This window comes from Erpetoichthys calabaricus, chromosome 1 (assembly GCF_900747795.2).
Source record: "Erpetoichthys calabaricus chromosome 1, fErpCal1.3, whole genome shotgun sequence".
Taxonomy (NCBI): domain Eukaryota; kingdom Metazoa; phylum Chordata; class Cladistia; order Polypteriformes; family Polypteridae; genus Erpetoichthys; species Erpetoichthys calabaricus.
Genome location: NC_041394.2, coordinates 30,509,347 through 30,611,722, shown reverse-complemented (window position 1 = coordinate 30,611,722; position 102,376 = coordinate 30,509,347). Strand labels below are relative to the sequence as shown.

Sequence of the window (102,376 nt, the reverse complement as noted above, 5' to 3'; positions counted from 1 at the left end):
TATTTTTTATATCTTTGACATTAGACAAGACAGAGTACCAGAACAGCCAAGAACACATTTATGTATTATAGATGACACATTTTATTGTAACTAGTGCCATATAAAAGCTAACTGAATGTGTCTTTGCAATTAACACAACCTGCTAGTGCTAGATGTGCATTTTAAGGTGGCACATAAACATGGAGTCAAACTGTTTTCTGAGGTTAGATCATTTCTGGTCATCTTTCTACAGGTCATCATTTGCATAGGATCAAGAAGCCTGTCTTGAATATGTGTGCCGAGATAGAGAGGTGGTCTTCAAAAGATGCAAAATGGTGGTGAGAGAGATGCAGAGACCAAAACTTATGCCAATCCTTTTTTTGTTTTCTGGCCACACGTTGAGAACCAATGGGGTGTTGTGGTACATTGTGACTCTCATGATTCAGTGACCAGTCGTAATCAGCCACAACCCAGTTTTCCAACGACAAATGGAATAAGCAGGAATAAGAACTTCAGCACAACGCCATTCCTTCTCCAAGCTAACCGTGGTGCCCTTTCATCTCAGGCTCGCTTGCTAGTTTCAACGGTTTACTTGTCCCTTCTTGGGGTGAACTGTTTACAAGTAGGTAGATGACTAATTCCAACTTCCCAAAAACCTCATAATATATTTGCAAAAGCAGCACTTAAAAATATGTGATGGCATTCCTAAAATGTTGAGTTTACAATTACTTATTTGAAGAAATCTGCATCTTTAAGTTACTAATTAATTCATAACTGACAATTTATAATTATCAAAATATTAATCTATTATACAGTTTTGAATTAACTGTCACTGACTGAATAACTATATTGTATTTCCCCACTTGTGTCAGACTTCAGATACATTTCTGAGACATGGCACCTGCAATCACAGGGGGATAAAGTGGTGAAGAGGAGAAAAAAAATACAGAGGCCATGTGAATTACTTTATTGAAAGGGCAACACACTTCTGTGTATGTGCTGTCTGTTTTTGCGAAATGCTCTTTGATGCAATGTTGTTATAAACAGTAAGAACAGAAGGCAGCAGATTTAATACTGTTAATCAGGAGAGGGCTGGGCACTGGCAGGAGCAGCAAACGGGTGTTGCACTGGTAACCTTCCACTCTCAAATCTTCTGCACACTCCAACAGCACTCGGAGAAGATAGTAGCCAGAGCACATGGATGATCTCTGCTAAAGGAAAGAAATTCTTTGATGTAAGCCAAATATGAAATTATTACTTGTGTCATAATGGTTTTGGTTGTTGAAGTGATTTATGTTTCACCATTGTGGCTAAAGGTGGTGCCATAAGTGGAATTACCTTTCCACAGTAAATTTGCCAGCATTGAACCTGGTACATGTGTGGGACTAACACTCCCTGCTGGACAACACTGAAGAAGATAAAAACAAAGTCTGTGTAATAAAGGGCCATGGTGTAGCAAGCAAAATTACAGAAAAGCCACAGTAGGACAGTGCTGGGCCACTGGAGGCTTTGTGGCCATAAATGAAATGCTACTGTGAGCAGTGAAAAAAATGATTTTGAGTGTGAATATAATTTAAAAAATATGAACCATATTTTGTACAGGAAATTACAAATTTATGATGAGTTAACCAATGGGTGTCTTCAGCAAAAATTATTAAAAGAATTTGAGGTTGTGCATTCCACATCAGCTGACCCCAGGGCTTCATGCCCAAAAGCATATGAGAGGTTTAGCTTACTCCTTTTACAAAGCTTTCAAACTATTATAGGCATGTGGAGTGTCATTTTATGCTATTTTGAATGTTATATTTTTGATATTTGTTTATTTACTGGCAGTTCTAGGCCTCCAAGAGACACTCCCAGAAGGATAAAAATGACAAATTTCAAACATGAACACGTGAGGTATCGTTTTAGACTTTTTGATGATACTTTTGATTTTTGATTCTTTATTAAGGAGGAGGGAAATGGCCAGAGTTGTTTGAGCTGACAGAAAGGCTATGGCAATTCTGATAAGCACTGTACAACTATGATGTCCAAAGAAGTATCTCAGAATGCAGAAGACCTCGAACGTTGAGGTGGTGGGCCTACAACAGCAGAAGACCATGTTGGGTTCCACTCCTGTCAGCCAAGAACAGAAAGCTGAGGCTACAGTGGACACAGACTCTCCAAAACTGGAAAAAAATATAGCCTGGTCTGATGAATCTCATTTTCTACAGAGGCACAAAGATGGTTGGGTCAGAATTTGACATGAACAGCATGAATCCATACAACCAACCTGCCTTTTGTCAACAGCTGGTGCTAGTATTGTGTGGGAACTGTTTTCTTGGTACACGTTGGGCTTGTTAATACCAATCAATTTTTGCTTGAATGCCACGACCTATTTGAGTATTGTCGACCATGTGCGTCCCTTCATTGATACAATTTACCCATCTTGTATTAGCTACGCCCAGCATGTCTCCTCCTAATCTCTTTTTGATTAAACTGAAAAGGCTCAACTTTTTAAAATTTTCCTCATAACTCAACACCTGTAGCCCTGGAATCAGCCTAGTCGCTCTTCTCTGGACCTTTTCTAGTCCTTTATATAGCCTGGAGACCAAAACTGCACACAGTACTCCAGATGAGGCCTCACCAGTGTGTTATAAAGTTTGAGCAGAACCTCCTGTGACTTGAACTATATAAACATCAGGCTGCTATGTAACCTAATATTCCGTTAGCCTTCTTAGTGGCCTCTGAACACTGTCTGGCACTTGATATTGCTTAGTCCACTACGACTCGTAAGTCCTTCTCCTAAGGTGGACTTTCAATTTTCAGACCTCCCATTATGGCACTGTAAAAATCCTCACACTGTTCCATTCCATTCAAACTGGTGTGGTGCTGAGGTGTCGCCCATTGCACAACTGAACTCGGGTCCTAATCTGGGATCCTGAGCGGTTTTGTCATATGCTGGGTGCGGCAATGTGCTGTATCAGTGCAGGCTCCCAACCAACCATTGTGTACTCAAGCCTAACATTTTAACTTCCTACGTGTAGTACTTTATATTTGCTTACATTAAATTTCATCTACTCAAATCTGCCCAAGCCTGAGTGCTGTCCAAGTCCCTCTGTAATGATTTACCGTATTCCAGATTGTCTGCCAATCCCACACTCTTAACATCACCCAATTCTGATGAGGTTCCTCACACCATCACCCTCTATTTCCCGTGTCTTAGCCAATTCTGTACCCATCTAAAAACATCACTTTGAACTTCCACTTCTTTTACTTTGATGCCCAACCTCTCATGTGGCACCTTATCAAGTGTTTTCTGAAATTCCAGATAAATAATATCATAATCTCTACTTTGACACTATTCTTCTGTTCATCCTCCTAGAATTCCAGCATGCTGGTAAAACACAACTTTCCTCGTCTGAACCCATGCTGACTGTTCAGTAAAACTGTTCTCGTCATGTGCTGCTAAATCTCTTGCTTAATAATTTCTTCCATTAACTCATAAACCAAAGGTGCAATCTCAAAATACAAAAAGATTTTGAAATAAAAAGTAAGTACAAAAAATAAAAAAAACAGACATCCTGGTAATTTGATGAAATCAAACAAAAACATCGAATCAATGTTTATTTATTTATTTATTAGAGTTTAACTGCATCTCAAATCTGGGCATTTCTGAACTTTGAAATCTCTACGCTCAAACTTTAATTCAGAATTCACAAAAGTCCTTCTTTTAAATTCATGAACGTATTTGATAAATTTTGTGAGCATTTGCGCAGTGGTTTAAACTTTGAACTTTAAAACCTTGAAGCTGAATAGTTGGAGTTCACCCAAAACTTTAACAAGTGCACGTCGTCTACAGAATTTCATAAGAGTCCATTTATTCTCAAAGTTCAGTTTCCTCAAAATTCTCACTGTATTGTGGTATAAAATGTTTGTTTTAATGTTCAGGCTGATAACAGTCAGAACCATTACCTCTTCTCTGTATCCCTTCTGAAAACCATCATCCACTTACCGTGTTATGTGTGGTTATACTCTTGCTTCACCAAGGTGCCTCTGGAGATACCATCTTAAGTGTTCCACCAAGGCACATCTACCCCTGTTGGAAATACAAACACAAAGCCACCTTACAGGTTTCTTATCCTGAATCACGCCATATCTTTAAATATGCCTCTCTTACAGTATGTAACTCAGACAGGGCCTAAATTCAAACTTAACTGTAATATTATTAACCAGTAACGGCGCACTACACGTTACACACTTGACTTGAGCATTCCTAGATTTCATACTCATTTTCTGTACATTTAGCATGTGTTTGCTCAGAGGTTGATGTGCTTGCTGCTTCCTGAGCAGCTCTTCTTTCCTCCACCCTAGCGGCTCGCTTCTTCTTTTCTTTCATTGGCATCTTTTCACGTTAAATCTGATTAAGTCAGTGTTTGTGTTGCAATTACTTAGTAAGTTTTCTTTAATTTTCCACTTAAGCTGGCACTTAAGTCTTCAATCTGCCTCAAGAATGATTTAAGATATGAAGAGGTAGAGGAAGTGACGGCGAAAGTGGTAGGGATGAAAATGGCGCCCGTACGCATTCGCCACATGACCAACCTGCTGGCCGCTGCCGAGAGTTGATTCTACAATAAAAAACAATAAAAATAAAAAGAGGAATAACCTTGGAGGTCAATCATCACCCAAAAAGCGGATAGTAGACGTCATGTAGTATATGTGTACCAAATTTCAGGTCAATAGTTCAAACAGTTTGTGAGCTACGGGTGATTTAAAATCCTGGACAGACAAACAAACAGCCACGGTACTGTATTATATACTAAAGATTTTTGTTTGTTAAGTAATTCATATATTATGCAATTAAATATTTTTCTAATAAAACAATACTTAATGGGAGACAATTGGCAGCAGTCAGCACTGATCTTTGTTCTCCTTTGTTCTCTTCTACTTTAGATCTTGGCTGGCAGCAAATGTGAGGTAGGTGTACTGTAGTTGTATCTCCACCAAAATGAACTTTATCAGTCTCCTAAACACATTTCATTCTGCTTGGATATTGATTGTTATTGATTCAGTCTGCTGAATTCTAACTGGTTAACCTTCTACTGACATGGACAAATTTGTTAGTACTCCTCCAAGAAAAAAGAAGAACCCACAATTGTTCCTGAAATAAATTGAAACTAACAAAATTAATTGGCACCCATCAGCCTTTATTCCGTATTTTAAAAAAAGTCGGACTTTAGAGTTTTGTTTCAACAGAATATTTCAAATAACACAAATGAAAATGGCATGGACAAAAATAATGGGACCTAATGGAAATAATAGGACCTAATGGGAATAATGGGACTAATTCATATTTTGTTGCACAATCACTACTAAGAAATGATTCCTGGGTCTCTCGATGAGACTTCTGTGCCTGTCCACAGGTAGTTTGGCCCACACCTCCTGAGCAAACCACTCCAGCCGTGTCGGGTTTGAAGGGGGCCTTTCCCAGACTGCGTGTTTCAGTTCTTTCCGTAGATGTTCGATAGGATTCATCTTGGGGCTCACAGAAGGCCACTTCTGAATAATCTAAATGTTTTTTTCTTATCCATTCTAGGGTATTTTTAGTCGTGTGGTTTGGGTCATATCCTGTTGACGGATCTATGACCTGAAACTGAGACAGATTTGTCACACACTGGCAGTAAGTTTCACTCCAGAATGTTCTGATAGTCTCAGATTTCATTCTTCCCTGCACAGACTCAAGGCACCCTGTGCCAGATGCAGCAAAGCAGCCCTAAAACATAACTGAGCCTCCTTCATGTTTCACAGTAACTGTGGTGTTCTTTTCTTTGAAAGCTTCATTTTGTTTAATTTGTGGACCTAGAGCTGATGTGGCTTGCCAAAAAGCTCCAGTTTTGTCTCATCTGTCCAAAGGACTTTCTCCCAGAAGCATTGTGGCTTCTTTACCAAATTCCAGTCCGGCTTCTTTATGTTTTTCTTTCAACAGTGGACTCCTCATGGGTCTTTTTCCATTGAGCCCACTGTCACTCTGATGGATAGTGTGATCAGTCACTGATGGACCTTGACCTTGGAGTTCAGCTTGTCTTTGGAACTTCTCTTTGGAAGTTGTCCTTGGCTTTCTGTCTGCCAATCTCACTATCCTCCTGCGCAGTCTGGGGTCAATTTTCCTTTTGCAGCTGCATCCAGGGAGGTTGCCTATAGTCTCATGGACCTTAAACTTCTTGATGTATTTGCAACTGTTGTCACAGGAACATCAAGCTGCTTGGAAATGGTCTTCTATTCTTTGCCACTAACATGCTGGTCTACAAGTTTCTTTCTACTCTCCTCGGACAACTCTTTCCTTTTCTTTCTCTGGTCCATATTCAGTGTGGGACACATGATGATACCAAGCAGAGTGATGCCTTTTCTCAATTTAAGTAGGCTGAATGGCTGACTGCAACGATTGGAGACATGTGTGATACTAATTCAAGAAAATGGCTTGCTCGAAAAATGGCAGCAGTCCAATTATTTATGATCTTTTATAGGGAAATCAAGAAATATGTCCAAGCCATTTTAAAATATCTTTGTGGAATAAGCGATACTTGATCTCTTTTCACACAAGATTTGCTTTATTCTGTGACGTATCAAAGGCATGAAAGTGTACACAGGAAAATTGCTCTTCATTTCATTACTTTTCAGGAGGCAAACAGCACTTTTTCAAGTTTCAACAAATTTGGTCCACGTTTCCATGTATCCTGTCTTTGTTCGCAACATGCTACTTTTTCTGACAGAAAAAAAGACAAAGAGCTCAAGTGTATTAAGCAGATAGGCTGCATTCCTTTTTTTTCTGGTTCCCTGCTGACCATACATTTGCTTGTGTTAATATAACTTTATGTGACGCAGAACTAGGCCAGTCAGCAATGCCTTGCAGTTCTCACTGCACACAGGCACCTAGACATACATCTTTCCAAAAATGCTAAGAATATCTATGCATACCAAAATGTTTTTTTCTGTTGAAAACCTAAAGTCAAATTTGATTTGTGAAAGCAATACTTCATCCATGTATGAAATATAAAGGAAGTAAAAACAATTTGATCTGCATCTTCTGTACACAAATCCAAAAACCTGCAAGTATGAAGTAATTAAGAGTTCACACTGTTACTTTTACTGCTCTGCTCTCCAGTTGGCTGTTCTCTTGAGTTCTTCTTCAGTGTCGTCATTTGCTGAACACCATGGGCTGTGGCAACGACCAACTCCTCTGAGAATTCCTGAGTGTTCCTTGGATGAAGTGGATATTAGACAGTCCTTGTACAGTTTTGAATTGCCTGAGAGTTGATTTAAAAATTCGGAGAAGCTGCTGCTGTGCTCACTGCATCATTCTGAATGTTCCCCCCAAACCCCTCTTCGCTAATTCCTGTGTCTAAATTTAAAAAAATAATAATCTTTGATTGAAAGAAATAAAAAGACATGGACAGAAGACTTTGAAGCACTACAGAACCTCCTATTGCAGCAATAGCTACACTAAGTGTATGTATATACAGTACAGTACTGATACTATACAGTATGTTTGATGACATGGGAAAAGCTTGTGATAACCCAGTCACTTGGTCAGTGTGCATTCATCAGCATGTAATGTCCAAGATGCCATTTTGTGTCACTTTAGTCTTTTTTGTTTTTCTAGGAAGATAAATGGACATATTTGTAAGGAAAAAGGAAAAAAAAAATGGTGTTTTAGTGTGAAAGACCCGGGCCAGAGCATCAAGAAAAAATGAGTGCAAAGCCTTTTGCTTTGTGTTGCCCTGAAGGCTACTTTGTTAGTTTGTTTGATATCTTGTCCTGTCCTGCCTATTTAGGGAATGTGTGCAAGTGGGGAGCCAACCCTGGACAAGACACACCAATGGATGGCCAAATTATTGCCACCAAAACATAATCTAGAGCAGTGGTTCTCGACCATTTTACCCCTAGAACCCAGTTAGTTCAGTGATGACCTTTATTAGCAGTAATTTTAACGTAAACTAGCCCACACTTTCTCCTGTATGGCACACACTATCAGATAACTGTAAGTACATATTCAGCATTTTAAATGCAGTGTACATAATAGATGATATAAGCACAGTACTCATCCAAAAGTTATTTGACACACAGGTGTTTAATACTTAGTAATATTTAATATCAATTTGTGTTTTTATTGGGTAACCTGGGCTTGTCTGATTTTCACAGGTGTTTGTCAGTAAGTTGTAGCGGTGCTACTGGGGATTGAAACTTCAACTCCCAGCAGTGGCTGTTATTAGTCATCTTCTGAGGGTGCAGGGGCTGTTGGGTACAAGGAGGCCAGCGTGGCATTTAAAAGGGGGCCAGTGATACCAAAAGAGGAGAAGTATTTTGTGTTTCGTGTCTGAAATTTCCTGTCTGTCTACCTTCCTTTCTGATACCTGTGGATTCTTGTTTTGTCCTGGATTGTCTCTTGTTTTGGGCTATGGTCTGTCTCGTATCTTCCTGCACATGAGGACTGTCCGAGGATTTGTTGTCATCCTGTGAAGAAAGAAGCATTCCTGATCCCATTCACCCTCTTCATTTCATCAAGAAATACCGGTAGGGCTATCTTTACATTCCCATTCAACGTGCTGATCCCTGGACTATCTGCCTCCATCATTACATTTCATCAGTTGCCGTTTTCCATGGGCTTTATAATGAGTGTTTATTGTTGTGGTTTGTTTGTGTTTATTGTACATCACCATAAAGGGACTGGGGTGGGATTATTTAGCATGTATTTTATTTTGTTTATTAGTGGATAATACATTCTTTAATTGTTTTATTACCGGTTGCTTTTTTGTTTGTGCTTGTGAGTGTGTGCGGGTTGGGCCAAGGCTGGGAACGTCCCTGGAATATCCACCAAAAAAATAAATAAATCACCGTCTCTTCAACGGTGTGAATTTTAGCAGCACTGGGCCGCTACAAAGTAAAGAGAGTGCAGAGAGGAGTATGTCTTAGTCTGCAGGTGACTGACTCCTCTACAGTAGATACTATGGTGCACACATCTATTGTGTGCACTTTCTTATATTTGGTAATTTGATGTGCAATGAGACAATGCCCCAAGTACCTTCCTTGTTCAAACACTCTAGTGCATTTTTTTGTAAAGCCTCAAGATTTAATTTTTTTTCATTAAAAAAAAAAAAAATAAAATAAATTCAATTCTGTAAGAAAAAGCTGAGTAAAGGAAAGGAATCTTACAAAGCTACAATAGAAAATGGATTGGGGGTAACTAGTAGACTGAAACAAACCAGGGCTCAGGTGCTAGAAGGGATGTGGACAAAACTAACACCCTGAACCAATTTTTTAATAGATTTTCCTTCCCACTGCCACCTTCTTCCAATGACCAGTCTCCCCACACCATCTCTACTACATCAACTGGAAAGGTGAGTGACAAGTCCACCTCTATCAGTGCAACTGAAGACCAAGTAAGGAGACAACTGAGGAGGCCACACACAGGAAACGCTTTGGGACCAAATGGAGTCAGTCATCGAGTTATTAAGACCTGTACTGACCAACTTTGTGGTATCCTGTGTCACTTGTTCAGTCTGTCACTAAGGCATTGGAAAGTGCTGCTGCTGTGTAACACATCCTGTGTTTTTCCTGTTCCAAGAAGGCAGGCACATTTTCATCCAATGACTGCAGACTTAAATGTCACTTAAATCTCACATCATGTAGACCTTTGAGAAGCTGGTCATGGACTAAATGAATCATCTTATGATAGACCACCTGGACCTACTGCAGTTCACCTATTGGACAAAGATTGGAATGGAGGATGCCATTATCTTTCTGCTTCAGAAGGCGTATGTATTCTCACCAGGACAAAGCTGGCAGTACTGTGAGGATTATGGTTTTTAATTTCTCTAGTGCCTTCAGTACCAACCAGCTATCTCTGTTAAAGGGTAAACTAAGAGATAAGCAGGTGGATGTGGCTATGGTATCCTGGATAATGGAATATTTGTTGGGCAGGCAGCTGGTTGAGAGACTCAAGTACTGTAATGCTGATATGGACGTGAGTAACACTACAGCACCACAAACAACAGTGCTGTCTCCTTTTCTCTTCACTTTGTACATCTCAGAATATAAATATAAGCGTGGATCATGTTACTTGCAGAAATTCACAGGTGATTTTGCACTTATGTGGTGTATTGATGGGGGGTGAGACAGAGAATAGGAGTTAGGTGGAGACGTCTGTTTCTTGGTGCAAAGAGAATTGTCTGCAACACATTTTGGTATGCATAGGTAACTTAGCAAAACCAAGGAACTAGTTTATTGACTTTTGCTGCACCAAAGAGTCTCTATAACCGGTCAGTATTCAAGGAGTGGTTGTAGAGATAGTCCACCCATACGAGTACTTGGGGTTTCACATTAATGACAGGTTGGACTGGTCTCGGAACACCTATGTAAGAAAGGACAGAGCAGGCTCTTTTTCCTTAGGAGACTGCGTTCCTTTAATGTCGGAAGTGACATCCTTCACATCTTCTACAACTTTGTGATGGTCAGTGCGATTTCCTATGTTGTGGTGTGCTGGTCTGGTAACATCACTTCAAGAGGGGCCCACGGAATCAACAAGCTAACTTAATGGTCAGGCTCAGTTATGGGACACGTTCTGGACCCCGTGGAGGTTATAGTGGAGAGGAGAGAATGAAAGCAAAACTGAGTGTTGTTATGAACATTGCTGCACATCGTCTCTCTGACACACTAACACTGAGGACTTTCAGTCAGTGAATTATTCAGCAGAAGTGTGTCAAGAACCATGTTTGGGTCTCCTTTATACCAACAGCAATACAGTTAGGTCCATAAATATTTGGACAGAGACAACTTTTTTCTAATTTTAGTTCTGTACATTACCACAATGAATTTTAAATGAAACAACTCAGATGCAGTTGAACTGTAGACTTTCAGCTTTAATTCAGTGGGGTGAACAAAACGATTGCATAAAAATGTGAGGCAACTAAAGCATTTTTTAACACAATCCCTTCATTTTAGGGGCTCAAAAGTAATTGGACAAATTAAATAACTGGAAATAAAATGTTCATTTCTAATACTTGGTTGAAAACCCTTTGCTGGCAATGATAGCCTGAAGTCTTGAACTCGTGGACATCACCAGATGCTGGGTTTCAGCCTTTTTAATGCTCTGCCAGGCCTTTACTGCAGCGGCTTTCAGTTGCTGTTTGTTTGTGGGCCTTTCTGTCTGAAGTTTAGTCTTCAACAAGTGAAATGCATGCTCAATTGGGTTAAGATCAGGTGACTGACTTGGCCATTCAAGAATTTTCCACTTCTTTGCTTTAATAAACTCCTGGGTTGCTTTGGCTGTATGTTTTGGGTCATTGTCCATCTGTATCATGAAATGCAGCCCAATCAATTTGACTGCATTTAGCTGGATTTGAGCAAACAGTATGTCCCTGAACACCTCAGAATTCATTCGGCTGCTTCTGTCCTGTGTCCCATCATCAATAAACACTAGTGTCCCAGTGCCACTGGCAGTCATGCACGCCCACGCCATCACACTGCCTCCACCATGTTTTACAGATGATGTGGTATGCTTTGGATAATGAGCTGTTCCACGCCTTCTCCTTACTTTTTTCTTGCCATCATTCTGGTAGAGGTTGATCTTGGTTTCATCTGTCCAAAAAATGTTTTTCCAGAACTGTGCTGGCTTTTTTAGATGTTCTTTAGCAAATTCCAATCTAGCCTTTCTATTCTTGAGGCTTATGAGTGGCTTGCACCTTGCAGTGCGCCCTCTGTATTTACTTTCATGCAGTCTTCTCTTTATGGTAGACTTGGATATCGATATGCCTACCCCTTGGAGAGTGTTGTTCACTTGGCTGTTGTGAAGGGGTTTCTCTTCACCATGGAAATGATTCTGCGATCATCCACCACTGTTGTATTCCGTGGACGTCCAGGTCTTTTTGCGTTGCTGAGTTCACAAGTGCTTGCTTTCTTTCTCAGGATGAACCAAACTGTAGATTTTGCCACTCGTAATATTGTAGCAATTTCTCAGATGGGTTTTTTCTGTTTTCGCAGCTTAAGGATGGCTTCTTTCACCTGCATGGAGAGCTCCTTTGACCGCATGTTGTCGGTTCACAGCAAAATCTTCCACATGCAAGCACCACACCTCAAATCAACTCCAGGCCTTTTATCTGCTTAATTGATAATGACATAATGACGGACTTGCCCACACCTGCCCATGAAATAGCATTTGAGTCAATTGTCCAATTACTTTTGAGCCCCTGAAATGAAGGGATTGTGTTAAAAAATGCTTTAGTTGCCTCATATTTTTATGCAATCGTTTTGTTCACCCCACTGAATTAAAGCTGAAAGTCTGCACTTCAACTGCATCTGAGTTGTTTCATTTAAAATTCATTGTGGTAATGTAGAGAACCAAAATTAGAAAAAAGTTGTCTCTGTCCAAATATTTATGGACCTAACTGTACAACTGCATAATGAAACATTGTGATTGTGACAGCCAAGTCAGAAATTTTCTTTATTTTTATTTTTCTTGCTTTATATTTGATATGCTTTATTCTGGTGTGTGTTCAGACCAAAGTGTGTGTGAATATTTATTTAATTATCTATCTATTTGTGTGTTTACTAGCTGCACATGGTCTTCAGGACAAAAAACAACCAGAAGACTCCCCAGCAGTTTTACTATATTGCTGAACTTTTAGAAGCGTCAGCTAAATGGATTGGGGCAGGTCGTACCTTGTCTGAGACGGACGTGTAGTCGAGTGCAGCTGTGGCATAAACTGAGTGGGACAGACTGGAACCTGTCTCAGGCAAATGTGTGACAGTTTGTTGTGTGAACGTATAATGTGCCTGTACCACAAAACTAAGTTTATCTGCTTGAGCTGAACGAGAAGTGAGGTGCAGGCAAGTGCTGAAAAAAATTTTAATGTGCATGCATGCACCATTTCACCAAGTGCAAGTCACATTTGTATAAGCTTCTACAGCTTCCATAGAATTCACATCAACTCCCGTGGATGAGGCTGAGTGTGAGCAGAGCAGTCTGTTCCATACATCCACACACACGTCTTTCATAGTGAGAACTGAGGTGGATGCAAATGCAAAAAAATTTTAAAAGTGCCTGCATGTGCCATCTAGTGGCTCTGGCTGAGCGCAAGCAGAGCAGACGGCTCCATACACACACACACACACACCTTTCAATTATTTACAGTATGTATAATTTATTTACGGAGCTTCAATAAAAACTCAAATTTTCCACAGGGGACACATAAATCTCTATCTAAATAAGTTTGAAACCCATTTAAGACACTGCTTGAGAGTCTCACCTGTTGTCTAATGCGATTTATAAGAATACTGTGGTCTATGGCTTCAAACACCGCACTCAAGTCTAAGAGAACAAGAACAGGTATATGGCTTTCTGACATTAGTGCTTCTACTGTTTAAAGAAGCTGAGTCTGTTTAATGCTACTCTTATCATTATGTCAGTTTTTTTTATAAATCCTGCATTGAGTCTGTCAATCATTTTCCAACCCACTTAGTCCTGAACAGGGTCATGGGAAGTATCAGAGCCTATCCCAGCTAGTTGCAAAAGGCAAGAACCAACCCTGCACAGGGCACCAGTACATACTAATGTCCACAAGAAAATCAGAATAAATCAAATTATAAAATGGAGCAGTAAAATAACAACATAAACATTATTGAAAGCTGACTGTATTCTGTCATTCAGAGACTCACCCACTACATTCACAATTCCAGCTGATGCCATCAGGTGACATGCTCAAGGTCCCAAGGATAATGAGCAACTTGTCCAAATACTCTTGCATTCCAACTGCTTTCTACCAAACAAGTTAAATATCCACAGGCTTAAATCATGAGATGAACAGCTGTCATCTGCATGAATAATTAGGTACGACTAAATGTTGGTTCAATTTCTATATGCATTATATTTGCACTAATGTTTAACCATTCTTTCTCACTGCTACAAGGGGGGCTCCGCCCCCTGCTCGCTTCGCTCGCCTACCCCCGGCGTTGGGTATCCTGAAATACATTAGTCGAGCTCATTCGTCTTGGAGCCGTGCCCGCTTTGCTTGCAGCATTTCAGACGCACGTTGCAGGCGCCTGCATTCATTGATTTTATCCAGCCGGGCTCGTGTTTGTATATCTGTCAGTCAAGCTCGTTTGTTTTGAACCCATGCCTGCTTTGCTTCCGCAGTTTCAGACACGCGTTGTAGGCGCCTGCGTTCATTGAGCTTATCTAGGTGGGCTCATGTTTGTATCGTTGAGCTGTATTGTGTTTGAATTCGGTGTAAAGTGTTCAGCGGTTTGTACAATCCCAAGCAGCACATTATTCCTAACTTCACTCCGCAGTAGTGCCACTCACAATATGGCGGTGACGCCTGCGCCTTCCGTAGTAGTGCCACTCACAATATGGTGGTGACGCCTGCGCCTTCCGTACTATCATTGTGGACCTGTGGGGCCACCGTAGCCTCTTCCGTTTGAATCTGGGCTGCAGCGCAGAATCCTCTTTTTTTGTATGGCTGCGTCGTTAGTCGTTAGCTATGGGCGCGTTGTTGCTTCATTTCTCATTCACGTCAGTTGAGCTCTTTCGTTTTTGGGCTGTGACTCCTTCGTTCACGGTGGATACGACTTCGCGTGCAGTTTATGAGACGCGCGCTGTACGCGCCTGCGCAGTATGTCTCATGGTCCCATCGCCGTGTACCTGCGTCCATGCCATCCGGTTTACCATTCTCAGTTAGTAATATGGATACTTATTTGTATTAAGCTAATGCTGGATGACTGTATTCTTTATGATGTGTTTTAATGTTATGTCATGGTCACTCTATAAAATTTTCTTACAAAACTTAACTCTTGGGACAATAAAATTGAATTGAATTAAATGTTGTAGACAGGCACACCATCTTCCCATTAATATTTTCATTATCACTGTGTTATGAAAATTTTAGTTTACTTTGGACTGTTTCTCTTACACAGCCACATAAAGCTTATAAGATGAAGTTAAGAAGTGTCGTGTTAGTATGCATGAGAAAAACAAAACATTTATTTCCATGTAAAAAATAAAAGGAAAACTTATAAAGTTTTTAATTTTTTTCACTTGGTTAGGCTGGCATTAACTTTTACATATATTTTACTTATAGATATTGATGAAGATACAGAACAAATTAAGGACTTTATATTAAAATTTCTATAACCCAACATTTTGTTACATCAGACACCATATGTTATGAACTAAATACTTAAGCTTATTGACTTAAGCAGAACCTGCACCACCAAGAGAGAAGCAGCTCTTAAATTTCAGAGTGGCACGCAGAAGACAGCTGGCTCATCAGATAAATTCAGTTCACCCTTGACACTGACTTAATATAATGGTGTTATTATCCTTTAGCAGGAGCTAAACCAATTACCCTCCGATTACCCAGTGAGCACTTTAACTCCTAACACAGTGTACTGTAAAAAGGCTGCTTTAAATGGTGTTAACTCCAACTCAGTCTTGACAAGACCACTGGAGATCTTGCCCCTAATGATTTTTCCACACAACCTGTCTGAACCTTTTGCAGCATCAAGGAACTAATGCGGGAGGCTTTGCAGCCCATTCGTTTTTCAGAATCTGAACCTGTGCTGGTAATTGTTGGACTAGCTGGAGCTCCCTTTTTATTAGTTTGTGTGAAGATAATTTTAATCTTGTTATTAGAAATATTAGAAACAGACATTAAGAAATATTGTGTGATAGGAGAACCACGGCTGTTAATGATTTGAAACAGTACAAGACAGGAGTTTTGCGGTAGGCTGGTGCCCTGCCCAGGATTTGTTTCTGCCTTGTGCCCTGTGTTGGCAGGGATTGGCTCCAGCAGACAAACATCCCCCCATCCCCCCCGGTGACCCTGTGTTAGGATATAGCGGGTTGGATGATGACTGACTGACAAGACAGGAGTTGGGCTATTCAAAGCCTAAGTGGAGAGCAATACAAACTAAAGATTTATTAGGAGTGCAATAAAGTTAGTGAATGAATTAGCCTTGTAGGGAAAAGTGATACGCTAAGACCCCAGAAGGCAGATGACCCATTATTTGACAGTGATGGCTAAACCCCTGTTAAGTAAAAAGACATTACCAAGGGGCAGTAGTTGGAGTCCCAGGGCTACATACTCCAGGGGACACAAAGATGTTAGTCAAAATTGCCCTAGTCTGGCAGATGGAAAAGATGGGTGCCTGCAAACCATTAAGTGGGCAAATAGCCATGGACTTGAGAGATCTATTAATTGGCAGCTGGGGCTTAGAAGGTGCAAGGAGGAGGTCTAGTGGGGGTAGCCACAAATGTTCCAAACCTGTTCCTGAAATGATCCTGCTTAATAGCTCCTTCCAGACAATCCCTTACTGAGCCTAGATTGGAGAAGTTGGTGATTGGCAGGCAGGAAGGAATGTCTAAAGTCATATAGATAAGAGGTGAAAGCAGGAATAGACCATATAAAAATATGATTAGGTAAGCAAGTGAAGCAGCAATGCCACCTAACAGTTAAAACATGAATCTTGTGCAGGAAGACCCCAAGTGGCTGATGTTTTTTATTGCTGTTGTATATTGTATCTTACCTCTCAAATTCCCTCCACTCTTCTATCCACTTTGTTTTGTACTATAAATAAATGTTTTTTAATTTACTTATTTTTCCCTCACCAGCAACTTTTAGCTTTCGTTCAACAGTACCCTCTAGGGACCTCAATGGATGGAGAAAACGTTTTTTTATACAAGGGGTGATTGAAAAGTTTTGAGCTTGAACCTGAATGGGGTTTTCAACAATGCAGATTAGTTATGGGTCAATTGAATTCCCTTTTCCTGAACAATTACACATGAGCACAGTGTGTGGATGTTGGCTGCCTAGAATGTTGGTTCCTGAAATGAAGCATTTAGTGTTCCAAGGACAATCTCAAGTGAATTAATTCAGACTGGGGAAAATTCAAGATGGGTTTTTTTTATAACTCAGGATAAGACTTGGGTACACCACTATGACCAAACAACAACTGAAGCAATGGAAGCATGATGATACTTCATCAACAAAGAAACATCCAACATAGAGCTAGCAAGATCACACAGTTTTTTATGATGTTGAGGGTGTAGTCTGTATTGGTTATATGTCTCAAGGGGCCCCGCATAATCCATCTGTAATATGCTGATTTTGGATAAAAAGTCTGTCAGGAAAAAGTGGTAAGGAACAATGTCAACCAACTCCTTCTGCTTCACAACAGTCAATAACCTCACTGCTTGGATTTGATTTAACTTCAACCTCTAGCCAGGTATCTACAGAGGCTCAGTTTACATGTTATAAAAGTTTGTATAGGTTTTCTCCACATTTCAAAGATATGCATTAGGGGAATTTGTGTTTCTAAATTGGCTTGGTATGAAGAAGGGCAAGTGTGGATATCCAGTATCTTATATAGGGCTAATTCCTGCCTTGAGCAGGAGGTTGCCCAGAAATACTCTGGCTCTGTATTACTTCAGTACGTTTAGATAATAAAGATGGTGTGGCCAGATACAGGAATGACAGGTCATAGAGAGGATGAATAGTTGGGGCACCAAGTGGGTCATCCAGTTTAATTGAAGGAAGTCCAACAAAAAACACACCACTTGGTATCTTTATAAGCAGCCCCCCTTGGGAAAATAATCGACAAAAGGTATTTGGCTCTTTGCCATGGAAATAAGGATCAATTACTGGAGTGCTACCTGGCTTCTTCCAGAGCAGGTGGGATTCTTGTATTGCACAAACTAGAAAGGGTGGTGCTAAGTGCCCTCACTGGGTGATTTCTCGGTGCTTCGGAAAGAGGAGGAGAGGTAGAGAATGCTAGTGACTGTGCCCTCTCGCCCTGGCGGGTTATCACATACCTTGATTGAGCCTGTGAGGAGATCCTCCGACGTACATGCGTGACAATGTATATATAGAAGATTATCTATTTTGAAGAGAAAAATGCCAGATCGATGGAGACATTGTATGGAATTAATAGATTTAGAGTTCCCAATCAAATACTCTTGAATTCCAAATGCTATTAATCTTCTAAATAAGTTCAATTTTAATAAACATCTAAAGACTTAAATTTCAGGATGAACAGTTAGCATTTTGAATCAATCAGGTCTAAATGTTAGTTTACTTTGTATGTCTAATTTGACTGATCTAATTTTTCACTGTGTGTTGTGGCAGGTGGCCAGGTGTGGTCGTCAGCCGCCTGCCTATTTAAGGGGCCGCCTCCCTTCAATCAAGGCTGGAGTCGGGTGAGGAGAAGGACGAGGTCGGCGAGGAGGTGGCGAGGAGAGGCCCGAAGTGTGTGTGAGAAGAGGGAGAAAAAGTGATGGCTGTGGAAGAAGCCGGGACTGAGAGAGGTGGCTGTTGGAGAAGCCTGGACTCTGGGAGACTGTGGGGGTTTGGTGGCGGTGCACTTAGGATTGTGTATAATAGTGTAAATAAACGTGGGGTGATCGCTATAAATGAGTCTGCCTGTCTGTGTCCGGGCTGTACCCTTTCACAGTGTATTATACTCATTGCTATATTTTATTTGTTTGTACTAAGTCTATGTGTAATAGCTGCATTCTTTGTTGATGTCTTCTTAATGTTGTGGTCTCACTGCAAAACCTGCTGACAAGCCCAATTTCATTCTTGGGACAATGAAGTTGAATTGGAATGATGAGCTGAATAAGATTTAAGGAAATATCAGAGAAGTAGAGAAGTATGTAAAAATAATTAAGGATATAGACGAGGGTGCCTACACACAAGTCGGAAATAATGTAGGAATAACAGAAGGGTTTCCAGTTAAGGTTGGGTTGCATCAACAATCATCATTAAGCCCTGTCACACACGTGAACATAGGAAATGGTTTATAGGCTCAAATAGTGTTATCTCTCAGTTGAACCGGGAGTTAGCGCTGTCACCTGATGCTTTCTCTTTTTGTACCTCAGCAGACCAGCCGAAGAACTTGCCTCTTTATGAAATCACCACCAGTCTGGCCCCTGTTGATTTCACTTTTGGCACCCAGAACCCATCTTCCTGCCATGTCCGTTCCTGATCCGGCCTCCCTGACCCCACCTCTTTCTCCATTCAGCCATATTTATAGAGTAGCTTTCCAAATGTTAGTTAGCTGTGTTTTGGACTCCTGTCTGTAAATACGTGTTTGTTTATTTTTCCTGCATTTTTTTCAACTATACAGGGTGGCCATCCCCAAAACTTTTTTCTGACTCTTTTGTATCCTTATTACAGCCCATATCTTTTTAGTCTAGATATGAATGTAATTGCTAGGGGAATAGTAGATCAGGTCCTATGGTGCATGCTATTTGCGGATGGTATTGTGCAATGTGACATCACTAAGAATATTATGGCAAGAAACTGGAGCAATGGAGAAGAGTTGTGGAGGATGGAGACCTTAAAATTAGCAGGGTAAAGATAGAATATTTAATTATTAAGGGACAAGATCAAGATTGAGAGGTTAACCTGCAAGGAGAAAGGCATAAAGGGATGCAAATGTTAAAATATCTCATCTCAGATCAACAATAACAGAGAATGGAAAACAAGATCTAGTAAAAAAAAAAAAAAAAAACACAAAATGTAATCAGGTCAGAAAAACTGGAAAAAACGTATCTGGAATGTTATCTGATTTAGGAATCAGTGCAAGAGAGAAGGGTGAAGTGTAAAAAACAGTGGTCCAACCGGCATTTTTGTATGGATTGGGAATCTGGTTTGTTTTAAAAAAAAAAAAATGTATGAAAGGAAACTGGGTGGTACAGAAATGAGGATGTTGAGATTTAAGTGTGGAGTAACAAAGCTTGATAATACCTTGAGTGAGAGAAAGACAAGTAAAGTTAAAGTTGGGGAAATCACAAAGAAAATTCAGGAAAGAATATTAATGTGGTTTGGGCATGTACTGAGAAGTGAGGTAAACAATGTGGGGAGAAGAATCAGTTATATGGAGGTGGAGGTGAAAATAGGGCTGCCAACTGTCCTCATTTTTAATGCACCCTGAACTGTCTGGGAGGAATTTATAAAATTTTGAAAACATCCGGAATTTTGGCTCCTAAAATTTGAAAACCTCCATATCCTTATCATTGGTAAAAACTGAAAGACGTACACCAATCAGCATTTCCGGAAGTAGTTTGGACACTTTTTCCCCTGAATCTTCACTTCCATTCTGGTAGAAAACAACAAGATACTAATGAGAATAGTCAATATCTGTCCAACTTGGCTTTTTCATTTCATCTTTTGAGTTCAGCTTTATCTTTTTGGTGAGTAGACAGTTCATTATAAATGTTGTTCCTTTCCTTAATTATCTGTAATGCTAATTCACCGTAACTAAGTGAATTTATTCAAAATAAAAATGACAATTTCACATTTTCTATGTGAGATCTTATTTTCGATTCTTCCTTCAGCAGCTTGGTTAAACAAGAAATTTCATACATCCAGGTACAGTCTGTCATATTTAAGTGCAAATACTGCTTTGTAATATTTTAATGGAAAATATTGTTATTACTACCCATTGTTCTAAAATGGATTTGTAATTGTAAATGAATGAGTCAACTATTAAAGTTTCAGTTAATTAAAAAAAAAATCATTTATTTTGTCATATAAATGCAATATCTTTTTAGTTCTCAGTTGATCAAGTAATAAGTCACATCTTCAAGTAATTTAATATTTTCATAATTCTTTCATTTGCATAAATTCAGTAATACCCATTATGCTGAAAAGAAAATGCAAGTTCACAGACTACTTGAACAACAAATATCCTTGTTTTTGAAAAGACGGAACAGGTTCCATTAAGGGGCTAATGCTCACAAGATTCAAATTCAGTAGCATGCTATGTAAAGATTTCTGTTCATATCTATCCAAGAACCCAGATTTTACTAAGAAAAATAGCTTCAGTGGAAAATGTACATAAATGCAAATAAACTAAATTGAAAAGAGAAAAAGTGAATTTACCATGTGTATCATTTACAGGTTTTACGACAGTTCAGCTATCCAAATAAGAATGGAAGGAATGAAGTCTGTTAAGTTAAGAGGCTTGACATGTTCAAAATATTGAATGGGTTATTAGTTTGCCAGTGACTGTGGCCATTATATCATATCAACTGGTACAAAAGGTTTATATCATAAAAAAAAAAAAAAACACCATAAGACAGTATGTGGCACTTGGTCTCACTGCCCGCCTGCCTAAGGTAAAGTCATCCCTGATGGAGGATCGCAGGAATCGTGGGAAAGAGGGGTCCTTTCATCGGATTGGCTGGCCCAGCACTGTTTCAGCTGTGGAATGGTCAAATGGGGGAGGCAGCTTGATGGTTGAGGTCTCCAGGACTCTAAACAAATGTAAATCATATTATGTGAGATCATCTACTGTTAAATTCTGCTCCGTACTTCTAAAATTTTTATACTGTATTGAGGACTTGTTCTGTGTATTGTATTGTATTGACCCCCTTCTTTTTGACACCCATTGCACGCCCAACCTACCTGGAAAGGGGTCTCTCTTCAAAAAGCCTTTCCCAAGGTTTCTTCCATTTTTTCACTACAAGATTTTTTTTTGGGGGGAGTTTTTCCTTGTCTTCTTAGAGAGTCATGGCTGGGGGGCTGTCATGAGGCAGGGCCTGTTAAAGCCCAATGTGACACTTCTTGTGTGATTTTGGGCTATACAAAAATAAATTGTATTGTATTATATAAAGGTGTATTATGGCATTGGGAATGGCGTCCTCAAATGTCCTAATTTTTCTACCCAAATGTCCTCATTCTCACAGAAAGACGGTTGGCAGCCCTAGGAGAAAAGGATGTCCCAAAAAAAATAAATAAATAAAAAGTGGGTAAACTGTGTGAAGGGGGATGCATGTGAGAAACGGGTATCAGGAGGGCAAGTGGACAACAGACGAGAATGGAGAAGGCTGGTCAAAAACACCAACCTCATATGAAAGTGGGAAAGGCTTCAGAAGAAGAAGATAGTCATAGATTCATGTAAGCAAAACACTTTAGGATTGTTCTAACTATTGAGCTACTGCATATCGCGAATCTTTATCTTGGATTGTATTACTTCAACCACTATATTAAATTATAATTAATGCCGTGAAAAAAATATAACCTAATGGAGTAACACATCACTAACACAAAAGCACTAAAAAGTTACAATACGTCGTTCTAAAGCTTAGATTTAAATGAATGTGCATAAAACTAGTACTAAGGAAATTTGATAACAGTTCTGAAACTATCGCAACGTAACTTTTGCTCACATTTAATTAATTTTCTAGCCGTTTTACCGTATAAAATACTGCAGCCAAGCACTTCCACGCAGGTAAGTCTTTCGCCGGGTGCCATTCCCACGTGACGCGCGGAGTGTTTTTATTTCCCGTTTACGCAATCACTCACTCCACCTCTGCAGCGCTGTCAATCATTTTGAAACCGCCAGCCTTTGGCGCGCATCCTTGACATTTTATCGCCATTGGGCCGCATACTGCAAGACGTAGCTGTGAGATCCAATAGGAGTGAGAAGGAGGGTGGGTCTAATCTTCAACAACTTGAGTCCGGTGGCGGCCATTTTGTACGCGGCGAAAGGAGTTGGACATTGATAAGTGGTGGTTATAAACAAGGCCAAGCCAGAGTTAAAAGGTAATTTTCTCTATGATATATTGGTTCAAATACTTGTTTTAAAATGTTCATTATGGAAATTTCTTAAGATCGACATACTTTATATATGTCATTAATGCAGACATAATTAAAATAGTCGTTTACCTACCTGAAAATAGTCGGCGCGTTCACGCAGCACTCTTACCTACTTCCATTGAAACTGACGACGGGAACGCGCGTCAAGCATACAAACATACACATGTAAAACATTTTTGAAACTCCATTAAATCTGGTTCAAATGATGCACTTTTTAGTAATAATATTTGTCTTTGCATTTTTCATCAGCTGCGACTTATAAAGAAAACGAGGACTCGCCACCATTCCCTAATATTTAAAAGAAGTACTGCACTTGGTTTGGAAGAAACATGAGTTCGGTGGATGTGAAAAAGCTGAAGGTTAACGAGCTAAGGGAGGAGCTGCAGCAACGAGGCTTGGATACCCGCGGATTGAAAGCCGACTTAGCAGAACGTCTCCAGGCGGCCCTTGATGCCGAGGCCTCAGGTGGGGGTGAAGCGGGAGGCCCGCCGGCAGGCCACGGACAGGTATATCAAGGCGAGGACCAGGATGACGACCGCGGCCTAGGGGATGGTAGTCTCTGCGAAGAAGAAGGTGAGTGCTTCGATTTAATGGTACTTCCGAGCTCTTTTTTCCGGTTAGTTGAGCCTTTTTTTATTTAAGGGGTTATTGTGTTTTCTGTAAAGTTTATTAGTTATTCAAGGAAGTTTGTAACTTTTAAATTTTGTTGTGTGAAGTTAGATGCAACAAGTGTAGGGATAATCAAGTTGGTAATTATTTTTGCAAAGAAACGAAAGTACAGATGTTCATGGGGAACTGAATTCGTTGGTGTTCAAGTGAGCGCTGTACAGTATTAACTATACGTGGCTAGTTTTGAACTCCTGATTTTAGGATTACCGGATGATGCTGCTTAAACCTGCTCTTCAACTTAATAAAGATGTAACAACCTTTGTAATTTAAGAACGAATTCCTATAAATGATAGTTTAAATGTGAATTACGTTTATTTTTGTTTAGAAATTTTTAAAAAGTGCGTTAGGGTAAGCTGCCCTACTTTTCGATGTTCACAGCAATTGTAGTGATCTTCTTTAAGAGGTAGAAGTACATAGTAATAGTTACTTAAAGCATTTGAAGCATTAAAATGTGTGCTTTAATGTAAATGCTAAAAGTCAAAATATTCACGGTTATAATAAAATTGGTCTTTTGATAGAGGCCTAGAGCCTTAGTAATGGTTCAAAACATACATTCATAAACACCGATCCTGAAATAGTCCAAGAAAGTACCCCACGTGCTTATTTTAACGTTGTAGGAGTCGATCTTTTAGGGCTAGGTGTACTGGTAAAAAGAGAAAATGCAAAATATGTTCTCAGCAACCTCAAATTAACATAAAATAATGCTCCTCATGCCTATATTACCACTCGTCACTATGTAACCCCCCAAGCCCCCCCCCCCCCCCCCCCCCCCCCCCCAAAAAAAAAACTTTGTGAAAGGAGTACTTTTGATTCCTCATACCCCATTAGTGGGTGAACCTTTGGGATCAGTTGATGTGGCATGCACAACTTCAACCAGAAATAATAAGGCATCCCAAATTGGTTTACTCTTTATCATGAAGGTGTAATTTCCTGCATGAAATATGCTACATAAATGGTCTTAAAGTGAGAATTTAAATGATTTCAAAGCATTCATAAGTATTTCTTATGAACACAATGTTGAAGTTACTGTTTGTTTCACGTTAAAGTTACTTGGATATATTTTATTTATATAGTACCTTTCCCATGCTTGAAGTGCTTTACAGAACTTCAAAATGAACAATGGGGCATAAACAACATTGGATACAAATTCAAGACACTCCACCTAAAACCTTAACTAAAGATAAATATAGGGAGCACAAAGCACTTAATTTACAGAAGACCTACTATATACTAGAATAAAAATTCAAAATAATACAAGAAAACCTTGCCCAAAGAACATAATTTGTTGTACAAATGCAAGTCATCCTGAACAAATGGACAGAGTGGTAAACTGAAGAAAGTCAGGGTAAGTTAATGCCTTCCTGAACAAATGGCAACGTTTTTTGTTAAGACTAAACTGAGTTGGATGACCTAATTAATTTACTGAAATTCAGTTCAAAGTCTGGTTTAGTATAGCTGAAGGCTCTCAAACCCATCGAGCACTAGCTATTTTTGGGCATAACGAGATTGCCAGGATTGATGGACCTTAGTGAGCAAACGGGAGCATACAGGTGGAGAATGTTACCAATGCAGTCTGTTGCAAGACCATTTAAAGCTTTACAGGTTAATACAAGGATTGTATATTAAATCCTGTAAATGATACTGAGCCAGTGAGGGTAGAGTATGGTGGCAGTAATGTACTCACTGTTGTATGTGTATGTAAGGACTCTTGCCGCAGAATGTTTAACCAGCTGGAGCTGTGATAAAAGATTATAGAAAGGGTACCAGCCAGTAGGGAATTTTCTGTAGTTGATGTGGGATGTAATAAAGCATGAGCAAGTTTCTCTGCATTAGAAAAGGAGAGGAATGAGCGAACATGGGATTATGTTACAGCGGTGTAATTAAGAAAGCAGATTATTGTGATTAGTGTGAGTAGAATAAGATAGGGATGAATATTGTATTTTTTTAATTTAAAGTACATTTGGATCGTGATCACTTATGAACTTGAGACTGTAGTTCACATCCCGGTTTCCTTCCACGGTCTAAAGATATGCTGGACATCGATGGACGGAATCAAAAATCACACCAAGATTCCTAGCAGAAGAAGGTGTAATATCATTATGAAGAGTGATTGAAAATATGCTAATTTTCATTAGCTGAACTTCACTGCCAAATGGCATGATTTCCATTTTGTTGGTTTAATTTACAGTGGTTTATAAAGAATTAAAGAATTGACCATGTTGGTGTTAAAGTGAGCAATTTCCAGTATTCCTATATGTACAGTATGTGGCTAGTTTTACTGTTCCGGCTGTTGGATTTCCAGGTGTTGTCCTTAAATTTCCAGTGTTACTTGCCATATTTTTTGTTATCCGTGTTGAAAGAAAGATGTAATAAATGTAACAATTTTGGAATTATGAACTACTGTAAACTTAATTTTTAAATGTCAAACAAAGTCAACAAAGCAAATAGTTATTTTTTCACCCTATATGTACCCAGGTGATACATTTTATTTATATAGCACCCCCTCCCATGCTCAAAGTTCTTTACAGAAATTCAAAATGAACAGGGGACATATAGCATTAAATACAGACAATATCTGCCTAAAACATTAGATATTACTACTTTACATGAAAAAGCTCTAAATTAAAATGGAGTAATAAGTAGAATAAAATAAGAAAATGTACAAAATACAAGAGAAACATGAACAGATAATATGTGATAGAGATGCAAATCATCCCGAGCACATGGATAAGTAGGAAGAACTGGTAGAATGTCAAAGTAAGTTAATTTCCTAAACAATTACAGTAATCCCTCCTCCATCGCGGGGGTTGCGTTCCAGAGCCACCTGCGAAATAAGAAAATCCGCGAAGTAGAAACCATATGTTTATATGGTTATTTTTATATTGTCATGCTTGGGTCACAGATTTGCGCAGAAACACAGGAGGTTGTAGAGAGACAGGAACGTTATTCAAACACTGCAAACAAACATTTGTCTCTTTTTCAAAAGTTTAAACTGTGCTCCATGACAAGACAGAGATGACAGTTCAGTCTCACAATTAAAAGAATGCAAACATATCTTCCTCTTCAAAGGAAACAGAGAGGAAAGCAAGCAAATCAATAGGGCTGTTTGGCTTTTAAGTATGCGAAGCACCGCCGGTACAAAGCTGTTGAAGGCGGCAGCTCACACCCCCTCCGTCAGGAGCAGGGAGGGAGAGAGAGAGAGAGAGAGAGAGAGAGAGAAACAGAGAAAAACAAAGTCAAAAATCAATACGTGCCCTTTGAGCTTTTAATAAGTATGCGAAGCACCGTGTAGCATGTCGCTTCACGAAGCAGCTGCACACAGAAGGTAGCAACGTGAAGATAATCTTTCAGCATTTTTAGACGAGCGTCCGTATCGTCTAGGTGTGTGAACAGCCCCCCTGCTCAATCCCCCTACGTCAGGATCAGAGAAAGTCAGCGCAAGAGAGAGAGAGAGAAAAGTAAGTTGGGTAGCTTCTCAGCCATCTGCCAATAGCGTCCCTTGTATGAAATCAACTGGGCAAACCAACTGAGGAAGCATGTACCAGAAATTAAAAGACCCATTGTCCTCAGAAATCCGCGAACCAGCAAAAAATCCGCGATGTATATTTAAATATGCTTACATATAAAATCCGTGATAGAGTGAAGCCGCGAAAGGCGAAGCGCGATATAGCGAGGGATCACTGTACGTTGAGTCTGAAGATTTTGTTTATCTAGGACGGTTGTTCAAGAGTGTGGATACGGTGAGGCTGAAGACTCCATCACCCATAGAACCCTGGTTAGTTTGCAGCACAGTGAGATTACCAGAATCGGTAGACCTTAGTGGTTGAACAGGAGCATAGTAATGTAGGAGGTTACTGATGTAGGCTGGTGCAAGACTATTAAAAGGTTTACAGTTTAGTAATTGAACTTTATATTCAATCTTATAAAACACATGCACCCTAAATGCCATTGTGAGAGCTAGGATTGGGTATTTGCCAGAATTGTCCCAATTCGATTCCAATTCACAATGCCCGGATTCAATTTTATATCGATTTTGTGTTGACTGAATTTGCGTGCACTGAAATATTTGAAGTGGTGACCTTTTGAGAAGAAATCGATTAGTTATGAACATTTAACATTAGTATTTGGAAGATGTGATACAGAAATATCATTGCGATTTTTTTAAAAAAAAAAGGAAGAAAAAAATTTGCAGCACTGCACTCATTCACATTTCAGGTCAGGTTGGGGAGCATGCACTAGTACAGTGCATTGCCACACCCACCACACAATGAAACTGCTCGGATCCTGGTTGGCAACCCCCTAAACAGACACATGGACCATCTATTTGCCTCAGCCAGGTGTTATGTGGACATCCCCTTGGCCTCGTCCAGCCACTCATGTCCTCAACAGTGAGGATCCTGTGAGCTGGATCACCCACATGGCCGTTACTGATGCTCCCTTACAATGCAGGTAATGTGCCTCATTTGGGACTCTGTTAGCAATCGCTCATTTGACACAAAGTCAAACCAGCAGCACCCAAAAATTCTCTGAAGATGCACAGTATCAAATTCACCTTAATTAACATGTATTGCCACATCAGAGTTCACACGTTACTGGGGTGGATGGGGCTGGACCGTCTTTGCTTTAATACAATGCAATGACATCTACTTTATAAAACATCTGTATCTTGCAAAAAATATTATAAAATGATTAAATATTGCTTCTTAAATAATTTTATTCAATAGGCCTGGTTGTAAATATCGTTTTTTTTTATTTTCGTTTAAACAATTTGATATCGATTCTTAGTCTCAAGCTTGATCTCATGAATCTCTATCCTGCTTAGTTACTATTTGTAGATTTTTGCTTCTTTGTTTTTGGCATTTGATCCAGTAGATGGTGCTAATGTGTCTGTTAAGGCTTTCTACAAAAAAGGACTTTACTGCTTAGCATAAAATGGTGTGTCCTCTATCTGTAATCATTGTCTTGGACACTTAAATCAGTTGTGTGGATTTGCTGTGGTTTCAAATGGTGCATTGATAAAGAACTGGTTAAAAGCAAAGCCATATGTAAGCTATGCAACTTGGATGTTAACTATAGTTGTAACACAAGAAATTTGAGAAATCTTTTATCCTTATTCCGACGTCACCCATAAACGTAATCTCAGCCGACATCCAAATGAGTATGGAAATGGCAAGTAGATCCAAGCTTCTGTTTAATTTGCCTCATGTCCAAGAAATAATTTATAGCAAGTTTTTATCTGCAAAGATAACTGACCCTACAACACCTCACCCAGCAAAGCAAGTGGGCAATATTTGGAATTTTCAGAGCAGCCTGTGATACAAAAGTGAGCATGTGCTGAAAGCAGCCAACTTGAAGTAGCTCCATAATAGGATTATCAGACACAATGACTGTTTTTTATGTTCCACTCTTTCAGTGCCTCTGTCAACAAGAATCGGCTTGAAGTTCTCTTTTTAAATTGCTTTCTTTTTGTCTGAGGACTGTCGGGATACGTTTTTGAAATTAACGTGACTACTACAAGTGAGCAACTGAAAATATGTGTAGCTTCTTGAATTATAGAATGGCACAAGTCTTTCTGCTGTATCTTTAATTTCGACTAATTCTAGATTATATTAAATGTCTAATAGGGGAATAGGTTTGGATAATAGTTTAGTTGAAGGTGTCTGCATGGAGATTGATAATACACAATTAGGTTATTGAATATTTATTATTTAAGAAGCAATATTTGATTATTTTATACCAGTGGAGTCCGGTTGTAGTTTTCGTAATCCGGAAAACATGGACGGAATCAAAGAATTAACACTTAAACTCGGATTTTAGATTTAAAAACGGAAATGTGCGGAATTTAGAGACTGAAGGGGTGACCGTTACAAAACTTCCCAATAAATTAAGCAATTGGATAATCTGTAGTTCTATCATTCAGATACTATTTTCTAGTTTTTTGTTTTTGAAGCGAACAAAATTCTTTGTAGAAATCAAGTCATGCCACTGTTTGTGCTCGTTTCCTATATGTTTTCTCATTAAAGCCTTGTGAATTAGCTAGCTGCACGAGACAGAAATGTCAAAGTGAGCAGTATCAGATAACCTAGCTACGTCGCAAATACTAAAACATGAGGTTAACTGCAAGATTGAGGGCGCAACAATATCCTGGTGACTTTTACGAATCTGGACAACTTTTCTGCAAGTTTTGCCAGCATACCATAGACTGGACACGAAACGATACATGCAATGACCACGTCAAATCTAAAACCTATCAAGAACAATGAGAAATTAAGATCAAAAAGTGTTCCCCTTCAGGTAACGGAGGAAATAACAAAATCATCATATGCAAGATGCCAGTTTGTGGCCATGTGAGTCAGACGTACCGCTTGAAAAAATGATGAAGATGCATTCTTTATCAAGCATTGTAAACGAGGAGGCATGCCGCCAGAAAATTAGAGCAGTCTTTGTCAGACTCATTTGCCCCATGTCTTTGAACAACATATGAACACCGTTTAAGATTCCTGGCAAGAAAGTCTATGTTGTAGTTGATGAACCCACTGATAGCCGAGACCACATAGTGATAGGTGAGTAAACATTTGACTGCATGTAGTAATTTTATGTAGGCAGTTCTAATTGTACATGATGTATGTAACTGGTATTAACAGTCTTTCCTGAAGAGAGATGTTATTAGTGAACAGCACTGGTTAACGGGTTCCGTTTTAAAAATTCAAAACAACGTTTCAGGATTTAATAAATGTTTTGCCTCGCGGTGACTGGGCACACCGGGTCCGTATTTGACTCTTCTGTTATAAACTCGGCACCTACAAACCTGGGCAGAAGAGCAGACTTCTCCTTGGATGCAACAAGCCCTTAAAAGCGGGTCACTCTTGTTTTTTCTGTTTGATTCCTGGATTTAGTGTCTTGCAGATTAGTTTGCTTGGCAGATGTTATCTTTATGAAGAGCTGCAACTTTTCCACCTTTTCGCAGGCAGCACTTCAGTCCCTTCACAACAACCAGCTGAATCTTAATGACATTTTAGCAGTGGTTACAGACAATGCATCATACTGTCTGAAAGCATACCAGGAAGTTTTAGAGGTTATGCCTAACAGTGTACATTCATCCTGCATGTGCCTTGTCATCAGTTTGGTGGGAGAGACCTTGCAGTACTATAAATACTATAGTGAGGCTGCATCACTAGTGGTATGGGTAAAGTGTGCCTTCTTCAAGAAGCCTGCCAGGAAAAAGATCTGGGCAACCTTTTTGTTACTGAAAGAGATTTTGCTGACCAGTCCATACCCCCAGTTCGAACCCGTAGGGTACCAAGCTGAGCATATTCACCTCTACAAAGAGTTCTTTCTGGCTGATAACACATCAGCTCAGGCTGTCACAAATAACTTCACTTTTAGGGTCTAGGATAACATTCATCTCGGAAGCATGCATCAAACTAGTAACAGATCTTACAATTCTGGAGGGCACTCTCTGTCCTACTGCAGTCCCAGCGTACAGCATCATGGAGGATCTGCCTGTGACTGGGCAGAGTTGCTGTTTTTATAGGCTTTCCTGATATAGATATGTAATGCCAGCTCATTAATTTGGTGATTTCATCCCTGGATGATGTAACTTGTCCAGCGCCATTGCAATAGCAATGTACATGCAGTTGACCACTCCGATTTACATTTGGAAAACCGGATTTTGGCTAAAAAACCGATAGTGGACAGAACTTGCAAAGGAGCAGGTAGAGCACAATCCCTCGAAGTCTGCCTCTATATAACCGGTGCCAGTTCAGCACACTGCACAAAATCGACTTAGAAGCCAGTCATCATCATCATCTATAAATACGCGCTCTCTTCAGGCTCTAGTATTAAATACTACATATTTTTTTTTATTTATGATAGAATAAATCTAACCACAGCTGAAACAGTGAAAATTTTAAAAGTAAGAAAGTGTACAACAGTAAAGAAATAAACTAACTTTTTTTTTTTCTGGAGAATTATCATTCTGTTCTATTTTTAGAACGATGGGGAGGTTTATTTTAATGAACGATAGCATCTCTGCCTTGTCATGGGGAAATTCTATTTCTCTCTTTGTTGTTCACATTGGATAATCTCTTGCTGTCCACACTAGTACATTGGGCTGGCATGAACTTGCATACTACTTTAGCAATGGTAGGAAACAGACTCCAGCACTTGTTATATTATTTCAGTGGATTTTCATTCCTTGAAATTGGTGCTTCTGACAGAAATCCCTGCACCTGCTGAATAGCATGCATAAATATACAGCACTATATTCAGTGCCATCTTTCATATCTAAAAGATAGACCTGCATTGTGGCTTTTACCAGGGCTGTCAAATTAAAATTACCATTATTATATTAAGGATAAGTATATGGTATTTGAACATAGGGCAAAAGCGTTTGGTACTTGAACGCAAGTCTGTACTATATTTGCTATTACTTGAAATATTTTATTAATATTTTTACTTAAGAGTCGCTCATTTAAAAGACTCTGGTGAAAATGGTGGCTTTAGAGAATGTTATTGACTCACAAAAAGCAATGCAAAGAGAAATAAGGCATGCATTGCACTGGCTGTTTCTACCCATAATATTCATAAGAAAAATGATAAATTGTCCATGATTGCTCAAACAAAAAAAAATGCAGGTTTTTTTTTTTTTTTTTTTTAAACCAAATAAACAGAAGCACTGTGTTTTACAAATGAAATGAGTATTAAATGTTGCTTTGTGGTGTTTAAGTATTTTCTGTGTATTATAATCATTGATTTAGCTGATGGCATTTTTCAAAATAACATTTAAAAAAAAAAAAAAAAAAAAATATTGGTTTAAATGTTTATTTACGAAACTGCTAAGTGAACACACACCAAGCAAAAATATAAAGGAAAGAAGTATATGCTATAGTTAGCTCAGTCTCTAAATGAAAACTAGCAATCTTTTAAAGAGGTGTGTTTAACACAGAGGATGCTGACTGTTTAAATAATGACTAATAACTATACAGTTTAACAATTTACAAACGTGTATAGGATTATCCTAAAGAGTTGAGAGCAAAAACAGATCTGTAAAGTCCCTCAGTATTAGTATTTTAAGTAACATGATGCTGAAGTTAGTGCGAGGTAAATCTTGTACATTTGATTACCTTTTGTTTTTTCCCTGCCCTGCCATTCCAAGATATATATCCTATCTATCTCTAGATATAGAGAGAGATATATTTTTTATCTTGGACTTTATTTGTTGTGGATAATCTACTTGTGAGTCATTTGTTTGTATTTTGTTTGCAAGTTTCATCTGACCTTTCAAAATTTAGAGAGCCAGTGATTTTTACCACTGCATTGAAATAGTGGTCCTTGTACCTTGGGTCTACAATAGTGGCAAAACTGTACCAGAGTTCTTTGTAAATTTCAATGAAATGATTGTTTACGGCCTCCATGAAAGCGGTTTACTGCTTTTGACTCTGAAGTCAGTATGAGCGCTCTTAACAGTCATTTTAATGCATTAACTGAAGGAATAAAGCCAAGGCTTCAGATTGGCAAACTTCTTTTGTTCGTTGTTCAAATGTAGCGAGGAGTGTGATTATGTTCTCGATCAAACCCCACTGATTTAGATTAGTTGCAAGTAACTCAGAATCTGAGCACAAGTTCCAAGGTGTCTCTTCAGCTCTAGCAAGCTTTGCATGCATGCATATATATATATATATATATATATATATATATATATATATATATATATATATATATATAATATATTACTAGCCAACCCGCGGCGTACCATACGCCGCATAATCAGGCCGCTTTTTTAATGATTTTTAAGCACGGAAAAAATTAACATTTGAAAAATCTTTTAAATAAATTTTAATAAAAATTAAAAATAAAAATAAATTTATAAAATAAAATAAAAAATTTTAAATAAATAATCCTCGCACTCACAGTGTAGCGAGGGGCGTGGAAGTGTGGCTGAAACGGTTTCCGGGTAGACTCGTGCTTCGGGCATTTCTCCCCTGTGCAGTGTGTGAGCGAGTGAGGAGAGAGAAAGCCGGTACGTTAGAGTGAGCGAGAGCAGGCTCAAAGGCAATGTGTTCCTGTGGTATAGCGGGTCCATAGCTCCCCTTCAAAAGGCCATTTTTAATCAGGCGACTGACAGTAGTGGAGTCGGGCACAGAGAAGGTCAGCTGCAGAGAGAGCGTCTCGACTGTTGCAGGGCCTGAAGCAGGTGAGACGCTAATGAAAAAGAGGCACAGGGCTTATTGGTTTTTAAAGACTGCTTCCTTCATTGTGTTTTAACTTCAGTTTTAAAGGATTGCGTGGCTCTCTGTTGCGCTGCCTCTGTGTGTGTGTGTGTGTGTGTGTGTGTGTGCGGCTCTCTCTCGCGCTGCCTGTTTGTGTGCGTGGCACTCTCTCGCGCGCTGCCTGTGTGTGCGCTTGTCTCTCTCTGGCGTTGTGTGTGTGTGTGCGCGCCTCTGTCTCTCTGGCGCTGCCTGTGTGTGCACGCGGCTCTCTCTCTCTTGCGCTGCCTATGTGTGCCTCTGTCTCTCTCTGGCGCTGCCTCTGTGTGAACCAAGATTCCACTGAGGTTGACTAATGAAAAGTCAACGTGGCTCAGAGCTGCAAGTGGACTGTGGCACAGACAAACAGAAATGACGGCATGCGTCTGTCTTGTCGGCGGTTTAGTGAATCCACGCCCCTTCCGCGTGCTTTCCATGGGTGGCTACTTGTCTCCCGGCTTAGTGAATTATATATATAGATTTTATAGAAATGTGCTGTTCCATCTAGCTGAAACATCTTTTTGAAGAATTTTCGGCTGCATACCAAGTCCAGTTTGTATAGTTTTGGGACAATAGTTTGCTAATTGTGAATGTTTAAAATGACCGACTGTTTTTCTGCTCATCACTGTTATATCCGAGACACTTCACTGGAATAGTACACAGTCATTCATGGAAAGCTGTAAAGTATGAGCCATACATGACAAACTTGTGGTCCCTCAATTCTTCCATAGGCAATGTTACGTGTGTTGTCTCGTATTACTACATGAACATCCTCTTTGTGTATGTTCCATGTTTCAAACATACTTTTTAATATATTTTCATTGATTTTATTTTAAAGCAAGTAACATTTAATTCAAATAAGTCACACTTTAACCAAAATTCAACCCCCACCCAAGAGAGAAAGAGGAGAGCCAACAATTAGAGCAAATCTGTAAAATTAGCAAGGAAGGAAGAATATCCTTTTCCCCGGTACACAAGTTTTTTCTAAAATGTTATTGATTAGATCCTGCCATATTTTAAAGTAGTGAACAGATGCTCTAAGTGAGAATTAGATTATTTTCAAGTTTCAAATAGTACAGAAAATTGTTTACCCACTGACTTTGAAAAAGGTGGGTGGGATTCTTCCTACTGAGCAAAACAATTCATGCATGCATGTAGTAAGGTAAAGGCAATTCTAATTTGTCCTTCTCTTTAAGCCCATCTGGGAATACAACAAACACAGCTGTTAATGGATTAGGAGTGATTGTGATACCAAGGCTGTCTGATAGGCATTTTGTCCTAAATTATGTATGTTTGGTGCACGTCCAAAACAAGAATCCAAAACTAAAATGGAATTAAAAAATAGTTAAGTTCAGTTTTATTCAAGAATCAAAGAATAAGTCTGAATAAATAAAAATTGTTCTAATGACATGTTACTTTTCCTCATACATGGACAACATCTACCATAGACATTGCGGTGTCTGTTTGATCAACAAGACACCAAGAAGAAATGAATGAGCTGCCTTTGTATGTCTGCTTTTATCCCTTCAGCGCCAACTTTAAAAGTACCATACATTTACACAGGATGTGACAGACTCCCATCAAATATGTTATTATCATATGATGATAATAATGACCGCTCACTACCAGGGACGACGCAAAATTCGAACCTATTATCTTGAGGTTACTATGCGGTAGCTTTATCCACTGCGCCATCTGCGTAGATCTGAGAAGTTATTACTGTGAGAACTGGTTGAAAATGAAACGCGCAAACATCTTTTACTTTGTACCGATTGATAGTTGGGCTTCAGCAACATGTCAATCGAGCAATTTCTTTATTTTTCTTCAGATTTATTGTTGAATAAAAGCATACTTGTTGCATCTTTTGTGAAAGAGTGTATTGGATATCTGGGCTTCAGTCTTCACACGTCCTACTCTTCATGTCAGCATGTCATTATTACTGTAACATATGAAAACATTTTCCGTTTTACATATGTGTTCAACATTTCTTGCTGTACTTTTTCTGTCATTAGCAGGCTGCGTTCTGTTAATGCAGACATTCACAAAACAAGGAAATTTTCAGGAGGTTAGAGACAATGAAAACAATTTTTTTAAGCTTTAAGTGATTCTAGTGTTCCAATCCCCGACATTTTCCAAACATTAAATACTGTGTTTGAGAAGGTAGGAAAAGGTGGTAGTCATACAGAGGTGCACCAATTAAAGCTTTTCTGGCATAAAGTGCTTCCTACATTGGTTCCGACTTCCAAAAATTAAGTCTGAACCATAACATGGAAATTGGGCAAGATCAGGAAAAAAAAAACTTGTTCCATTGACATAGTGTTTTCAAATGATGACAGTTTCATGCAAGAATGTGTGTGTACAGTCGCAAGAGAGGCAGAGACAGATTTCATGTCATTCATGTGGTTACTGGAATATAATATAAGCGCTCTTGCAAAAGTATAATGAAACAAGTGTGCTTTTATAAAATAAAAATTACAGGTAGTCCCCAGGTTATGGACATCCGACCTACGACTTACGAGCGAGGATGCAGCTGTGATGCATGCGCCTCAGTAACTGCCGCTCCTTCATCTTCGGCCTGGGGATGCTGCAGGCGGTGGCTGTTGGGGGGCGATTTTGCTGCTCGCGCAGTGTAGTGTCCCTCAGGCGGCTCCCGGCAGCAATCGGTGATCTGTGGTCCATAGTCATCGCGGCCACAGCTATCGCTCGTGTGCAGGACAGTGGTTCGCTGCCTGCCCACTACGCTGCCACAGCTACTGCTCCTGACTGGACGCAGGCTGGATGGAGCAGAGGGGGGCGTTTCACTGCCCGCCCAGCACACACAGCTGGTAATGCTGCAAACGGTGACCCAGTTGTGGCTGAACAGAGGCCATTGAGGGTGAACGGGGCAGCGGGGGTAGCATTGTAGTGTGCCTCGGATGGCTGCCTGCCTGTTGAATTGGGGTTGGGTGCCTTTGGCCGCACCGTGTTCGTTCTCAGTGGACGGACGCTGCAGGCAGCATACTGTAGTGGAGTTGACTGTGTGGTGGGCAAGTGATGAACACCCCTTGCCGGCCCCAGTCATTCTCAATAGCAAGCCTGCTTGTACTGTTACGAACATAGCAGGAAGTTGTCTCTTGTCAGTACATCAGACGTGTTGATGGGTGCCTTCCTGCTGTGATAGCTTGTATAGCGCTGCGCAGGTGAGCTCATCTTAACCTTTTGTCTTCACCCTTCAAGAATGTCTCTGAAACACAAATCTGATGCAAGTGCTGGTAATACAGTAAAGAAGAGAAAATCCATCTCCATTGAAAATAAAGTAGAAATAATATAAAGGTCAGAGAGAGGTGAAACTCCATCATTCATTGGCAGAGCACTTGGTTACAGTCAGTCAACAATAGCATTTATTAAAATAATGTACCTGTTCCGACTTGCATACAGATTCAACTTAAGTACAAACCTACAGTCCCTATCTCGTACGTAACCCGGGGACTGCCTGTATAGAACAAAACAATTTAAAAAAAAAAAAAAAAAAAAAGTGACAAGAAGATACCAAGAAGATATGTTTCACCAGCGTTTGTGCGTCTGCTTATATCCCTTCAGTGATATCTTTTACAGGTAGCAAAAATTTACACCTTTGTGTTAGAGTGAAATCAAATGTATGTTTTTATTATAGTAATAATAATAGTAGTTCATTACTCAAAATGGGGAAAGCCCTGGCTCAAACCCGCAACCTTTTTCTTTTGAGGCAGCAGTTCTTACCTCTGCACTAGCCAATCAGACACATCAGCTATCTGTTGATTGATATTTGGGCTTGGGTTTTTACTCATTGACAGCAAAATGTAAATTAATCCTTGCTTATATTCTTGAATAAAAATTTTTTGTTATACTTTTTGTTAAAATGTTCATTTGATGTTGTAGCTGCATTTTTCCAAAATTACCAAAGTTCAGCAGCTCTAACTTAAAAAATGGGATTCAACAAAAGCCTGATGCGCTGAAATCAGTCCACAGACAAAATCTTTTGTTTTAACAAGTTTGTTAAAATTCAAAGTAAAACAGTTCACACAAAAAAGAAATTTAAAATAGCAAAAAAAAAAAAATCTTAAGTTCTGTTCAAAGCTTAAATCTTGTTACATTTCAAATCGTTACGAATCACTTCAAAAAATGTTTCTGCACCATTTCAAAATGACAGTCCGAAAACTGTATGCTTACCCCATTTTTAAGCTAAAAATGGGTCTTTTATGGCCCTGTGTACTAGAACCTATTCTAAACACGACTCCATTATCACTCTGTATCTCAGTTATGACAAGAAAGTTCTATTTCTTACTAACATATAGGGGGAGAAGACTATACCATTGTCTAAGACTATGCTTAATTTGAATAGAATAAATTTCTTTCAAACACTAATATTAGTTTAACTCAAAGCTTTAACTTTCTAAGATTGGCTGTTACAGATGTCTGGACTTCAGTCTTCACACATACACTTCACGTCAACATTTTGTCATTAATACTATAACATGGAAAAAAGTTGTGTTCAACATTTCTTGCCTTGCATTTCCTGTCATCCCACATTTACCCGGATCGTTGTAGACACGGAACACACATGAAATGTATGTACTACAAATAATGATTGTATTTAACCTATTCAATTCTCGACACCTCACACCCAGATAAACGGACTTAAGCTGGGAGAACTTCAGCTGCGTTAGTGGGGGATGGGATAGCAGGCTGCTAGCTGCCAGTGTGGTTGACACACTTGCAGAACAAAGCCGCTGATGAAGAGGTGCAAAGGAATTTAAGGTGGCCCAGCATTACAACTTTTTTCGTAGGCTTCAGGGATTCTAGTGTTAATGCAATGATATCTGAAGAATAGACAATTACAGGCATTCACTATTTGTTTTTCACCCAGCACTCTACAAATGGGAGACTTTGCGTGATATATTTTCTTTTAATGATTTTATAGACTTGAGGGCAAAAGCTCTTTCTTAATTCCTGGCAAATTAGTATTGAGTTGTTATTCAATCATGCAGTTTTTCACAAAGTGGTGCCCCTAACCCCCTCTTTGATTGTAAATGACTTGGTCTTTCATTCTTTCTGGTTTTATGCCTAAGCATAATTGTCACCTTTTGAAACAAATTTCTTGATCATTGCACAATATTTGTAGGCTTATAATGGCCTGTTCCAACATTTTTGGATGTGTTGCATAAAATGCTTATGTATTTATAAAAAAAGTTATAGGAAAAGAGTTAAATTCTTGTTTTACTGGTTTCAATTCAAATATGCATCCGAGTATTTAACACCGCTTTGTTTTCATTAGCATTTTCCAGCTTTTGTGCAGTTGAGGTTTGTATTTGCCAGTGAATTTTGTTATTGATTAGTTGCCTTGTTATATTATATGTACAGTTAGTCATTACCGATCTGATTTCTTGTTACTTGATTGGCTGATTCAGATTTTTCTTTATCCCTGTATAAAAAAAATATATACTACACTCCTGCATAACCAGATGCATTGAAGCCTTATGTTCTATATTAATGTGATACCTTCTTGTATTAAACTATAGAGCACAGTTGTAAACTGTTAATTTTTTAATAACAAAAAGAATATCATTTAGGATATCTCAGGTTGGAAGATGACTGACTGACTGAGATGATGACACACTAATGTGAAAAAATATGTATCTGAAATATATATGGCATAAAAGAAAATGCTTGTTACAATTACAAGCTGTCATGTTTTTAATGCACCTATCTGAAACAAGGCTTAAATGGGGGGAAAAAGCTTGAGCACCTTTTTGGGGAGTGGGGTGGGTGGCTAGGCAGGAACCTGGAATTCGTATGTGCATTACATGTAGTACTGTCTTTTAATTACATCCCTTTGTGTGCAGTGACAATCAGTTTTGTAAAGAGCTATATTTGCAGAGCTATTGTTTTCACATATGCCTTTTAAACCACACCACACAAGTCATACGCATGTTATGCTTTTGTTTATACTGTTTTCTCTTAGTGTGTCTAATAAAGATTTAAAATGAGTACATAGAAATACAAGCATATGGGTAACACAATTTTTAACTTTGAGCATACATCCATTTTCAATATGAATATTCAAACCTTTCTGTAAGTAAAATAAAAATAAATATAGAATAAATAAAATGAAAATTACCTGTTCAGTCAAAATGGGTGTCAATTTTATTACTACCAGCAATAAACTAAAATTCTTTAAAAATCATAATATAGATTGATTTAGCAGCCATATATTAAAAACCTTATGTAGCTTGTGCTTGTTTCAACACTGTGTATTCTTTGAAGCTACAGTATGACATGAGCATAAAAAAAGTACGGTTACAGCATGATGTGGATCAAAAAATGTCCCCTTGAAACAAAGTTCTGTCTACCTATCTAAAAGCACCAGGCAATTTATTTGTGCTCTCAAATTTATATTGTCCCTGCTGGCAAGCAGCAAGCAAAAATACTACTCAGTCACTCATTGACTTTTGTAAATAGCTTAGAGTAATGCACTTTCAAGATTAACTGTACCCTACACCTTACATAATGAATGTTACTTATTTTTTAAATTTGTAACTTTATTTGATTATTATTGAGTGTTGATTCTGACTGTAAATTTGTTTGCAGTCAATGAGAGTGTGGTTTTGGATTAGAGACTCTTTGGCTTAACCTAGCATGATGGGGTGCTAATTGTAATGTGTTCAGAATGCCACTGAACAGTGTGGACACAATTGTGAGCCCTGAGGATGTAAGAGTAATCCAAGATTTTTTTTATTTTTTATTTTATAACAGAGGAAGATTCCTCGGGTCAAGATCAGCATTATCATGAATTAGAAGAAAGTGTGATGGAGGACCGCAAACCACCTTTAGACAACATGCCACCTTCTCATCCAGGTGAAACAATTTTTTTTTCCTTGTTTGCGTATTTCTTGATTGTTTTAAGCAGTGTTTATTTTGAAATACCGGTTTTGCTTAATATTTGGATACAAGATATAAATTGATGTACTTTTTGAGTAATTTGCAGGGAAGTACTGTAGATATGTTCTACTTTAACACTATTTATATTGTTGGGGAAACCTGTCAGTCTAACAGAATAACTGGTCAATACAGTTGTTACTGTTGCTGTACTTATCTAGAAAAGTAAAATGTGGAATATGCCTGATCAGGTGTTTTTCAAGCCATTGGACTCCCATTTTCAGAAACCTCTTTTGAGGAGTAATGTGGAAAAATAAGTTTAAAAGAACTTAAATCTGGTGTGTACTTCAAACAGGAAATGCTTTAGAGGCAGTTAGACCTAGTTTTATTCCTTGAAGATGTAGATGGTGTAGGAGTAAGGGTACACAATATTATGTTTGTTTGTTTATTTTTTCCCCGTTCTTGTTTGCATTACATTGTAATTTGGAGAAATGTCAGACCTGCCATCTGTATTTAAAGTTGGCTGTAATTTATGCACCACTTAAAACTGTCAAGAAAATATTTTGATTTATAATGTAGCCAAATCTGTAAATTTTTGCTAATCTTGGACCCTGTCCGCACGTACCTGAGTATTATTTTAAAACACAGCTTTTTGTATGCATTTTGTCCTTTCCTCCACACACAAACTGTTTTAAATCTCTGAAAACTGAGCTTTTGAAAAACTCCTTCCAAGGTGAAGATGTTTAGAAACTCTCGTAAACAGGTAAATAGTTTCTGGCTTGTAATGTCAGTGTGCGCGCAGATATCTTCTTTGATTGATGTCTGTCTGTATGCCATTATCTGTTTTATTTACATGAGTCAATTTTGTGCAATTGTGGTCTAAGCTGAAGTAGTGCTGGTGTTAACCTTGTTAGCGGGACAGTTTACATTTTAAGCGTACAATTACTTTATCATTATATATTCGTGTAAGAGGCGTTGGTATGCGTTACAGAGGTAACTGCTATATCAAATGCTCTGACGACACAGATCTCTAGTTGGTGGGACAACTTTGAGAAGAAAGTGGTTGTTTATGAAGAGAATTTTCGTTTGTCAAGGACATCACTGTTGGCTTTGAGTGAGCTGCTTCGCCTGCACATAGAAGGAAAGACAACTGTAAAGAGATTGCCAGTCAGTGTTGTCAAAAACGTTGCCTGCACACTCTCTTTACTAGGCGAGGGGAGATTCCTCAAGGTGGCGAACGCCTTTGGGTTATCAAGAGAGGTGGTTTCTAAAATAGTAAGGCAAGTGTGTGAAGCAATTACTGCTCCCTTGGGCCCTGTATGTATACAAATACCTGTCACTGAGTCCAAAGAAGAGGAACATGTAGCAGGATTTCACCAGAACTCATATAGAAATACAGCACTAATTCATGGATTATTTGAACAGAAAGGGGAGGTTTTCTCTTAACATACAAGCCACCGGTGATTAAAATTGTTCATTTATTGACGTCGTAGTAAAATGGACAGGGTAGTGTTCATGACACCTATATTTTTGCAAATTCCATGCTGAACACACATTAAAAATAAAGGGTGATGGACATTAATCGAAGTGACATTTCCTTTGTTGTCTGTTTCGTGCTTTTGACAGCAAATTTTTGCATTTTCATGTGGATGGAGATTTTTTTAAAAACTGCGCATGTGGACGGAATTATTTTAAAAACTAAGGAGGAAAACTCCCATTTGAAAAAATACCTGGGTACGTGTAGACAAGGCATTAGCCAATTATTCCAAAAGTGTTGTCAAGCATACTTTGTTGTCTACAAAAAAGTGTGTTTTCATCTCTCTTAGCTAGAGTGGTAAACCTGTTTAAATCTAACATTCTGCTGTTGCACAGAAGTGAAAGTGGAGGTGAAGGAAGAATCTGGGCCATTTGAAGTCACAAGTGCTCCTTTAGATGGTGTTCATCTCAAGCAGGAGAAGCCTCAAATATACTCAAACCAGCTCAGTCGCAAAAGACCATATGATGATGGTCGTGGTCGTGGTTACTATGAGCACAGGGAGGATAAAAGGTATGGGACCCATTATGTGAAGATAGAAGGACTTCTGTCACTCCTTAGCTCTTTGTAACTACAACAATCACTTAAGTTTTAATAAGTAGTTAATACAACAAAATGTATATTTGTTTGGTTTTTAACAGGTAGAGGGTTTTTTAATGACCTACCTCAATCGATGTCAATTTTATATATATATATATATATATATATATATATATATATATATATATATATATATATATATATATATATATATATATATATAAAAAAAAATCTACGGGCACGTATGTGCATTAACCCTCTTTCTCCTTGGGCATTTGTTTTTCTGTCCAATTTTATTTCTTTTTCATCTAAAACTCAAAAACTCTTAATCATTGCAGCACAGTTTTTCATCAAATTCATCATCCTAATGCTCTTTCTAGTAAGAAGTTTGAGTGTCATTATGATCAGTTCATAAATAGCTGGGGTTTTTTTGTCTTTAAAAATATGAGCCAACTGTGTGCTTAAATGCCATTTTACTCCAGTCAAAATTAATTGGCAGTAACAATTGTAAGATTCATTTGCTTAACATGCTCTTGTGCCCCATATCTTTCCTTTTAAAGGAAATGTTCACTAAAGAGATATTATTGCAAAGCATGGGGCATTTATGTCTTCACGTGGTACTTTTCCAATATCTGTAGTATAAATATTGTATTTAAATATGATACGTTCAACAAGCTCAACCAGACTGCACCCATTTACTTTTTCATACCTGTGATCATGAGATGTACGTAGGTAAAGTGCATAGTGTACAAATTGTAAAATACAGTATGTTCATGGCATTTTAGGTAAAGACTGAAATCCTATTCTGTAAACCTAAAGTAACACTTAAAGGTCTCCCTTTTCGGAAAATTATTTTTTTACAACTTGAAACTTAAGGTGTGCCAGAAATTTGAAGCAACTAACAAATTCAATTCAGAGCATTTTTTGGTGATACTTGTTGTTTTCCCATGTTTGTTTGGTGCTCAGCTGGTGCTGCTACATACGTACCTAAGACTATGGTCATGGTAAAGTTGCACCATTACATAGTGCTTAAAAAAACTTAAAGACTCAGTTTCTTACTTACCCAAGCGATCCATCAGGTAGCACATGAATCAAAATTGGCAACCAGAATAAAGGTTTAGTTTCATCCATGGCCTTATCAGGTGGTGAAATATAATGTGGAACTTCCAGCATTTTGAAAACTAAGGCGAGCATTTGAATAAGCGTGTACAATAAACACTGCTTTTACCATGTGTATATATTCATTTAGTGATAATAGTTTATGGACGTTGGTTTTGAATAGTTTTAATACTTTATATTATCCACCAGTATTTTTCTTATGCCTAAATTACGTTATTGGTGTTTTTCCCTGGGGGGAAGCTGCAATTAATAGTAAAAATGTAAATACTTTTTTACTATTAATGTTGGATAAAAATTTTAAACAATATAAATATATAATACAGACCCAAGTGTTTACCTGCCTCATTGCTAGCCTCTACTAGTGCAATTGTACTGCTGACAAATATCAATTTATTAATAAATATTGATTCTAAAATTTTAAAACAATACAGTACTTGTTTTCTGTAGTTTCTGTAAATAAGATGCGCTTTCCTGTTTGTTCTTTTGACAAGTCCAGATCCATAGACTACTGGATATACACATACCCTCACAACCTCTACTAATTCCTCATATTGCTGTTCAAAATTAGCTGAAAAAAACTGCAGCTTTCAAACAGTGTCCTGTAAATGTTGGTCTCTTAATTTATTGAAGTTTTGTTAAGATGTTTGTTTCTTATCCCTTTCTGCTCTCCTACAGTGCATCCGGAAAGTATTCACGGCGCATCACTTTTTCCACATTTTGTTATGTTACAGCCTTATTCCAAAATGGATTACATTCATTTTTTTCCTCAGAATTCTACACACAACACCCCATAATGACAACGTGAAAAAAGTTTACTTGAGATTTTTGCAAATTTATTAAAAATAAAAAAATTGAGACGGCACATGTACATAAGTATTCATAGCCTTTGCCATGAAGCTCAAAATTGAGCTCAGGTGCATCCTGTTTCCCCTGATCATCCTTGAGATGTTTCTGCAGCTTAATTGGAATCAACCTGTGGTAAATTCAGTTGATTTGGACATGATTTGGAAAGGCATACACCTGTCTATATAAGGTCCCACAGTTGACAGTTCATGTCCGAGCACAAACCAAGCATGAAGTCAAAGGAATTGTCTATTGACCTCCGAGACAGGATTGTCTCAAGGCACAAATCTGGGGAAGGTTACAGAAAAATTTCTGCTGCTTTGAAGGTCCCAGTGAGCACAGTGGCCTCCATCATCCGTAAGTGGAAGAAGTTCGAAACCACCAGGACTCTTCCTAGAGCTGGCCGGCCATCTAAACTTAGCGATCGGGGGAGAAGGGCCTTAGTCAGGGAGGTGACCAAGAACCCGATGGTCACTCTGTCAGAGCTCCAGAGGTCTCTGTGCAGAGAGGAGAACTTTCCAGAAGGAGAACCATCTCTGCAGCAATCCATCAATCAGGTCTGCATGGTAGAGTGGCCAGACGGAAGCCACTCCTTAGTAAAAGGCACATGGCAGCCTGCCTGGAGTTTGCCAAAAGGCACTTGAAGGACTCTCAGACCATGAGAGAGAAAATTCTCTGGTCTGATGAGACAAAGATTGAACTCTTTAGTGTGAATGCCAGGCATCCCGTTTGGAGGAAACCAGGCACCGCTCATCACCAGGCCAATACCATCCCTACAGTGAAGCATGGTGGTGGCAGCATCATGCTGTGGGGGATGTTTTTCAGCGGCAGGGACTGGGAGACTAGTCAGGATAAAGGGAAAGATGACTGCAGCAATGTACAGAGACATCCTGGATGAAAACCTGCTCCAGAGCGCTCTTGACCTCAGACTGGGGTGACGGTTCATCTTTCAGCAGGACAACGACCCTAAGCACACAGCCAAGATATCAAAGGAGTGGCTTCAGGACAACTCTGTGAATGTCCTTGAGTGGCCCAGCCAGATCCCAGACTTGAATCCGATTGAGCATCTCTGGAGAGATCTTAAAATGGCTGTGCACCGACGCTTCCCATCCAACCTGATGGAGCTTGAGAGGTGCTGCAAAGAGGAATGGGCGAAACTGGCCAAGGATAGGTGTGCCAAGCTTGTGACATCATATTCAAAGAGACTTGAGGCTGTAATTGCTGCCAAAGGTGCATCGACAAAGTATTGAGCAAAGGCTGTGAATACTTATGTACATGTGATTTCTCAGTTTTTTTTATTTTTAATTTGCAAAAACCTCAAACTTTTCATGTTGTCATTATGGGGTGTTGTGTGTAGAATTCTGAGGAACAAAATGAATTTAATCCATTTTGGAATAAGGCTGTAACATAACAAAATGTGGAAAAAGTGATGCGCTGTGAATACTTTCTGGATGCACTGTACCTTTGCTCGTAATTTAACAAATGCTGCATCTTTAAAGTGTATGCATAGCCACTTTCTTTGCTGTTTTACCCTGGGGTCTACATTCTTAGTTTATGCTTGTTGTGTAATTTTAGCTTTAGGGGGTGGTGTTACTTTAAAAGTTGACAGTAGAGGTGGGCGGTATGACCAAAATTCTATATCACGGTATTTTTCTAAATTCTGCCGGTTTCATGGTATTAGACTGTATTTTTTTCCCCATGCATGAGTGGATGTTAACCACATTTTCCACTGCAATTACTGCAGTAGACTGGCTAAGAATAACCTATTAGACTGTTATGAGAATTGTACATCGTACAAAAGAGACATTTTAATGTGCACACAAGTATTAATCCAGGTTTGCATGGCCCCATAAAGTGATAGTTTTCAAGGGGGTGGCACTAAAGAGAAGGAAGCACATTGCATGACAGATGCAGTCAAAATTGCACAAATTGAATTGAACAAATTTTGCAAAAGCTTAAACTATGATTTTGACAACATATTTTCAACCATCCAAAGAGGCATTTAGACTTATTAAAATATCCAGAGGTGTTTGTCAAAAGTTGGATTGCACTGAACACGTCTTAGAAAAGGAATAAATAGTAAATATTTTTTGTAAACCAACTACACTTTCTGATAATGTTGTTAATCTCTGTCCACTGATACGTTAAAGTGACTTTTTAAACAATTTTACGATCATTAAACTGCATAATATTTAAACTAATAAATAATAACAATAAAATACGTAATAGTATTACTAATAGTTGCACCATTACTTCAAAGCTTCAAGCCCAGGTGCATTACACAGTATTTACCAAATTAAAATAAAATAAAACAAGTGCAACTTGGTGATGACATCTTACCAACTGTACCATCATTTAGGAAAACTGCATTAATATGGACCTAGCTTCAAGCTAAACTATATACATAATAAAAACTGCAACTTGCATTTATAATGCTGTTTGTGGTATAGCCCTATGGAAGCGCATTAGGGCCTCTGTGAAGAAAAAAAAAATGGACACGGAAGAAAAAAAACAAACTATATGTCGAGAATAAATTCGACATGTTGCCTATGTCAAGATTAATGTCGACATTTCACTTTATTCTCATAGTTTATTTTATAATTAAAGTAGAATGTTGTAAACTAAACTTCATCCTAAAATCAATGTTTAATTTACTAGATTTTCTCAAACCCCCATCACAAGTTAATGCAGCACATCAAATAGTTTGTTGTTGTGTTCCCTGACCCAGTCGTTAATCACTACGCTTCTTAAACTGACTTCCTCCGCACTAAGAGGCAGGCGCCTGCAGCAATCACCGCACAGAATCCATTCACTTCATATATTCCTGCTCTCTACCAAAACCCCCAGTTCCTATCTTTCCTTTTTCTTTCTCCACATTACCAATCACCACACTTTAAACGTCTTTGAAATTAAAACTAGTTATTAACTTAGCCGACGGAGTGGTTCAGAACTTTAAAAATATCTTCGTTATACATGTTTAATTATGCCATCCATTCAGAGTTGTGCCCATCTCTGAATGAGTCGCCAGCACAGGATGAATACAAGCAAAACTATACACTAGCAAGTACAAAAACAAGTACAACTTGGCTTGCAGTATTATCCAGTAGTATAAAAACAATATTTACACATCTGACCTTTTCAAACTAAAGTATCTCCAGGCGACGGACGCGACTCCTTTTTCGGCAAAAAGTTCTTCTGTTCATACATGTTTCAACTTTTAGTTCAGTTTCGGAATGCTCTCTGTCCATTTTCACCGCGCGGCATACCTATGCTATACCGCCCACCTATTTGTGGTGTAGCAGTGAAAAGTAGCCCTAGTGCAACAAATCTGTGTTTAGGCAGTGTAGCAGTGAAAAAGGTCCCCACTTGAACAGTTTCCCCGCTGCGCCATGTTCCGAACGTCGTTTAGGCAATTTAAACCGGTGTTGCGGTATAAGAAAAATCCAGTATCGCAAAAAAAAATAAACAGTGTTCGGTATGAACCGGTATACCGCCCAGCACTAGTTGACAGTAATCTTTTATTGGGGAGTTTGGAAAAAATGCCTCTTTTCAAATGGTGTTTTATCTTAAACAAGACTGGTGTGTGTACTCTGTTCTATTGTCCTTAAATAACACTTTCTAATCTACACTTTTCACTCAACTAATATGTAAATATTAAATAGCTGTAGTAATTTTGTTTCTTTAATCCCAAGAATGTTGCACATAGTTTATTAAAAGGACATCCACTAAAAGAAAGGTACTCATCCATCCACTTTCTGTACTTGGTCCTTGCTCTGAACCATTTTATTTAGTTTTACAATTTGTTATAATTGTATGTTGAGCGGTAATTTTAAGGCCTTGGGTGAAATTCTGATTGAAAAGTTTTGGAAATACTGCTTAAAGAACACTCATGTCTAAAGGAGATTACAGTACTTGCATTTTACTGACAATGTCATGAATGCACGGCCTCAAAAGGAATCAAGTTCTCTTTTTCCCAACTGTTGTAGTGAAAATGGTGTTGAATATCGAAATTTTTCAAAGTATTGTATAGAAGTTAGGAATTTCAATATCCATATGACCCTAAGCAGTAGTCTGTCATATAACTGGCTCTTATAGAACTTGCTTTGTATTTATGAATGTTAAGTTTTGGCCTGTTAGGAAAGTTGTAGTTGCATTTTAATTTAACAGCCATCTAGTGTTACAGCAGAACCTGAGCATCTTAACTGTGTTTGCTTCTGCTTCATTAAGTGGGCAATAATCTTACATAAAAAATACAGCTGAGAAAGAGGAATTAATGTTTATAGTGTTTAGATTTTTTCAGCATTTTTTCCCACTGTTCTCATGTTTGACATCTGTGAAGGTCTTGATATTGCTTTAATGTGTATGGCCTAAAATATGTTAAATATATATAAACTTTGTTAAGTTGAACCTTAAATATGTTGTTGTTTGTTTTACTTTTACTGGCTATTAACCAAAGTTTTGCTTTTTCATTGGTAGAGAGAAAACTGTTCTTGTAATTATTGCTATGAACTGAGGGAGTCCCAGGAGTCATTGGTGTGTGTGTGTGTTTTTTTTTTTTTTTGGTAGCTTGTGTGAAAGCACTGTTAACCCTTTAATGTGGCATTAATAAGTATTTAATGTTTAAAATTTGACACTGCTTCTGCTGCTAAAGTGTTTTTAATGTTCATTTGAAGTGTTTAACAAGTTGAGAGTAAAAAACAACCTTTAGCATGTTTTATAGTTTGGACTGTAACTTTGAAACTGCGTGAGTTTACTATAACATTTTTGGAGGCAATGCTGTGTTCATTCACTGAAAGGCATGTATATGGTAATAAAAGTAACTTTGATATTTCACTAGCATAAGAAAGACTTGAAATTCAGCCAGCAATAACATGTATACTTACTAAGGTGTGCGATACCTATCACCTACCTTAGCAGCAACTTGTTTTTCTTACTCTTGTAGGTCTCGGAGGATAAGGCCACTTCTGGGACTGCAGTAAATGTGTCCTTATCCACTTAATGCAGCTTTATACCCAGAGACCTTTTAGTTATGTTCACTACATATCTCTGGTTTCAAATTGCAGATTCTACAGTATTTTATCATTTAAAAACACTGGGAGTAAAACTAATGAACTGATATTTATTAGGATTTGATGGTTACCATCTTTTAGATCCAGTGCTTTGTCAGATGTCTTTTTAGTTGCTCTTTTAGCACTCATGAAGGGGAGCAGTTTATTCATGGCAACTCACAAATCATTTGACAAATGTTTTACATAGAAGATGCCTCACATTAAGAAATATACTGTGATCTCATTGCATGCTACCATCATATACAAACAAGCTTAGTAATCCACGTAGTTGGAAAAAACTCAACATTTGACAGAAACATTTTCCTTCAGTTTATGATTGAAATCATAACCAGTGTAAAAACTGCTTCCTTAAACTTGCCTTTAGACCAATGAATGAGTAAATGTGCTAACAAAAATCAATTCTAAAAACCTGAGTTTAGCCAGGGGAGGAAGCTGTAGGCATTCTTATGCCAATTGGTTGGAAGTCCTCACCAAATTGTGTGATATTCTTTCAAGAAAATGAAGCAAGTATTGGGAGACATTTCTGAGGACGTGGTGGGATAAGTAGATATAAAACACATGCTGCTGTCTCCTTAGAGAGCTGTTATCCTTTGGGGGTTACTAGACCTAGAACAATAACAAGGAGGCAGTAAATTGTTCAGACGAAAGCAGGTCACATTGCAAATCTCTCTGAAAAATAAGTGCAGAGGTTTTTTTAGCTCTTAAGTGAAGAGAATTGTTCAGTTTATCCTTGTCTAGTAATTGGCACTGATTAAAAGTTTAGAGCTCTTGTACATATTCAAAGCAAAAATGAGTTAAAAAATAAATTTGCTAAAAAATTTATTTACATTAGCATATATCTACTTAAACTAGTAAAACAAAACAGTCTCTCTGATTAACATAATGGAGACATGGACAGTTAGCTGCTAACAGTTCTGTAAAATAGACTAAATGTTGTGCAACAAAGCAATTATTGTAAACCACCTGAGCATAAATTCTTGGGAAGCAAAAAAAGTTCTGTTTTTGTCTTGTGTATGTTAGACATACTTGTTCTTATCTGCCTCATTTCATTTTAAATTTGGGATAAATAAAATTCTCTACTTAAGAATACTGTATGCATAATAGAGACAAAAATCTGCTAATTAGCTAATAAAATCTGTGCAACATAGTATTCAATATATCTTCAATACACTAAAAGGTAGTAAAATTTTTTTTTTTGCTACTTTTTGCCTCTGTTCCAGTGTCAACTTTTTGTAGGTACTTACAAACATGGCTTCTATATGTTGTGCAGCGCTAAAAAACACAAAATAAAAAAACTGGCTGACTGGGGGGTCAGTTTTTTCCAGAGTTTGCATTGTACTGATTAGACTGTTGACACAGGATGGAAAAAGTACCAAAATGCAGTGCTGATAAAAATCATTGAAACAGTTGAGTGTGGCTGTAGATGGGAATACAAATTTTGACACAGACCGCTTTTAGCAGCAGTGAAGCATTATAGGTTGTATAATTTTAAACCCATTTTTAAAAATTTTCCATTCTGGAAGTAGATAAATGATGCTTTGTAAATTGGTCTTGAAAATGTTTCTGAAGCACCATTTACATAATGTAGATCTATCCCTAATCTTGCAAATGTGTTTATTTCTGGAAACTGTGAAAAATATTTTGTCATTTAAGGGGTTAACTTTGTTTTTGATACAGGGAGTCTTCTAAGAAATTCTTCTGGATCGTAACTTTATTTCTGGGTATTTTTATCTGTAGTTAAAGCCACACTATTAATAATCATAACTTTTCTAATGCTAATGCACCTACCTTGCATATTGTATTAACGGAAAAAAGAGGCTAAGTATCCCCTCCTTTCAGAATTCCCTCCCATGGACTGGTTTTAGACGTGGAGGAGAGGCCTTTCGGCACTAGGAAACCAAATTATACGGAAGCTGAGACCAGAGTCCTTGTAGAGGAAACTCTAAACCACAAAAATGTTCTGTTTGCCACTGATACTCGAAGGCCTACCCCTTATGAGCGACAAGCATGCTGGCTGGAGATCCGTGAAGCAGTTAATGCTGTAAGTTCTACAAACCGAGAAGTAGAGGAACTTAAGAAGAGATGGCGGGACCTGAAGAAAAAGACAAAAGACCGTATTACCAAATTAAAGGAAGCTCCTTCTGCTGGAGACCCTAGACTTTGCAAATGGGAGCAGATGATTGCAAACTTTCTGATGGATGAGATCACAGAGTGTGATTACAGCTGTTTGGATGCTGCTGACCTTGAAGGCAAGTTCTTGTACCATGATTTATGTTTGGGAGGGGTTATTTTCAAGTTTAAATGAAGATTAATTTGTAAATACTTGACATCTTGAATAATTTTCTAGCAGGAAATTCCATTATTCAATGTAGTTAAGGTACATACTGAGGTTTTCCAAGCTACATTTTTGAATATGTTAACCATTAGCATTTCATGTGTTTGGGAAGCATTATATATCTTGTATATTAAATCGGCCTGTGTTTGCTTCTAGGACCTCAGAACCATTATTTTCAAGTGGAGACTGAAAGCAGGTTTGAGACACTTCAACTGGATGGAAATTCCCCAACAACAGGAAAATCTGAGCAAAATCAGCCCATCACGATAATTGATGCAACGGGTATTGTACACCACCAGGATTTTATGAGCAAGAGCAGTCACAATGATTCCTCAGATTTTTCCAGTTCAGTTGAACTTCCAATGTACAATGACGAACCTCTGGTTAATACAAATGACAGTAGTAATACAGCCTCCCAGGGAGTGACTTGCTGTAGTGCCTCTGTTCACTTGAAGGAAACTAGTGCTGCTCTAGATATGCCCTCTCAGGAACAGAGGGTGCAAGAAGTTTCAATGCTCTCTGTATTTAAATCAACTTCTCCAGAGAGAGTACCCATGCAGCATCAGAGACCAAGTTCTGTCATCCTAACTGCTGACCAGGACTTGTTGGAAGAGTCTTCTATGCCATTTGTTTACAATAGAACAACACAGGTGCCTCAGTGTGGTGCTAGTACACGTGAAGAGGGGACAAGCATGAGAGATCCTCTGTCCGAACAGCTTGGTCCTAGTATATGGAACACATGTGATGACTTGGTCCAGGAGCTACGAGAATGGAGAGAGGAGAGGTCACAACAACATGCAGAGTTGCTGTCACAGAATGCACAGCAGTTGGCTTTTCTTCGGGCATTAACCCAGCACATGGCAGCTGCTGTTCACAACATGGCTGAAATTTCTGCAGCTTTTCAGAAGATTGCATCTGATGTGGCATCAGTGATGAGATCTGCTTCTCGTCCTCCACGCGAGGATGCTAATCAATAATGTGGTTGAGACAGGTGGTTATGAAACAGGTATCGCACATGTGAAAACTAAATATTAAGGATTCAAAAATGTTTAAATTCAAAACACAGACTTAAGGTGTAGAAATTTAATTGAATTTTACATTGAAGCAGTCTTTTTTACTTATCTACATTGGTTAACCTGATCTTGCAAGATAAAGAGACAATCAAATTTCAATATAGAATAATGTAGTTTCTTTAGTCTAGCTTTCACAGTACATTTCCAGACTAAGTGCACTTAACTACAGAGGAATAGAAGGTAGTATTTTTGTTAATAAAGCTTCATGGGAGGTTTTGGTTTTGTCCTGGATCAAGAGATCCAAAAACGTTTAACCTGTTGAAGTTACATGCGTGTGAAACTATACGTGTTTGTCAAAATAGTAATGCGTTTTCATAAAGTCTTCACCTTTTGCAAAGGTAAATGAAATTTGTTTGTGTGTATATGTATGTATGTATGGTGTACATTTAAATTTTGTGACTTTAAATTCTTATCCTCGTTTTAAACCATGTATACTTATTACTTATTTTAAAAGTTCTGTTTATCTAACACTTGCTTTAAACTTCTTTTCCTTTTGTTAAAATTATAGGTCCAGATCTCCCCAGCCACCTGCCGAAGATGATGAAGAAGATTTTGATGACACCCTGGTTGCTATTGATACATGTAAGTCCTTCATGTACAATGAATCTTTAGATCATATTTTAACTTTGGTTTGTGCCTTCATTGTTGTTGAGATGAAACCTGTTAATAGTACCTATCACAAATTGGAAGCTTTATTACTAGTATTTTTATTTGCTTGTTCACATCTTCCAGAGCATCTTGGTAACTTTTCAGATTTTTTTCCCAGGTAAGGGTGCAGAGGTTTTACAAGAGTAATAAGTATCTGCAATACCATATTTCTTTTGTAATTTTTTTTCCTGTTAAGGTATTGAGTAAAAATGATAGTATAAAGGTTTTGTTCTATTTAAATTGTTTGCATTATTAATGAATACTGTATCGTAAGATCTATATATTTATCCAGGGGTGTTTGTACTGATGGTGGAGAAAACGTTTAATCTCATGCATTTGTGGAAAACAGAGATACCATTGCTTATGCAGTGGGTTTAAGTTGGGACCCACACTAAACAGCAACAAGCCATATTGAAAGAGCGATGAAAAACACCGGATTACCCATGCTGCACAGTCCATGTCAAGTATGTAGTCTTAAACCTAGTGAGTTGTAAGGGAAGTTTTCAATTTAAAAGTTGTCTCTTGTTTGAATGAGCCCTCAGTTGTTTCCAAGACATTTTTCTGGAGAGTTTTATGTAACAAATCTTTTTACCAAAACACACACGCTCAGGACTTTGAGTGTGCGACCGGATACTTGACGTGGGTCATGTGGCTTGAGTAATTCAAGATTTTTCTTTTTTTGAATGGTTTGATATTGTTGACTGTTTAGTGTGGGCCTGGATGTCAATCCGGTCCCCTTACTACAAACAATGAGGTAAATTTTTGTTTTGAATATTCCTTTAATATCTAGATGCATTTGAGATCTAAACAATACTATCCTGGATAAAACTGCATGGATCTATTCTAGAACTCTTGATCAAGTCCTCAAGCTTTATTGCTTCTGTTAGCTGGTGTGATGTATATATCTGAGCCACACACCTACCTGCATCTGTTGGTAAGATGGCTCGACTCAGAAATTTCCACCTTCAAAAACATTTAACATGGCTAACAAACTAGTTCCACACAGCTTTGAATTTGCATAAATAGGCACTTGTTCAAACATAAACCAAAGGTCTTAATGCACCTGTTACCCTTAAAGCCCCTGGTTTCACATAGCTTTGCAAGAAAATTGGGGGACTCGAAAATGACCATGTGATGCACTTAAAATTAACTAATCAGAATATCTGTATCTTAAAACTTTTTCTGAACCACACATATAGTCATGTTCCTTGAAAATAAAACTTTAAAAATAGACAAAGATGAATAGTAAACAGTCTTGCCTAAGGTAAAATGTTCACAGTTTGGTTTCTGGGGTTTATTGGATCTCAACAGTGTGTATAGAATGTTGACCTTATGCTTAACTCACAGAGGTCAGGTTAGGTTGGGGTACATACACTGGTACAGTGTGTTGCCGCACCCACCACACAATGAAACAGCTTGAGATCCTGGTTTACCCCAGAATCACCTGTGAAAAGTCCAGAGGTCCTGCCTCCACTGTGCACAGCACTCACAGTACCAGTGTACAGGCCGGCCATGATATCCAGCAACTTCAGGGGGATCCTGAGAAGCCTCGGGATGTCCCACAGGGCAACTCAATCAACTGAGTCGAACACTATATGAAAGTTGACAAAGGCAGCAAAGAACCTATGCCAATATTTGCCTTTATGCTCCATGAGGACTAATCCCATCGCTGCCTGATGATTGTGATGCATGTACTGTCTCTGCTGAAATGTTAGTAAGGTTTAGATTGAATATCAGTGCTTCAATAAACTATATAACATTATAGCAGAGTATTTCAGAATCTGTATTGTGAACCTACTGCCACCTTGCATCTCTTGGACAACCTTTGCTACTGTGCCATTTGGCCCTACAGACATTTGTCACCACTTCAGCTGGCCTGGCCACAAAAATTAAAAAAAAAAAAAAAAAAGATCTGATTTCCAATTGTTCAAAGCAAGCCATGCTCCATAACATCATAGATGTTTGTTTGTTTGTAGTGGACATCTTCCTTGACTACAGGCAGTGTACTTTTCCTTTAAACACCCCCAAAACCACCTCCTGCAAATAACCCAGCCACCAAATTTCAGTATCAATTTATTGCAGTTAGTTCACTCCTGTTTATTGAATTGCATATAGCAAAGGACTGCTGTCCCTTTAGCAGCTGTGTACACAGTATTTATATACATGATTTTTGGCTAGAAAACAAAAGTGTGAAAATCCAGGAAACATGTAAACCTAGATAAAAAATAAGTGTGCATATTTACCTTTCATGAGGCTGGCTACTTGCACTATAATCCTGAGGAATTAATTGTGTAGTACACTTTGAGGCATAGTTGTCAGATCAGATTTAACTATTCAAATATAATTCTGAAAGAGAACTGGCAGCAGCAGTCCCCTTACTATAAAAGGAACTTGGGTCATGGCTGCCTTACTCTCCTGCTTCCTGCAATGTCCATCTGAGTGCGTCTTATCACTGCACTAATAGACTAGCGCCCTCTCCAGAGATGTTTACTATCTAGTGCACAGTGTTTTTGGTAAAGATCATATGTGGGATTAGCGCTCATAACTTTGGATCTGTGAGGCACCAGTCCTAAACAAGCGTGCATTTCCATAATATTTTCTGTACATCTTATATGCCTAATAATTTTCAATGAGAATTTTGTCATTTTATATTTATATTTTTATATAAAATTCATTCATAGCATTTGTAGTATGAATCATGACCTGATTTGTATGGGTGGTTACCTACCAGGTAACGCATGTGGTTGGTCTGCAAGTTGGCAAACATCCGCCACGCCCTCAGTAGTGAGAAGCAGATCATAGAATGTTACATAATTTACTGTCAAATAAGGGCAAAACACACAGACAAAAAAGCTGGCCAGTCAATTGATGAATAGTGGAGACTGGGAAAGAAGCCAGGGAAACTGCAGCCTGAGCAATGGTCCCTGTACTCCAGTCTGGTTCATGGCCATGGTGGCATTGAGTGTAATACTTAGTAGCATCGAGTACAAAGTAGTAAATATCCCTGGGCAAAGTGATACTCCAACACAGTTTAACAGCACAATGTGAATATTCAGTAAAATTAAAACTGTTCCTGTTTAAGCAATCTACCTACGTGTTACATTTAACCTTCCTGTGAGAAAGCTATGTGAAATCTTTTGCTTCCTTGTACTGACACCCTACCCAACCCCCAAACTGACTGAATTTTGAGGATATGAAAGGTTTGCAAATAGACAAAATAATGTGAAAAATGGTAAACTTCCTGCTTCTCCTATATGGTTAGTTTACATGTTCTCTCCAAATATAACGTGTGTGTGTGCCCTTCGAATTTATTGTTCCATCCTGGTTTAAATTGACCTGGAAGCAAATACTTCCAGAACCTCTGAAAGAGTAAGGCTAACCCTAACCCTAATTTTAGTAATTGGATAAATATACAGAAAGAGACAACCCAGACATGCGTAACATCCTGCTGTATGATGAAGCCTGTGCTCTTTTATACCCTTTGAAGTGTCCGCATAATTTATTATATCTTGGCGGAAATTGGGCTACTGTTGGCCGAAGAAGAGGGGGGAGAGGAAGAAAGTAAAGAGTGGATGTGGTGAGAGAGGACATGCAGGTGGTGGGTGTAACAGAACAAGATGCAGAGGACAAAGATATGGAAGAAGATGATCCGTTGTGGCAACCCCTAACGGGAGCAGCCAAAAGAAGATTTTCAATAATAGAGATGATCTAGTTTCTTCTTGTGTAGAGTAAACAGCAAATTAACAGTGACCATACTCTGCTCCAGAGCTGCTCACCACTAATGTGCGTGTGTAGAACAATATGGGAATTTGGAGTTTGCAGTTTGCTACTGCTGTTAAACTGTCATGTGTGTGTGCGCACGCCCAGCACTTTCTTGATGCTGCCTATATTGCTTACCCCATGATCCTCTGTGCGAAAACTCACACTGCTTAATGTTTGGAAACATTTAAAACTTGTACACAGGTTATAAAACAGAAGTTTAAAGAGACAAAACTGTGTCTTGTACAGTTAGTTTAATTTTTTCCTACACGCAAAGAGTATTGTTTGCCTTGCCATTGCACACTTTATTTTATGCTTCTAAAATCATCCAGTGTCTGAAATGGATCAAGCTTTTTCAGTAGTCAGACAGGCAAACAGTACAGTATATTGCAGAACAGTGCAACATGTGTCCTTAAGTTACTTGCATTGCATCTTGCTATATGCTAAGTGTGTGCGCTGACTTTAATTTAAATCACATTGAATTTGAAGTAATTCATTAGTTTTAAGTCTGCCCTATTGATGATCTGACAAATCAAAAACTAGTACTCAGTAGAACCCACTCTTTGTCAAGTAAAAGTGGCAGTTTTTATTTCAGGACTTATTAGCTGTTGTCACATTTCACAGTACTTATTTGCTTAAATTTCTTCGAAATGTCTCTTCGTACTGTTGTGAATGCCGTGGACCTTTTTCATGAACTCTAATGTATATTACAAATGGTTTTTATTCACTCATGATGTTGCAAATACCATTAATTTTAATTTAGTAAACTACCACCGATTTAGAAAGGTCATTAAGTTATCCAGTCATTCCTTGTGTCCAGATAGATCTATTTTATATAAACAAAAACAAAAAAAAAAGGTTTTGTATTAAAAAGGCCTTCGTGTGGACACGAAGGAAAATGTAAACCTTGCATTGCATAAGTGGAAAATACATTTCAAACCTTTTCTAATTTATTTGGAAAGTATAAAAGATGAAATTTATAAATGTTAAGCAATACCTAGTATATCTTCAGTGTACCACTACTGGAAAAGGGCTGGATTACTCAAAGTTTAAAAATGTATAGTACCACCGTTCTGGTATTTTCAGTACTGGAAGTAAACATCGGCTTTCCTTACAATCACACAACCCCTCATCCCCTCAACCTGGTACTCCTGCTGTGGAAAAAAGTCTGTTATGTAGACTACATGCAGCAAAACCACACTCTCTCAAACTTCACAGGGAAGCTAGCAATTGTGCAGTGCACCAGGGATGCTGGAGTGATACTGGGATTTGAAGTTATCCATTATTTGCTTGAGGACAATTTCAGTACCAGCATTGAGGTCAAATGCTGGTATTAATTCCAAAGTAAAATTTTAACTGCCAATCCAACACTAGTACCTGGGCCACACATAGAAGTATCTCAAGAACAGTGAAGTAGGTAGTTTACTGTGGCATGCAAAAGTTTGGGGACCCTTGCTCAAAATATTACTGTGCACAGTTAAGTGAGCAAAAGATGAACTAATCACCAAAAGACAAAGTACAGCAAAAGTTTGGCCACCTGACATGGTCAGTACTTCGTAACACCCACTTTTGGCAAGTATCACAGCTTGTAAACGCTTTTTGTAGCAAGCTGAGTCTTTTAGGTCTGTCTTGGGGTATTTTCACCTATTTGTCCTTTGTAAAAGGCTTCTAATTCTGAAAGATTCTTGGGCTGTCTTGCATACACTTTTTTTTTTTTTTGAGGGATGTCCACAGATTTTCAATAACATTTTGGTCGGGGGACCAAATAATACAAAATGTGGAAACAGCCACCTGAAAACACTTTGCTATCTTCTTGTAGTGTTCTCCTGCTTTGTGAGCATCAATTATTTTATTTTTCAGAGGAGTGCAATGCAACTGCTTAGAGGTGCCTGTGGCTGCTGATTGTTGGGACAAGATTTGAGAAGGCAGATAATTTATACAGATTTCCACTTTGCATCACCTGGCGTTTCCTAACGATGACTGTGAACAAGCCATAGCCCTAATGAGCTAATTAGGGTCTGAGACTTTGGTAAAAGTTAACAGAGACCTCAAATATGTTGGAGTTTCCAAACTCCTGCATGATGGTGCTCTGCTTTTTTCAATGTACAGTTGTGCAAAACAAAAAACGTGCACTAATCTTGCATAAAATGCTGAACAGAAATGTCATCTTTAAAATTGAGCCTTTTAGTGATCAGTTCATCCTCTGCTCATTTAACTATTCACAGTAACAGACATTTTAAGTAAGGGTGCCCAAACTAGATCTGGCTCTGTATGTTTTGTGTGTCAGTAAATCCTGGTGCTTTAAGATTTAGATCTTGCTATAATATGCACTTCTTTTGCTTAGTACGCAGAGCTTGCAATTGGCATATGTTGGAAGACTGAATTTAATGTAGGTGACCTTAGTAATGAGTTTAATTTTATACTTTTATAGATAATTGTGACCTGCACTTTAAAGTGTCTCGTGATCGATACAGTGGCTACCCACTTACAATTGAGGGGTTTGCATACCTCTGGTCTGGAGCGCGTGTGTCGTATGGTGTCAATAAGGGCAGAGTTTGCTTTGAACTTAAGGTAAGGCAGAAGCTTTGTGCTTTCATTTTTTTTTTAAAGATATTCTCAGTTATCAATTTTTTTTTGAGTAGTTCCTCTAGTGTGTTATGCAAATATTTTCATTACTTTTTAGATCAATGAGGAGATCTCTGTCAAGCATCTTCCAGCTAGTGAACCAGATCCTCATGTAGTGAGAGTTGGTTGGTCACTGGATTCTTGTAGCACCCAGCTTGGTAAGATTTCTGTTTTTGTTTTGTTTTTTTTTTTTGTGTGTGTGTGTTTAAACATTAGACATCATGGCTGAATTTTTTTGTTGACATTGTACAATGTTATATGGTGTATTTTAATATTTCTTTAGGTGAAGAAGAATTTTCTTATGGTTATGGAGGTACTGGCAAAAAATCTCATAACTGCAAGTTTGAGGATTATGGCGAGAGATTCAGAGAGAATGATGTTATCGGTTGTTTTATTGTAAGTTTTAACATTGCATTTTATGGAGCTGTGCACAGGTTCAGCCACATTTTCCTTGAGAAAAATGACTGTGTAAATGCCATAATGTGATTTGTATTATAAAGAATTTAGTTTCAATAACAAGTGGGAGCAATAGTGTTTTTTTAACTTTATAACAAGGTCAGCAAAATTGCTTGATTAGCCTCCTTAGCATTTTGTTTACCCTGGGAAAATAAGACAAATGTTTTTTGACAAGAAAAAAAAATTATTAAATGTAACAAACCTCTAAATACCGAAATGTCAACATAAATACAGTAGGAAGGGAAAGTCTATTAGGGTTGTCACAATATCAAAATATCGAACTTTGATATGATTCAAAGTACTGAAATTTGATTCCCAATATAGTACATAATGTAACTCCATAAGAATTTTCAAACAAGTTTCAATTCTATGTGCATTAAACTCAACTATCTCTACTAAGTTACAGTGAAATGTTAAATACCATTGAATGTTAATTCAATAAGTATTGTCATCTCTTGTAAACAATATACATAAAAATATTTAAACAAATTTTTAACATTCAAGTTAAAAGAAATCTAATCCTTGGTGGCCTAAGGTATAAAGTGACCTATTCAGGCAGTTAACCATGCTCTGATTTTTGCATCAACTTTGCAAACACTGTTCCCCAAATGTTCTTTATTTTTTTTTATTATTGTTTTTGAATTCTACACAAACTGCTGCAATAATATGTAAAATGAAAGGTGGTGAAACTTAACTTTTTAAAATGCTTTTAAAGGAAGGAAAACCATCTGTGGTTCTGAACATTCAAAGATAACTACAGAATACACTAACTATATATTTGGCCAAAACATTTTGCTCCTGAAATATAGTCCTCCGGGTAGGGCTTTGAGATATAAACTTATTTTAGTAATATTTTTTTTCTATCTTGTAAACTTATTTTGAATTACCCTCATAAATAAGCATGGTGTGCTGAAATCCACGAATCGCCCTTTCACATTTGAGCTAAGGTGATAACCCCTCACAACACCTCCAAAACAAAGTGCTGCCAAAGACCTGTCAAGTCAAACAGAAGAAAAAAGGTTGTGGAGACACTCAACTTGCACAGTGATCAGTGCATTGTGCCATATTGCCCCATTGCATACCTTTGCTAGACTTTTTACAGACCACAATGAATACAATGCTCATAGAAAATCTTAGAAAGTTTTGCTGTTTTATTTAGCCAATATTAAGAAAACAAATTATCTACGTACATACATGTTGAACATATCTGTGCCACTTCTCAAAACAGTTTGTCCATAGTTGGGCAGTGTGGCACATCATAGGCTCTGCACTTTTATGAAGTGACTCTTCCTTTTTCCACCTGCTTTGGCACTGGTGACATGTCCTGCAGCATTAGGTGTTTTTCAGTCTTGCATCACTTATTGTATCAGTTGCCAGAGAAACATGACTGGTGCACGTTTTGCAGTGGGATTCAACTCTCTGACCCCCCCCCCCCCCCCCACCACCACATAGCTGGCACATTAGTTTAACAATAAAATCCTTTTGGCTCAACTGTTCCATGTTTGTATGATGGTGATCTCGCAGAAATGAAAAACGTGGTACAGTACCAGTGCATATAATATTTTCTATATAACAGAGAATAATCTGCTTAAAAAAAGTGTTCTGTGATATGCAAACATTGCATCCCCGACATGAAATCCACATAAAGCTATCGACAAACATAAAACTGTATAATGCCCAATAGAAAGAGAAATCACGTCTTTGTTTATAACATACTATAACAGAAAGTGATCTGCTACGAAAACCATAGTGTATTACACAAACATTATGTCAGCCATATAAGCCACATATTTTACGAAGTAAAACCCAGTGTGATGTGCAGCTGAAAGACAGGTATTACGTCTTTGTTTATAACTGAGAGTGATCTGCTAAGAAAACAGAACACTAAAACACATATATGCCACTGGCAGAAAAGTTAAGAGTTATTTACGAACATAAAGCAATATGTATGTAATATATACTGTACATAATAATATAGTCAAAATTATCACCCAAGGACAAAAGTTTGCTATAATTCACTGGTACTTTGTAATTGCTTTACAATTGCTTCCCCACCACCTTCGCTAATCATTCTTGAGGTAGATTGAAGATGTAAGTGCCAGCTTAAGTGGAAAATTAAAGAAAACGTACTAAGTAATTGCAACACAAAAACTAACTTAATCAGCTTTAATGCGAAAAGATGCCAACGAAGGAAGAGAAGCAGCAGGCCGCTAGGGTGGAGAAAAGATCTGCTCGGGAAGCAGCAAGCGCCTCAACCTCTGAGCAAACGAATGCTAAACAGAGACGGAGAAAGAGTATGAAAACTAGGAATGCTCAAGTCAAGTGTATTCACTGCACATTATTGTGCAGTATGCCGTTACTGGTAATGTATTAAAGTTACTGATAATGAAAAATCATCAGATTACATCGTAATGTCTGCATGAAAAAAAATGACCGCATCTCCAAGCGTTTAAAAAGTAGGGTAAAATACTTGTGTAAGACCGTAAGAGTGCTTCCCCTTTGAAAAATCAGCTGTCATTAACAATATTGAAAACCAATTTGAGAAATGAAGAACATGCCTAAGTAGACTGTTTCCGTACGAAGTACGTACCCAAATGTTTAAAATTTAAAAGTAGTGGTAAAAATGTGCCCTGCACAGCACATACAATTCTTTTTTCTCCAGAAACTTGTCCACGGACAACCGTAACCAGAAAAACACGCTTGTCCGACTGTCAATTTACCCGTGTTGGACAAGTCGGGCGTTGGATTTCCGCACCCCTGTTTAGTACTGATGACAAACAGCAGAGGTGCAGAATACACAAGCTAATTAGTGGCTGTACTCTGGCTAAACTGAGGTAGTGAGTCTTCAGCCTGGATTCGAGACTGAAGGGTCACCTCTTTGAGTATAAGACAGACCATTCCACAGTTTTAAGGTCCTATAGCTAAAAGCTTGACCCTCCACTGTTATTTTATTAATCCTTAGAATCATAAGCAGACTGGCAGCTTCAGATCTTAATGTGTGCTCTCGTTTATAAATAGTAAGTTCAGATAAGCAAGTAGGACCTTGGCCATTTAAGGCTTTTTATATGTTAAAAGCACGGTTTTTAAAACTGCCCTAATCTTAACCAGGAGCTATTGTAATGACTTAAGAATTAGTTATTTGTTCATACAGTCTGGTTGTTGTAATAAGTCTTGCAGCGGCATTTTGAATGAACTGAAAGCTATTTAACTCTTTCAGGGCGGATGTCGACGTTTGTCAACAGGAGGGGTTGAGGGCGAATGTCTACAAAAGTTGACATCCAGGGATAGAGGGCGACAATCAGCTGTTAATGGCGACAAAACTCAATGTCGCGTCACAGGCATTCCCTCTGTGCTTGGAGGAATGCTAGACTCGTTGACTCGGCAACTAATCCTTGCGTGTGCATGAGTTACGAATTGTAAACAAAGGCAAGATGGCATTGACATGTCATAAGGGAGCAAAGCGAGTGCAGAAAAGAAAACACTCGGCAGATGTTTTGCACATTATCGCTGAGTCGGACTCCGATTTTTCAGAATTGGATTTTATTGACTGTGATCAGGAGATCGAGCAAGAGAGTGTGAAGCCGGCATCAGCTGATCGGCTGCCAGCTGAGCTCATTCGCACAACCGATGCACCTACGGCAAGGTTTGCGTGGGAGGAATACCCAGACATTGATCCGTGGGAGCCGAACTGGCTGCCGGACTTCACAAGTCAGCATGGCTCACTGTTGGACACAACAGATCACCAGCCGCTGGACTACTTCAGGCTGCTCTCTCCTGATGCTGCTTTTCAGCTACTGTCAGACGAGACAAACCGGTAGGCAGAGAAATTTTTGAATCACGGGCTGCGCTTGCATCGCATTCTCGTTTTTCAAAGTGGAAACCCACAACAAAAGACTAGATGAAGGGCATTGTGGCATTACAAATAGAGATGGGACAGAACTGGTGATATAACTTCAGGGAGCAGTGGTCCAAACGTGCTTTGTCCCCTGGTGGCTTTGGACAGGTTATGCAGCGTGATGGTAGGTACGTGATGCTGCAAAGTTTTATTCACTTCTGTAATAAACAGAAGCAAATTCCAAGGGGTGAGCCAGGCTATAACGCCATGCATAAAGTTCAGCCCCTGCATGACATTGTGGAACCAACATAGAAACAATTTTATCAGCCTGGCCGTGATTTGTCTGTGCATGAATCTATGACAAAGTAAAAGGGACGCCTTTTTTTTTTTTTAGCAAATATATGCCAGACAAGCCCACAAAATATGGCATAAAGGATTTTGTACTGGCAGAAGCAAACACTGGTTTCTGCCTGAAAGTAATTAGATATACAGGAAGGTATTTTTTTCAGAGAGAACTGTCCCTTGATAAGTCAGGTTGTGCTGGAGCTGCTTCAGGGCTATGAACATTTTGGTCATGTTGTGTATATTTGGACAATTTTTATACATGCCCAGAATTGTTCATTTGGTTTACAGAGCAGAGGAATTGGAGCTTGTGGCACTGTGAGGGTGAACAGGAGACACATGGCTTCACAGTTAAAGCCAGACAGGCTGAAGATGAAAAGAGGTGACAATACGGTTTTCATGCAGGCAGAAAACTTGGTGGCAGTGGCATGGCATGATGGCAAACGAGTGACTCTACAGTACACACTAACAATACATGAGAAAGTGCAGCAACAAACAACTGAAAAGTAGGCACCAAATCAACACACATTGTAAGCAGTGCAGTGTGGCAATGACTGAAATTGGCTGCTTTGAGCGAGATCAGACTTTGCAGGACTTTGCTGTGTAAAATGTACAGTGCATCCGGAAAGTATTCACAGCGCATCACTTTTTCCACATTTTGTTATGTTACAGCCTTATTCCAAAATGGATTCAATTCATTTTTTTCCTCAGAACTCTACACACACCCCATAATGACAACATGAAAAGTTTACTTGAGATTTTTGCAAATTTATTAAAAATAAAAAAATTGAGAAAGCATATGTACATAAGTAGTCACAGCCTTTGCCATGAAGCTCAAAATTGAGCTCAGGCGCATCCTGTTTCCCCGATCATCCTTGAGATGTTTCTGTAGCTTAATTGCAGGCCACCTGTGGTAAATTCAGTTGATTGGACATGATTTGGAAAGGCCTACACCTGTCTATATAAAGTCCCACAGTTGACAGTTCATGTCGGAGCACAAACCAAGCATGAAGTCAAAGGAATTGTCTGTAGACCTCCGAGACAGGATTGTCTCAAGGCACAAATCTGGGGAAGGTTACAGAAAAAATTCTGCTGCTTTGAAGGTCCCAGTGAGCACTGTGGCCTCCATCATCCGTAAGTGGAAGAAGATCGAAACCACCAGGACTCTTCCTAGAGCTGGCTGGCCATCTAAACTGAGCGATTGGGGGAGAAGGGCCTTAGTCAGGGAGGTGACCAAGAACCCGATGGTCACTCTGTCAGAGCTCCAGAGGTCCTCTGTGAAGAGAGAACCACCTTCCAGAAGGACAAGTATCACTGCAGCAATCCATCAATCAGGCCTGTATGGTAGAGTGGCCAGACGGAAGCCACTCCTTCGTAAAAAGCACATGGTAGCCCGCGTGGAGTTTGCCAAAAGGCACCTGAAGGACTCTCAGACCATGAGAAAGAAAATTCTCTGGTCTGATGAGACAAAGATTGAACTCTTTAGTGTGAATGCCAGGCGTCACGTTTGGAGGAAACCAGGCACCGCTCATCACCAGGCCAATACCATCCCTACAGTGAAGCATGGTGGCGGCAGCATCATGCTGTGGGGATGTTTTTCAGCAGCAGGAACCAGGAGACTAGTCAGGATAAAGGGAAAGATGACTGCAGCAATGTACAGAGACATCCTGGATGAGAACCTGCTCCAGAGCGCTCTTGACCTCAGACTGGGGTGACGGTTCATCTTTCAGTAGGACAACGACCCTAAGTACACAGCCAAGATATCCAAGGAGTGGCTTCAGGACAACTCTGTGAATGTCCTTGAGTGGCCCAGCCAGAGCTCAGACTTGAATCCGATTGAACATCTCTGGAGAGATCTTAAAATGGCTGTGCACCGACGCTTCCCATCCAACCTGATGGAGCTTGAGAGGTGCTGCAAAGAACAATGGGCGAAACTGGCCAAGGATAGATATGCCAAGCTTGTGGCATCATATTCAAAAAGACTTGAGGCTGTAATTGCTGCCAAAGGTGCATCGACAAAGTATTGAGCAAAGGCTGTGAATACTTATGTACATGGGATTTCTCAGTTTTTTTTATTTTTAATAAATTTGCAAAAACCTCAAACTTTTTTCATGTTGTCATTATGGGGTGTTGTGTGTAGAATTCTGAGGAAAAAAATGAATTTAATCCATTTTGGAATAAGGCTGTAACATAACAAAATGTGGAAAAAGTGATGCGCTGTGAATACTTTCCGGATGCACTGTATGTGATATGTATGTGAAATCCATATAGTATGCAGGCTCATACAACATGCAAGACAGCAACATTTGTCAAAAGTAAATATTTTTTGTTGATTTGATACGTTAAACAATTGCTTTGTGTTCTTTTTTTAAAAAAAAAAAAAAAAAAAAAAAAGTTTTTGGGAAAAATATTCAGCCCTGGGAGAAAAGAAACAAAAAAAAAAATAGCCCTTAAAGAGTTAAAGAAGACCTGAGCAGAAAGTGAGCAACACATTGCAGTAATCAGTCCTACTAGAAATAAATGCACAAATTTGCTTTTCAGTATCCTGGATGTTTAGAAAACATCTTAATTTTCCAACATTTTTAAGATGGATAAACATCCATCCATCCATCCATTTTCCAACCCGCTGAATCCGAACACAGGGTCACGGGGGTCTGCTGGAGCCAATCCCAGCCAACACAGGGCACAAGGCAGGGAACCAATCCTGGGCAGGGTGCCAACCCACCGCAGTGGATAAACATGTTTTGGATAGTTTTGTAATGTGCACTTTTAAATGACATGTTAGTGTCAAAGATAATGCCTTGACTGTGGGCTGATTTCATTAAATAATGACAAAATAGTGTTGTGATTCCCACCTACAATTAACACTTGTTTTATCCATGTTCAAAGACCATTGTTTTTGTCATACTTGTAGATATTTGTTTCACTTGGCAAAGCTGAAAAAGTTTTAAGGAATGCACAGTAAAAGTGCAGGCATGTCGGTCAGCCTTAAAAGATTACTCTGGTCTTTTATTAACAGTTGTTCAGAAAAGCTTCACACAAACAGACATCAACACATTTTGAAGGCTTTGCATAAATGCAAATGGTGCACATTGCATTTTTCTGTAAATAAACTACAATGTATCTGTAAGTTCCACATTTTTGTAAGACTAATATGTCAATCTGCTAATCCACAATGCCACTGCATGCGTTTCTCCACCAGTGTTTTTTCCCCTATTATAATGTGAGCTGCTGTACTAAACAAATTTACTCATTTCCCACACTCACACTGTGTTTTATTTAACTCTTGTATGGCTGATTTACCCCTCCCCCCCACCCCCTTGTCCCAGGGAGACCCAGTTTTCAGAAAAGCATGCAAACCAATAGTTTCACACGTAAATCAATATGAAATATTTGACAGATGTTGAAAGGCACTTTCTAGGGAAAAACAGCTTGAAGTAGTCGAGTGGCTGGTAATCTATAGTGCCCACTAGAATGCTGTCTGTAGTGTCCATAAGCCCGCCGATTCTTTAGAAGTCCACTAGCTAGCTTGCCTCCCATGGATCCATGTCTGTGTAGTCACCTGATGCAGGTGTTGTCTTGTGTTTTTGATCCCCAGATCACTTGAACCAGAATCGAAGTTTGAGTCGAGAGTCAAATTCAGCAATAATACACAATAAATAATACAAATGGAGTATATTGCTTTGCGCATTCACTTTGTGCACTTGTTGATGCCATTCTAGACTTTGTTTACTCTGCGATACTCATGCACACACAGGGATTATACATCAAGTCAACGTGTCTGAACTCCTAGCAAACGTCTACCTATAATGTAATGCCAAGTTTTGTTGACGTTTACAGCTGATTGTTGTCCTCTACCCCTGGATGTCTACTTTTGTCGATCGGCCCTCAGGGCTAAGTGTTAACAAATGTCAACATCCGCCCTTAAAGAGTTAAAGAAATAAATGAAAAGGCCTGAACTCATTATGGCAGCTTCCTTTTAAATTTCTGCTGAAGATGTGCCTCTCTGTTGCAGGAGTTCCCTTTCTTCTGCTATAAGTTCACCTGGACAACATATGTCTGCCATTTCTTAGTTTTTATAAAGAGCCTTTGAAAGTGGGCACTATTATGGAAAGAGGCTTTTTTTTATGTAATGTTTAGTTTTTAGGTTGCCCAGCTACATCAAAAAAACAAAACTTAATGTTGTTTGCTATGTAGCCATGTGATTTTTTTTTTTTTAGGAAATTTATCAAAGCACCTGAACAAGCAGTTGGTCAGACAAACAAAACCCAATGTAGAAATCATAGCAATGACTTAGTAACAGTTTTTAGTGAGTTGCAGACTTTATACAGCTGCTATTTGTGAAATATCTATAACCAGTAACGGCACACTGCAATCGTGCAGTGAATACACTTGACTTGAGCATTCCTATTTTTCATACGCTTTCTCTGTACATTTAGCATTAGTTTGCTCAGAGGTTGATGCGCTTGCTACTTCCTGAGCAGCTCTTCTTTTCTCCACTCTAGCGGCCCGCTTTTTCTCTTTTCCTCTGCATCTTTTCACGTTAAAACTGATTCAGTGTTTTGTGTTGCAATTGCTTAGTTCGTTTTCTTGAATTTTTCTCTTAACTGGCACTTAAGTCTTCAATCTGCCTTAAGAATGATTTAAGATATGAAGAGGTAGGGGAAGTGACAGCGAAGGTGGTAGGGATGAGAACGGCGCCTGTACGCATGTGCCGCACGGCTGTTTTGCCGGTCGCTGCCGACGGTGGATTCTACAATAAAATAAAAAGAGAAATAACCTTGGAGGTCAATCATCACCCCGAAAGCGAATAGTAGACATCAAGTAGTAAATGTGTACCAAATTCTATTACAGGTCAATAGTTCAAATGGTTTGCGAGCTGCAGGTGATTTAAAATCCTGGACAGACCAACGAACAGCCACGGTAGTGTCTTATATATAAAGATGTGGTAGATGTTACTTGGTTACATTTCTTTGTTTAGATGGTATTGTTTTGAAAATGCAATGCATATAAATTTTTTACTCGATATTCTGTGAGTTTTAATTTAGATTTTATATCCCTGTATCATGGGATATGTTTACTTATCCTTGGTGTACAAATATTAAAAATATTGTATATGTGCATTTTATATCTAGTTCTTAGGCTTAATAAAAAAATTCAATCACATTGGATTACAAACCCCTTTTACCATCTACCTAATATTTAGTGCAACTGTATATGTGTCAATTATTTAGGTGTGTAATTTTTATAAGTGGTTTATGGCTTTGTTAGTTGCATTGTACACTTTTAGATTGGGACTCTGGTTATGGGTAGTGACTTTTCTGTTGAAGTTATTTGAATTTGCTAATCGCATAGGATTATGCAGCAGATATGCAGAACTTTTTTTTGCATCATGCATAGAGGTAAATTTATGATTTGCACACTTAAAGGCAGCAGATGTCCTACTGCTCAGAATAATGTGCCGTTTTTTTAGTTCAGCTTTTAAAGCTGACTTTGATTTGTCTGAAAATTCTAGTTTTCATTGTTTTGTACACTATCACCAGTGACAAAAGTGCGTTTACTAAGATTAATTTGACCGGTAAACAATATTGAATATTAAGAACCATAAAAAGCAGTGAACATTAATTTAGTGCCTATAGATAGCAATGGAGAATCTGTAAGGAGTGTAATATTACACCATTTAAACCAACTCTTGTTTTCACATCACTTTTATTAGTTTAAAAGATTTTGGTTGTACCATAATTTTATGAAACTACTTCTGCATCAAGGAACTAACATGTTGATTCTGTAAGCAGGGTTTAATTGGGTCCTGGACAGCCCAAAAAGTCAATGAAAAATTAACAAGACAAAATCCAATACTGAAAAGTCCTTGAAATTTTTATAAAAAATTAAATGGTATATAAAAGTCATTGAAAATATTAAAATGACTTCTAATAATCACCTATAAAAACAAAACTCCCACATTATGCATTCATATGTTTGACATCACTCATTAATACCACCACCTGTTGTGTTCTGTGTTTCCTTAACGTGCACAATTAATTATTAGTGTTGGGTCAGTATTCACTGGCAAATAACAAGGTAAATTGTGTTGTGCATATAAGACTTGTCACTATGATGTATTGAGCAGTCAAAATGCCAGGAAGAGTGTGTTTTAACTTGAAATGGTTTGAAAATGTTAACTGCAAAAATTGGCTTCAATAATACGAATCAAATAAACATATGTTTTGACAATGGACAATATTTTAGTCTCTGAAAAGTCGTATGAAAGGAGGTAAACGGTGTGACCGGAGGATGAGCAAGGAAGGCAGTAATTCTGTTAGTTTTTTTTTTTTTTTTTGGACATTTTGCAATTTCATTTTCATATCTGACCACAACCCCAATGAGCTGTTCAATTGCTAGTGATTACTACTTCTATATCGCCATCTTTGTTTTCATTTGCATGTGAAAAGTGTGTATCTGAAATCGTATGAATGTGTTTTCATCATATTTAACACCCATAGAAGACATGGGTAACTTTTCCCGGGGGGGGGAATGTTATACTGAGATCATAGAGAATCATACAGTGTGCATAGACAAACTTGTTATACAGTAATCCCTCCTCCATCGCGGGGGTTGCGTTCCAGAGCCACCCGTGAAATAAGAAAATCCGCAAAGTAGAAACCATATGTTTATATGGTTATTTTTATATTGTCATGCTTGGGTCACAGATTTGCGCAGAAACACAGGAGGTTGTAGAGAGACAGGAACGTTATTCAAACACTGCAAACAAACATTTGTCTCTTTTTCAAAAGTTTAAACTGTGCTCCATGACAAGACAGAGATGACAGTTCTGTCTCACACTTAAAAGAATGCAAACATATCTTCCTCTTCAAAGGAAACAGAGAGGAAAGCAAACAAATCAATAGGGCTGTTTGGCTTTTAAGTATGCGAAGCACCGCCGGTACAAAACTGTTGAAGGCGGCAGCTCACACCCCCTCCGTCAGGAGCAGAGAGAGAGAGCCAGAGAAAAACAAAGTCAAAAATCAATACGTGCCCTTTGAGCTTTTAAGTATGCGAAGCACCGTGCAGCATGTCGCTTCACTAAGCAGCTGCACACAGAAGGTAGCAACGTGAAGATAATCTTTCAGCATTTTTAGACAAGCGTCCGTATTGTCTAGGTGTGCGAACAGCCCCCCTGCTCACACCCCCTACGTCAGGATCGGAGAAAGTCAGCGCAAGAGAGAGAGAAAGTAAGTTGGGTAGCTTCTCAGCCATCTGCCAATAGCGTCCTTTGTATGAAATCAACTGGGCAAACCAACTGAGGAAGCATGTACCAGAAATTAAAAGAACGATTGTCCTCAGAAATCCGCGAACCAGCAAAAAATCCGCGATATATATTTAAATATGCTTACATATAAAATCCGCGATAGAGTGAAGCCGCGAAAGGCGAAGCGCGATATAGCGAGGGATCACTGTATACCTTTTCATTCACAACAGTTTACTATTTGAATATGGCAAAAAAAAAAAAATTATGATAATTTGTTTGCCTAGTAGGTATAGAGTCACTGGTCTCAACCAGTCAAGTTTCTTTTACATGAAAGTGTTGCATTTCTAAACCGTGCTTGAGCAAAACAATGCTTTTATTTTTTCCATGATTTCTTTGGTGTTTGCAAGCAAAAGATGCACAACATTGGCTCAACTCTGGTTTTTGCACACCATATGTATAATGGCATGTTTGTTGTCCAGAAAATGTTAGTTTTTTTTATAATGCAGTGGCCCTCCCTTAAATATTGCGGTGCTTTCCATTACTCTGGGTAAATAGCATAAGTTTTAATATTCATTTATGTAGGCTGTCAGCAGTTTAAAATGGATCACACATTTGAGTTAATATTTGTTCTTATTAGGTTCATGCCATTTTGCTGTAGATATTTAGAACAAGAGTGTAAAGTAATGCTGAATTCTTATGTCTGGGAAAGTCATGAAGTTCTGGAATATGAAATGTACTGAAGTGTACAAAGCCTGTGCAAGAACTGATAGAAACCACAGATAAATTTTTTTTTTTTTTTTTGGATAATTGGCGTAAAAGCCCCCACTTTCTGGTAACAAACTTAAGGTTACTATATCCTGCAATAACAAACTTACTTATGAAGTAAGATCATAATATTTTTGGATAATTTGACATTTTCTGTGGAGAACAGCTTACATATTTAACTGTTTTTCCCTGTTCTACTTTTCCATACAGGATTTTGAATCTGCTGGTGATGTTCAAATCGCCTTTACAAAGAATGGAAAGTGGCTTGGTGTTGCTTACAGGATTCGAAAGGATGTACTTGGAGGTCGTGCACTCTTCCCTCATGTGTTGGTCAAGAACTGTGCCATTGAATTTAATTTTGGGCAAAAAGAAGAACCATACTTCTTACTGCCAGAAGGCTACACCCTGATACAGCATGTCCCATTACAAGATCGCATCAGAGGTGCTAACAGCCCCACTGGAAAGTCCGAGTGTGAGGTGAGGGACTTAAGTAAGCTGTTTTGCTTATATAAATATTTTTAATTCAAGTGGTGTAAATGTTTTATGTAGTTGATGTAGTATTAAGATGCATACATTCAGGTTTCATTTAAAAACAATTTAAACCACCACCCTCTATATATTGGTTTCAAGTTTGTTTTCTGGGCTCTATGCAGTGTATTGCTATCATTAATCTAGTCTACAGAAATGTGTTCCTTTTAAGGGAGTCTTTTTAAATGTATATATAATTATTTATTTATTTATTTTTTATATATAAAGATCCTGATGATGGTTGGATTGCCTGGGGCAGGCAAGACCACCTGGGCTATGAAGTATTCTGTTGAACACCCTGAGAAGAAATATAACATCTTGGGTACAAATTCCATAATGGATAAAATGAGGGTAAGATCATATTGATATAGTTAATAGACAACACACCATACTGATACTTGAAGAATATTTTTTTTTTTTTTTGTACCATGAATTAACAGTTACCCATGAAACCTGTGGTACTAAGTGAAATAATTTGTGAAATATTAAAAAAAAAAAAAAAAAAAGGCAATAATCCCCAGCTTCATACAATGGGAGTCAATAGGCATTAGGAAAAAGCTGAAACTAAAGCCTAAAAACCTGCCAAATATGTAATCTTTAAAATAATAGAGGTTCAAATTTCAATAAATATACCTTCCACTTTTTGAAGGCATGTCATCAGATTTTTGCCATAGTAGGAAGTAGGAAGAACGCGCATGTTCTGTTCAGTTACTAACATGGTTGGAGTTTTTATATAAATAGCCATTCTTAAAGAAATGCTGGTACAAGTTAGGAACTCTTAAATGTTGTGAAATGAAGCATGTATCTGGAGCTGTTTAGAAAGACACTGCTAAAATGGTTAGAAAATACATTTACCTGGGTTGTGAAACAAACCCCCTTGCGACAGTGTTTAAGATTGTGACTTGTAGAACTTACATGTGAGGTATGAGGCTGTCACTAATGAGCTAATAATCTCTCCATCATTAAAGTTGTCTTTTTTTGATCTTTGTGGGTTTTAGAACCTTCTAATTTTTAGTTTCCAACAATGGAATATTGTATCCAGGCTGGTATTTTGTCAGTACTAAAATTATTCCAGCTTTTGGTTCTTAGTACCAGTACCCATACGGTTATGAAGCAAACAACGGATATCTCCAAAACACCCCCAAGTTTTACTCCAGGTTACTTGGTGCACTGTGTCATCACACCGCACTGTGTTGTTTCCCTCTTGACAGCTGTGAAGTTCAGATCATGCCAAATCAATTTTTGTAGGTGGGGATCAAGAGCAAAGTTGACATTTACTTCCAGTGCCGATAATCCTAAAATGCTGTTACCATTCCATTTTAATATTTGTTTTTTGATACTCAGTATTCCGTGCATCCCCTAGTCTAGGCTACAATGAATGATCAACCCTGGAAATATTGTTTTCACAGTAAAACAAATTGTAGCCTTGTATGGCAAAATATGGCTCATTGTCAAATAAGCTTAGGTTTTCCAGCAATAGTGGCATTAAGTTCCAATCTCTGCATCATATGCATTTGTCCTTGTTAGGCTTTATTTTTTATTTTATTTTTTTTTATCGGTGTGTTCTGGCTTATATTTGTTTCTTGCAATCAGGTTATGTTTTGTTATATTTTGTTTTCATATACATTGATTATCTGAAAGAGCAACTTATTTTTGTAAATAATTGGAGACATTTTCAATGCCACCAGAGAAAAAAGTATAGCTTGAATGCAATATTATGATTGCAACTGCACTTTTCATGAAGCTATCTAACAGTACTCGCACAAGTAGAGTGAAATGTGCTTATAATTGAGTGAAGTGAAATAAGCGGGTAGATGACTTTAAGAGTGGTGGTCTGTCAAATTGACCGTAAGGGTTTTGGCACCCTTGCTTAAAATGTCTTACTGTGAATAGTTAAATGAGCAGAGGATGAACTGATCGCCAAAAGGCACAATATTAAAGATAACATTTGTTTTCAACATTTTATGCAAGATTAGTGTGTTGTTTTTTTTTGTTTGTTTTTTTTTTTGTACAATTGTACAGTGAATAAAGCAAAGGAGAACCATGCAAAAGTTTGGGATCCCCAAGATATTTGAGGTCTGTTAACTTTTCCCAAGGTGGTCTCAAATCCTAATTAGCTCATTAGGGCTATAGTTTGTTCAGTCATCGTTAGGAAACCCCAGGTAATGCGAAGTGCAAAGCTGTATAAATTCTGACTCCTCAAACTTTATCCCAACAATCAGCAGCCATGGGCACCACTAAGCAGCTGCCTAGCACTCCTCTGAAAAATAAAATAATTGATGCAAACAAAGCAGGAGAATGCTACAAGAAGATAGCAAAGTGTTTTCAGGTGGTTGTTTCCTCATTTTGTAATGTTAAGAAATGGCAGTTAATAGAAACGGTGAATGTCAATTTGAGGTCTGGAAGACCAAGAAAAGTTCCTAAAAACTGCTCATTGGATTGCTAGAAAGGCAAATAAAAACCCCTGTTCAACTGCAAAAAACCTTCTGTAAGATTTAGCAGACTGTAACAGTGGTGCACTGTTCTGCTGTGCAGTGACACCTAAACAAAACCGTCATGGTAGAATCAGAAGAAAGTAATGTTGTCCTATCCTCAAAATTTAGTGACTGAAGTTTGCAAATGAACATCTAGGCAAGCGTGGTGCATTTTACAAACAAGTCATGTGGACTTACAAGGTCAAATTTGAACATTTTGGCCACAATGTGTAAATAGATGTTTGGAGAAGAAAGGGCACTGAATTCCAGTAAAAGAATACTCTCCAACTATTAAGCATGGGGGGTGGGGTCGATCATGCTTTGGGCTTGTGTGGCAAAGGATACATGTCATTGGTAGAGGGAAGAATGGTTTCAAATAAATACTAGTAAATAACTGCATGTAAACATCACACCATCGGTTTAAAAAAAAATAAGTTAAAAACAGGATGGGTTATACAACAAGGTAATGATCTGAAACACACCACAGCAGCTACAATGGAATACCTCATGAGGCACAAGCTGTTTGTTTTTCCAAGGCCCTCGCAGTCCCCTGACCTAAATATTCTTGAAAATCTGTAACTAGATCTCAGAAGAGCAGTGCATACAAGATGGTCCAAGAACCTTGCAGAATTAGAAGCCGTAGAAGTGTTTACAAGCTGTGATTCTTGCCAAAAGGGTGTGTTACTAAGTACTGTACCTGTGTATATTCAAATATATGTGTGTGTGTGTGTGTGTGTGTATATATGTATATATATATATATATATATATATATATATATATATATATATATATATATATATATATATATATATATATATATATATATATATATATAAAATGTGTGTGTATATATTTTTTTTATATTCATACAGTATAAGCAATAGACCCAAACAAGTAATTGCCTCTTATGTAATTTGAAATAAGTAATAATGATTCCGGTAATTTAATTTACTTGTGTATATAAAAAAGATAAGGTATTATCTGGTGGTGTATTCCAATTAGTAAGAATATTCAGGTTTGTGGTTAAAGTGCCCTATCCTATGAATGAAAATACCATAGTTTTGTTTTCATACTGTTCGCAAAAGGTCTGCTTGTGCAACATGACTCAAATCAGTAGAAGTTTAAGGGGACCTAAGAAGAATCATTGAACTTTGTAAAGCTGTAGAAAGCTAAGTGTTTTTGTAAAGGCCAGTGACTATCAGTCTGCAGCCAGTACATAGATTTTTTTTTTTTTTTTTCTTTATTTCGCTTTATACAATTTCTTGTATTAGGAATTTGGTAGTTTTCGCATACCCCTTGGGGTCAGAGCGCAGGGTCAGCCATTGTACAGCGCCCCTGGAGCAATTACAGGGTAAGGGCCTTGCTCAAGGGCCCAGCAGAGCAGGATCTCTTTTGGCAGTGACGGGGAATCGAACCGGCAACCTTCGGGATACCAGCGCAGTCAGCCAGCCAGTACATAGATTGGCAGGCACTGGAGTCTCACTTTGACTCGTTAAAAAAAAAAAAAAAGCATGTAGAAAAAAAGACAATCAGTGTATATCTACTGTAGCCAAAGTGAATTCTTTATTTGTTTGATATGACTTTTTACCTAAAGCAGTATGCACTCTCATAAAATTATGAAGAAAAACTTCCTGTAAGATAAACAAATTCTTCAAGTGCTGGACTCTAACAAGATCATTTGTTAAACCCTCAATTTTGTCTTTGTGCTACATTTATGTTTTTGATTGCATTAAAATATTGTATTGGTATACAAAATTACATTTATTTAAATATGATATATGTTTTGTTCTTGTTAGGTGATGGGCCTCCGAAGACAGCGTAACTATGCAGGGCGATGGGATGTGTTAATCCAGCAGGCAACACAGTGCCTCAATCGTCTTATCCAGATTGCAGCCCGCAAGAAACGCAACTATATTCTGGACCAGGTACAGCATTATATACCTTAATTCTTTTCTCTACAATCTATCTGCATTGTTTGATTAGACAACTGATTAGCTTTGCAATGTATTCAAGTCATTGTCACTTGTCTTAACTTATTACTGTCCCTGTAATATTGTTGCTTATGTTTCTTTTTTATTACTAAATTTGCAAAGCATTATATATACACTGTGTGTGTGTGTGTATATATACATATATATTTATATATATCTCTAGAGAGAGAACAAACATTCTTTTAAATGTTTGGGTCACAGGGTTGTTTCCCTACATGTAAAGATAGACCCTGAGACTTAATGATGTTGAAAACATTAAAGTCTTCCTGGTGAGTAAGAGAGAGGTTCCTTTTGCTAAGTTATATTACTAAATGTAAGTTAACTAGACATCTGTAGATGTAGCTTTTGGAACTTTTTTGTTTTGTTTTAAGCTAAATTGCAAACAGGTAAGTGAGCCATAACCAGTTTTTGCTTTTAAGTGCGTTTATTTTGTGTGGGGTAAAACTTAAAGGTAAGTACGGGTCAACTGGACTTTCTTTAGGGGCCATGGCAAAATGTAAGTACCCCAGGTAAGTAGTTTCTGTTTGTCTTTGTTAAAGGCAAAGGAACAATTACAGGAAAAAGGTAAGTTGAGGTAAGTATTACAGGTTAAGGGGGCCCAGTATTTTAAAATGTATCTTTCTTCTGTACTGAACAATAGGTAACATTTTATTCTTTGTAGAAAATATATGTAGTAGTTGATACTGATAGACCATATGTATTATGCTTAGCCACTTTTTTCCTTTACTGCATCGTAGGAAGACAGTTAAAGAAATTGTCAAACTCCCAGTTAGGGAGTTGACTCTTAGTTAGCAATTGATCATTTTATTTCTAAGAGTAACTCACCTACACAAACAGCAATAATGTTTAGATTCTTGACCCCAAAAGTGGCTTTTATGATTCCCTTAATCTTGTTAAATGTACATTTCTTGCATGCTGCCAGTAATACTCGATAACCATATCCCAAGTATGTGGTTGTACCTTTTGATTTTTATCATGAATTCCTACAAAAGTAAAACAGTGTAGACTGGACATCCTTGTTCCCATGTTGCTTTTTAAACAAGCATTAGTTAAGTGAGAATAAAGGACATTTGTGGACAGTCCATAAATATGTTAATGTTTTCTTGTAACATTCCTGAACAGAGTCGCAATATAGTTGTATCCAGAAAATTTCAAATGATGCAAGAAAGTAATTTTGTACTTTACTATTTTTGTAAAACCCCATTTCCTTGTCATAAATTTGAGCTTTTGACAAAACCAAAATCTGAAATGGAAAGAAATAATTACATTTTTTGTGTGTGCCCCCACCTTATAGAACCTCCCCCATACTTCACAAGTAGCTGAGAAGAGTTGGCGGTTTTAGTGCTGTTCTGTTTTAAGAGAATCCTGTATTGAAATCTAGGCTTACATGAAAGATGTGATTCTTAAAGATAGCGACCAATTACCTCAACAAAACTGCACACGTTAATAGCTAAGCTCAGTCAAAAGTACCCATTTACAATATGCTTGCCATAAGTATACTGTCAGGAATTTTTACCTCTCCTGTACATGGTGTAGAAGATGGTATTTTAATGGGATAAAAAAATTACTTCTTTTGTGTCAATTACATGACTTGTCAGAATCTGGCCATGTATGTATAGATAGATGGGAGTGTCCACCTATGTTCATTCACTGAACACACATTCTATTTCTGTACTTGAAGTAACACCAGATATCCCACCTAATTTTTTCACCAAAAAAAATCTGAACGTCGCAGAAAATCTAAAGAGATCCAAAACCCACGTTTACACAGAAATCTGACCTTATTAGTATCAAGTAAGTCAAAAAAAGCACATTTAATATTTCTTACTCTTGTGATTTGTGCCAAGTTTAGAAGATCACATGGACTGCACTGAGCCTCTAGAATGAATGCTAGCATGACATAAAGTCAGTGTAATTTATTCCGTGTGTTGTTCAAATGTTCAGGCAGATCCTGAAGTGGCTGTTAACAAAACACAAGTAGGCAGAGTCAAGTTATTTTATCAGCTATTTCACTTCAAAGGATTAAAAGAGGAATATAGTGAATATGAACAGTGACCTGGGTGAAGTTTATTCAGTTAGACAAGACCTATTTATGTAACACAGAGTAAGACTGTTAGTTGCGCTTACCTATAGAACCTCTGATACAGCAAATGCCAAGAAGTAACTGGCCATCTTACATTTTGATAACACCTTTGTGGAGGGATTCTTCATATTCTGAAATGGAAGTACTAAAACAAGCACCAGTATACAGTTTTTCCCTTTTTCATATGACCGTTGCATTTGTTAAATTCGTTGAATTAAAACAAATTGAACACAAAAAAGCCATGTTACCAATTCAGTAGGAACTAAGAGAAAAACTGGTAGAAGCACATGTCCTTCAGTTTTAAACACCTTCTTAAAACTCGCAAGTTTTTTTTATAAACACTGCATTGTTTTTTGCACACCACCTACCTATCTTCCAACCTACCGACATGTCTTTAAGCACAATAAGCAGTCCAGCAGCAAGTAATGGTATCAGTGCTTAAAATGGTTAAAGCAGCATGTTTGCACTGACATCAACAACTGGTATAAATGATGATAAACATTGCTTGTACTTGTGTGTACTAAACCCAGGTAAACCCAAGTAAGTTCCAACACTTTGTCTGAAGATCCATACTGCACACTACAGTATCACTAAAGTATCCTTTCTCTCAATTTGTTTGCTTGCTGCTTGACTGTACCCTTTACTGCTATGTCCTTACTTGTGTTATTAATTGTGCAACTGGCAATGGGGGAGCTCTTACTAAAACATCTCTCATATCATTATGACTCGCAAAAAACCTGTTATATCAAGGTCTGTCAGAAGTTGCATTGTTATTGCAACTTTATTTAAGCTATGTAAATTTGATTTTAAGACTCAGTCTGCAATTTATCAAGGCTATGGTGAAACCTTGTGTACCCCCAATTAAGAACACTGTAATTTGGAGTTTGGGTTGAGATGGTGAATCTTAAGGTGTATAGGTACCTGCAATACCACTTAACTGCTGCAAAAGACCTGACACATCCCCTTAGATTGCCTGTTCATCTCCTTAAGTTGTATTTATGCTCTGTTTACATAATTGTTTACATATTTCAAGTACTGATGATGTTCCATGGTGCATAGATATGATGGCCTCGAGAGTGATCCAATTAAGTAGAAAGTTCTATCATCACAGTGGCTAGTTTTAGTGCCATAAATCTTCTCTTGTTCTTATTACTTATAGAAAACTGTGTGTAGGCTTCAAGACCAGCCAGCTGTGTGTGTGTTCGGTTAATCTGTGGCCTCTTAATGGTTTTTGATAATTCAGACTTCGAAGGCACTTGGTATCTTCAATAGTGCATATAGCCTATATTTTTGTGTCTAGTCATCATTGACAGTAATACAAGACATAAAATTACTTCCTAATTCTGTTAGGTTTGTTCAGTTACTGACATTTTTTCACGTAGGTAGATTAATGATTGTAGAAATGACTTTAGTTATTCTCCTAAATACCTACAATATCTACCCCTCCTGAGACTGATAAGAAAATTTCAGTATTGCCTGGTGTTGATTTTTTATTGCTGAAGGTTTGCTATAATGCATTAAAGCTGATTCTGTATTTTGAAGATTTGTAGATCCAAAATATACCTTGTGGGGTACATTTGTATTATTGTGCTGTCGGATGATTAATATAGATGATAGGTTAGATGAGCAAATAACTAGTACTGTAACCACTATTGCCACATATCAGGTTACTATTTTATAATTTTTGTTTAGAAAATCTAGGATGCTGCATGTGTTGTGTAATGCCTTATTTTCAATTAAGATTTGTTTTAAAGCTTCAATTCGCTTTTGTGTGGGCTGTACTGAAGGCATTTGCTTAGTATGCTCAGTTTTTTTCAAACAGGACATTTTAATTGGGGTTCTATAACGTGTTTGTAATGATGTATGTTGAACTTTTCGACAACAAAACCTCCTCGAATAAATTAGTTTTTCTGTGCAATTTTTAATTGCTCCCAGCTGTTACTTTCCCTCCCAGCACTGGTTGGCATACATTGCCCCTCGTTCTAGTTGTATACCTCTATTTTTAGTTGCCAATATAAGATTGCATAGTGGTGTGTGCTCAGTGCAGTTTTTCTGTGTTCTGAGCTGATTGAGAATCTCGGACATGTGGCAAGCATAATTGTCAGGACCATTTTCTCTATAGTAATCTGGAAAGGGACCTTGCTAATACCGGTCTCCCAGTCTCTCCCTCATCTGTAGCACATCTATTTAATGTAATGTGTTTGCCTTTCCTTCACATTTTTCAAATTCTGATTTGATTTACAGTATTCATGTAATGGTAAAATACACTTATTGTGCTGCACAATTTTATATTGAGAACAAAATCTCAACATTAATGATTTACATGAAAGGTGAGCTTACACATGTCTTGGTGCTACTTCTCCTTCTCCATCACTGTACAATTGTGCTAAAAATGATGTGATATTCAATTGGCTTAAAACACAGTTTAAATGTACTGTAAGATGTGGAACAAAAGTGTCGAACCATCTGTTCATGCCCGACACAAATCATATATGGATGATAGTTGCTGTACCTAACTCTGTAATTAAATTTAATAATTTGAATGTTGAGCCCCTTTTTCTTTTAAGACTAGATACTGCCTTACCTTCGTTGTGTTATTTTACAAGTAATATCTTAATATGTGAACATCATACATGGCATAGCTCAGTACTTCACAAATTTTAAAGTGGGTGAATAAATGCATGGATAGTTGAACTGTACAAGCAGAACCTCTTCTGAAAGTCTCTTGTATATCCTTTTTGCCTTTGGTTTTTCAGAAGTAGTCCATGGTGTCCCCTGCTAGCTTGTATTTAACACAGTGTTTAACTTGTATAATTATGCCTTGTCAAGTGTGGGCTCTCAGCAGTTTAAAGAAAAGTATTTTTTGCCCAAACAAATTACATGAATGTGTGTTTGATAAAAAACTTGCCTGCCTGTTTTTACCAAATAAAGTTCTCTAGGTATCATTTGTACTCTTGTAAATGTAGCTTATTGTATTTAGACTTGTATTTGTGTTGATTTGCTTTCCTTCGAATGTGTGAATTTGTCACCTGGAATTTAACATTCATTCCTAAATCTATGGGTCAGTATTTTAGCTAACTTGTGTTTTAGTGTACTGCAAGTGCATGGGGTGTGTGCTTTTATTTCTCCCAGTCAAGTGCAAAATCATTCTATATACTTGGAAAATGGAAATTTGAAGGAGAAAGAATTTTATTATAGGTATTAGATGTTGAGGAAACATTTTTATTAAAGGGTTGAACTGGGCCCCCTTTTGTTTTCTCACTGTGTTGTCCCCATATTTAAAGGAGAGCTTCATTAAATCAGGTAAGAGTTATTTTGAGCGCGATAGAAGAGCCTGACAAACCTTGTGAAAACCAGAATTGTCTTATTGAATCATTATAGGCTTCCGTATCCTCTCTGAAAGCAATTAAGGAAAGCTAATGAAATAATGAACAGATTTTACCTCTTCTTTGTCACCATTGCTAGACAAATGTTTATGGATCAGCCCAGAGACGAAAAATGCGTCCTTTTGAAGGTTTTCAACGCAAGGCTATTGTAATTTGTCCCACGGATGAGGATTTAAAAGACAGAACATTAAAGCGCACTGATGAGGAGGGAAAGGATGTACCTGATCATGCTGTATTAGAAATGAAAGGTAGGATACTGGAAAAACCTACCAAAAACAAACCAAAAAAAATCCACATCATCACACAAAAACAAATCTGCTTTTTTGTAGAGTCGCAGTCGGAAGGAGCAACCTGAATCGCCATTGTGTTCTTTTGTTTTATCTGAAATAATAGATATTTTCCTTTTTGACTCCGCTTTTATTCTTTTTTTATAGCTTGTTAAATGCATTTTAGAAATGTTGATTGCAAACCCATGTCTGGTCTAGTAAGTCTCATCCTAATGGATCTTTGCGATTGCATCCATGAGAGACTTGCTTTCTGCTGCTTGTCAGTGATGAGTGTTATAGTCCTCATTTTAAGAACTGGATTGCATTTTTAAGTTTAAAATTTAAAACCTTTAAATGTTGAACCATTAACTTAAGATTAGAGGTATTGTAATTGTTAGGTTTGTGGGTGTTTTGATTAACCATAAGATCAGCTAATGAGAAGTCTTACAGATTAGATTTAATGTGTGCCCCCTGCAAGTGTTGTGAATGAGTGATGCCAAGCATTTGTTTTTAAAGGATTTTGGCTGCCATAAAAGCTGCTTTTCAAGGTTATAGTATGCATCCATGTGTTTAATGGATCTGTTTCTTGCTGGAGTGTATTTACTGTAAATTTTCCTACTATTGTAACCAAAATGAACATCTCCACACAGAGCAGTTTAAATTATGCACTTTTGGAGTTGGGAATATATATTACTGGGTATAATATTATTCTATATAGCTGGTCCAATCAGATAAGGACAAAGTGGAGGCATATTGGGTCATTGTATGTGCATATCCCTTCATAATTGTCCAGTTTGGCTGATCAAGTTATTCCACCTATTGATCTAAGTGCATCATGTCTGAAACAAAAGTAGTATCTTGTTGAATTTTATAAAGGTTCCATCACGTTTATGATCTCTGTTGTGTACTATTTGCAATACTCTTAATGTTTAAGTGTTGCAGTCAGTTATTTCTTTCAAATTGTGTGTGAATACTAATACCTGAGACAATAGTAATTTAGTTTCTCCCTCCTCCCAAAATTTGTAGTATGTGTCGTTGAAAACTTAAAAGGTTACATTGAGAAGGTATTGTTGTGCTTCAAATCTGCATTACTAACTAACCAATCAGCAGATTTATATTTGGTCTTAATGTAACATGCAGACTCTACTGTTTCCTGGCTGATCACTTTGTAAATATTTACTTGCAATTAACTATAAGGTGGATTCTTCAGCAATCATTAGTTTAGTTGAGGTTTTGTATTTAAGAGCTTATTTTCTCAAAATTTTTGTAAAAATCATTATGGGGTTTACTTAATGAATTCAGAATGGATTGTTAAGGAAATTGATTCAAAATAGACATGGGGCAACTCTGAAGGTTTTCATTTTGTGACATTGCAAGATCAGTTTTGCAATCTTCATTTCTTTTGGTTTTTTTTATTTTTTGTTTTTTTTAGTTCCTTCCCTCCTACTTAAATCCTTTCCCAACAATTTTATTGCTGGACTGGTAGCCACTTCGCCATGTGGCAAAGCCTGCTTATAGAAGCAAGGATTTGCTGCAGAAACCTATATAATGTGTTTGAAAGTTAAATTTGTCGTCTTTTGTTTGTTTTATTTTGTTTGTACTGTGCTCTTGATGTGGTGCTGCAGCCAACTTTTCGCTCCCAGAACCTGGAGACTTTCTAGATGATGTGGTCTACATAGAGTTGCAGAAAGATGAAGCTGAGAAGCTTGTGAAGCAGTACAATGAGGAAGGGAAAAAAGCTGGGCCTCCACCAGAAAAACGCTTTGACAACCGACCCGGCGGGTTCAGAGGCCGTGGTGGTGGTGGATTTCAACGCTATGATAATAGAGGTGGTTCTCAAGGTGGTCACAGGGGATACCAGACTAGAGGAGGAGGTGGAGGTTCTGGTGGTGGCTTCAGAGGAGGTAAGAATGAGCTGTGTGTCAAACTTAAGTGTGAAATTTAAATGTAACATTTTTGTTTTTTATCCATTTTCTTGTTTTTTTTTCCTTTGTATTTCCTTTTACATGAACATGAATTTTTTTTCTGCAGGTTATAATCGTGGAGGGTACAGCCAGAACCGCTGGGGTAGTGGAGGAAACCGTGATGGAAGTTCTGGAGGTCGTGGTGGCTACAGTAGGAACCAACAACAAAGTAGTGGGGTTACAACCAGCACTAACAGTGTCTACAACCAAAATCGTCCTGCACCTTACAATAAAACTGGAAGTGCAGGTAGCACTGTGGCCACAACTGGATATAGCCAATCTCAGGTAACAATAATGGCCTGAACAAAATTAACTGGTTATTCACTCAGTATTTTCCAGATTGAGTTCTAGAATGTTTTGATGGGAAAGACTGGATTTGGCTAGGCACTGTCCACGTTTTCCCATAAAAATCGAGAAGGGTTCGAGGCTGTCAAGAACTGTCAGATGTATTTTTCAAAAAATTCTCACTCAAGTTTGCCATCCTCTGTAATGTCCTGTTTGTTTCACTTAGGAACATACAAGCAGATGTGGATTATGGTTTTAAATGTGCTACTTTCAAAAAAACATTGTGTCAGTCTTGCACTTAAACAGAGATTCATTTTTTTTCTTCCACTCCCACACACACAAGCACGCACACATTTTTTATCTCCCAAAATGAAATACTTTACGACTTCTTGGCAGTTTGAGTACTTGGCTAATGTATATAATTGTGCAGAATGGTACATGTAAGCAAGTACATATCCACTAAGAAAGGACATTTTGACATATATCAATATTTAGCAGTAAAATCCACAATAGAAAAACTTCATACACCATAATCTCTAAAATGCCTTGATGGATTTGATTGAAATTTGGTGAAGATATAGGAAAAAAAGAAAATTAGCCGGCTTGTTTATTTGGCAATATGTATGAATGAAACTTGGCATAATATAGTTTGTGCTGCTTAGAGCATTCTTTACGCAAATGAATGACACAGCAGAAATGATTGACAGGCCACATGAATAGCACCACTAACCAATAGGGTGGATAGACAACTTTTACTTTTTTTGTGTCCTGAATAGAAAAAAGATGTGATCACGTTGTGAAATGGAAAGTGAAAGCTTGGCAAAGCTTAGAGGTTAGCAAGCAGATTTTTTTTTTTTTGCTGTTGACTACAAGCACTTAACGACTCTCTTGTCTTAGTTATCCGTTCTGCTCAATCCTACACCTCACACTCATAAATTTCAGTGGTTAAAACATTAAAGGTGAAAACCCCAAATCCACTACAATCTAAACCCCCCACTTTGCAGCCCTAGCTGCTTACTTTTGAACATGTTAATTGTACAACTCCATTCTGCCATTTATATTTGGTGATTAGTGTGTATGAAAGCACAAATGGTTGAAAATGGTGACAAACTATGTGCAATGCCACATATAATTAGCAATTGCTGCTCTGTATCAATCTGTGTCAAAATTAGCTTGATTCATCCTTAAGTAAGCTATGGAAGTTGCTAAATAAAATAGTAATTCTAATTTAGTTGGAAAAAAAATTAATACATTACTATTTCTAGAATATTGGTAAGTCTAAACTGCTCTGCATCATTTTTTTTTTAGTATGCCCATATATTTGATGTAAATTTCAGTTAAAAATGTTGTAAATGTATTTATTAATGATTTAGTTGTAAGAAAATTAAATAAAAGTGATTTCAACCCCCCTTAACATTTTCCCCCCCATTTCTTCTAGCCACAGACATACAGTCAGGGATATAATCAAAGCAGTTACAATCCAAGCAGCTACAACCAGAGCTACAACTACAGCAGCTACAGCAGCTACCCAGGGTACAGCCAGAGCTACACTCAGCCTACTGCGACCAGTCAGAACTATAGCCAGCAGCAGCAGAACTACAACCAACAATACCAGCAGGTGTGTGCCAGAATCCTGTTGTTGAGTGTCGTCATTAAAGTCATTAATAAACTTTTGCCCAATATGTACTAGTTATTTGTTTGTTGTATAAAATATAATGCTGCTAGTTTTCATCTAAAGTGCCTACACTGTTAACCAACATGTATGTATTTGTCAACTTGTGCAGTGCATATGGGCATGAAGGAAACAGCTGTGGATGTTTGCTAATATTGTATTTTTTTTTCCATCTTTCAACAGTATGCACAGCAGTGGAGCCAGTATTACCAGAATCAAAGCCAGTGGAACCAGTACTATAGCAATTATCCCAATTACGGCAACTATTCAGGCAGCACTCAAGGCTCGGGCACCCAATAAAGTCTATCTCAAAGCTGACACTTTTCACTAAAACAAGTTGCAGAGTGGAAACACTGGTTGTCCCTCAAGCTTCCTTCTGTGTATCACAGCCTGTATCTGAATAGGGAATGATATTGTATTAAAATCCCAACCCCACCCCTTCCAATATTAAACCCACACTTTTAAGTTTACTTTCTTGACATGTTTTTCCTTGGTGTTAATATCTGCCAAAAACATTTAATTTCTTATACTGAAGAATCTTATTGTGGTCAATAAATTGGGGAAAGGCTTTAATTCACTTCTGCTTATTTAGATTTTGGAATTTTCCATTCTTTGTCTAAGGCTTCAGTTTAATTTTTAACCGATCAAGGATATGCATTTTTCATGTTACTGCTGCTTTTAAAGTGGGTGAAACTCCTTTTGTGCTCTAAAAGAGAAAATTATAATAATTTCAAGTCCATAGTCTTCAATGCTTTTTATAATACAATTACAGTTGTGTTAGATTTGTACAAAAAATGTTAAGCTCCTACTTCTCGCAGTTTTGTGTAACTTGGCTTTTTCTTTCCTTTTGGCAAAATTCTTTTTATTATGTCTGTGGTAACAATAAAAACCAATGCAAGGCAGTTTTACCATACACATTTTTTAGTTTTAAGGTTTTATGTACTTTTTTTAAGCTGTTAATATTTTTGTCAGAAGCACTGACAATGTTCAGCAGAATCCAAGGTCAGTAATGTGTGTTAACTTTTTATACAAGGTCTGTGTTTCCTGTAACTGCACGTGCTTCTGTGTTGAGTTGGTTGGAAATCTTTTGTATTTGAAATATAATCAAAAAACTCGGTAAATCTGTCTGAGACTTTTTGTTTAATTCTGTAAGGTTTGCATTTGAATAATTGTGTTTGCATACTTCCTCTTTTAATTTTTAAGTTGAAAAAATATTTGAGAAACAGTTGAGTGTATACATACATAGTCCGTAACTTGGCAAATCAAAATTCCTCTGGAATAATTGTGGAGTTTTTTATTAACTTTAACTAACAAACTGGTACTGCATCCAGATTTTTTTTTTTTTTTTTTTGGGGACTTGTGCACAATCCTTCATAGAGAGACCATCAAGAATCAGTCAGGGCTGTGTATGATAAAATGGGCATTGTTCCTTTTTTGCTGGTATTTCATTGTTGCACAAGGCCATCTATGAAAAGAACAGTTTAGATAGATATACAGAGATCCACCTGCACCCTAATGTATTTTAGAAAAACACTAAATTGTCCTAGCTTCTTTAGTGCTCTGTTACCCATCATTGGTCAACTTCCATTCAGACTTTCATCTCGAAGGTGGGCCTTTAATCAAGGATAAGTTGGTCTTCTGCCATATCAAAAGGTCATGGAAAAGGGTGAAAAAGCTGATTTATTTTTTTTTTTATTTTTTTTTTTTTTTACTCTGATGCTCACATTTCTGCACACATAAGCAGGCATGACTATGTAAACTGAAGTGAACTCTGAGCCAATGGACTGACCATCCCTGTGGCACCTATCTAATGTTGATCACTAGTCCAAAGATCCACTGTTTCAAGTCAGGCTCTCTGCTAGAGACTAAAACTAATTTGGGAGGTACTTGGTGCCTAAATCCTTGTGCTAGAAAGTGTTGTCAGTTTTTTCCCCTTTGCAGTGGCAGCAAACACTTTATATAAAAAATAAATAAATAAATAAAAAATTTAGAAATACCCAAAGCAAGCTCAGGAAGAATTTGCCACACCACAGACAAACGAGGCAAAGACAAGTACTTCACTTGAACTCTGTTTAGCACCAGAGTCCACACTGCATTGGATGTCCTCTTTAAAGGCTTGATCTATTAAAGTGACAAGTGTGATACATTAAAACTTTGCTTTCTGTAAATCTGTTTCCTTGAGTTTGTTATGATGAAACAAGCTCATGATTATTATCTGGTAACTTCAAACTTTTACCAGACTTCTATTTTGTAGAATAAAAGCCTCATGGACCAGCCTGATGGTTTGGAACTTTTTCCTCCTATGACTGTGCACTTGTCATGTGGAATTTCCAAAAGTGAAACTCTGCAAAATCTGGAGACTCCAGACGGTCTCTTAATATGGCAAGAATTACATAGCTTTCTGCATTAACTGGTCATAAAATGTGATATGTTCTTCATCTAAGTCACAAGTATAATTGAACACATAATTGTGATGTTTAATGTCTTTATTCATCACGCCCATCAAACATTCAGTCTGATGTGGAAACATTAGGTGAAACCTTTGAATTTTGGCAGCAGTAATCTCTTAACAAGCAGTTGTGGTAGCTGTGAATCAGACCTGCACCACATTCAGGAGGAATTATTTTGGAATATTCTTCATTACAGAACTGCTTTAGCTCAGCCAAATTCTTAAGATGTCTGGTGAACTGGCATCTTGATGTCTTTCTACAGTATGTTTCTATGAGTTTAAAGTCTCCAAAGAGCCATGCGCCTTTTGTAATGTGTAGGATTTACTTTTATTTTTTAATGCCATTGTATAGTACAACTATTTTTATGGTTATTGTACTGGTGCATCACCCAACTTTTACAGAAGTGTGTCATTATCCTGTAGGATGCCTTGACAAACTTGTGAATTTATTTGTGTGTCTCTCTGATGGCAAGCTGTTGATGTCCTGATGCAGCAAAGCAGCCCCAAATAAGCCCATAATCCCCCGCCGCCGTACTTCACCACTTGGGATGACTTTTTCAAGTTGGCATGTAGTGATATTTTCATGATGTATGTGCTGCTACATATTCTTCCTGAGCAATTAAACCCTAGTTTCATCAGTTCACAAAATGTTTACTCGGTGGCATTGTGGAGTGTCAAGGTGGTCTTTGGCAAATGTCACTTTTTTTGAGAGTGGCTTTCTCCCTAGTGTCCTGACTGGACACATGCCTATTCAATGTTTTGTGTACTAAATGTCATTTTTTTGAGAGGCATATTTCACATCAGCAGATGTTTCTTGTGAGTAGTAATCTCAAACTGAGTCATTTTTATTGGTCAAAGATTCTCTAACCCAGACCCCTAATCTGGTTTCCTTGGCTGGACTCTAGGTTGGCTAACTCCCAATTCCAATTGAAGTTTTTTGTTGAAGTCATCAGCCTAGGGTTTCACATACTTTTTTAAACCTACTCCTCTGAATGTTTGAATGATGCATGCAATATATACAAGAATAATATAGAAGAAAGTGTGGGTTATTAGTTAACTTGGACTGATCATTACTGTAACTTTGATAAAGATCAGACAATATTTATAACAAATTTATATAAAAATGCAGTAATTTCCAAAGGGTTCATATACATTTTCTTGCCACTGTGTGTATTTGTTATCCTTATGTTCTGTTTTTGAAACTAATATACAAGAAATTATTTTTCTGTAACCCTTATGTTTATGAATGTTGTGTTATTCTGTTTCCTAGCACTTGCATCAGTGACTTTGATAACAAATCTGTTTGGCAAACGTACAGAGGTAAGTAAAATAAACAAGTTAGAAAATGCATGCAGAGCGTACCATTCAGGAGAGTCTGGCAATTAAGCCGATATGGAAGTTGGAGCATTTCACATTTGTTAATGTGCTTCATCGAAGAGTCAGTTATTACATATTTTTGTTACAATCTGTTGTATTCAAAAGTAACAGCAATAATCCAATGCAATTAAATGTGTTGGTCAACTTCGTTAAAAATGTACTTTTTAACAGCAGTTTACAATGGAGTCCAAATGTAGCCTAAATAGACTTGTGGCTCAATAGCTTTCATTTACAGCAGATGAAAATTCAGTTGATGTTTAAAAAAAAAAAAAAAAAAAAAAAAAAAAAGTGTGTGTTTGATGTGTGTCAATCATAGAGGGGCTATGAGTAATTTGTTCTATTTTCTTAAATGTAACATTTTTGAAACCGTGTAATTAGAAAATATCTATGAATGCAAAGTGACCAATACTAGCATAAAATCAATATCAACATTACCTTTTAAAATGAGAAAGGTAACTGTAATAAGAGCCCCATCGAGCTATTAATGGGAGTTAAGAGACAGTAATTAAGTCAATAATTGTGTGTGACAGGTGCACTTGATATGGAGGAGCATTTGGTAAGGAGGAGGACAAAAAGAACAACGACCAAGGCTGACAAAGGTGGAGTGCATTTCATATTTGATCAAGTAGAGCAGTTGTAATTCTATTACTATAAACATAAAAGAAATACACACTTTTTTTAATGTTTTGAGCGGGGCCCTTTAGGTCTCAGGAAGAAAAAATAAAAATGACTCCGGTGGAGCTCCATAGGTTTTGTAATATATAAAAATCTGCAAAATGTGTTTTCAATTTTTATGGCTAACTCTACATTTCCATCAGATTGAGACACACCAGGACATGCATTTATTTTTTAACGGTGATATACTGCTGGTGTCAATTATTTATTTAGACATTAATTTGACATTGATTTGAAAGCTTTCCTAGAATGAATATTTGAATCGGTGAACTGGATGAATGACCGTGTAAGGGAAAGATGTGAAATACTCCAGCATATATATCCTGTTTATTACAACATTCTAACAGCAATACACATTGCAAAAGGTGTATGGGTCTTTGCATAAAACATAGCAGGTTTTCCTGTAGAGAATGTTTAACCCTAAGGAATAACCAATGAAAAAGATTTGTGATGGTGTGTCACCAATAATGAGCTCCTCCCCAAATACCCAGCTAGCTATGTCACCAAACCTCCAGCTCCTCCCTGTTCTGTAGGCAGCACTGAGGATAGCCTCAAATAATGCCATTGATGCCTCACAAACAGATTTTGTTTCTATGGTATGAAAATATAATTCATATTCCTCATGACACCAACCTGTGTTACAGTCCACAAATGGAGATGAGTGTCAAGCACTGATATGAATAGGAAAGGAGGAGAGAGGGGGAAATTTAGGGGGTGATGGTGGGGTCTTCTTGGTTACCAGTATGGTACTGATTTTATTCTTTGGGTCCTTGGATTTAAAGGTTTAAGAGAAACACTGTAGTAGAGGAGTTCATGAACTGTTGTGAACCACATCACTACTTCATATGCAATTTAAAAAAAAAAAAAGTATTGGCACCTTGCAGCATCCGAAATTAGAGGAGAACTAAGAGCAGGCTTAGGGTTAGGGCCTTGTCCAAGTGTGTCCTTTAATAAACCTTCAACCTCAGCTTTGCATTCACCCTTCATCTTCTTGTCAGAAAAAGCCCTTTTAGGAAAAATGACTGATGAGATTTGAAAAGGTTGTAGCATATCTCATGAAATGAGATCGTCAAGAAGTATATTTGGACTGTAGAGATAAAAATATAACACTGCTGACAAGTTGCATCAGCGAAGCATGAGTCATCCATATTTTGAGAAGGCATCCCAGCAGCAGAGGTGCCTATAAAAATGCCAAGCCTGCAAAGTCACAAACAGAAATCCATCCAGTGTGACAATGGTGATGAGTCCTTTGAAGGGTAGCGAGACACCTAAAAGAGCATAAAATGAGCGCCATATTAGTGTCAACAATGGGCTGAAAAGGCGGCCAATTTAGCAAAGCACAAAGTGCTGTGGAGACTGCCAAGAAGCTGCTTGGCATTTCTGTGGATATCCAAGATCTAGAGTGTCAACTATAGCATCTGTACAGGGAGGAAGACAACTTCGAGACTGCTACCTCTGCACCTCCACCAGTGCTCTTCCATCTGGCAAGGTCCATTGGCCTGGACATGTGGATGCCAGAGCTAGGAATAGTGTGGGAGATCAAGTTGTCCCTGACCCCAGATGAGCCATGTGAAGCAGGGCCAGTGGTAAAACTGCAATCAAAGGAGGAGACAGATTGCAGATATGTTACAGAGCAGCAATGGAGGGAGTCTCAAAACTGAGATCTGGACTGGGATGAACAGTGTGTGCTGTGACAGTTCAGTCAAGGAATACAGCCAAGACAGAGCAACATCTACAGCTTCATGCAAGGAGGTTCACCTGATCACGTACAATGGACCAATCATTGTGCAGAAGTGCAACATTTAGCACCTCTGCTGCATCTCAAGACAATGCAGTATTCAACATTCATACTGCGACATCTGATAATGTAGCATTCAAGACCCCTGCTGATGTGCTTTTGTCACCGACTGCAGTAGAAATGAAGACCGCCCCACCATTTTGAAGAGTTGTGCGCTATTTCGAGAAGAGAGGGCTCTGTAACAAGTGGCATCAGTCAGGGATGAGTTATCCATAGTATGAGCTGGCATCCCATCACCAGACATTAGGGGCACCTATAAAAATGGCAAGTCTGTAAAGTCTTAGAATTCCATCCAGAGTTGCAATTGTGAGTAGTCCATTAAGGACAGGGAACCACCTGCAAGGGACAAGTAAAGAGGAAGAGGATCCATTCGGGCACTCGATGCCAATGCTACCATATGAACATGGAGATTGGAAGGTGCAACTTGACACAGCAGAAGAGAACATATATCAGGAAAGATTTACCGCATGATTAAATGTGAAGCGAAGATGGTCATGGAGCCCATCTCGCTGGATCTCTTATCAGTGTTATGCTGATGATACACAGATGTACCAGTCGTTACCTCCTGAGGACAATATGGTATCCGCTAGAGTCTCTTGATGTCTTACTGATAACTCAACCTGGATAAAGGATCATCATCAACAGCTCAACATGGCAAAAACCAAGCTTCTTGTGATCCCGGGCAGCCAGTCTGCTCATCTCCCCATCTCTGTACAGCTTGGCTCACTGTCACTAATATCTGCCAAGTCAGTATGAAACCTTGGTGTAGTGATAGATGAGCAGCTATCTTTTTCAGACCACATTTCTACTGTTTCTCGTCCATACAGGTTCACACTGTACAACATCTGCCAAGATGAGACCTTATCTGACAGAGTATGCAGCACAACTTCTGGTCCAGGCTTTGGTCTTGTTGAATCTGGACTACTGCAACTCGCTTCTGGTAGGAGTACCCGCATGTGCCATTGGCGCTGCTGATGTTCCAGAATGTGTCTTGTATTTAACCAGCCAAGTCGTGCACAAATCACTCCTCTCTTCAGGTCACTACATTGGCTCCCTGTAGCAGCACACATTTAAAGTCAAAACCCTGATGCTTGCCTACAGAGTAGTCAGTGGGTCAGCAACTGAGTATGTGGAGTCACTGGTGAAGCCCTAGTCTCTCTCTTTCTTGCCCACTCAAGTCTGCAAGGGAACAGCTTAGTGATCTTTAATGCTGTTAGTTGATTTGTTATTACATAAAGTGTAATTGCTTTTTCGATTGTTAATCAAGGTTTGTAAATTTATTAACTATTGCATCTTTTCACTTGTGACAATCAACTTTTGTTACCTGTCCTGCTACACTTGCTGAGCAAATAGGTCCTAGCCTAATGTTACTCGATTATTTTTATCTCTTTTGTAAGGCGCTTTGGATTAAAACGCCCTTCAAGCCAATAATTGTAAACGTCAATGTCCGTAATCCGGATCTATCCGTAACAAGTGCAAACCGGAACGAGCGTTGTGCTGGGACACGGAAAGGCCGGGTCCCTATGATTGAGACACACAGCGGATATGCTACTGTGCGCGGGAGGGTTTTGGCGTGAAAGCAAGGGAGTGTTATTAGTCTGAAAAATAACATGTGAAACTGGAGTGGCAGTTGCGATGATTTCAGGTAGGGGAGTTCATGTAAAGTAGATGACGAAATGCACGTTGAATGGAATTATTAGGGAACGCGAACCGGAAAAAAACGATCGAGGCATTCAACACAGTGTTGCTTCAAACTGCGAAGTGAAAGATTGTAATACAAATAATGATCTGAATTTTTATAAATACACAGTACCATGTTACCAACTCTACGACATCTGAATATCCTAAATAAATCACAGCCCGTAACGAATTGTCGATGGTTCTGAAGTTTCATAATATCGTTTATAAAAGAGAAGCAGTGACGTTTCAAATTGTGTACACGATGTGTTTGTAACATCGCCTCGATTTCTTTTTTTGCCGGCTTTTGACATTACTATTAATATATGTTACGTGAGCTTGGTGTGTTATTTAGGGGTACATGGAGTATAATTACAGTTTCACTTGTTTTGCGTTGCCCAAGTGAATTATTTTTTTTTTACAACGCGTTTAAGGGCGAGAAAACAGTGAATGAGCTAAAAGTCCGAGACACGATTTAAAAAATCCGAATTAGCGTAAGACCCCCGAAATTCGTGGTGTTTATAAAAAATGTAACGATTTAATTCATTAGGTAGACATAATTAACAAGAGTAGTGGCGTCAAATACCTAAAATATCAAAAATGTGTGCGTCAGTGTAAATGTTGGCAATCTAAATATTCCCGATTCTAGTAGAAAGAAATATAAAATGAAATATTCGTAATAACAGACCTTGAAATACAGTTATCTAAAATGATACCCCACATGCTTACAGGTGCATCTCAGTAAATTAGAATATCATCGAAAAGTTAACTTGTTTCATTAATTCAATTCAAAAAGTGAAACTCCTATATTATATAGATTCATTACACACAGAGGGATATATTTCAAGCGTTTATTTCTTTTCATTTTGCTGATTATGGCCTACAGGTAATGAAAACTCATTCAGTATCTCTGAAAATTAGAATATTACATAAGACAAATAAAGAAAAATGATTTTTAATACAGAAATGTTGGCCTGCTAAAAAGTATCTCCACATATGCTCCCAATATTCAGTTGGGGCTCCTTTTGCATGAATTACTGCATCAATGTGGTGTGACATGGAGGTGATCAGCCTGTGGCACTGCTGAGGTGTTATGGAAGCCCAGAATGCTTTGATTTACGGCCTTCAGCTCGTCTGCATTGTTGGCTCTGGTGTCTGTCATCTTCCTCTTGATAGATTCTCTATGGGGTTTAGGTCAGGCGAGTTTGCTGGCCAGCCAAGCACAGTGATACCATGGTCATTAAACCAGGTAGTGGTACTTTTGGCAGTGTGGGCTGGTACCAAGTCCTGCTGGAAAATGAAATCAGCATCTCCATAAAGCTTGTCAGCCGAAGGAAGCTTGAAGTGCTCTAACATTTCTTGGTTACGGCTGTGCTGACGTTGGACTTGAGAAAACACAGCAGATGGCATGGCTTCCCAAATCATCACTGACTGTGGAAACTTCACACTGGACCTCAAGCAACTTGGATTATGTGCCTCCCCAGACTCTGGGACCTTGACTTCCAAATGAAATGCAAAAGAGAACTTTGGACCACTGAGCAACAGTCCAGTCCGTTTTCTCCTTAGCCCAGGTAAGACACTTCTGATGTCATCTCTGGTTCAGGAGTGGCTTGACACAAGGAATGCTGTGACAGTTGTAGCCCATGTCCTAGATACATCTGTGTGCGGTGGCTCTTGAAGCACTGTCTCCAGCCACAGTCCTCTCCTTGTGAATCTCCCCCAAATTCTTGAATGGGGTGTGCTTCACAATCCTCTCAGGGCTGCGGTTATCCCTGTTACTTGGGCACCTTTTTCTCCTGTCACATTTTTTCCTTCCACTCAACTCTCCATTAATATGCTTGGATACAGCACTCTGTGAACAGCCAGCTTCTTTATCAAGGACCTTTTGTGGCGGGTGTCAATGAGTGTCTTTTGAACAACTGTCAAGTCAGCAGTCCTCCCCATGATTTGTGTGGCCTACTGAACCAGACTGAGAGACCATTTAAAGGCTCAGGACAACTTTGCAGGTGTAATGGGTTAATTAGCTGAGTGGAGTGGGACACCAGGAGTCTACAATATTGAACTTTGTCACAATATTCTAATTTTCCAAGATACTGAATTTTGGGTTATCATTACCTATAGGCAATAATCAGCAAAATTAAAAGAAATAAATACTTGAAATATATCACTCTGTGTGTAATGAATCTATATAATATGAGTTTCACTTTTTGAGTTGAATTACTGAAGTAAATTCACTTCGATGATATTCTAATTTACTGAGATGCACTTGTATGTTTGAAATTAGAGGGATAGGACCATTGGGAAAGAATAAAATATCAAAAGTATTATCATATTCATGATCAGAAACCATGAAGTAAAATAAAACAAAACTTCATAATCCTCTATTACTATTATAGCCCCATTTTGTGAAAAGGAATAACTTTGATCCCTTGTACCCCATTGGGGGTTCAACCCCCGTGGTTGTTTGATGTGGCCTGCACAACTTCAAGTCCTTCTGACACTTATTAGTCTACTCTTTATCATGAGGGTGTAATTTCCTGTACAAAATGAGGTCCCAAAATGGCCTAAAATAAATTTTTTAAGGCTCTAGAGCAGCGGTCGCTAACTCTGGTCCTGGAGGACCACCGTGGCTGCAGGTTTTCATTCTAACCCTTTACTTAATTAGTGACCTGTTTTTGCTGCTAATTAACTTCTTTTGAATTCATTTTAATTGACTTGCTCTTGAAGACTCAGACCCCTTAATTGTTTCTTCTTCCTTAATTAGTAGCCAAACAATAATGAGATACAAAATGAGCCAAAACAACTGGTGTCTAAAGTACAATATCTGAAAATAAAAATGAAGGTCTCAAGAATGTCGATCTGCTCAGGTCCACAAAACATTTTAACAGTGCTCTTAGAAAGAGAAAATCAACAATTTCAGAAATGTCTGCTAATGCTCCATGAGAGCAACAACAAGCCACAGAATTAAAGAACGGATTTAATTAATAACAAGAATTGGCACCTCATTAAGCAGCTGGTTGGAGTGAAATTGGCTGGAGTTTGAGGCCCTAACTTAGTTGGTCTTCTGTTGGTTCACTCACTTCACATTTCATTTCTGTTTGGGTGCCATTTAAGGAAAGAAATGAAGCAATTCAATTATAATGAATTTACAAGACGTTAATTAATAGCACAAACAGGGCACTCATTAAAAAAAAAAGAAGGGTTAGAGTGAAAACCTGCAGCCACAGTGGTCCTCCAGCACCGGACTTGGCGACCCATGCTCTAGACGAGGGGTGGGCAGATTCAGTCCTGGAGGGCCGCAGTGGCTGCAGGTTTTTGTTCCAACCCAATTGCTTAATAAGATGCACTTATTGCTCAAGTAACACTTCTGCTTCACTTTAGTTGTCTCGCTCATTAAGACTTTGAACCCTTATTGCTTATTTTAGTCTTAAACAGCTGTATTCTTGGTTTTTAATTGCTCCTTATTAGCAATAAGATGCAAATGACAAAAGAAACCAGCAATTCTCCATTTAGCTTTTTTCCATTTACACCTGTGTGTATTTAACATGCACTATTGGGTTTAATTAAATACTTGGAAGGAAAGTGGAGAGAAAAAAAGTGAAACACTGGGAATAACTGTTTTAGACTTCAACTTATTTGGTTGATATCCTTAGAAAGGAAAAATCTAGGATATGAGAATGACTTGACATGGCAGAGTTAAAGCACTAGCAAGCCATGAAATTAAGTAATGGACAAGGACTGGTTTTTAATTAAGCAACTGGATTGGAACAAAAACCTGCAACCACTGTGGCCCTCCAGGACTGAATCTGCCCACCCGTGCTCTAGAGCACAGGTGTCGAACTCCGGTCCTGGAGGGCCACAATGGCTGCAGGTTTTCATTCTAACCATCTTCTTAATTAGTGACCAGTTTTTGCAACGCCACACCAAACTGTAATACGCTGTCCGTGCAGGGGTCTCTGAAGTTCATGAGGGTTGGTTTCAGCCCAGTGGCGAAAGTTTTGCTTATTATGCAACCATTTGAATGGAAATGTGCCTCTTCGTTGCACATGTCGATGGAGTCTTGATGAACAGTTTGCAGAATGTTCACGCACAACTGTACGGCTCTCCCAGTCTCTCTCTTTGAGTTCCTGCAGTACCGTCATTTTGTATGGAAATACAAATTAAGGTCCTCATGCAAAATCCTCCTCAAAGACGTGTTGGAAATACCTAAAGCAGAAGCAGGTTTGTGCGCTAAACGTCTAGGATACTGCAAAATTGATGCCATTACAGCTGGGAAGTTTTTAGGCATTCATACAGTCCAAGGACGGCCTGGAGATTTTCTGTTCAATGTTGTAACCGTTTGTCTAAATTGAGCCACCCACTGAAGAATTGTTTTCCGATTTGTGTTTACGTCACCATTAGGAGGAATGCTGAAGTGCATTTTGGAAGGCGCATTGTGTAGTGATGATGGATTTGTTGTTTTTGAAGAACTCTTTGACAGTGCAAGTCATGTGCCGACTGAAAACTACAAGGGATCGCCTATCAAAGGACCCCCCACTTCAACGCACTCAGCTGCCTCTACCTCGCGTAATGACCCTGAGAAATGTGGTACTTCATTTTGGCTGACCTTGTACATTATAATGCAATTTACGTTTAGTTGGGAGTCAGTACATTTTTACCAACTCTGACTCCACAGCCCTGTAACCCCCCAAAAAAGCAGGTTATGTTAATTGTTAATTCCATTTTGGTCCCCATGTCTGTGTTTGGGATCCATATGGACTAGTAATACCCTGACTGATGTCCTGTTGGTTCTTGCCTTGGTTTCAGTGTTGGTGGAATAGACCCTGACTGCAATCCTGAATTGGACTGAGCAGGTTTGAGAAAGTTTTGTTAATTAATGTATTAAATCTTCCACATTTGAAAGCACACAATGTGTTTAACCCTTTATGAGTACCAACAAGTAAGTAACTTGATTTGGCTCACACACAGAGTCAGTGTTAGAGGTTGAAGTGGAAGCTTCTGACTTTCCGGTCTTTAGGACACATTGCATTTAAATTATTTTCATTATAGTCACTTTTTAACTTTGCAACCTCTACTGCACACTTTTTGATTTGTATTTGTTTCTACAGTTAGGGCCCTGGTGGGGTTAAGTGACCGCTTACACAAACAAAGATTTTTCTGCTTTTATGGTCCAATTTCTTTCCCATTGGCCCCAGAATTGCGTTATGTTCACTTGTGTTTAAAAGTTTGTAATCACCCAAATTTTTTCATATTTTTAATTGAAATTGATACCTTTTTGTAATCAAAATACCACTAATTGATTTACAAGTACAGTTAAGACATTACTACTGTTGCTAATAGCAAGTACTACTTGGCATGACTGATTTTTGATTTATTTTTCACATTCGACTGCAAAGTTTCATTGTAAGTAGTCCTTTAGTGTCTTAATGGTCAACTCCCTTAGCTTATCCTTAATTAATCTTTTATTAGTTCTTCTATCGTTTTTTTTTTTTAACATTTGTCCAAACTTTAATATCCTGCGTGAAATCAATCTTGTTGGCTTTACATTAATCCATTATTTCAGAACTCTTTGCTGAACTGTTTTCAAAGTTATCTTATATGACTGATGAGACTTTGTTCTTGCTTAGTCACTTTACCAGTCCATAATTGCAGTCATGTTCTGCGTACTCGTAGAGCTGATACTGGAAATTCTTGTGTGAAACATTTTAGTTGTAATAGAATTATAGATATTTGACTCTGGTTAGAGCGCTGCCTCCATGGCACAAGGAGTTCTGGTGTAGACTCCTCATTCTCCATCTGGACTTTTTCCCACTCTGCATCTATGAGGTATTAACTTTTCATTACTAAAGATTTCCTCCAACATCTAAGGAAATGCAACTTAATGTTAGTGATGTAGATTAGTCCCGGCAATGCAGTAATGGCCTATCCAGATTCAAGTCCTGCTGGAACAGGTTCTAGAGCAGGGGTGTCAAACTCCGATCGTGGAGGGCTGCATTGACTGCAGGTTTTCTTTGTAGACACTTTCTTAATTAGTAACCACAGGGGCTCCCTGGGCTGAACTGGAGAATAACTTTTACTCACTTAACAGGTGCTTTTATCCAAAATCTAGTAGACTTCCCTCTGTGGAATGTTTTGAAACAAGTGTTGCAGAGCACAGTTAGAAAATTAATGTAATCATCACAAGTAAAAAGATGTAAACCAAACGCAACACAAAACTCTTTTCTCTTTCCTTAGTTATGAGAACCTATCAAAGCTGTTATCAATTAGAAAGATAATCGCAGAACAAGAGAGTCTTCAAACACTTCCTAAACGAAGTAAGTGCTTCAGCCATTTGTTTGGAGGTGGGTAGTTCATTCCACCAGCTACACATGGGTTTGGATCGAGATCTGATGACATGTAGAGGTGGTTTCACCAAACACAGTTTATTAACAGTATGAGTTAGTGAGAAGCAGCATAGGACCTCATGAGTGCCCGCGTATACGTTGGTGCTGACCCAGTGACTACTGTGTAGGCAAGCATCAAGGATTTGAACTTAATGTGTGCTGCTTCAGGGAGCCAATGTAGTGACCAAAAAAAAAGGAATTATCTGTGTGTGGCCTTCTCACCTGGCTGACTACAAGACGTGTGGCTGAATTTTTAATCCTCTGCAGTGGCTTGGTAGCACATCTATCTATCTATCTATCTATCTATCTATCTATCTATCTATCTATCTATCTATCTATCTATCTATCTATCTATCTATCTGTCTGTCTGTCTGTCTGTCTGTCTGTCTGTCTGTCTGTCTGTCTGTCTGTCTGTCTGTCATATAGTGCCTTTCATCTATCTATCTATCTATCTATCTATCTATCTATCTATCTATCTATCTATCTATCTATCTATCTATCTATCTATCTATCTATCTATCTATCTATCTAGTGTCCTGGCCTATGAGGAGGAGTTGCTGTCCAGACGTGACAAAACTGAGCCATGACCAGAACTTCTGCTGTATAATATATCGGATATGGTCTGATCTTGCACAATAACTGTTTTAAAATATCAGAGTGGAGTCAATCTTATCACATGCACCAGAAAAGTTAAAAGGCCTCCTTTCCTCATCAAGATGAGACAACCTGTATGTGTTTTAACAACTATCGTT

General features: G+C 38.1%; 2 protein-coding genes across 3 annotated transcripts in view; both read left to right on the top strand.

Annotated features, from left to right (window-relative positions):
• The first annotated feature begins 22,430 nt into the window (after positions 1–22,430).
• Positions 22,431–88,386, top strand: hnrnpul1l (heterogeneous nuclear ribonucleoprotein U-like 1 like). The gene is made up of 16 exons (XM_028797130.2): positions 22,431–22,559; positions 22,863–23,186; positions 40,301–40,402; positions 42,296–42,470; positions 53,445–53,518; positions 59,775–59,914; positions 60,027–60,126; positions 60,252–60,364; positions 72,826–73,092; positions 73,372–73,494; positions 77,415–77,543; positions 83,158–83,326; positions 84,970–85,248; positions 85,376–85,593; positions 87,032–87,211; positions 87,449–88,386. Exons 2-16 carry the CDS (start codon positions 22,943–22,945, stop codon positions 87,563–87,565), a joined length of 2,430 nt encoding a protein of 809 aa, XP_028652963.1. The 5' UTR covers positions 22,431–22,559; positions 22,863–22,942; the 3' UTR covers positions 87,566–88,386.
• Positions 88,387–95,093: 6,707 nt separating this feature from the next.
• The window catches only part of ccdc97 (coiled-coil domain containing 97), a 21,002-nt gene continuing 13,719 nt past the window's right edge, over positions 95,094–102,376 (top strand). For both annotated transcript variants that reach the window (XM_051918958.1, XM_028797103.2), the window contains exon 1: positions 95,094–95,209. Coding sequence is in view for 1 of the 2 variants with exons in the window: in XM_028797103.2 (XP_028652936.1) it covers positions 95,200–95,209 (10 nt within the window). In the remaining variant the exon portion in view is untranslated. The remainder of the gene's footprint in view (positions 95,210–102,376) is intronic.

What these genes read in the sequence shown, in the direction of transcription:
- hnrnpul1l (XM_028797130.2), top strand. Translation starts at nt 22,943, where the DNA reads ATGAGTTCGGTGGATGTGAAAAAGCTGAAGGTTAACGAGCTAAGGGAG. An exon ending in CTGGAAAGTCCGAGTGTGAG is followed by an intron (nt 73,093 to 73,371) that starts GTGAGGGACTTA and finishes TTATATATAAAG; the next exon opens with ATCCTGATGATGGTTGGATT. An exon ending in ACAACCAACAATACCAGCAG is followed by an intron (nt 87,212 to 87,448) that starts GTGTGTGCCAGA and finishes ATCTTTCAACAG; the next exon opens with TATGCACAGCAGTGGAGCCA.